The 141,020-nt window shown below is 46.7% G+C and overlaps 5 protein-coding genes across 18 annotated transcripts; 2 read left to right on the top strand and 3 right to left on the bottom strand.

Moving 5' to 3' along the window:
• Positions 1-11,289: 11,289 nt before the first annotated feature.
• Positions 11,290-24,926, bottom strand: TMEM130 (transmembrane protein 130). Of its 2 annotated transcripts, none has more exons than XM_081035211.1 (8): positions 24,503-24,926; positions 20,294-20,599; positions 18,879-19,038; positions 16,424-16,590; positions 15,841-15,925; positions 15,233-15,435; positions 13,134-13,243; positions 11,290-12,641 (listed from the first exon to the last, which is right to left on the bottom strand). In XM_081035211.1, exons 1-8 carry the CDS (start codon positions 24,585-24,587, stop codon positions 12,489-12,491), a joined length of 1,269 nt encoding a protein of 422 aa, XP_080891337.1. In that variant the 5' UTR covers positions 24,588-24,926; the 3' UTR covers positions 11,290-12,488. The 2 variants fall into 2 exon arrangements, with proteins under 2 accessions (XP_080891337.1, XP_080891338.1); XM_081035212.1 differs by having other exon boundaries at positions 11,290-12,677; positions 24,503-24,855.
• A 6,303-nt stretch (positions 24,927-31,229) lies between these two features.
• On the bottom strand, positions 31,230-42,016 carry ARL10 (ARF like GTPase 10). 5 transcript variants are annotated; one of them, XM_081035209.1, is made up of 4 exons: positions 41,239-42,016; positions 40,485-40,686; positions 37,344-37,519; positions 31,230-35,681 (listed from the first exon to the last, which is right to left on the bottom strand). In XM_081035209.1, exons 1-4 carry the CDS (start codon positions 41,419-41,421, stop codon positions 35,508-35,510), a joined length of 735 nt encoding a protein of 244 aa, XP_080891335.1. In that variant the 5' UTR covers positions 41,422-42,016; the 3' UTR covers positions 31,230-35,507. The 5 variants fall into 5 exon arrangements, with proteins under 5 accessions (XP_080891335.1, XP_080891333.1, XP_080891336.1 ...); XM_081035210.1 differs by having other exon boundaries at positions 31,371-34,006; XM_081035207.1 differs by having other exon boundaries at positions 40,485-41,253.
• A 2,627-nt stretch (positions 42,017-44,643) lies between these two features.
• Positions 44,644-57,704, top strand: KIAA1191. Of its 5 annotated transcripts, XM_081034842.1 has the most exons (10): positions 44,651-44,857; positions 46,185-46,295; positions 46,554-46,640; positions 48,544-48,726; positions 48,935-49,113; positions 51,793-51,919; positions 53,845-53,969; positions 55,820-55,926; positions 56,118-56,260; positions 56,368-57,704. In XM_081034842.1, exons 5-10 carry the CDS (start codon positions 48,964-48,966, stop codon positions 56,574-56,576), a joined length of 861 nt encoding a protein of 286 aa, XP_080890968.1. In that variant the 5' UTR covers positions 44,651-44,857; positions 46,185-46,295; positions 46,554-46,640; positions 48,544-48,726; positions 48,935-48,963; the 3' UTR covers positions 56,577-57,704. The 5 variants fall into 5 exon arrangements, with proteins under 5 accessions (XP_080890966.1, XP_080890968.1, XP_080890967.1 ...); XM_081034840.1 differs by lacking the exon at positions 48,544-48,726 and having other exon boundaries at positions 44,644-44,857; XM_081034841.1 differs by lacking the exons at positions 46,554-46,640; positions 48,544-48,726.
• An 89-nt stretch (positions 57,705-57,793) lies between these two features.
• SIMC1 (SUMO interacting motifs containing 1) lies at positions 57,794-104,010 on the bottom strand. 4 transcript variants are annotated; one of them, XM_081034838.1, is made up of 11 exons: positions 103,747-103,853; positions 96,515-96,674; positions 86,858-88,339; positions 83,879-84,111; positions 83,028-83,097; positions 75,818-75,972; positions 72,679-72,831; positions 70,783-70,911; positions 65,999-66,155; positions 65,782-65,866; positions 57,802-58,645 (listed from the first exon to the last, which is right to left on the bottom strand). In XM_081034838.1, the coding sequence occupies exons 2-11, from the start codon at positions 96,590-96,592 to the stop codon at positions 58,344-58,346; spliced, it is 2,844 nt and encodes a 947-aa protein (XP_080890964.1). In that variant the 5' UTR covers positions 96,593-96,674; positions 103,747-103,853; the 3' UTR covers positions 57,802-58,343. The 4 variants fall into 4 exon arrangements, 3 of the variants coding, with proteins under 3 accessions (XP_080890963.1, XP_080890964.1, XP_080890965.1); XR_013992338.1 differs by lacking the exon at positions 96,515-96,674 and adding an exon at positions 66,756-66,943 and having other exon boundaries at positions 58,133-58,645; positions 103,747-104,007; XM_081034837.1 differs by lacking the exon at positions 96,515-96,674 and having other exon boundaries at positions 57,794-58,645; positions 103,747-104,010.
• Positions 104,011-113,953: 9,943 nt separating this feature from the next.
• THOC3 (THO complex subunit 3) lies at positions 113,954-123,888 on the top strand. Of its 2 annotated transcripts, none has more exons than XM_081034835.1 (6): positions 113,954-115,426; positions 116,086-116,242; positions 117,627-117,831; positions 120,679-120,840; positions 120,948-121,048; positions 123,305-123,888. In XM_081034835.1, exons 1-6 carry the CDS (start codon positions 115,160-115,162, stop codon positions 123,466-123,468), a joined length of 1,056 nt encoding a protein of 351 aa, XP_080890961.1. In that variant the 5' UTR covers positions 113,954-115,159; the 3' UTR covers positions 123,469-123,888. The 2 variants fall into 2 exon arrangements, with proteins under 2 accessions (XP_080890961.1, XP_080890962.1); XM_081034836.1 differs by lacking the exon at positions 123,305-123,888 and adding an exon at positions 122,077-123,241.
• Positions 123,889-141,020: the final 17,132 nt, after the last annotated feature.

Raw genomic sequence — 141,020 nt, 5'->3', positions numbered from 1 at the left:
TCCAGCCAGTCCCATCAGAGGGAGAATGGCTCCCAGACCCTGGCTTCCAGGGTGTACTTGCTCAGAAGGCTGTCGTGTTGATGAAAATACACGAGACGTCTGCAGGGTTCTTCCTCTCACTGACTCTCCAGCACCCAAAATAAATGAACAAGACATAATGCTGGCATGGTCTGCGGCGGAACTCCATGGCAGGAATGAAAATTGGCTGCAGCATCCAAGAAATCCTTGAATGGAAAGGGATTTCTAGGACAATGTACCTCTAGGAACAGAAAGTGTCTGTGGTAAAGCTGGGAGGGTGGGGGGAGATAAGCCTGCCACCGAGTGTGTCTGTGCGTGTCTGTGGACGTGCACACCTGCACAGGTGTGGTGCCTGTACAGGTGTGTGAGCGTGCGTGCGAGCGAGCGTGGGGAACCCAGCCAAAATCACAGCATAGGTTTTCTTCTACTGTTTGCCCATCTGCCAGCCTGTCCCATCGCCCCCATGCCCGCCAGCCAGCTGGGTCACCTTGTCTTGTTATATTTCAACAGAATTGGCCTTGGCCCCTGTCCAGTGCCTGGGAGGGACGCCAGCCTCGTGCCACTCACTCCCTGGGGATTCTCTGCATGCTGACATGGCTCCAGGCCCACCTGGCGTTGAGTTCCGGCTTTCGCTGGATCCTCCATCTGCTCCTGACGCGTCGCTCTGTGCCAGCTATCCTTCTCTAGGCGTCACATTCACAGAACGTCAGGGACTTGCTGGGTGGGCGGCTTCTCCCCTCGCTCCATCACAGCCTCTGACGTCTTTCAACGGAAACGGGGAAATCCTGGCCCAAGATGTGCTGTGGTCCATCCCGCCCCCTGTCTGGACCTCAGCAAGGCTCCTACCGTGTTTCCCTGAAAATAAGGCCTAGCGGGACCGTCAGCTCTAAAGTGTCTTTTGGAGCAAAAATTAATATAAGACCCGGTCTTATATTATATAAGACTGGGTATTACATTATATTATATCAGATTAATTTTTGCTGCCATGAGTTAGTGGTCCCAAGGGATGGGGAGCCCAGGTCTCCTGAACTTGTTGGCTGAAGAAGGAAGGTGTGTGTTTTATGAGAAAGGCAATGTTTAACCATGAAGCAAATGAATTTCTAATAGTGGATTGCCAGGCAGTGTGACACTTCATTCATTCAAGAATATTCATTCATTCATTCCTTCACTGTTAGGGAACGCCCACTGTGTGCTAGTCCCAGGACACTGGGCATAGAGTAATGAACAAGCTCCTCACGGAGCTCACCCTCTCCCTGGGAAGAAAAATTAAACAGTCATGATTAAAATGTCATTATTGGGATGAGGAACAAAAGAGGGTGAAGAGGACCACAGCGGGGCAGAAACATAACAATGAGCTGATGTTTAAGACTCAGCCAAGGGGAAGACCCGGGGACGTCAGGCAGAGGAAGCAGAGGGACCAGGCTGGAAAGCAAGAGATCTGGGAATGACAGTGGCTTTCCGGTAAGGTATCCACTGGCCACGTGTGGCTTTTAAATTTCAATCACGGAAAATTGAACAGAATTGAAGATTCAGTTTCTCAGCGCTGAAGAGCCATACTGCATTAGAGAGGGCATGGGCAGTGTATACGTTTCCATCGTCTCAGAAAGTTTGTTGGTCAACCTGGCTGGACCCCAAGAGGCGCTGTCCACGGTGGCAGCCATCAGCCACAGGTGGTTGCTAAGCCCTTGAAAGGTGGCTAGCACCACTGAGGAACTGAATTTCAAATTTTATTTAATATTAATTAATTAAAACTTAAAAATGGATCTTTAATTCAGTCACTGAAGGATTTTTAATTATATTTAGAACAACTCGGGTATGTGAATCTAGTTTTCCAACTGTACATTTTATGAAATCTAAATATGGATCAAGTTAAAATATGCTAGAAGAGGAAACTACACACACCAGATGGCAAAGATGCAGTATGAAAAAAATGAAGGTACATCATTTCATTAATAAACTTTAGGTTGCTTACATGTTGAGTGATGATATTTTGGTATATTGCGTTAAAAGATATTAAAATAATCAGACCTGTATCTTTTCATTTTTTTAAATGTGAACATTAGAAAATTTTAAATGACATATGTGGCTTGAATTTTTTTCTATGGGACAGTGCAGGATCAGAGTTTAGAGGGGGAGGGAGAGGGATGGGCAGTAAACTGAGAGGTCTGCCGTGGGCTAGAAGGTCTTGTTGGCTCAATACAGAGTTTGAACTTCTTCCTGGGTAATGGGGAGCCATAACAGGTGTTTGAGCAGGGCAATGACAGGGTCAGGGATCTCTGCATCAGAAGGACCCTTCTGGCAGCTTTCAGGAGAATGGGGGCAGTGGGACACCAGTTAGAAAATGATTGTCATCCAGCTTATCAGACATACTAGTGGCTTGGATTAGATGGTGGCTACACGAATGGAAAGAAGCTGTCTATCTCCCTTTTAAGGGGACTGTGAAGGTGTTTCACCCAAAACTTCTGCTTTTATCTCATCAGCCACCCCCAGCTGTGTAGGGGACTGGAAAAGTCATTTAGGTGGACTCGTGGTGGTCCAGAATTGAATGGGGACCCGTCCTAAGGAAAATGGAAAAAAAACAAAGGCTGGGTAGGCAGCTAGCCCCCTCCATTGAGAGGAAGTCAGAAAAGGAGAGAGAAAGAAGGCACAGCTTCCGAGGAGAGCATGAGGTCTCCAGGTTTCAGGCAGGATGGACCCAGGACCCAAGCCAGCTGAATGCCAGGCAAAGTGAGGGCCAAAACCTGCTGAGAGCAGTGCCTGGCTTGCAGTTGATGCTTGACGAATATTTACTGAAAGCGTGGGTTTGGCCATGTGAACACTACCCTTAACCTTGGGAAAGGCAGTTTCAGAGATGTAGGTGGGAAGCCAGGCTGCACTGAGTAGTGCAGTGAGAGGGAGGCAAGACCTGAGTGGGTTCCCTTTTTTCCAGAAGTTTGGCTGGGGAGGGCGACGGAAAGGGGGCAGGTGGAGGGAGATGGGGTGTTCCGTTCAGCTCTGAATCCCAGGGCCCAGCCAAGCATTATTATCCCCAAAAGACAAATGAGAAGACTGAAGCTTCCAGGGGAGGACCCATGGCCCAGGCTGCCAGAGGGGACTGTGATTGGCACTCGAGCATGCCCTGGCCCCTCCGACCACCATCCCGCCTGGCTCCACCACCTCCCCACCCTTGCCCACTCACGCTCCTTCCCAGCACCCTATTTTTCTTTAATGAGCAGTCTCTATGATAATCACAGTCGGCCTTTTTATGAACTAAACAAACCAAAGCTGCAGGGTGTTTTTTTGTGTTTTTTAACAAAAGAGCTCATTGAATAAGCAATGGGCTTTTCTGCAACTATTTTTAAAGATGAAGTTGCAGGCTGGGCTATGAGGAAAATCACAGAGAGCGGTCTCCTGAAGGTCACCCAGCACGGAAGGAAAAATCCAGAGTTGGTGGACACTTCTCGACCCCACAGGCTGGGCCCCAGCAGAAGACGGAGGTCGTGGGTGTGACTTGTAGAACACAGCTCCATCCTGCCCCAAGGGCGTCCAGGGTGGCATTTTCTCACCAGTGGCCCTCCATATTCTGCAGTGTCCCTAACCCAATCCCTTTGTCCAGGACATGGCCTCTGCAACACCCTGGGCTGCACACTTTCCAGAAGGAGATACCACAACTTCACCTGCTCCCCTTCACTGCTCCCCACATCCCTTCCTCCTCCAGATTCTCACCTCTGACACCCACATATGAGTTTCTGATCAATCCACTCCCACCCCGAGCCCCCCGTGAGCATAGCTCCCTGTATTTGGAGCATATGCAATGCATACATGTACCTTGCTCCACCCAGAGAACCGAGATCTCAGACCTGGCCCCTGCCCTCCAGGAACTCCAAGATGGGGCCAACATTTCAGGGAACACAAACCTCACACCTAATTCCCAACCACTTCCAAGGCATTGTCTGGGGAAACTGAGGCTCAGAGAGGTCAATAGCTGCGTTAGGGCTCAAAACCGGGGCTCTTTCTGTCTGGGAAGGACAGTGGAATTTCCAGCCTTTTTTACACAGTGCAGGGAGCTCCCTCTCCCACTAGAGATCTCTGGTTCAGGAGACTTGGAAGGTTCTGGAACTTTGTGTGAGGACATGCTTGGGAGGTTCTGCCAGCTGGATTTTTGGTCAGCACTGGGTGACTGTCTGGGCCTCAGTCTCCTCAGCTGTAGATTGGGTTGATAACAATATCAGTACTAACAGTAGTAGCTGTTAATATTTACTGGGTCCTAACTATGGGGCACATGGCACAGAGTTCTCTCTGGCACATGGCACCATTATTTCCCCCAATTGAAAAAAGGAGAGTGAGACTCAGAAGAGCAAAATACCTTGTCCAAGGTCACACGGCTTGCATAGATTTGAACCCGGCAGCCTTGCCTGGCTTACCTTGCAAGGCTGTTGGGAGGATGCAAGAATGGGGGAGACTGGGCTTGAACCCTCTATTTCTGCTCTCCGTTCCACTGCAAGGCCTCCCTGCTCCCCATCGTTGGAGCCTGTGCGCTCCCTGCTGGTCAGAGCAGCCCTTGCTGCTCAGCCTCTGTCCTGGTCACACCTAGATCAGGTGGGCCCCTCTGGAAGCCTGAGGATCAGTAGCCTGGGGGCCAGCCCACCAGAGCAGCGTGGGCACCGGCAAGCCAGGAGGTCAAATCCTAGCCTCGGCACCCTGTCCCCTCTGCGACCTTGGGTGAGCTGCTCTGGCAGGAGAAACCACTGTGCAATTAATTTATGTTTTGTTCTTACTGTGTTTTCCCCTTCCTGGTTCCAAGAAGAGAGCAGACCTCCGCGTTCCTTTGCCTCCAGGTTTTTGTATCAGATAATCACCACTTACTGGCTTTTTCGGTAAGTGCTGAACTCGAGGGGATGGCCTTGGGACAGCTCAGCTGTGCTGTTTCCTAGAAATCACTCGGTCTTATCTGTTTGGGCAGGAAAGCACTTTTCCCCAACAACTGTGAGCCCTGCCTACCGTGTTTCCCTGAAAATAAGAGCTAGTTGGACCATCAGCTCTAATGCATCTTTTGGAGCAAAAATTAATATAAGACCCAGTCTTATTTTAATATACGATACGACCCAGTCTTATATAATATAATAATATCATATCATATCATACCGGGTCTTTTATTAATATTTACTCCAAAAGATGCATTAGAGCTGATGGTCCAGCTAGGTCTTATTTTCAGGGAAACACGATAGAACCTAAGGCAGGTGGGCAGGCTCTGACATCACCTGCTCTGAACACCTGAGACTACAGAGTCATCAGCAACCGTCCCCAAGTTACTTTCTCAAGAGCATCAAATAAAAACAAGTCTGACTTAGGAGGGAAGACTTTATTCAAAAGGATTGTTGCAAGGCAGGGGGAGGGGAGGGAATTCTGGCAAGAGGGAGGATGCACTGACCCTCAGGTCTGCGAGCATCTCCGGAGCTAAGCAACAGAGATCTCTTCTATAAAAAAGAGAAAACACGTGTAAGAAGAACCCGGTGTGGGAAAGTAGGATGAAAGAGTGGCATGATGGGATAGAAGATGAGAGAGCGTTTTACCCTGAGGCCAGCCTCTTTCTAAGGGGCTCTCTGCCAGCTCCGCTGAGGGCGTAAGTTCTAAGCGCCTGGAGGAAGGAGAGAAGCTTAACCAAAGTTTGGTTACCAAGCGCTTTGTTCCGAATGACCAGTGGAGACAACTAGTTCAGGTAACCATTTATGAGGCAAAGGAAGGGGATTTTGAGGTCTGTGTCTGGCCTTGTCTTGTCATAGGTAAACAAGGCGGGGGGGAGCTCTGTGACTCTTCTCCAATTCACATAGAGGAGTTTCTTTGCAATAAGCCATTTTCCAGAATACAAAGGGTAGGGTATTCCTTTAACCCTCTGTTTTCCAGGAGCACAGGGTTCAGGTACTATTTGGCCTCATCAAGAGTGAGGACGCTGTTCTTAGTGGGTTGAATCTATAAATAGCAAGAATGTTAATGGTGTCGGTGCTGGAATATAAGAGTAAATAGACCACAGGCATTGATGTTTTTCCTAATTGCTGATAAAACTGGCAGAAATGCGTATGTCGCCCTGGGTAGAGCTGGTGGGGGTGGTGGCTGTGAGAAGGCACCTGCTGGGATATTTGCTCTTGTCTTCACCTCCTGGAGCTCAGAAGCCGAGAGCATCTCCATGGGGACCCTGAGCCTGGGGAAGCCTTGTGGTTTTCTGCCATCAGAAGAGCCACACATGGCCACCAGAACTCCTATCATTGCTGTGGTCTGGGCTGGAGTCGGGACTCTCGGCGTCTTCTGCACCAGGCCCTGGCTGGTGGCTGTCTCGGTGATTCGTGGCTTGGCGTCAGACATCCACGGGGCAGGAAGCCCCAAGCGGCCGGGCCTTGCCTTGTTTGTGGCTGCACTCCCAGCACTTGGCACAGTGACATTCACTGAATGAATGAAGGGTGAGCCCTACGGGCAACGGGGATGCGATCAGACCACACATGTCCTGGCCATAGCGTGAAAACGATAGCCCATAAGGCTGGAGAGAGAAGTGGGAGAGGCCTGAACGCCAAACTGAGAGTTTGGATGTGGTGCTAAAGGTTATGAGAAGGCATTGAGGGCTTTGAGCGGGAGATTGCGCTGATCCGACCTCTGTTTGGGGGCAGAGGCTGTGGCTTCTGTGTGAGAGAAGATGCAGCACCCGCCCCCTTTGCGCCCATCCCCGGCCTCCTCTAGGATCTAAGAGCGGCCCAGCACCTGGTCAGGCACTCACTGGGGATTGGCCAGAAACTACTGCCTGTGGGAACAACTGAGTATTTCTTTTATTTTTATTTTTTTGGTTTCAAGGGAGGCCTAGCCTTCGGTTCTTTGTTCTGCGTCTGGCTTCCTCTCAGAAAAGCTTGTAGCGCCCCCTGCTGCCCATTCCTGGAAGCACACTGTGGCTTTGGGGAAAGAAAATAAGGAAAGCAAAACCCTCCCACCCCCACAGAGGGTGGTTTGCCTACCACTGTCTCCAAAATACTGACTCAGCACATGCCTCTCGTGACTGGCTGTACCCAACATTCTTCCCATCGCCAGCTGTTGCAGCCCGCGTGACTCTTCCCACCCCTGCTCCTGGGTCAGCTGAGCTCATCTCTCACTGGAGGGGGCCTGGAATCCCACGCACTCACATCATGTTCTGGGTACCTCCAGGTTTGGCCTATGTAATGGGTTGAATACTGTCCCTCAGAAATCATGTCTATTTAGAACCTCAGAATGTGACCTTGTTTGGAAAGAGGGTCTTGGCAGGTGTGATTAGTTGAGAATCTCGAGATGAAATCATCCTGGATTTAGGGTAGACCCCAAATCCCATGACTCGTGTCTGTGTGAGAGAAGGACGAGGAGCTCAGAGATACACAGGGAAGACAGCAGTGTGCAGGAGGCAGACATGGGACTGATGCGATTACAAAACAAGGAACGCAGAATGGCCAGCTGGCAGCTCCCAAAAGCCAGCAGAGAGACCTGGAGCAGAGATTCTCCCTCAGAGCCTCTAGAAAGTACCCTGCCAGCACCTTGATCCTGGACTCCTGGCCTCCAGAACTGTGAGATAATAACTTTCTGGTGCTGTAGCCACCTGTGTTGTGGGGTTTGTTACAGCAGTCCTAGAACTCTCATACAGCCTGTTCCAGGATCTAAGAAAAGACGGGACGGGAATGTGGGGAATGTGGGGCGGGAATGTGGCAGGGAGGGGTTGGGAGACCCCGTAAAGCATGAAGGGGCTAGGCTTATTCTTAGAGCAATGGGGCCATAGGAGACACTTCGGTGCCGCTTATGTTGTTAGAGGTCACTGCACAGAGGCCAGGGCAAGGAGGCCAGGGAGCAGCCCCCAGGTGAGGAATGGTGCCCACAGGGGAGACAGACCAACAGGCATGGATTGGGGGTATATTCTAGAAAGAGAACCAACAGGACTAGCCAACATTGGATAGGATGCAGGAAGGTAGAAGAGCAAGAATCACTATCTCCCAGATGTTTGGCTTGAGTACCCAGTGGGTGGGAGGTGAGGTTTCCCATGGTGGGGAAGGTTCTGGAGATACCTGCTCAGAGGACAAGACTGGGAGGAGACTGGAGCCCCATTCTGGATAGGTGAGGATCAGAAATGTCAAGGAGGCGTGAAGTGGTACCTCACTGCGGTTTTGATTTGCATCTCCCTAATGACTAATGATGTGAAACGTCTTTTCATGTGGTTACTAGCCATTTATGTCTTCTTTGGAGAAAGGTCTATTTGAGTCCTTTGCCTATTTTTTAAGTGGGTTGTTTGTCTTTTAGCTGTTGAGTTGTAAGAGTTTGCTCTTTATACTAATGGTGTAACACAAAGAAACTAAAGCTCAGACAGATTAAGTGACTTGCCAAAGGTCTTGGGAGCCAGGCTAGGACTCTTCTCCACTTCCTTACCCTACTTCCCACCTCAGCTACAATTAGATTTGTGTGGCTGGAGTTGTCTCGTGCTGACCTGTGGATGCCTCAGAAAAGTAATTAGGAAGGAAAAGATGAGGCAGAACAAAGGGGGACCCCTCTTCTGAAAGGACTTCCCAAGGACAAGAGTCCTCAGAAATGCCTTGTCCTGGAAGGGTCTGAATGTTCTGGAAGCTGATTCCCAGGTAGGCTGCTCTGCTTGTATGACAGTGAACATGCATATGCATGTGGTGTTTGCCTGTGTTCACACATGTGCACAGATGTGCACGTGTCTGCAAATGCCACAGCTGCCAGGGCCCTCACCGTCTATGTCCCCTCTCCTGCTATGGCACCCACTGTCTACGGCTGGGAAGAGACTGCAGGAAGCATGGCCAGGGAGGGCTGCCACCTGCTGGTCATGTTGAGCACGGCAAGCAGACAGTGTGCAGGCCTGGAGCCTGGTCTCCTGGATCAGACGCCCAGGGTGGTAGCCACCTTTAGAGGCCCTAGAAGGATCCTTTCCTCTGGTCGGAAGACATGGAGTTCTTTCTTTAGAATCTTCCCTTTCCTCTCCTAAATTCTCGGTATTGTGAGGATATAATTTTGGGTTTTTTTTTTCAGGGGGTCTTGGAAGAAGTATTTTTCCTCCTTTTCTCCTTTCCTTGATGATATTTAATGAGCACCTACTATGTGCCAGGCATTGTTCTAGGTGCTGGAACTAGAAATAGTGAGTGCAGTAGGCAAAGGCTCTTCCTTCTGGGAGATTTTATTCTACGGAGGGAGACAGATGAAATAATTAGTAAAAGTAACAGCAAGTTCAAAGGTGATCAGTGCTATTGGAGATGGGTACAGGAGGCAGGGCGTGCCTCACTGAGCTGGTGATATGTGAGCAGATGTGAAGGAGGCGAGGAGGGAGCCCCATGCATGTGTAGGGAAGAGCATCCGGCAGGGGGCACAGCCAGAGGAAAGCCCTGAGGAAGGCAAAGCTGGGAGAGGGATGAGCAGCCTGGAGATGAGGGCAGCGAGGTCAGAGGGCCAGGTCATGTAGACCTTGGGGCCACTGGAAAGATTCTGAGCTGGGGGACAATGAAGTGTTTGAGCAGAGGAGGACGTGGTCCTAGCATGGTTCTGAGGACACACTGGGTCGGCTGAGGGGACAGTGGAATGGAGACAGCTCCACCGGGGCGGAGGCGGGGCGTGGGGGCCAGGAGGAGTGGTTGGCTCCAAGATCTGGTTTGAAGGGCTTCCTGTTGGATGGCTGGGGGCTGTGAGAGACGGAGCTGCCAAAACAGACACAGGGAAAGTGTGTCCTGTGGCCGCCGAAACAAATGCCACCAACTGCGGAAAACAACAGAAATCTATTTTCTCCTAGATTCTGGAGGCCAGAAGTCTGAAGTTGAGGTGTTAGGAGCTGAACTGTGTCCCCCCCACATGCATATGTTGAAGTCCTCACCCCAGTACCTCGGAATGTGACTGTATTTGGAGATGGGACATTTAAAGAGGTGATTGAGTTAAAACAAGGCCATTAGGGTGGGTCCTAATCCAATCGGACTGGTGGCCTTATAAGAAGAGGAGATTTAGGACACAGACACACATAAGGAAGACCATGTGAGGACACAGGAGAAGACAGCTGTGTACATGCCAAGAAGAGCGGTCGCAGAAGAAACTAACCCTGCCCACACCTTGACCTCCGGCTTCCACCCTCCAGATTTATGAGAAAATAAATTTCTGTTGTTTAATCCACAAGGTCTGTGGTACTTTGTTATGACAGCCCAGGCAGACTAATACAGGCATACCTCAGAGATATTTCGGATATGGTTCCAGAATACTAAAATTAAGTGAGTCATAATCTTTTTGCTGGTAGAGGGTCTTGCCTTCAATTTGTAAAATATGCGACATTTGTGAAGCATAAAAAAGCAAAGTACAATAAAACGAGGTCTGCCTATATATAAGACTCTGTCCCGTTCCTCTTCTCACTTCTGGTGGCTGACAGCTGACCACTGAGTAGAAAGGTACATGTGACAGCATCTGTACCCACATGCCAATGATGCTGAAGTCTCAGAATGCTCCCTAAATGGCTTTGCTCACTAAAAGTGGGGTTTCCCAGAGTGGCATGGGGGGAGAGGGGCAGGGTCCATTCCCACCCATGTCCAGCTTAGGGCACAACCAGTGAGTGCTGGGTGGTGGGGCGGCAGGAGAGCAGAGGCAATGAAACAAAACCCTCAAACCTCTTGCAGAAGAAGAGCTTCAGGGTGCAGACCCAGAGGTTTGCAATTGTGCGGGCCTTAGACCAGTAGCGTAGCGGGACCTGGAATCTCATTTAGAAATGTAGAATTACGGACCCCACTCCAGATGTCCTGAACATGTCATTGAACAAGACCTCCCGTGATTTTCATGCACGTCTAAGTTCGAGAGGCCCTGCTGGAGACGAGGGGTTCTCACCCCTGAACCTCGAGGGCTTGTGGAAATACACATGGTGGCTACCCCATTCCTCAGGTGCTGATTCAAGTGTGGGGTGGGGCCCAAGGATCTGCATTTTCAACAAGTGCCCAGGTGTGGCCGGCGTTCCCCCTCGGGTCTAGAGTAGGCCCAGGGTATCAGACTTGGCTGCATATCGGTCACCAGGGGACGCTTGGACCCGCCTCCAAGAGACCTTCATCAGACTCTCACCAGAGTCTGACCAGTTGGAGATGCAGTTTGAGCAGCAGTTTGAGAACCCCTGTTCCAAACCCCTGGACAGGTCCCCAGGCCCCAGACTGCAGCGCTGTCCAGTTCACTTCACCAGACAACATGCCAGAGATGTCCCGTTGCAGCCAAGAACCGCTCAAACTTCTGTGCACGGAAAAGAAAGCCTTGGGCCACCCAGCATAGGCTTGGCTATACTCAGAGCACACAAGCTTTATTTAGCAACTATGATAGTATGTTATGAAAATGAGCTTCACAACTGTGGGTATACAGTTTTCTGCACAAAGTCTGAGAGCAAATGATCACAGCAACAGAGCTCTGACCCCATGGCCCCAGCCCTCCACCAAACAGGCCCAGGTTGCTCCCAGCACCCCTGAATGGTTGGATGGGGACCTAATCGTGGTCTCGTCTATACTGAGAAACTGCTCTCTCTACCTGATCTGCCTTCTCCAGCCTCTGGGTCAGAGAGGTTGGTTCCCCTGCCACGTTCTGTCTAGTCCCGCCTCTTCTTTCTCAAGCCACCCCGCACCCCCAGGTGACACTGGGCAGGAAAGAACACCTTCCCCTCCCGGGGAACCCAAGTCCCCACTGGCTCTACTTCTCTTTTGCTTCAAGGTCTTTTCCTCAATGGAAGTTAACATGGTCTCAATAAAAGGTGCTATTTATAAAGCACTTTATACTCACAAAGTATTAGCTCTACCTGCACCCAGCCTCCAGCAAGCAGGCAGGGAACAAGGTGTCCTTAGAATGGGACCAGGTAGCCACAGGGACAGCACAAAAAGGGAGGGGCCAGGACCAGGAGCCATTGGGGCCAAGTGAAGAAGGTCAGATTTCATCTTAGTTCTAATTCAGGGTACATCCCAGCAACCTACTGGACGGATACAGAGGAAATCATCTCAGATGTCTGTGTGACACGTGCGTGTGTACATGCCCGCTTGTCTCAATGCGTGACCTTTCATGTTGTGTCCTTCATCGTTTTTGACCTTCCTCCTAGCTCTCTGACCTTGGCGGGGCTGCCTGGGGAGGAAAGCTCAAATCCCAGATGGAGGCAGACGTGCCAACAGGAGAGGATTGGGCGAGGGGCAGCCAGGCACAGCTCTTCCGAGGCCACATGGAATGTCGAGTCCTGCTTGCGGCCTCTTCAAAGGCAAGGGGTAGGGTGGAGGTGACTGAAAGGTGCTTACAGCAGTGGTTAGACTGGACAGGAGGCTGGGGGCACGGCTGTCTGAGGGGGGCTTGTGCCAGCAGCTGCACTGTACAGATGAATGGCTGGCCGGGGCGATGGCCCCACACTCCTGAACCCTCCTGCTGGGCGCATGCACCTCCCTGCCCAAAGCATCGAGTTGGCAGTTCATTAAAGCTGAGACGGGCTGTGGGGACGCTCACACCGTGTAAGTTTTGATGGACTTATAGAGGGGTGGCAGTAGCCCGTGGTGCTCGCGGACAACCTCCAGGTACTCAGACGGCGTCTCCAGCAAGAAGGGCCCACAGCACATCTGGCAGCAGCACTTGACCCCAGTGGGTGGCTCCGGATTCTTGTCAGACATGGGGGAAAAGTCAAAATCAGCCACCTATGGTGAACAAAACCCCATGGGTCAATCACCCCCCCCCACCAACCTCCCCGCCCGCTGCCGGGAGCCCCTTTAGGTGGCCTAACAAGTTCAGCTGCCTCGTGGCAGCAGCACAGAAACACCTTCCGGGAGCCACACAGCACTTCGCTGTGCCCTTGGCTTATCTCTCTCTGGGGCTCCGTCTTTCCACTGCCGTCTCCCTAACCAGCGCATGGGCACAGCTTCCAGGCAAGGGGAGAGCACGGGATGTAAGTCAGATGGGAAGAAGCCAACTCAATGCATTTGCTTGGTCTATGGATGCCTCTTAGGCACACCTCCATCGGCCCAGGGCCTTGTGCAGACCTCCAGACCCCTTCCAAGCTCTCTGGCCTGGCCCTCATGCCCTCCCCAGACACCCTCTGCATCCTCAGCCTCTCAGGGCCCGGTGGTCCAGCCCCCACCCTCCTGAGCACTCACCTCCGCCATATCCTTCTGGTGTGCACTCCTCAGGCTGATGTACATGATTAATGCTAGAATCATGGTGATAATCGTGGCACATGGGAAAGCAAAGATAGCCGGCTGCATGCCTGGGAGTGAGAGAGGGGGCCGTCACTGGCCTGGTAGTGGGTGCGGAATGCCAGCTCTCAGGAGACCACAGCAGGGGCGAGAATAGTCAAACCCCTCCCAAGGTTTTCCTCGGCTACATGCATCCCAACTACACAACCCCAAAAGGCAAAGCCAGGATTTCACAAAAACCAAGTTGGCATGCGCAAGGGTTTTCAAATACGTCCACAGGTACTGATCATAACTTTCAAGGGCTGCGGCCCGCGGCCCCACCCTAAGTGCCCACTGGAACAGCCTGTGACAGGGGTGGTGGCAGAGGACTTCTAAGTCTAGGCCGTGGAAGGCTTCCCAGCTTCCTCCTTGCTCTCTTGGGCGACTTGTGTTGGGGAAGGGAAGCCAAGCAGCCCTGTCATCTCTGTCAAATCTTTCCATCCTGTGGCAGCTCTGGGGTCACTCATTGATCCTGTTGCCAGGAAGCTGCAGGGCAGAGCAGGAAGAGCCCGGGGTCTGGAGTTAGGTGGTCCTGGGTTCGAATCCTGACTCTGACCAGGCTACCTGATACTAATGCTACCCTGAGACGCTGCCATGGGGATGTGACAAGGTGAGATGTGACCGTGCCAGGTGTGAGGCAGGTGATCAGCAAGTGTGAGTCCCCTCTCACTGTCCCTTCACCCTCCTCCTGTGTCCCTGCCTATAGACACCACCATATGTCACGAGGATCTGTTTCCCAAGAAAAGGCAGCATTGGTTACCTGGAGTGCTGTCTTGTCCACAGAATTCTGGGGGACCCCAGGCACTCAGTGCCCAGGAGGTGCTGGGGGAGGCAGGACCCAAGCCCCCGAGGGTGCCCACCGGTCCCTGAGTCTGCCTGGCCAAAGGTCAGCCAGGGCCTAGAGTGGAGTGCAGCATCTGCTCACGGGCCCCGAGGGGCTGGGGAGACTGGAAGGGACAGTGACAGCATCTAGGACACTCACAGGGCCAACCCTGGGGACAGTGCAGCTGGGAGGCTTCCCCTTTTGTACTATACAGGTGGGACTCAGCTGGGCATCTGAAACCATCTCTTAGAGTTCAAGGATCCAACTTTCTCCTCTATATAAGGAAGCACTTCTCCGGGTCACAGGAGAGTCCCCCTGGAAATGAAGGGTGGGACCTAATGCCATCATCAGCTAATCCTGTGACCGTAAGCCAGTGGCAGGGCCTGACGATGGCGTGGAGATAAGTATTCCGGGGGAGGAGGCTGTGTTCTTAGGGGATGAGAGGGACCTTGCACTTTCTGAGCAGCTCACACAATAGTCCCATGAGTCTGGCAGTCACCACTAGGGAAGCTGGTTGTAGTGTGGCGACAGTGCTGTGGCAGAGGCCACGTGCTGGGGGGTGATGGGGGTGATGGGGGTGACAGAGGGTGCATTGCGATCATGGTGGCTCATTTCGTATGGGAGCATTCACGTTGGAGACCTGTGTGGCACTGGTAATGTCAAAGGGACATTGAGAGCTCTGGTGGTGGTGACAAGAGAGCTGAAGCTGGCGTGACGCTGGGACGGCACGGCAGTGATGGCGTTGGTCCACGTGGTTGGCACGGGGGCTGATGGGAGGGGTGTTAATGGCCGTGCTGATGGCCGTGAGGGGGTAGCAATTAGATCCCAAAGCTGTCTGCTGGCTCTGGACTGTGCTGGAAGAACTGTCAGTGTGTGTGATAATGGTGACGGCAGTGCTGGCTAAGTTGGCTGCTGGTGGCTGAGCTGCCTGTCGTGATTGTTTGTGGTGCTGGTGTTGAGGGGGTGTTGGGAGAACTGCTGGGTGCTAGAGCTGGGTGTCGGTGGCCTGGTAGAATTTGGTGGGGGCAGGGTGCGGCCAGTCGGTCAGAGTGTTGGTTATTGACGATTCTCGTGTTGGAGGGGTTGGTTGTTGATGGCATCGGCAGAGTTGGCTGCTGGCAGCATACTGGTGGTGGCGGCAGGGTTGACTGTGCTTTGCTGCCTCAGTGGCTCTGCAGGAAAGGGAGGTGTCACTTACTGGAGGGCCACACCTGGATCCTGTGGTACTGATGCGTCTTGCTGATGACATTCTCGGCCCGGATGCTGAAGCAGTAGTCCCCAGGGTCCCGGAAGACGTGGGTCAGGTTGTAAGCTGTGTTGGCCACGGACACCGGGTGACATTCCCCTTCCTCCAGCGGGAGGCACTCATGCTTGAGACGCCAGCACACAGTCAGAGGGGGGCTGCACGGAAATGAGGGCGCTTTTTTCAGAAACGGCTCGGCCAAGAGTGTGAACACAGATTGAGTGCAAAGGCCAGGTGGCCATGAACTTCAGTGTCCTTTCCAGGACAGAACAGCCAGGTGTCCTGGCCTCTGCTTCACACCTTCCAGACCAGGGAACACAATGGTACATAAGAGTCAATGAGAGAAACAGGGACATGCACAGACTGCTAGACGACACAGAATGAGTGCTCCAGTGACACATGTGGTATGCTTTCTGGAGAAGGTGGCATTTCAGTAGGATCTGAAAGGGGAAGTAGGCTTTTGATCGGTCTAAGGGAACATTTCATGTTCTCTGCCTGCCACCGCACAGGCTCAGAAGACGGAAAATGCTGGAACACCAAACCAGAAGTTCCATTCCACTCACCTTCCCAGGAAGTTCAAGGTCACTGTCATCTTTTGGAAACTCTCAATTTGGGTGGGCCCCGAGACCTCGATGCCTTGAAGGGTTTCTGAAAGGCAGAGAGGACCCTGTTAGCCTGGTAGCTAAGGACAAATGTCTCAGGGCTCCTAGAGCCCGGGCTGTGTGACCACCACCCTGCCCTCTCCAGCGCTCTCCCAAGGGTGGGTTGCAGAGCTGTCCAGGGCATGCTTGTGTCCTGCTTCCCCAGGGGCAGCAGCAGGCGCCACAGCAGGCTCAGTGAGGCGGCTGGAGGAAGCAGGCAGAGCTCCAGGAACCAGGACCAAGGGCTGGCTCACATGCCCCCCCACACCCCATCACCTGTGCTGCGTGGGGAAAGCACCACCCCAGTTAGTGGCCATAGCACAACGGAGACATCTCCTGCAGCGCCCAAGGGCCCCCTCTCACCAAAGCCAGAGAGAGATGGGTCTCAGTGTTCCCTCCTGTACTGTAGACTGAGGCACAGTCCACTGTGCTTGTGCCCTTGAGCAGAGGCCACTGGAGCCAGGGAACAAGGAGTGCTCCGCCGCCCCCGCCCCCAGACACCCACCGTGCAGCTTCAGCGAGGCAGAGAAGTCACCCGTCTTCTGCGTGATGCTCTTCCCAGCATCCAGTGTTGCCTGTTCCCACTCGGCCACCACTTGGAGCTTCACAGTGAAGTTTCCAATGATCGGATAGTTATAATAGACAATAGCGTCTCCAGTCACCATCTGGGTGCTGTAAGGGAACAGGGAAGAAGTGACTCGTGTGACTTCTTAGAGTCAGGGGTGGCTCAGTTACCAAGGCCTCGTGCAAATCTGTCATCACAACAGCAGCCCCCAGAGCCCGCTGGGACTCAAGGTCTGCTGTGCTCGGGTAAAGTGGCTGTTGGTTGTCTTTGTGCATGTAAGGTACAGGTGGGAGAACTCCCAGCAAGAGGTACCCGTCACCTGCCAGGAAGTGTTCTGCTGCCCCAGCCAGGAGTCTGGGAGACGCTGTATATTAGAGATAGGCCCAATCTGGGGAGGGGAGAAGCATGAATTTTGGAGTTAAAACACACCTGGCTTTGAATCTCAGCTCCAGATTTCCTACCTCATCTGTAAAACAGGGGGGACATACCCCATCACAGGTTATGATACAACATTTGAAGTGTGTAAGTTATATCATGCTCTTTCCCTTCAATTACGTGAATCACTTTTTAAGAAGTCTAACAGCAATTTAAAAAAAAAATCTTTGTGTTGATTTGTCAATGCTCTTTATGTATATGAAGTTTAACAAACTTTTATCTATTGTATGTCTTCCAATTATTTTCTCCCAGGTTAACCTTTGTCTTTTGGTTTGAGTTACTTCTTTCACACTCAAATTTTAAATCTGGTGATGCCAAATCTAGCGGTTTTTCCTTTATAATTTCCACCTGTTTTTATTCTTAGAAATGCCTTCCCCATTGTCGAATTATCCAATTGTATGTGTTTATCTACATTTCAGTCTAATCCTGGTTCATTATGTTTAATTTTGGAATCTATCTGGAGTTGCTTTTGTTTGGGATCAAATTGTTTTTCTCCCAAATAGTTAACCAACTGCCCTGCTACCATTTATTCAATTATCTATCTATACTGACTGGCTAGAAATACCACTGTTATCATATACCTACTAGATGTGTATATACACTTAGGTTGTTTCTGCCTTTCCTGGTCTGTTCCATTTTGAGCTGCCTTTTGTTGCTGCAAATTATCTGTAGCTTTAAAAATAGCTTTTAAAATAGTTATGTATGCATTTCCAGTTCCTCTCCCCATCCCCAATGATCGTCATTCTGCTTTTCTGATTTTTCCCCCTTCTTCCAATATTGAGAAATTCCCTTTTCATCTTTTAAATCTTTTTAAGGTTCTCAGTATGACGTGTGGTTTTATTAATGTAAATCCTACAATTTTAGGCTAAGTTTATTCTCTCAGTTTTTATGTTGTATAACTATTATAAAATAATTCTTTTTATTGCAATTACATGGAAAGCTATGAATTTTGTAGCTTTTTTGGTAAGCAGCTATATTACTAAAAATCTCTTTTTAGTTCTAGGATTTTTCAGTTGAGTCTCTTGTGTTTTCCAGGTAAATAATATTGTCATCTGTGTGTGATGACTTTTTTTCTCCTCCTTTATAATACTTATATTTCATTTCTTGTTTTATTTAGAGAGGCCTGTTGGGCCAGCCCCCTTGCTTTAGGGAGAGATGCTTGTCTCTCTTTGCACAGTCCCCTAGCAGTAGAGAATACTTCCTCCCCTCTCCAACGAGAGTCTGCATGTCTAAAATTGTCACCCAAATCCTTTTATCTTCAGAGAAGACAGTCCTTGGGTTCCTGACATCTAGCCCAAGAGCAGCCTGTTGCTCCCAAGCTGTATCTCCATTTCACAATTTTATGCCTTCCAAATCTTGGCATTCCTTAAGACCAGCTGTTTCTTCGGCTTGCAGAGAAGACACTAGAATACCAGTTTTCCAAGTTCATCAAAGGCTTAATAATCCTTCACATGCAGCACTCCTCACCCACATGGGACTTACAAGCTCACCTCCCTCCTCAGCCAGGAGCTTGGGGGGACTCAAGTGGAGTGAGGGGTCTCCATGGGCACTGCCCTTGCATGAATTTGAAGTGTCTGTGGGCTACTTGGGTTCAGTGCTTGACTCACACTTCCTGACCTGCCTCCTCTAGCCTGGCTGGTTTGGAGAGAAGGAGTAGGAGAAATGAAGCCAGAACAGGTCCCTCCAGAGTCAAATGGAGAAAAATCCTTCCTACATTGACCTTCCTTAAAGGGCTTGGGGCACCAGTAACCTCCCGTACTAGACTGCAGATAACTCAAAGGTAGGTCCCATGACTGGCTCCCCTGGTCACCACACAGCCCAGCTTGGCAAAGAGCAGGTGCTCAAGGAATGTTTGGAGTGAGAGTGGGCAGGTGAAAGTGGGACAAGGTACCCTGCATGGGACGATGAGGCCCCCACCATGTGCCGTGGCTTTGGGGTGTTGAGGGGGGTAAGGACATACCCGTCTCCGAAGTCCCAGTTGTAGAGAAACGAGGCGGTCTTGAAGAAGTTGCTCGGGTCATGGAGGAGGAAGGAAATTTTAAGGACTGTCTTGGCGAGATAGGAGCTGGGCCAGGGCAGGGACGAGTTCTGGGTGACAACGAGGTTCCCCACAAGGAGCTCTGGGAGAGAGAAACCAAGGGAGGGTGAGTCCATGAGGTGGCAGGAGGGCGGAGCCAGGGAGTGACCTCACACATGCCTGTGGGCAGAGCAGCTTCTCCCCCATTGGACCTTTCTGGCTGTCAGAGCTGGGTGGTGGCAAGAGGGCCCCTCCCCGAATCATCACATTGAAGGCTCACAGCAGGTGTGACATGCATAGCTTTGCTCCTGCACCCTTTTCACCAGGACCATAAGCTTGCTGGCAAGAAAGATGCCCAGGAACAGAAGGAAACACACAGTCTTTGAAAGTAACTTTTGGGAAATATTTCAAAGTATTAGATTAGCCTTAAAAAATTAGCAGTTCTACTGATCGTATCTCCACACCCAGTGATCTGGGCTGAGTGAAGACTTCTGCTCAGGTCTTCTGTTCTTAAAAAACAAACAAACAAACAAAAAAACTGTAAGAGCTGATGTTTTTCACCACAAAAGCAGAGGGTAAGGCCTGCTCAATCAAGCTCGTTTGGAAAATGCAGAAAAGTACCATGAAAAGAAAGGAAACTGCCTGTCATTCAAAACATAACCATCGTTGACGTTCTGAGAAACCGCAAAGTACTGCTGTGTGTAGTACCTGTATGGTATATAGTGTGTTAACACGGGTGACCAGATTGGTTATAGAATTTTGTGTTTTGCTTTTTGAAATTTTACAAGCATGGGTATGAGTGTTCGCCGAGGACATTGCAAACTCTTTGTAAGGGTCATTCTTATTCGTTATACAAATTACATCAATGTATTTAACAACTCCCCTTCTGGTTGCAAACTTAGCTTGTTTATATTTTCTTCTATTATAAACATTACTGCAATGAAGACCTTGGTGCATAAATAATTACCCAAATGGAGGTTTATTTCCTGAAGATAAATTCTTTAAGAGACTATAGCACTCCAAGGGAGCAAGGACTTCTTGAAAGGAGGGAAATTGGAGGAGAAAGAATGAGAACGAACGGGCCAAAGAGTAAAATTAATTTATAACCATTGATACAGCTGCTGTCCAAGGGGTCGTATTAATGTATATCCCCAGTGGCAATATATACTATAAGTGTCCATTTCAGCGCAACACTGCCAGCAGTGGGTATTACCATTTTCTGATCTTTTGTTAACTCAGCTGGCAACAGAGAAGGGACCAGAGGTCTAGTTTGCATTTCTGTGATTACTGGCCAGGCTGGATGTTCTTCTCGGCACCAAGAGTCTGACGGCAAATTAGCAAACAGGAAAGGTCCTCACCTGTGATGGAGGGGACGAGGAGGCTCCTTGCCACAGGCTGGCACATCCAGCAGTTGGCGGCGGTGACCCAGACAGAGACGGGGAAGTCCCCGGGCTCGTTCCCCACAGCGCGGATGGTGGAGCTGAAAGCCTCATCCGTCTTCCCTGTGAGCAGCAGAGGAGTATGGATCCAGTGAAAGCGGTAGAAGTGAATGTTGGTGGGCAGGACCAGGCTGCCGTTGTCACTGGCCACCAGGCTAGCCGTGATGGTCACCTCTGCCCCCGTGGTTACAGGGCTATCCGTGGTGAGTTGGAGTTCATACAGGCCTACAAACCCAGAAACAAAAACTGTGTGTTAGAAGGGGACGTGGCAAGGAACCTTACTGCCACCCTCTAGGCTGGCTTCTGTTCCGTTTTACAGGTGGAGACATGGAGGCCCAGGCAGCCCAAGTGACGGGCCAGGAGGCACACAGCTAGTTCATTGGCAAGCTGGGATTCCAACCCGGGCCCGACTGACTCCAAATCACACGTTCTTCCCAGTGTCCCCAATGTATATCACAGAGCATGTGTCTGGCCTGGGCCGGACCTGGACAGACTTACATCTTAGTGATGCAAATGAGTGCTGCACATGGCACCCGAAGGACTGCCCACTATTACCCACTCTTTTGGACTGGTTTACGTGGCACACAAAATTCCAATTTGAAACACAAAGCTGGAGGCCTTCCACCTTGACAGTGAAGAACGAGCTTTGGGAAGAAGGGCCGCTGGGACCCGAGCCAAGCCCCCTCCTCTCTTGGCCTGAGTTTCGAAATCCACAAAGTGAGAGGTTCTAGATCAACACTGCCCAATATGGCAGCCACGAACCATGCGTGGCGAATGAAGTCGTAATTAAAATGAAACAAAATTTCAAACCCACTTTCAGTCACACGGGCCACCTTTCAAGTGCTCATTGAACCCTTCCTTTATCACCCAAAGTTCTGTTGGATGGTACTGTTCTAGACCCTCTGGACTTCTCCGCAAACCTACCATTCCCTTCATCCAGCACTCTGTGTTAGGGTTAGTGGATCCAGCGATCCCAAGCACCCACCCAGGCCTCTCCCACTCTAACTCCCCCTTCGTGGGCAGGCTCGTCTCCTCTCCATCACTACCAACCTGCTTAAGGCCAGCATTCAGCCCTGTCTGGATGACTGCTACATCCTGTCCTTGACCCTTGGCTTCCTGTCCTGCCCTACTCTCAGCCACCCCCAACGACAAGCTTCCTGCACAGGAAATCTCATCACGAGCAAGTGTCAGGGTGAAGCCCAGATTCACACCTGGAACATCCATGCTCTAGCCGGCCACTTTAAAACTTACAGTTCCCCACACTGTGCTCAGAGCTTCCTAGCCTCAGGGCCTTTCCACATGTTATCCCCACTGCCCTTCAACACGTGTCTGTCCGTGGATATAATCTCTTCAAGGAAGGATTCCCTGAACCCCTCATCTCCTTGGTGCTCTCCCTGAGCACACAGTTGTTACCACTCCATGTCTGGATGATGGTTTCCTCGTCTTCCCTACTGCACTGCAAGCTCCTGAGGAAAGGGGGCATCTCCATCTCCCCTCTGCCTAGCAAAGTGCTCGGCACATAGTAGGTGTTCAACATTGCTGCTGCTGAGTGGCACTTGGACAGAAGGGTGTGGCAGAAGGACCAGCCCACCTGGCAATGCCCCAGGAGACCATTCACCCACACGGTACTGAGCCCTGGCCTGGCCCCACCTCCACAGGTGCTAAGGACACCAGAAGGACAGGGCAAGCCTCCTGCCCTCAGGGAGCTCATGAGAGACCTGTTGGACTCAGCAAAACTGTGAGGTGCGTGAGTGTGTCCTCAGCTGCACCCCATTGGCAATGCTGCCTGTCCCCAGTGCTCCAGCCTTTCGCCTCACCCATGTCCCAAAGAGAGGATTCTAGACTCTGTGGCAGGAGCTTCCCCAGGAAGATAGGGTATGTGTTTTACATTGAGGGACTGAGTCCCCCGAGCCCCCTGGGATCATGCTCTTGCCTGGGGCCACAGAGCAGGTCTGCAAAACCCAGGCTGTGTTCCATTCTATCTCCCTCTGGCTGGGTGGTAAGTTAGCATTTGGCCGGGGAAAGAGATGCTCAAAGAGGTGCTCAGATAAGAAGCCATCCCCTCCCCTCTCCTTCTGGTCCTGCCAGAGTGAGGCTGGCAGGTGGCGGGGACATTCGGCTGGTTGCGTGCTAATGGCCATCCAGCATCCGCAGCGAGACGGGGGCGTGTCAGGGCGCATGTCAGCACGACGCAAATCCGTTGCCAGGGGAATGGAATCGGGAGGGCAGCGGTCTCCGATGGGAGGAGGGAGGGGTGGGGGGAAGGGCTGTGGCTACAGCAGATAATGCGGCAGATGCTGGCGCAGCTCTGGGAGACCCTACCTATCCAGACACAGAACGTCTCCAAGGGCACTTTTTCTCAAGCATTTTTTTTTAAAAAGCAGATGTTTCATAGCACCTGGGTGATGCTGTCCCTCTTCCTCAGGGCTCTGGGAAGTATCCAGGACATCCAAGCTGAAATGGACCAGGAAAGCTTTGCCACATGTAGCTGAAAGGGCCAAGCCCAGGTCCTGTTACCCTACCCATCCAAATCCATCTTTCCAAGTTTAGGAGCCCAGGTGACACAGCCTTAGAGTACGGAGCAGCCAAGACAGGGGCTTCAGGGGCACCACAGGTGCCCAGAGAGACTCAGTGCTGAAAGGGCCAGAGCAAAACGCAAAGGGGCAACTGCCGCAAAACTTAACCCCCAGGAGCAATGCCCACAGCAGGCCCCAGGGCTTCCACTTGGAACACACACATTTTCCCTGACACCACAGCACATGAGGCCCTGAACATTCTAGAAAATGGCTACATCAGCCTTTTCACACTGCTCATGTAGACAACCCAAAATACTTCCCAAGGAACCTCTGAAGCCTAGATAACACAATCGGGAATTGATTAATGGTCCAGGACACAGACTTCTGACATCAAACCCTAGAAAGCGTGCCATTTGGCCTGACCCAGACCCTATGAAGAATGAAAAGGGTATCTGAGCCTTTATTTTTGTCCTGTGAGTTTTCCCCAACCCCATTCCTTGCTATTTGACCATATCCTGGGTGCAATAGGCCAGGCTGAGAACCACACATGACTTCCAAAGAATTCTTTTTCTTTTTTTTTTCTTTTCTTTTTTTTTTTTTTTTGTAATTTAGGCCACATTGATCATTTCTGGACACATGTAACCTAATAGACAGGAGACCCCATTTTTATATGAATTTCTAAGGGAAAGCAGGTAATCCTGACCAAGCACAAGTCCCACAAAATCCTCTTATTTCATCCCTGAAATGCAGTTTTTATTTTATCTTGTGGCTTTTATTTCACAAAATTGCCTTAGATCTCTTCCTCTCTGTCCCATTATTTTAAGGTGGGTAAAGAAAAATGTTGGACAATATTTAACACCCTCCATAGCTGCTCGCGTCCCAACTGTCCCCCAACAACTCTGCAATCTGGGGTCTTTTTTGTCGTGAAGATGAGGCAGAAAAGTTGGTGCTTGCCTTCCAGCGGTGGGGCGGGGTGGGGGTGGGGGGACGGTAGAAGCGCTACCAGGGACACCGGGTGGGATCCGGTGGAACCTGCTCGGGGTCCATTTTGGAAATCATTCCCAGAGAGGAAATGGCAGACCAGCCTCCTGGCCTCTAAAACTGCGTCCTCCCCTCAGCTAACACAAACAGGGTGGAAAGGTTCTCCAGATAAGGCGACGTTTTAAGGCAAAAATCGCTGCTCCGCGGGCAACTGGGCCGCGCTCCCTGGGGGGCTGTGGCGTGATGATCCACCCGGCACATTTTCAATCTCCCCGTATGGTCCACCCCCTCCCCCGGCAGCTGCGAGCTCCCCAAATATTGGATGGATGCACGGGCCACTGCGCGCGGTTCCCAGGACAGCGCAGATCTGGGGGTGGTAGCAGGAATCGAGGGGTGCGGGGAACCCCTCCAGTGGCGAGGCGCCTTCTGGGGAGAGCGGTGAAGGGAGAGGAGAGGGCTTCTCGGCGCCCAGCCGGCCCTGTCCCCTCCGCAGAGCGGTGCAAGGGCTCGGGGGAGGAGAAAGGTGCGCGCAGGGCGCACGGCGCCAGCTCCGCAGCCCCGGCTCCTGGCAAGGACCCTGCGCGCACCATGGCTTGGGGAGGGCGGGCGGCCGGCCCGCGCGGCGCCTTACCTGCGGCCACCCCCACCGGGGCCAAGGGCAGGAGGCAGGCGAGCCAGAGAACGCGGCTGACGCACGGCCGCGGAGCCGGGGCCATGGTGGCTCCGGGAGTGGCCGGAGCCGGAGAGGATGTGGCTCGACGCGGCGGCGCAGGCCGCTCCTCCGCACGCAAGGCGCGGGCTGTGCGGGGAGCTGCAGACGCGGCGCTCCCTCGTCCTCGCTTCAGGACGCGGTGTCGCTGCGCCCGCTGCCTCCTCCAGCCGGCAGTGCCGACCCCGGCCCACGTCAGCCGCTCCGCATCCTCTCCCCGCGCTCCCTCCCGCGTCCCTCCGTTGCCTCGCTGCTCCCTCCTCTCCCCAAGATCCTCCCCTCCACTCCCCAGGTCCGCGCTCCTCCAGTCTGCGCCCCCTCCCTCGCCCCTCCTTTCCCTCCCCTCATCTGTGACCGTGGGCTCTGACTCAGCCTCCCCAGAGGTGCGCGCAGCGCGGCGAAGCCGCGAGCGAGCCCCTTTGGATTCTTCTCCAGGTGGCATCTCTGCTCGTGACGCACAGGGCTTCGACATGCGGCTCTTCATTCAGGAAACGTTGAGCGCCTACTGTGTGCCAGGCGCTGGGCGAAGGGCCTGGAAACACCTCACGTCCCTCCTGAGAGAGGGGCTTGAGCACAGGGGCCCTGCGCCGACAGTTATTCCTCAGTTTACCCTCTCTGCACCTGCTGTAAAATGGGGCTTATGCTCGTACCTGGGCCAAGGGCGATGTCGCTGTCACTGAGGGCCTTGCAAGACTCAGGCAATCACGATGAGGAGTGACCAAGTGGCTCCTTGGTCACTCCTGGGCCTGAGCAGCCATTTCCATGTGCCACAACAGAGCAGAGTGTGTCTTTCCTCCTAGAAGGTAGCCAGGCCTGACTGGCCTTAAAGACCGGACACCAGCAGCCTGGGTCCTGGTCCCAGGCCTACCTATGATTTACTCTGTGCCTGGGCAAGGGATTGTGTCCAGAGGAAAGGGGTGGTATGGCTCCTCCAGCCTGGAAAGCCACGCGGGACCCTGATTGCGGGACCCGCTGTATGTAAGTTACGGCAGTAAAGGCATTGCCCTACTCTCCCACACAGCTGTGGGCTCTGCCGTCTAGCTCACTGGAATGCAGGTGGGAATAGATCTGAGCGAGCCCCCTTAGGAAAGTTAAAAGTGCTAGAAAGATGTCACACCCCAGTGGCCTGTCACCATCATGGGGACATAAGAACCAGAAGGCCTAGAAACCAGACGACTGGATTTTCCCTGAGAGTTACATGACCTTGGGAAAGTCACTTTCCTCTCTGTGCCCCAGTTCCTTTTTCTTTCAAATGGAATAATAATAGTCTCTACCCCAAGAGATGGTCGTTCGTAAGGATAAAATGAGTGCTTTGAACACCCAATCATGTTCAAGCTCTCAATCGTGTTGGCTGTCATTAGAATTGCTTGAGGACTTGGGAGCGTTTTGCTTGTTCATCAAGAACTAAGAAAAAAATTATACTTGAGAAAAAAATAATACGTCAAGTGTACAAATCGAGCTTCAAATATTTAACTCTTTAATATTATTCAAAGGTCTGGTGGTTAGTGGTTTTCAAAATGTACTAAATGCATAAAAAGAATAAGAAGATGTATTAATTTTTGAATGTGTCACTTTGCATTGAGTAATAATTTTACAGTAGCCACCCTGAAGTCGATGTTGATGTGACCCCTCTTTGCCTGATTCCTGTCTATTGGCCAGGATTCCCCACAGGCACCCCTGACCCCAGAAGCCTGCCCTCCCCTGGGCTCTCACAGCACCTGTCAGGATGTTAATTCTTGTCACTGAAAATCTTTCTAAAGCAGGTCAGTGGGTCTGTTGATCCTACCTAGCAAGGTGGTAGAATGAAAACTCCCTTTGGAAACGGAAGAGCAGCAGCCCTGGGGTTAATATGCCCACCACAAATCCTCATTGTCCTGCACTGGAAATGTAACTGTGGGATGTGGAGACACTGAGCTGATGATCACCCCAGATCAGCTCTGGAGAGGTATGGGGCTACATCCTATGGTAGCCGGGAAAGGGCAAAATGGAGTTCAGCATGAGCCCTTTGTTGAATTTACCATGGCTCCAGGCCTGGGTCTTGGTCTGTCAGGACAGCTGGAATTTTCAGACCTCAGGACTCCCAGTCATCCTGTTGAAATTCATGAAAGACTTAGGGAAGATAAGATGCTGGGTTATTAATTCATCATGGGGAAGGTTCTTGACAGGGGTGGAATCCTTAGGGTCAGTCTCCCAGAAGCTCAACAGGTGAGGCAAAGGTGAGCAGGGACTCCAGCCTACCACGGGACAGTGGAGGGGGGATGGCCTCTTGGTGGCTTTCAAAAAGTCAGGCTGAGGCCCAGTGCCCTGACCCATTCTCTGCAGAGACCACCTGGGCAGACTGCTCATGCCCACCAGAAGGATATTTTGGGGCACGCTGTATCCTCCTTTTTAGCGTTCCAGCTGACCCTGCCTTACACATATGCTCATGGACTGAATTGTGTCCCTTGAGAAATTCATATGTTGAAGCCCTAATCCCCAAAGTGACTGTATTTGGAGACAGAGCCTTTAAAGAGGTAGTTAAGGTTAAATAAGTTCATAAGGGTGAGCCCTAATCCAATAGGATTGGTGTCCTTATAAGAAGAGGAATAGCCACTAGAGACATCTCTGTCTCTTCCAGAGCACAAAGAGAGGTCATGTGAGCACAGTGAGGTAATGGCCATCTACACGGCAAGAGAAGAGGCCTCCAAATGAAACCTACCTTAGCGGCACCTTGATCTTAGACTTCCAGCCTCCAGAACGGTGAGACACATTTCTTTTGTTTAAGCCTTCCAGTCTGTGGTACTTTGTTATGGCAGCTTGAGCTGACTAAGACAAGAACCAATGGGCAATAGGAATACATTGGTAAAGAAAGACAGAAAGACAGCTTACTGTCTAGGGAAATAGATGATATATGAGTAAATAAATCATTTCAGGTTGTGAGGTTATTGGGGGAAAACTCAGTATTGTGACAGTGGGGGCAATGGTTTTCTTATATTGGGCCTTAAGGAAGGCCTTTTTGAGGAGGTGACATTTGAGTTGATCAAACATGACAAGGAGCTAACTGTACTTCTGAGAGGAGAACGTTCCAGACCGGTGTTGGTGGGCATGAGGCACAGCAAAGCCATTGTGGCTGGGAGGTTCACAGGGCCAGGTCGTAAGGTTGAGCTGAAAAGTCTTTGGAGGGTTTTAAGCAGAAGAAGGGCATGATCTAATTTACCTGCAAGGAACGACATTGACACTGTCCCCAACCTCTAATTCAGGTGATAGAGAAGAAAAGAGGTAAAAATCATAACAGCATGATGGGTATTTTGCTAGAAGCTATGACCATGAGGAAGCGAAGGGATTTCACCAGTGTTGGGGCTAGGCCTAGTTATAGTTCTTTCTGGTGTGCCATTAGAGTGAAACTTATCAAAGGATTTGCCTACCTGCTGCTTTTTTCTCTCCCCTCCCCGCCAACAATATTAAACAACCAGTCAGCATGCTGGTTTCAGCCCTCAGGTTTTTCAACCTTCCCCAACTTTGCACCTCCTACTTCTTGTGGGGTAGGGGAGTGGGCCACTTCTTCCATGTGGAAAGGGGTGTTCTGACCTATTTTATTTCTCCTGGGGCAGAAATAATTGGCACCAAATACATCCACTCGCAATCTCAGCACGTCATTGGAGGCTTGTTCTTGAGTGGCAACATGAAACAAGCAAGGAGCGTGTTTCCCAACAGGGCATTTTTCCTCCAAGATATCTGCAGGTATTGCAAGCTCTATTTTTGCAAAGTGTGAAAAGTATCTTTCTAGAAAGGGAACACAGAGATTTTGGTGAGTTAGTGATGCCGGGGAGTGCGGGTAGTAACAGTCAGGAAAGGGTAGGAGGTGGAGCCAGGACCTGGAAGTAGTAGAGGTACGTTAAGTCAGCACTTTCAAGCTCTGTGCAGCTAACATGGTAACCATGGGTTACCAGGAGCAACTCACTATTCACCCCCTCCCATAGATGGAATGGAGTCTGTCTATGAGGCAATGACTGGGGTCTGGGATGGTTGAAAGGGCGCCTCCGGAGTCACAGGGCCAAGAGCCACCACGTGCCAGTCAACAGCTGTAGGAGAAAATAAGAATGCTAAGGCCCGCCTCCCCATCGGATCATGAAAGGGGCGGGGTAAGAGGAATTTGCTGAGCGTTATACGCAGGCGCAACCGCTCATTGCATTCTGGGAGTTGTAGTAATCAGCACAGTATTGCTACAGGGAGGACTACATTTCCCAAAAAGCCCGCCAAGCCGGGCGCGCACCCGCAGGAAGGAGTGTGCTACGCGAGGTGCTGAGTTGCCCGCGCGGTGCTCAGCACGATGCCCAAGGCCGAGGGGAAGACTCGGAAGCAGAAATTCAATCACAGTGTTAACCCGAAGTGTGTAAACCGGAATGCTCGATGGAAGGCAGCGCCACGGGTTGAGTGGCGAGGGACCCGGGGTTCAGGACCCCGGGGGCCGGGAGCGCCAGCGAGATTATGGTTCCTCTCGTTGCTTGTAGCTCCCGCATCCGCCACGCCTGGGGCCGCGTCACGTTGGAGCTGGTGCGGCAGGACGTGGCCGAGGTGGAGCTGGCTGTGGACCCCCAGCAAGGCGGTGCCCCTCCGACAGAGAAAGGTCCTGGCTGTGACCGCCCCCGCCAGGCGTGCTGGTGTCAGACCTCGGTCCTGCCCGTGACCTTGCCCATGACCTTCCTCACGCCCTCCAGGGTTTGCGCGCTCCGCAGCACACCTGAGACTGGCGTTAGAGCTTCCCCTTCCCTTCACTAATTTTTTTCTCTCTGAAATGAACTTGTTTGGAGCCCCTGACATCTCAGTAGTATTTTCCAGAATTTATCTTTTTCTGCCCTTAACTTTCCTAATAAGGACTCCCCGGAGTTTGAGATCTTTACACCTTTCCCCATAGGCTTCCCTGGGGCTACTGTCTCCCAAATAAGTCTTTTTCTGGACCACCCTTTTTCACTCAGTAACTTTATTTGAATTCACAGCGCTTGGCTTGTAAATACGTGGTGGGTGTAGTCGATATTTATGTTATCTGTTCATTGTCTGGGCCTCTTTCCCCCAACAGAATCTCCGTGGGGACAAGTACCGTGTTTCGTTCACTCTGAGTCCCCAGTGGTACTTAGGATGTGAGGTGCAATAACTAGTTAACCTAATGAGTGGGCTTGCTGACTGAATTTGTCCCATTGCCTTTAGCCCAGTGTTTTATCCCTTTGTGCTAGAGGAAAATGGCACTATTGTTTCTTGAACAAATACAAAGCTGCAGCCAAGCACTTTCAAGTTGCTCCTCCCCATAGAGGAGATCCAAAGTCTCCCCCTCGTTGTAAATTATAAAGCACTTTCGTATGCATTATTTCATTCTATTATCATGTAAGAAGTGAGGCAGGCAAGGGGTATTATGCCAATTTCATGTAGGCACAGCAAGGAATTGCTTGCTCGGGTCTCTTGGGAACCATGAAACCTCCAGGGTGTTGGTTCTTGTCATCCACTCCTGCCTGATCTTGCGCAGGGATTCTTGCGGGTAATGCAGTAGTGCTGGGATGAGCACGAGCCGCTGGAATTTTCCTTCATCCAGGGTCCTTTGTCTACTGGTCTCACTAGCTGTTCTCTGCAGGTCAAGGCCTTGAAGGTGGACCTAGAGGAAAGGCCTCAGGAGCTCGTGCGGAAGCCCTCTCATAGACTGCGTACGCTACATGGTGGAGAGCCATGGGGAGGACTGCAAGGTGAGTGGGTCGGGCCCGGCAGGAAGAACCACTGGGCCCGTTGGGAAGGCACCCAGGCCATTTGCAATCTGATCTGCTTGCCTAGCACCTAGTTCCTGAGACTGAGCGGAAACAGAGGGAAGACACTAGGAAAGCAAGCCCACTGACAGAATGCTTATAGCTGGGATAGGCTGAGTGGCTATCCCACAGGTATGTTGTTTTATTTGCATGGTATTTTTAAAGAACTTGAACTAGTTGCCATTTTAATCATGGGAGGTTTCAAATAAACATCCATGTTTTTGGCTTCTGTTAAAAATCAAAAGATCTGGCTACCCTGGACCCCTGCGCCTAGATCAGATTTGTTGACTGTGGATGGAGCCCAAGCTGCTCAGCTCGCCCTAGCTCCTGCCTGCTCCCTGTGGGCATGTGCACCATTTTCCCCACATACACCATGGCTTGTGAGGTGAGGAATCCGAACCTCAGGCACCGGACGGAAGTGGCGTGCCCAACTCCGGCTAAGGTAACATTTGAACCTCTGCCTGTCCAGCCCTTAAGTGGCTCTTCTCCCTTCTAAGGCTATGGCCCAGGATGAGAATTACTATCAAGATTCTCCAAAACAGATTCAGAATAAGATCAATGTCTCTAAGCATTTTTACCCAGTGGCGTGGCAAGCCTTGGTTCATTCTTTGCAGAAGATTGAGACGGCAGTTAAGTGACTGGTTTATACCTGCCCCAGATGATGCCTCATCCTGGACCCGAGAAGCTGGAGCCAGGGCTGTTAAGGCGAGGAGCGGTGTGTGGTTACGGGTGGATCTGGCCAAACCCCATTCTCTGGGGCCAGGCCTGCCTGATCTGGGTGAGGCGAGGAGGTGACCACTGTTCGTAGGACTACAAGCAGCATGTGGGGTTGTCACTGGGCGTTGTCTTAGTCGTGATACTTCATCCTCAGCTACTGATAATACAAAAATCCTCTTGTTCCTGAGGTTTCTCCTACAAGCACCTAAGATGTTTCTTCTCACTGCTCTAGTGAAGGGCTTAGCGTTTTTACATAGATTTCACATAAAACCCTGTAAGGTGTGTGATTTTATCCTCATCTTACAGGTAAGGAAACTGAGGCTTGAGAAGCATTAAAGGCCAGGGGATTGAAGTCAAGTCTTTCCAACAACTAAGCCGAGGCTCTCCCTTGCTGCCCTCCCCTGTGGCTCCTGAAGGCAACCCCTCTGTCCCACACGGTCAGGACAGGCTGGGGGAGTCCCGGAAACCCCTCCTCAGTTGGGCTCAGCCCCCTTAGACTACAGTGACTGGCCACTAACCAACCCCCTCGAGCACCGGCGTGAGGTCTGCTGTGCAGCAGAGCTGCTGAGGCCCCTCACTACTGGCCTTAACTTCTGTCCTTCACAGCACCCCATTTAGGCTTGGACGAGGCTGGCCCCTTACTGTTTTCCTCATTCAGGTGCCAGTTTTAGGAAGCCTTCCCTACCACTGTCCCGTGCGGGCTGTGTAAGCGTCCTGTAGTCCCCATGCCCAGACTTCCTATAGTGGTACCATCCCAGTCAGAACTGCCTTTCGGTCTGCTTGGCATGCCCTACCAGACTGGGCGAGTGCAGGGACCTGGCCTGGAATCCTCGGAGCCCGGCCCAGGGGGACTGGGGGAATGCTTATAGAGTAGACTGCATGGCCCTGTGACCTCCATGCTGACCTCTGGCGTGCAGGCAGTCAGAAGATGTCCTTGCTCCCATTGCCACACCTTGGCTGGCAGGGCCAGAGCCAAGGAGCGGGAGGAGCCTTTGGGTACCTCCCAGAAGGTACTTTGTTAGCCCAAAGCTTACGTTCCTTACCCCCATGTGAAGGGCCAGGGGACTGAGACTAGCTGTTGACAAACTGTATCACAGGAAGTGTTCTGGGACCGCCCTCCATAGCTGCCCCTCACTGGGACTGCAAGTACCCAGCACGTACTCCTCAAAGTCAGAATTCACATGAAACCACTTCCGAGTTTTTGGTATTTATTGTGTAGTCCCTCAAACGCCGCCAGCACTCTACCTTACGCAGTCTGGGTTTGCGAGGCATGGGTGGAAGCAAGGCCCCTTTATGTTCAGATGTTTACGGGAATCCTCCCTCTGTCCCTTAATGGGCCCATCTCCCAGAGGCAGCAGACGAGGAAAAGCGGGAGGTTTCCCTTTTCAGAGCTACCAGGAAGGTGGGCTGTGTGAGGGTCAGTGTCAGCGGCACCCTGCTCGGACGGTCCCGGCTCTGAGGTCTGGGCAGCTGCACAGGATGACACCACAGACGATTTCAGCAGCTGGTGCAAAATGCTGGCAGTTGCTACTAAACTAGCATAAGAACAAAATGTTTTTCAAAGGCAAGTGGAAATGTTTTTAGGGAAATCTGGTGTTTCCTTTAGGCAGACAGGCCAGAGTTGGGAGGATTTCATCAGCACCTCTGTAGATGACCAGGAGGCAGTGATGGGACGATTTCCTTCCCTACCCGGTCTGACAGCTGGTTTCACGGCATCCGCACAGGCTTACAACGGGCAGTCTGGGCACCATGAGGTGTCAGAGAAGGCTTCTGGGGATGGGCAGTCAGTCCCAGGTGGGGTCCCAGCAGCCTCCAGAGCCCTCCTAGCCAGACCATCCACATGTCCAAGCTCTGGGCCAGATGCTCTCTTCAGCTCACCAAATGGCACATCAGAAGCCATGATTTCATTGAAATAACTCTTATTGAAAGAACAGATGGCCCTTGCCAGGGTGAGTGATCCAGACACAAGTTCTATAAGCAAATAGAGCAGAGCCTTCTCGCCACCATCTTCATTATAATACGAGCTGCCCAGACACTTACTCCCTACCCCCATGCTTAGGTAGGTTGGGAGCTATAGGTCAGGGCAGACTGGGGAACAGTGTCATCCAGGCTAGCTGAGATGAACAGCTCCAGGTAACGCCTGGTTCCCAAAAGCAGTTACTGGGCTCCTGATCAGAAAGTCACATTCAGGAGTAACTGGTAAGAACTCCAGGCCAAGCATCTAGCTGTTCTTACGGAAGGCCATTCTCCCACTTTGCCCAGTCTGGTCCTGGCAGAAGTCAGAGCCGATGGGCACGGTGGCATTCTGCTTGGCGGACGGGCCAGCTGCCCCATCAGAGGAGCACAGCCGTCAGTTACAACTGCTGAGGCCCACCCACAGGCCAGCAGAACCTCTAGTCCATACCCGTGTCAGAGGGGGGCACTCTGGACCTTCAGCGCCCCTTCTGGTGCCGCTGGGACCTGTGGGTTCTGAGTGGGCTTTAAAAGTAGCTGAAGTGGATAAAGTTAAACCCTATTCAAGTTCACCTCCCCCCCGGGGGGCTTTAAAACCTGTACTACATAATGATGCTCGATAGACCAAAGGCAGATCTTAATGAGAAGAAAAAAGGCCTCCTCACCAATGCTGGTTCCCTAGGTAACTTGCAAGCACTGGAGACAAGGTGGGGTTTGCAGAACGTAGAATAAGGTTTCTCAATCTCCCAATGGCAAAATGAAAAGTTGTCAGAAAAGTTTCAAAGGCTACTCTAAAACCCAAGTCATTCCTTACACACTTAAAAGCAGACCAATCACTTAATGCAGAAAGTCAATTGGGATTTCAGAGACAGTGATTCTGTTCTGGAACCCACAGCCCAGGAGCAGAGCAGCCCCTCTTCAGCTCTCACGCCCATTCTGGACTTCCGGCGCTTCCTTCCCCACCACTCTTCTTGCACAGGCCACAGAACTGAAGCACAGAGTAAATGTCAAATGAAACGAAGGCACGTAATCTCTAGTCTCAATTAAAAAGCAAACTGAACTGGATATCTGCTCTAAAAAGAAGTCCATTTGTGGCTGTCGATTATTCAGTGGCCCCAGACAGACAAAAGGCTCCTTCTTTGGCCTGCACTAAAGAGAAGTGTCAATGCAAAGATGGTCCTTAGACTGGCTGGTCCCTGGAAATAGGAGATTGATGGAATGTGCATTGGAGAGAACGCCAGAATCAAAGGTCCCAGAAAGGCTGAGCGATGTACCCCAGGGTACCCCATGGGCTACTCCCCATTTCTTTTTACCTGGATTTACATGATTGAAATTTCCTCTCCCAGTCATTTGTTATCCACACAGAAGGGGTTTGTGTCCCTTTCACATAAATGTCCATGTGGATCAATGGGAAGTACTACGATACCAGTTAGAGCCACAAAAGGCTGGGGAAGCTAGAGCTCTGTCTCCAGCGACACGGATAGGTTATCGCTTTGTTCATGATTCTACCTATTTTTCTCAAGACAATCACCTGGGGTTTTGATTACAGCACCTGGAAACGGCCTAAATCTACGGCCTGTTCCTTTTATAAATAAATAAATAATTACAAGGCAGTTCTGAGACCAACGCCCAGCTCTGGTCGAGTCTTCTTCCCAAGGACTTGGACTCTTTCCTCCCCCACTTATGTAAACATGGGTATTGGCACAGTTCATGGAAGAGCAGCAGCTTCTGTCTCCAGATTGGGGCGGGGGAGACTTCCGTTTCTCTTATTAGGGCATGAATACCATTTAATCTGTAGCCACAAGAGACTGGCAGGCCAGGCCTAGGCTTGGTGGAAGCAGGGAGGTTTCAGAAAGCTTGCTAGTCTCCAGGTTTGTCCTAGCACTTCTAATCCCCCCGGCTGGGAAATGCATCTCCAAGATAGAGAAAAACACAGAAATCCCCTTCGTTTGAAAATGATGGCGCTGGGCCAGAGAGCAAGAGACTGCACAAGGACACAGCCCACTGGGCAGAGCTGGGCTGCGAGACAATGGGACTGGGAGCCAAGGCTCACTGCGTACGTCCAGAACCTGCCCACGTGAGGGGCGTGGAGTGGCCAGGAACGGACAGTCTAAACTGGAAGTACTTCTGACACCTACACTGGTCCTCCACCATCAGGACCTGCAGGGAGGGAAGACCTCGCCGTGTACAGGTCAGAGGAGGGGGCCTTCACTGGTGAAAGCTGGATCCACCACCAGCCCAGAAGGAGCCAGGCACCATCCTCACCCACCCTCTGCCTCACCCACCTCCCCGCTTCGGCCTCATACCATCTCACCAGGAAGGTTTCTGCATGGTTCTTGGCCTTGCCCAGGCCCTGCTCATGGGAGGGAAGGCAAGGAGGGGAGAAGGGAAGTGCTGCCCTGTGGTTCCCGTCCCAGGCCCAGTCTGGTAAAGAAGGAAGAACAGCAGAACGGGGTCCCAGGGCTGGGCTGTGGGCAGGCGGTGCCAGCCTAGGAGAGAAGCTGCAAGAGCAGCCTCCAGATGTGCACAGTGCCAGGGTCTTCAAAGCCGGATCCTGCCGGGGCGATGCTGGCTGCCAAGAGGAAGACTTCCCGCTGGGTGGCGACGGCCTGCAGGCCCAGCTCCTGCTGCAGCTCCGCCACGCTCATGGCCTCGCCCAGGTCCTGGGGTGAAACAGCCAGTGGGGACAGCCATCGTTTCCCAGCACCCAGCCTTGTCACCCATGAACTGAACTGTTCTTGGGCTACTTCAGGGAACACTGGGCCTCTGAGCCGCTCCGTCTAAACTCTCTTCCTCATCTCTGACTTTGCTTTGCGCGAATCTCTTCTCATCCCATCATCAGCCACGGTGGTGAGAAACAGCACTTCCTGTACGCCAGGCATTTTGATAGGCACTGAAGTCTTACTAATTCTCAGTCTGCACTTAACTGATGAGGAAATTGGCTCAGGGAAGGTGAAGTCACTTCGTCAAGGAAATAGCAATTAAGTAGCAGAGCCAGGTTTCAAACTCAGGGTGGTGTGATACCCAAGCTTAGGCCCCTGAGAAGCATGCCAGCCGTTTCCTAGACTCAGCAGTGGAGAGACCTCCCAGAGGGTCACTTCCAGACAAGGGCCTGCCACCACCAGACTTTGAGACACTGGCCGAGGAGAAAGAGGCCACTGCAGAGCACAGCTGGTGAGGGTACGTTTTAATTTCAACCCGGACCCAAGATTAAAATGATTCTTGGAGCAACTCATGGAATGCTGGGACCTGAGGTGCTGTCTCCTATAGGTCCAAAATTGCTATAAATTTTGGTTAATACCTAGGATTATATAATTTATTGGCCAAACTGGGGTACTTCTGAGTCTCAAAGGGGCACTATTATTAATTATACCAGAAAAACAGGCATCAATGGGGACTGTCCCGGGCAGACTAGGACATATGGTCACCAATTTATAAAAGATTGTCAAATATTTCCCACTAGGCAGGGGGAACCTGAGGTCAAAGACATACAGCCTCTCTCCAGACGGGTTGGGCACATGTCCTGTGGCTCTCAGGGACATGGGCACAGGCCACAGGAAACATGTCAGGCCTCCATACAGTGGCAGTTTCACATGGTGTTGAGAATGGCACGTTAGGTCTGACACTGAGGGTTGCTGGGCCAAGGCAGCCCCCTGGCACCCAGGAGAGGTACGTGTTGTGGTTAAGAGCAGGGACTTCAAGGAAAACCTGAGTTCAAGTCCTGACGTTGCCACTTACAGCTGTAAGTTGGCACTGAGTGGTAACAACAGGACTTATCGTGGGGTTTTGTAGGGCTGAAGTTGGGTCATGGTCGGCAGGTGCTTGGCACTGTGCCTGGCACACTGTAACACACAAGAAATCTTACATAGTGCACTAACTTCTCATTACTTCCCAGCTAGAGCTCTTGGATCTAGGACCGCAAGTCCCAGGAACACAGCGCAGTGGAAAAGGCACAGGGTTTGGAGTCACGTCCCAACTCCAGGGTTTTCAAGGTGTACAACCTTGGGGAGGTTGCAGAATCTCTGAGCTTCAGGTCCCCTTCTATAAAACGGGACTAGTAGCCACAGCCTGGACGGTCAATAGAAGCATAATATCAGGTGTCCTTCAAAACCACACCCGCACCTTGTGGATGCTTCATATTATTTTTCTCATTGCTCCAGGATGACAGATGAGAGGGAGGCACAGGGGAAGGCAGACAGGAGGAGGAGTCGGGGTGAGGAAAGAGCAGAGGCAGAGGTGGGGGCGGCTCTCCGCCAGGCGCCCCAGGTCGCGGGCTGGGCCTGTCCCTCCCCAGTGCACCTGAGCCGGCCCCCCGCAGCCCTCACCTGCTTGTTGGCCACCACGACGACAGGTAGGTCAGGGTCCTTGTCCAGCAGCTTGTGCAGCTCCTGCCGAGCCCAGGGCAGCCGCAGCCGGTCAGCCGAGTCCACCATGAACACCAGCACGTCCACTTCGCTCACAAACTCTTTCCAGTAGAAGCGCAGGTTCTGGCTGCCACCGACTGAAGAGAGGCCACAGGCCAGCTCAGAGCCTCCCCGGGCCCTGGCTCTCTCCTCCCAGCCCACCCCTCCACTTCCAGCTTCCCAAGGCTCTACCAGCCAGGCGCAAGGAGAAGGTTCCAGAGCCAGTCAGACCTGGGTTTAGCTCTAGCTGACACCTGGGTCTCCCTGGGCGTCAGTCTCCACTGAACTTAACTAACAGGTAGCAGCAAACCCCAAAGGTGCCATATATAATGCACTTCAGATGACTGGTGTATAGTAGGGGTGCAAGAAATAGCACCCGCCAGCTCTATCACTGACTGCCTTGCCTCCTGCCAATCCCTAGCTTCCTCCTGGTCTGTGGTGCCTGCGGTCAGAGGCCAGGACTCCTTGCCCTGTGTATGCACAGCCATTCTCCGTTCAGTTTCTCCTGTTCAACCTGGTCACCACCCCACTTTCTTTCCCTAGGAATGCCGTACTCAGTCCTACCACCACATACGTGGCTGTCCATGGATCGTCCCTGGTGTGGTTGTCTTCTTGTTCCTCTGTCCCCCTGCACAGCCCCAACGGTCACTGCATCCTAGTGTTTCTGGTTATACTTCTGACACTTGTGGACTCTAAGCTCTTTGCGAGTTAGAGCCGTTTCCCTCTGGATCCCCCCAAAGCCCTCAGCACAATGCCTGGCACATAGCAGGCACTCAACAAGTATTTACTGAGTGCTTACTAGGTGCCAAGCACTGATCTGGGTGCTGGAGATACAGAGGAGCAAGGCGGGCAAGGGCCCTGCTCTCAAGGAGCTCCCTCCGCAACCAGGACGGACACAGCAGTAACACAAACACGTTTCAGAAAGGAAGGAAATAAAACAGAAAAAGTGAAAGTGGCGGGGGGCCACTTTGGGTGGTCTGGGAAGGTCTCCCCAAGGAGGTGGCATGTCAGCTGAGTCTGCAGTGATGAGAAGGAACATGGGGAGAGGCAAAGGGAAGAACAAGCTCAGTGTGTGAGAAACAGAAGGTGGTCAGCGTGGCTGAGGCACTGCCAGAGGGAAAGAGTTAGAAGCCGTGACCGACCGGCAAGGCTAGTCGGGGCCAGACCACGCAGGGCCTGTCAGGCCACGGCGAAGCTGTGGGGAGCCCCTTACGGGTTTTAAGCAAGAGTAACGTGATCTGAAAGATCATGTTGACACTGGCTGACATTGGAAGACCAGCGAGGAGACTATTGTCATACTGAGAGAGGACGGCGGCTTCGACCAAGCTGGCGGTGGAGGTGGGGAGAAATGGACAGACCAGAATCTCCTGCTAGACAAGGCTGGCAACCAGCTAATGAAATGGATACGGGAGGTGGGGGAAGGGAAGAGTTATCAAAGATCCACAAAAGCCCATTCCCAGTTGGGCTCCAGTACTGACACTGTAGGAAACCACAGCAAGCTGAGTGTGGTAGGAAGGGAAAGCCCCAGGACTCGAATGGGAGATCTGGGGTTGAATCCAGGCTGAGGGATCCTAGGGCGGCTGGACTGGATTGGTCAGACTGTTGGGTACCAGGAAAACACCAAACCCCTTCTCCCAGGCTTGGAGGAGAGGGGCACTTCTGTCAGACAGAGTGGCCTCAAGTGCAGAACCCCCACTTGACCTTTCTGTGTCACAGGCACAAAAGAGGGAGATGGGGAAAGCTTGTTGAAAGGACCAAATCCCAGGTAAATGTCAATGTTTGCTGTTAATACAGTCAGGAAGGAAGGATGTAGCCAGGATAGACCAGCAAGTGCCTGAGATCAGAGGAACTGGTCCCCTGCAGGCCAATGGCCAGGCCCTCGGAGTCTGATCCCCTCCCGAGCACGTAACTAAACCCACCAGTCTTTATGGTCCGAGTCCTCTGGCTGTCGGGAAGTCCATCTGGCCCCACCAAGTCTGTGGCTGAACTCAGGTGGCTAAGTACTGCTGCCTTCTTAATACCCTCTCTGCCATCCTCTCCCAGGACCCCAAGAAGCCTAATACTGAGGGCACGGGGCTGCTCAGACCCTCTGATCACTCACTCAGCAAGCTTCCCAGGTGCCTGCTTTGGGGTGGTTCCTCGGGGCCAGAGCTGGACCAGACCCATCTGTGTTCCAGGGGCCTAGTCAGGGACAAGGCTCGTATGTGGCAAATACTGCAGCAGAAGGGGAGCCCAGAGGAGGCACCCTTAACCTAGCCTGGGGTCAGAGAAGACTTCACAGGGACATCATGTTTGACTTCAATCTTGAAGGATGAGCATTAGTTTATCAAAGGAAGAAGGGCTTTCCAGACTGAGGGAACAGTGCTCTCAAAGGGCAGAAGAAAACAGCAAGTACCCTTCAGAAATAAGCAATGTGGCATAGCACTTAGCATTGAGAGCTAGTCTGTAGTTTCCCCGTGTGTGTCAGAAGGACACTCGCTGTTTCCAGTTGTATAGAGTTGTTGGGAGGATTGCTCAGTACAGTCATGCACCGCAGAACATTGCAGTCCGTATCGGACCGCATATGTCACAGTGGTCCCGGAGATCATGGAGCCTAGTGAGGTAGGGCAATGCATTGCAATTGCCCGCAGTATTCAGTAACAGGCAGTACGGGCTTGTAGCCTAGGAGCAATGGGCTGTACCACCTAGGTTTGTGTAAGTACACTCTGATACTCCAACAACGATGAGATCACCTAAGGATGCATTTCTCAGACTGTATCTGGGTCCTTCAGCGATGCATGACTGTATGTCAAATGATTGGCCTACAGGAAACTTTAGCTGTTGGTATGTGTGTCAGGCAGGTGGGCTTCAGAAGTGAGGGACAGGCGGGACAGACCCCCCAAGTCAAAATACAGGGCTTGGACTGTATCCTGGACCCCAGGGAAGTATGGGAAGGATTTCACACAGGGGAGTGTTCTGCTTAGATACGCATTTTGGTGCCACCCCCAGACAAAGAGCCGCGACTTGGGTCCAATTCAGGTCATGGGGAGACGGGGCATGGATGGGGGTGGGGAATCTGCTCACTCTCTAGCAGGTCCACCTCGAAGTCCTTGGTGGGCAGCCGCACGGAGTTGAAGCCCCAGGTGGGGATATGGCCTTCCAGCGGCGGCTTTCCAGACAGCACGCGCAGGAACGTGCTCTTCCCGGAGCCGTCCAGCCCCAGCACCAACACCTCGCGCTGCTCCAACTCCTCCAGCTCGGGCTCCTCGTCCTCCTGGTCCTCGGGCTGCGGGCACAGGTCAGGCTGTGTCCTCCTCCTCCCCCGGCCCTCCCCGAGGTAAGACCTTAGGCACCAAAGCTCCCGTCCCCTCCCTCCACCCATCAAGCGCCTGATGCAATGGGACGAGCGCGGCCTTTGAGTCATGATCCCCAACTCCAGGCTTTTCCTGAGTGACATCGGCCAGTTCCTTGTGCCCCCGTCCCAAGGCCGCACGGACCATCGAGTCGGGGAAACAGCGTGGAGGAGCCACGGGCTGGCCGAGGGGGCGGAGGACCTCTCCCGGCATCCCGAGCCGCGCACTGCGCAGGCGCCGGAGGCTGCGGGCTGCACCCCGCGTGGGCCCGCCACTGCTCCGGGGCCGCGCCCTCCGCGCTCCCACGCCTGCCAGGACACCTGCGTCCTGCTGCGACGCGGGCGGCGCCCCCAGCCCATCGGCCGCCCGCCCCTGGCTCCCGAGGCTCACGGTGGCCTCTGGTGGGGACGCCAAGCCCCGGCACCAGGAGGTGGCCGCGCTCGCAGGGTCGGGCCCACCGGCGCAGGCCCCGGCCCAACACTCACTTCCCACTCGTCCCACTCGGGGAAGCGGCCAGGCTCGGCGCCCCACCAACCCTCGCCGCGGTCCCAGCGCCGCTGTCGTCCACGGCCGAAGTAGGTCCTCCAGAGAATGAAGAGCACCGACCCGAGCACGGCCGCCGCGCCGCCCAGCGCCAGCACTAAGGGGCTCAGAGGCCGCGGCGCCATCGGGCCGGGCTGCACGGGCCAGGCCAGCCGGCACGCCGAAGATGGCCCCGTGTGACTGCCGTGGCCGCGCCCACCTCCCCACCCAGCCCCGTCCCGGCCTACAAGCCCCACAATGCACCGCCGCGGTCGCCACTGCCTCCGTGACAGCGGTAGTTGGGGCGCCCGCGGGAGCGCAGGGACCTCCCGCCCCCTCTCAGAGCGCGGACCGGAGCGGGGACTGTGCCTGGGCAGCGCTGGTGACGATGACAACCGCACCTGCCGAGCATTTGCTGTACTTGGAGGTTAGCTCAGGACTGTGCCCGGTAACCCTGCCAACAGTGCCTCGTGGGGCAAACCGAGGCCGGGGCTTAGCGCATCGGTGCAGCCTGCGTTCAACCCCCAACGACCTGTTTCCTGAGCGTCCCTATCGCCTCGGGGAGGACATGGCGACAGTAGCCTGTCTAATTTGTAATTATTATTATTATTTTTTTGGAGCACTAAGGTACTCACCGAGCATTTAGTTCAAAGGGAGGAAAGTAACTCCCAAATGCTATCTTTATGAAGGTTATATGTTGTCATAAAGACATACTCTTGTGCAGACATTTAAACATACTCATTTTGATTCTGCAGTTTTTTATGGTTTTTTTCAATTTTGGAAGCAGTTATTTTACTTTTAGTACTCAAAGATTTGTGTGTGTGAGTGTGAGTGTGTGTGTATATGTGTGTGTGTGTGTTCCTGAAAAGCCCGTAGACTGTTACATTCCGAGGTACTGAGGTACTGGGGGCTGGGACTCCGCATGAATTTTGGCAGGACACAGTTCAGCCCAACACAGCCTTCCCCAAGTATCCCCGGCACCCAGCGTAGTGCAGTGCCTGACGAAAAGACACAAGAACCCGACTTCTATGTAGCCCACTGCCCCAGACTAGCTGTGTGGTGTTGGCCTGGGTCCTTCTGTTCTCTGCACCTTAGTTGCACCATCTGTAACATCAGATTGGATAGATTGGTTCCTAAAGACACTTTGACAGTTCACCCTCTCGCCCCTCATCCTTAAATTAATTTCCTCAATTAAATCCTCCCCCTTACCACTAGACGGAGCTGTTGCTTCCAGTTTCTTTGGGAACCCGACTTCAACTGTCTTGCACCGGGGACGGTTCAAGTGGAAATGCTGTGGCCAAGGACAGCCAGCAGCCAAGCCATCAGCTAGATACACAGCCCTGGGCTTGAATTTCAACCTTGTCGTTTCCTGGCTGAGGTACCTTTGCCAAGGTCCCCTTGAGGGTGTTAGTTTCTCTGCTGCCAAATGGGCAATGGAAATGGGTAATTACTGAGAACTGCTAGGTGGAATGCCTTATTTGATGACAGGGAGCAGGTTTCCAGGTAGAGTTCCTTGTCTAGAGACTCCAGAAATGCAAATGTCCCCCTTGTTATCTTCCCAGTGACCAAGTTCCTGTCTGTTGATGGGTCATGAGAACACTGGCAGGTCTGCCCCCCGGGAATGGACCTTTCTGAGGGCTTGGACCGGCTGTAGAGGGCAGATGTCCCCTCCCCCATGAAACAGGAATCCGGGATGACGTGGGGCATCTTGGGTGGGTGCAAGAGAGATCCTGGTCAATTCCAATTTTTTTGAGGCTCCAAGTTTATTCCGGTATGAAATGCCCAAGGAAGTGCAAAAAGACAAGTCAGAGTCTAAAGCATTTAGAAAACTGGTTTCCTGGTACGTGTATGTTGTAATCACGCACAAAAAGGCAACCAGATTTCCTGATCAGCCACACACAGGACGGCTTGACTGTTGTCTGGCCCCAGACAAGAACCATGCAGTCAGCCCTCAAAGAACTTCCCAATGCAGCTGCTGCTTTGGGAGAGTAAAGCGAGTTGTGCACAGACTAGAAGCAGAGTTGGCTGAGGACCAAAACCAGCATCAGAACAAGAGCACAGAAAAGGAGTGGAGGGGACCTCCATTGCCACAAGAGAGTCACCTCGGGAGCTGAGACAGACGGCCTGAACTCAACTCAGAAGGTGCCCTTCTTGGGCCTCATGGATTCCATTGCAGCTGACTGAATCACCCTTAGCTATGCAACCAAACCATTTAGAAAACTAGTTTACTTGGGGGGAAGGCTTCTAAGAGAGTCCAGGCTTTAGATGAATAAACTCCCCAATAAAAAAATACAATACCCATTTAAAGGGGAAAACCCCACAAGATTGTGAAGGTTAAAGGTGTTCAATTAGTCTGTCCTTTACAGCAATTTTCTCACATGGCTGCTCTGCCTTGCTAATGCCATAGCTTCAGATATCAGTCCTGCAAAAGTCAGGGATAAAGCTGTTCTGGTCAGGGAGTCAGTAACTTCCGGGAAAGGCTTCAATTTTCCTTCATTGGGGGGATAAGAGTGAACCAAGGTGATCCTGTCTTCTGCTTTATATAAGGGTGCAAAGTGTTTTCTCCCCTTCTGACTGAGGTATGATGTGCGCCCTCCTAATGGAGGAGGGGAGGGCAAGGTGTCAGCTTTACTTCCGCAGAGGGTAACAAATTATGGTATACAATATTTTAAAAGTTCCAAATTAACAAAGTAATACCTTTAATCCACACAAAGAATCACACTGCATTATAACTGTGCTATACATAAGCACAATTACATATACATTTCTAATTACGTAATTTAGAAAATCTTCATGGTGCACTCAAGTGTGGTGGCCTGGTCACGTCACCCAAGTTTACAGTGGCCTGAAGAAAGCGTCTCCGTCCTGCCAGTAGAGCTGCAAAGTGTGAGATGCTGAAATCTAAGTGTGAGATGACCCCCGACCCCCTAGCTCTCCTGAGATGAACTTTGATGGCAAGCTTGAGAGGAGGGGTAGACACGTTGGCAGATTTTTTAAGAACTTCTTTTACTTTCTCAACTCTGTTGCTTTATCATATTTGTAAACGCTACAGGGAAAAAATAAGTCTGCCTTCAGGATGTGACTTTTGAGCTGTCAGCTCTTCCAGCATCACTTTCCATAGTGTAAAAGGGACATGACATTCGGACCACCTTGCTTAGGGAAGCAGATGGATGAGGTTTGCTCCTTTTTTTGGTTCTGCTACCTGTGTGAACCCTGCCCGACCCAGCCCTTCGTGTAAGAGGGTCCCTGCTCATTTTACCTCTGACTAGTTGACGTGTCCAGAAACTGGTGGGGCCCTTCGGATCATGGACTACAACTCCCATCATGCTCCGGGTGCCTTCCGGGCCAAGTATCGCGTGACGTAACGCGGTATTGGGAGGCTTTATCACGGAATCTGCCGGCAACGCCGCAGCTTGCGCTTCCTTGTGGGTGCCCGAGGCCTTCCGTGTCGCTACGGGTGCAGCGTCGCTCACACCATGGCTTGGGGCCCGACTGCTCCACAGCCTCTCGGGATGCGTGGGCCCTCGGAGCCTCTTTAGTGCCGGAGCTCGGGCTGCAGGGAGCTCCGCGGCGGCGAAACAGGTAACCGGGTGGTCGGGGCCTGGCCCGGGGCTCCGTCCTCCGCTCCCCCGCCCCGAGGGGCGCACACCTGGCCCCTCCCCCGCAGGTGTGGCCGGAGGCCTCGCCCCTCTCGCCCCTCTCGCCCCTCTCGCCCCCCTCCCCCCTTCCTACCCCCTCTCCCCTCTCCCCTCCCTGTCTCCTCTCTCCCCCCTCCCCCCTTCCTACCCCCTCTCCCCTCTCCCCTCCCTGTCTCCTCTCTCCCCCCTCCCCCCTTCCTACCCCCTCTACCCCCTCCCCCCTTCCCACCCCCTCTCCCCTCTCCCCTCCCTGTCTCCCCTCCCTCCCCCGTCCTCCTCCCGGTACCCAGGCTCGTATCCCGGCTCCGCCTCTGGGCCTTTCTCGCGCTCTGCTTCTCGCCCCGCCGCCTGGGGTCCCCCAGTGGGCCACCTCGCTCCTGTTGTCCCCGCAGCCCCGGCACGGGGCCTCGCCTCCACTTCGTCCGACCGGCGCACCCCGCCCCACTTCTGGCCTAATCCCTCAGCTCCTAAGCCTGCTCCTTGCCTTGCCCGCTGCCTTCGTCAGGCCCCGGCCCTCATCTTGTCTTTACCTGCCGCCTACGGTGGGACGGGGGGTTGGGTCAGATTGGGCCTTTTCAAATTCTGGGTGGCATTGCCCTGTATCTCGGGTGGGAGATGCTTGAGCTCTGCGGGGGGAGGGGAGGGGAGGGGATGGGAGGTGGAGGTGGAGGTGGAGGTGGAGGTGGAGGTGGAAGGGGATGCGTCCCGTCGGAGTGCTCCCCGGTCCTGGAGGATGGCCAGGCTTTGGTTTCTCAGATGCTCTTTAATGAAGAACAAACTAGTTTGCCCTCTGAGAGGGGCAGTGTAGCAAGTGGAAAAGCATATAACTCGGCTTTCTCAGGGCTTTATTTGAGCTTCCCTGTAAAATGGGGGTGAACTGTCTGTCTTGCAGATGGCCCACTTATCAGTGAGCCTGGACAAATCACTTATCTCCTGATTTTTAGTTGCCTTCTCCTTAAATTGGGGATAAATAATGCCTATTTTGCAGGGTTGCCGCGAGGGTTAAAAACACAAGATAAGTATTGTATAAAACCCTCATCAATATTAGTCAGTGTTAGCAACAAAGAATGAATTTACCCACGGTGGTACCTAGCCCCTTGCTGTGGGGCAAGTTATTTGGACCCTGATCCCTAACTTACTTAAAAAAATAAAAATAAAACACTTATGATCCCTCTTGCAAGACTTGTAAGGGAATACATGAACGTACAGGAAGGTGTTCAGCGGACTCTGAAGGGCTGTAGCATTCAATGCTGGTTGTTTGTTGTTCTTAGAACCTCTGGAATGGATGGACTCCTTCCGTACAACTTCCGCTAATTTGCAGCAGCTGCACAATGTTCCTCATTAATACCTGCCTGTGGGCATAATCGCATCATTTCACTCCGGTAAGGTGATCTTTTCACCAGGGGTAGTGCCTTTGTCATATCATAGGTATTAAGATCAGCCACAGGTGGGGTGACACCTTTGACTTTATCCTTTTTTTTTTTTTTAATCTCCCTTGGCATGTTTCTCACCCATTGGCTGTTACATGTGTTTCAACCTTGTAAATAAGCCATAAAACTTTGTGTGCCTGTCAAAAGAACAGTGTTGGAACTATTCTTTGGTGTTCACTGTAAGAAAATGCTTTTTGTTATTTTTATTAGGTGGCAGGGACTCAGCTCTGAAATCTATATAGAAAAAGCACCTGGATCCCAGTCTTTCAATGGCTTCGAGACAATCAGAAGTGCCTGGTAAACTTAATTCTTTTTGGTAACGTCATGTTTGGGCTTAACGTTTTAAGCTAGACAGAAACCACTTTTTCTGAACCATATATTGATGGTTACTCTCTGCCACCAGGGAAGTACTTTGATTTAATGGATTGGCATCAGTTAAATATTATCTTATTAACCACCCAGCCAGGTTAGGAACTCAAAATCTAACTGGAAGGAGAGCAGTCATTCCACTCGGGTGTGGCAAATTTGTTACTTTCCTAAGGCATCCACTAAGAATTCAGAATAAGTTGGGTAGTTCTTATACTATGTACCACAATGATTATACTCACCCCCTTTTTTGGGGATGGGGGTAGGGGTCTGGGCAAAAACTGAATCATGAAAATGCTCACAGCAACATTTAATGAGCAATAATTTCTGGGTTATGGAAGTTATTGATCCCCTGTTGGACTGTTTTAGTAGGAAAGAGAGTGATTTTTTAATAAAATCTGAATCACTCAATTTTAGATTACCAGTGAAGTATAGATAGTGCCTGTCTCTCAGGGCTGCTGTGAAGATTAAACATAAAATATGTGAAAATGTGAGTTAAAAGTTAGTGATGAATAAGTATAAATATATATTTACTATCCAGAAAATTTTGGAATCTCTATTTGCAGGAATGTATTTCCTAGTAAATATTAGCTGATTTTATTTTTAGGAAGACTATTGGGAGGAGTTTTTAAGATGTTTTTGAAATTGCTCCCAAATTAAGTGCAGTGACAAGGCGTCCCCCCCCCATGTCTCCCAATATAGATTCCGCTCTAGTCTCTGACTTCATCAGCTTGCGTTTCAGTTTGTCTTTCATTGTTGTTGTGATTACCATAAACTTGCTGTAACCATCCCCAACCCCAGGGTTGCAGTCGTGATGTTGATGCTTTGTAGTGTGGGGAGCATGGCTTGTTGCATGCAGTGTGAGCACTGGCTTAGATCTGTGTTCACGCCCCACCCAGGCTGGCTAGCCGGGTGTTGCTCAAGATCTATGCCTCCATTTCCTGAGCTGGAAAATGGGAAGAATATCTGCTTAATGAGATCTTGGTAAGATGAGGGGTGTAAGTGCCTGGCAAGTATGGGTACTTGGTAATCATTTGCTTGTGTGTTTGGTTTGAGATAATGCACATACCACCAAATTCACCCATTTAAAAGGAATAAGTTAGTGTTTTTTGGTATATTCACAAGGTTGTGCAATCATGACCACTGTCTAATTCCATAACACCTTCCTCACCCTGAAAAGAAAAGCTCATACCTATCAGGAGTCACTCCCCATCCCCCCATCTCTGCCCCCAGCCCTGGGCAACCACTAATCCCCTTTCTGTTTTTATGGATTTGTTATCAATTATTATTAATGTTATTAATAGTAATAATGGTAGCTTGCTTGGTCCCCTTTGCTGTTTAAATGAAGTGCCTTTGCTGGTTTTGGACTTATTGCCACACAAGTTGATGTTTTGGAGAGTGACTGTATAATTTTAGCAACAGGCAAATGTCACGCCAAAGGCGGGATCAGGACATTTGCTTCTGCTGTGAAAGGATTAGCAAACAAACAACATGAACTTTGCTTCCTGGTCTGGCTGAGCTGAGAGTGCCCTTGAAGTAGGGTGCCTGCCTCACGGCAGGGCATTCCGCCAGTCAGTTCCAAGGGACAGGAATGGCAGAATAAGCTGACAGTGCTTTATGGAGGGGCCGTCAACAATTTCTGTGCTGGTAATTGGCTCTGCTGTTTAAGTCATACAGAACACTCGAAACAAGTGATGTGGACAGTATATCGTTTTAACTATTCCTCGTAATCGTGCTCTTGTTTTCTTTGGTGAGGTAGGGAGGCAGAGGGTTTGCAGTCGAGCCCCAGCTGGCTGCTTTCTGTATGAACTTGAGCAGATCACTTCACCTTTAGATCCTGTTTTCCTCATCTGTAAAATGGGAGCAAGAACTTCACAACCTCCGTCTTGCCTGAGTTGAGAGCATTGATGTCGCCGTGGGGGCAGATTCTGTCACATAAGGGAACACCCGCTTTCAAATCAGACAGGACTGGATTTTGATTCCTTACTGCACTTTGAAGTTGTGTGACCTTACTGAGGTAAATTGCAATTGAACTTTGGTTTCCTAATCTACACAAGTGGATTAGTGCTGCGAGTGGATTAAGAGGAAAATGTAAGTGTCAGGCATCCAGGAAGGTGTTCGTGCGACGGATTACCTTTCCTTGAATGGATTCGCGGTTCTAGAATAAGCTGTTCTGTTAGTTCGCTCAGTTGCTGACCGACCCTGACAGGTGTCTCTGTTCTTAGCTCTTGAGCCCAGTGGGCATCTTGGCACGATGTCCCTGCCCATCGGGATGTACCGTCGGGCTTTCAGCTATGATGACGCCCTGGAGGACCCCACGCCCATGACCCCTCCTCCGTCGGACGTGGGCAACGTCCCCTGGAGGCCAGTGATCCCAGAGCGCAAGTATCAGCACCTCGCCAAGGTACTTGACCCTGCCGACCGTGTCGGGCAAACCCAGCCCCTCATGTGCCCCCGTAGCTCCGGAAGCCTCAGTGCCTCCTGGCACCCGTAGACTCGGCTGCCACGGATCCCTGTGTGTGTTTTCTGTGCCTCAGCTGGAGTTGGGGGTCTTTGTTGTTCTTTTTAATTCAAACTAGAATGACCATGTCTTCTACCCCAGATCCTTCTGTCCACCCCCCGCTGCCCCCCAGTCCCCTTTCCCACAGCGTTAAATGCAAGCTGTAGTCTGCCGCTTCCCCACTGATCCAAGCCTGCAAGTGAGCTCAGATTTATTGACGTAATAGGGTGTTTGATGCCTCGAAGTCTTTGCTTCAGTTGCTCGATTGCCTGGAATATTTACGGTCCCCATCCTGTCCTCCCCCACACCTGCCTGACAAACGGTACCCTTTAAGTCTTAGCAAACGTCTCTCCTGAGAGGCTTTTCCTCCATCTTCCCCATAAGATTATCACTGCTCCCTGTGAGCTCTCCCTGCACCGCAGGCCCCTGTCAGGAGCCCTGTGTTACTTTCCATTATCTTCTGGAGAGGAGGAGCCATTGCCAGTTTTGTACTTCGTCAGCAGTATTGAGCAGAGGACCCAGCATAAAGCTGGTTCCAAACTAACGTTCCTTGTGGCTGGGGGAAGGCTGGCTCTTTCCTGAACACGCTGTGCTTTTCGTCATGCTCTTCCTCCTGCCACAGACGCCTTTCCTGCGGGCGTTCTCTGTAAGAGCGGTCCCCTTCCTCTGGCCCGTCCCACTCACAGACACCCACACCCCTCGTTAGGCCTCCACCTGCTCTTCTGTGCAGTTTGGCTTCATAGGTTCTCACGTGCTCGTTGCAGGTGTGTTATTGAAGCTTGTGCTTCCTGCCTGCAGGGACTGTGTCTCTGTCCCCCCTGACTCTCCAAACAGCAAGAAAGCAAGAAAGGTGGTAGCTGCCTGAATAAACGAGGCCTGCCAAGTTCAGATGAGGCCGTTTAGCCTGCAGCTACAGTTTCACTGAACTTGGAGCTGCGTGACAGCTCCGGGCAGGATAGGACGTACACAGGGAACAGTTAAACAAAGCTGGGTGTGAATCCCCTAGTGCTCTGTGTAGTAGCAGTGACCTTGGGCGCACAGCTTCGCCCCTGAGCCACAGTGTCTCCATCTGAGAGGTGAGAATACTTTTGTCATGGCGGTGTTGTGGGGATTAAATGAAAGAGGATTAAAAGATTTGACACGCAGTAGGCATGTGCCTGATACATTGACTCCTGGCTCCCAACGTAAATTTCACCTGTAGAGCTATATTTCATTCTTCCTTTCTAATGGGCCCTCCCACAGCCCCTTCCCTTACACTCTCAGAACAGGGAGCTCCTTTCTACGAAAGTATCCCTTAGGGCTCTGGGGAAAATTCCCTGTGTCCGTTATCTACCGAAATCTGACCCAATCCATTGCTGAGTAGCAAACATTTTGTATAAGGATAAGATTGGCAATACTGGGAGAAAAGGACCCTGCTGGCAGCCTGCCTGCTGTGCGAAAGCAACAGACTTGGGGACCGGAGCAGAAGTGAGGCTTGTGACAATGCTTCGAAGGGTGGCACACATGTCCCATTCATAAAGCCTGCTGCTTCCTTCACAAGTCAGAGTGGGTTTCCCATTTGCGGTGTGCTCAGTTGGGAAAGCTGCGGGTTTGGAACAACTGCTCTCAAAGGACATCTCAACCTGACTCATCACGTGTTCTTTCATTTGCCCTGCCTGCCTTCTTCTGAGTAAGGAAGCAGAGACTGAAGTTTTACTGAGTGAGGTCACAGTTGAAAAGTATAAATCCTGTTTTGTCACAGGGATAAAACATTTCAGTACTTCTGCCCCCCTCCTTTCTGACCGATCTTTCCTCTCAAGTCCTTTGGAGAAGCAGAGAACAAAGAATAAAGCCAGTTCTCTCGTCTCGCTAGTCCTGAGGTTTGGGTGATAGGACGTGGCGAGCTCTCAGCCCTCACATTACAGATTAGGAGCTACGTAGACTTTTGATTCGTTTTAAATGACCATTCTGGAACCTTTAGAGCCGTGGTTCTCAAAGTGTGGTCTCGGGGACCAGCATCACCTGGGAATTTGTTAGAAACGTAAATTCTTGAGCCCACCCAGGCCTACTGAATCAGCTCTGGGCTGGGCCCAGTAACCCGTTTACCAGGCCCTCCAGGGGTTGGTGTCTGAGAGCTGCTTAGCAAATGCCGTGGCCAGTTAAGTGAAAGCCAGCGTCCTGCCTGTGACATGGTCAGAGCTTAGGAATAGGTCATCGTGTAGTCTGTCGGAAAAGCAGGGCTGGGGAGGTGGGAGACCTGAGAGCTTCACGACTGGCTTTCCCACTTTTATACACTCACACTGCGTGTAATATCTGTTGTTGTGATGATACATATCTGATAGGATGGAGACAACAAAGCCCTCCTTTCAAATAGCTCCTTACGTATCAGATCAAAAGTATTTCAGTGGGGGGTGGTCGGTTAGCTTAGTAGGTCAGAACGCAGTGCTCTTAACAAGGTTCCGGGTTCAATCCCCACATGAGCCACTGTGAGCTGTGCCCTCTTTAAAAGAAAAAAACAAATTTCAGTGACTTCTTCCCCCAAGGAGAAGGTTGGATGTGCAACTCCCCGCTCTGCTCAAGTGCCTCCTTGCCTCTCTTGAACAGGTGGAGGAAGGAGAGGCCAGTGTCTCCTCCCCGGCCATGACCCTGTCATCGGCCACTGACAGTACGGACAAGGTCCCTGTGGTGAAGGCTAAAGCTACCCATGTCATCATGAATTCTCTGATCACAAGTAAGCACCCTGCACCCTCAGAATTAGATGGAGTAGGGACGGGAAGAGGTTAGGGGTTCTGTGAAGACACCTGCCTGGTAGCCTGTCCTGATAATTCCTGGCAGATGTTAGCGTGGCTGCCAGTCACGTGTTGAAGCCAAACATAGGACGTCTCAGTGGACCTAGGTGCACCCCGGGTGTCTGCTGATGGGATCTATTCCCTGCATCCATCACTGGCCTGGGGCACGTTACTCAGACTGCTGCCCCCTCGTGAAATGGGGAGCCTGGCTGGCAGCTGGAGGGAGGGATCGATGGCTCTGTGCTCAGTGGCTGGAGCCACACTCGGAGGCATCCCCCACCGGCCCTGCATTATTATTATTATGTTTTCATTTAAATGGCTCAGAGTTGTTCCCCCTCTTGGACCTTTAGGAAAGTTCTGTGCCTGAAGCGCCTTTAGTCTTACAGATTTGTGTAATTTGTGGTCCAAATGAGATCGGAAAAAAGAGAGCTTTTTTTTTTTTTTTTTAACACCTTCGCTCTGGAGGTCCCCTTTGGTTGCTGTGGGACGTTAACGGTTATTAGACACGCAGCTCTGCTTGCCAGCAGCAGCCTCTGCCCGCGACAGGCACACACAGCTTCTTGGTGGCTCAGTTTTGTAGTTAGAAGCCCTTGGTTATCTGCTCTGGGAGGGCGTGTTTGTCGGGCAATTCCTGGAGCATTCACCCAAGAACCAGAAGTCCAAATTCTTCTTGGCCTTTCTCTTATTCACATGTAAATGCACCATTTGAGTCAGCAACTACTGCTTGTATTTTGCAAGTTTGAGAATGTGTTCTGACAGTGTTAGAAAGCAAGCTTTCTCACTGTTTTAGCTTGATACAACTTCGGTTTTGCAAATACAGTGCGTCCCAATGGTCCAGAACCATGGTACCACTGTCTGGACCACTGTCACTCAGATGCGTGGCTTTTTCACTTTCACTCATGTGTATATGTAATTGCAGATACAGTAGACATGCCATTGTTTTCAGTTCATACTGCCATGAACTTTTGGTGTTGCTGTAGTCTGATATTTTTTTAAAAAATAGCTGCATTTAAAACGTTGGTGTGCTATGATGCATTAAGTCCTTTCCTGCCTTTTAAATTTTCAGGTGACTGCTTGGTAAGACAGGAAAACACCTTTATACATTTACGTTTTTTTCCTTCTGTGCTTCTATTTTTGATGGAAATAAAATAGTTCCTTCAGCGGGAATGTCATAAAGGACATCTGGTATCTAGACTTTTGCTCCACAGCTGCCACAGTCCTCCACATAGAGGTGTAGTAGGTAGCATGTACAGATTAAGCAAAACATTCAGCTGTCAGTCATTCCACAGTATTTGATTATGAGATGAGTGGGTCAGACTGCCCTGACCCTGACTTGTCTGTCTGCTGTGCCAGGCACCCTGAGCGGCATTTGCGCATGCGAGAAACATTGGCGTGGTAGACCTAGTCAAGGCATGTTCTCTGTGGTTCGGATCTGATTGGTACCTTGGTGCCATCCAGCCAAAATGTGGCCTGTTTCTCTTTGGTGATGGTCTTTGGGTGGGTCATGAAGGTGGTGAATCTCTCTTAGGAAACTGTATTTGTGGAATTTTGACTGTTTCTAAATGTCAGCTGGCTTCTCCATGTTGCATTTCCAAATACAAAGAGAATGTCACAGTGTACAAATTAGAGGCAGGTCAGGAGTGTCCCTGGAGGTCATCTGTGTCCCTTCAGAGTGACCGTTTTTCAGCTTGGTGTGAGGGAAGGCTTCCTTCTGGTTAGAGGTTCAGGGTTACTGATGGTCTGGGGGAACCCTCCTCCTTGATGGTCAGTGTGGTCTCTGGCTTACAGGGAGAAGAGCGGATATTTGCGTCGTTCATGTTTGTGATGAGAGTGGGGTGGGCATGACCGTCATCTCCTCTGTTCCCAGGACAGACCCAGGAGAGCATTCAACGTTTTGAGCAGCAGGCAGGGCTGAGAGGTTCCGGCTACACACCCCACAGGGGCCTCACCACCGAGGAGACCAAGTACCTTCGAGTAGCAGAAGCACTCCACGTAAGCTTGTTTCTCTAGGAGCTTTCAAAACACAAAACCCTCATTAGTCACAGCCTGAGAGGTGGCTGTGGGTTGGAAGTTGCCAGCTCAGCTAGTTGGGGTTGTGCAGAGTGATGGGACGAGATCTGGGAAGCGGTTTAGAGCTGCTTCAGCCCCACCTGTGGGGTCCTTCCTGGCTCGGAGCCCTGGAGCTCTCAGGCCTGCCGGTTCTGCCTCTCCGTCTATGCAGAGGGGTGTCTGGTCAGGAGGATGAGATGTGCCCCTGCACTCGTGCACGTGACGTGTGAGCACATCACGCACAGTAAAGCTGGTGTGGATCAATCGCTTCGCGTACAGAGGGATCGTCGGGTGGGGGAGGGGAGGAGAAATGGGCATCTCAACAGAGGTGACACTTTAGCTGGAAAGGAGTGTCATGCTCTACGTTTAATTTTTTAAAAATTAAAAGCAAATGTAGAATTGCAATGTTTTTAGCTCTTTTACTTCTAAAATTGGAGTAAATGAAGAATTTTTGTTAAGGTTAATGATGACCACATAGCAATATGAATAAAATAATTCCAAATGACTTCATTTCAGGGACGACCACTTTATACTTAATAGTGCTTTTTGATTTAGGAATCACTCACATTCACTTAGTCTTTGTATTAATCTGACGTAGAAACTGTTCTCCGCGTTTCATAAATGAAGACTGAGGACCAAGGTCACGTATTGAACCAGTCATAGCGCCTGAACTCAAGTCTCCTGGGGCCCTTTTTCCTGTTGTTTTTGCCCCTCTGTATTCCAAAGCTGTCTGAGAACGTGACTCCTGAAGGGGTTCAAAGGATCACGATAGATGATACATTGGAGGAGGGATAAGGGGGGTCTGGTGGCCTGTGGGTAGGGATATACGACATTGTGGACTGTTGTGTTCTGTAATGAGCGTTACAGGTGACTTTCGCCGGAAGCTGAGTTTAAAAACCACTGCTGTGGGGCATCAGAGTTGGGTTGGTGGTGTTTAAGCTCTCAGACAAGACAAATGCTCCCAGAGATGCTCCCACTGTTGCTCTCTGACCCTGAGAACTTTCCAGGCTAAGTGTCAATCAGAATTCCAGTCGAGCAGTTCACCCTGTATAATGGTAGAACTAACTTTGGCCCTGTGCCTGCGTCTTGGCCACAGGAGTAGCACAAGTAGATGGCAGAAATTCCGGCTTACATAAATTGACATGTCCAGTGTTTGAGAAAATTCAGTCATGGTCATTTGTTTGGAGCGTGGCTTGAGCTGAGCGTTGGCAGACTAGACACGGAGCATGGAGGCACTGGGGGAGCCTCGATCGAGAACTGGGAGATAGATTTGTCTCTCCCCAGCAGACTGCTAGTCTGTACGTTAGAGGTGGGTTTACATGGCGGAGGGAACCCAAAGTGACGGGTTACGGGCCGGAAAAGGGAGAGAATGGGCAGGCTCCGCAGAGGACTCTTGTAGCTGGTGTCTTGGCTTCGAGAGATTGGCAGTGGCAGGAGAGGCAGCGAGGGAAGAGTTCCAGGCCCGACTTAAAAGACCCAGAAGGGCTGCAGCTTGAGTTCTGGCTCTTCCACTTCCTTGACGAGCAAATACAGGAAAGTTAAAATCTCTAGTGTGGTATTTTAGTATAGAGATGTTTGAGGAATATTGTAGAATGAATACTTTTTTTTGAAAGATGGAATTCTTTCTAGTATGGCAGAATCAAAGGAATATCTGTTGTATAGTCCAAAATTATTCCACCTGTTAATGTTTTCCTTTTGCCCGAAGTTGGTGTGAAGCAGGTTGTTTATACCCAAACCTAGCTGTTGTGCATGGTCTTGGAGTTCTAAAAAGTCTCTCTTACCCATCTGAACAGACACTGAAACTACAGACTGGAGAGATAACTAGAGAGGAGAAGCCGTCGGCCTCAGCCCAGTCCACGCCGAGCAGCAGCCCCCACTCTTCCCCTAAGCAGAAGCCCAGGTGAGCCCTCGCTGTGACCCTTCCGCGCAATGTGCTGACAGAAGGCTAGTGCTGCGTACGAAATTGGGGCTTACGCCTGTGGTGTCAGAGCAAGAAGGGGGAGGTGACAGTTTCTCATCTTTTGGCATGAGACACTTCTAGAGGTGTAGGAAGAGGCTATATTAGGATATGTTTTATTGTTTCTCTTCCAGAGGCTGGTTCTCTTCTGGCTCGTCCACAGCCTTACCTGGCCCTCATTTTAGCACCATGGATTCTGGAAGCGGAGATAAAGACAGAAACTCAGCAGATAAATGGAGCCTCTTTGGACCAAGAACCCTGCAGAAGTCTGATTCAGGTAAGGCAGCTCCTTTAGAAGAGAAAATCGTGTGATAGGCGTTTCACTGTGTGTCTCGGGAGCTGCCTACTGATTTTGAAACCGTTTGCTCTGGTTTGCTTCTGTAGGAGGTTTTGCCACCCAGGCCTACAAAGGAGCCCAGAAGCCTTCTCCAATGGAACTGATCCGTGCACAGGCCACCCGAATGGCCGAAGGTCCATCAACCTTCCAGCCACCCAAGATGGACCTCCCAGTGATTGAAGGGAAGAAACAACCGCCACGGACCCATAATCTCAAACCCCGTGACTTGAATGTGCTCACACCCACCGGCTTCTAGAGCTTTCTCTTCCAGGGACTCTGGATCAGTGGCTGTCTTGCACCCGCTTCCCTTTCACCTTGGCTCTGACATAGGAAAGGTTTTGGTTTTCTTTTTGTTTTGTTTTTTTTCAAAACCTCTTAATCCGAGGCTAGAGATGGAGACATAATTGGTTTTTGAGAAACATTAGTACACAGCTTGTCCTTGTGGAAGAAGCCATTGTGTATTGCTTTAATTTAAAGTTAGACTCAATAATCGCAGCAGTGACGTAGGGGCCTCATTACTATTTCGGTGTCATTTAGCCTAGACCAGGTCTGTGATCACGGCTAACTAGGTAACTAATGTTTGTGTTGTTCCCAGCCGAGACCACGTGATTCCTTCACCATCTCAGTGTGAGCACGCACAGGTCACGGACAGAGAAGCTCACTGGCCTGGCCATCCTCGGCCCTCTTGACAGGGCTGTGCTTGTGCGCCAGCCTTGTCAGTTACGGGGACCTGCGACCTGTTTGCCACCTGGGCACAGTTCAAAGCCAGACTTGGCAGGGAGCCACTTTCCTGCCTCCTGGTACTGCCTTGTGGCCTGCGGCGGGCGCAGTCACGGGTCAGAACAAACAAGCCCTGGTATCCTGTGTTGCACTTTTGAAGTGAGGTTAATTTAACTCCAGTTTGGTTGAAAACTTTCTAAGGCAGAAGATTCAGCCTGCTGGTTTGGTCTTCATAAATGGATGTTAAGCTCTTTTCCACAGAAGGTGGGAACGACGCTAGTGATTGTCTAGAGGTTCGTGTGAGTGAAGCCTGTGTCACTCGTTCTGATTTCCTTGTTTGGGCCTGAGAGGTGGGAGGAGGAGAAAACTTCTACATGCAATCTTTGCCCCCAAATGAGCCTCACTCACACCTGTATACACACACAGCTTCCGGAGGAAAGGCACCGGGGGACGCACCTGTCCTCTCCTCCCTGTGGACGTGCTCAGTCATTGTCATGAATAGCCTCGAGTACTTTGCGCTTTGGACAGGATCGTGTCTGCATAGTGGAGCTGGCCTTTCCATAGGGAGGCCTGCAGCCTCCAAGGATCAGAATAATTAATTTATTTGTCTTCTGTGATGCTGGTATCTCTTATTTTTTTTGACAATAAAAATCCATACCACTTTCTCAAATGTGGGTGGCTGTTTTCTTTGTCCTGTTAAGAGTAGTTATTCTATTCTGCTACTCAGTCATGGAGCCTAAGCATGGGAAACTTGGTGTTTTGAAAAACCATTGCCTTTTTATTATATCCTTTTAACATCATATTTTTGTAATGTACTCATCCTTTTGTTTCTAACCCGCCCCCACCCCACCCCCATTACATTAAATCTTAATACACTGGCCACAAAGTCAAGTTCATAGGCAATATTAACAGGTCTAATATTGATGTTTATGTTCAATTAGGGAGAAATGAATACATCTTTCTCTTTTGAAACAGGTCATCAGTACCTTGAGTAACAACATTGACATCTAGAATGTGTTCCGCAGAGGGATTCTTTTTTCACATCTTGAATGGAAATGTTAAACATAAGCACACATAGTAGTACCTGTTTCAAAAAAAGTATAGATAAATAATTTATTTAAAAAATGTATACACCTTGTATCCTTAAGCCATATTTGAGAATGGGCTAGGATAGGATTATAAAAAGAAAGATGTTTACTAAAGAGAAAGTGAGAATCTACAGATACATAAGCTAGGTTTGGTCCTAGAGGATCTCTAACTCCTTTTTATGCTTTTAGGACTTGCAGGTAGTTGCAGATAGCGTTCAGGAGGCATTCTTGGTGTTCAGTGCGTAGAAGGACCTCAGGGGCTGCTCCAGTTCTCCGGGGGGCGGCTCTGCGTCGGGGTTCAAGCCCGCAGCGTAGAAGAGCAGGAGCTTGAGCAAGTGCACTTTGTCTTGGAGCTGGGGGACGAGCGGCTCCCCCAGCATCTGGACCAGGCGGCTGCGGAAGGCCTCGATCTGCTTCTCCACGTCCACTACGGTGATGTCGTCGCCTTGCTGGGGCTTGGGCTTAATCCTTTTGATGATCAAGTCTTTGCGATCGATCACCGAGCTCCGTAAGTGCTCTGCAGGAGGGAAAGGGTTAGTGGGGCTGTCCTGAACTGCTTCTTGTTCCTTTATGACTCACGACCAAGTCCTGCTTTAGGAGGTAGGCTCTGGGCAAAGGCTTGTTGACTAGTTACTGGGATACAAGTCAACGGCCACGCGAGGCCTGTGGTAACTCCACTTCCAAAAGGTCTTTTTGTTCTTGGTTCTCTCTGGCCCTCAAGTTCTTCATGTTAAAAAATCATATTCCATTTGTTTTTTCCCTTTGTTGAGTTAATGAATCTATATTAAACAATGAAACTATTTAAAATTAATATAACTACTTGAAAAATATTCAGGTGAATTTTGAATACCTTCAGGGAGAGTTCCTAAGTGTGAAAGAATTACAAAGAAGTATTGACCTTTTACTTACTAAGTTCATTGGTTTTGGTGTAGTAATTCTGTTTAAAAGGAACCATTTTGTATGTATTGTCGGAGAGACCAAATGAGTAAATATATTTGTTGTTCAGAACAAGGGATCTCATTATGGGACTAGGAGGAGAGGGAGAATTCTGTGGGAGTGGAAACTGAAGCCTCAGTATGAACTTGTATTTTGTTTTTAATTAGATGTTACTAGCTCTGTTGTCAGAAGGGGCCTAGAAGCAGACACTCCAGTAGCAACCAGCATACTTAGCCCCCAGACTTGGGTTTCTAATACTGTTCCCCACTCCCCACTAAGAAAGCAGAATCTGTTTTGGAGTAAAGGCTGATTCTAGGACCATCGCAAGGAAATTACAAGGTGAACCAAGGACGTCTTTACAGAGAAGTAAAGGAATGCTTAAAAACTGATGGGGACGTGTCAAAAGGACAAAGAAGCCAGTTTGAAAGGGGCTCCTGTTGGCTACATTTTGGACATTGTGATCATAAAAATGACAAAGATGGATTATAACACACTGAATTTTAAAAAGTCTCAAGTTCATAGTTAAAAAAAGAAAAAAGGAGGAAGAAGGGAAAGGTCCTTTTTTCCAGAAGAAGACCCGTTAAGAAATGTAGAAGGAATGTATAACTAGAAAGTAACCACTTTTCAGTCTACTATAATGATTAATTCAGATGAGAACCACCACTGGATGTTAAAACCATTGAGTGAAACAAGATACTCCTTGAACAAGATACTCAGTCTCAGAAGTTCTACCCTCTGGATTACTTAGTGTGTTCCCCTGAAAATAAGACCGGGTCTTATATTAATTTTTGCTCCAAAAGATGCATTCGGGCTTATGTTCAGGGGATGTCATCCTGTAAAATCATGCTAGGTCTTATTTTTGGGTAAACACAGTATAATAACAAAGAACGATGGAGAAATCTGATCGATACGACCTTAGCCAAGTGGTCAAACAACATCACCAGTAATGGGACGTCATACACTGTGGAAGGAGGGTACATCTTCATCTACTCAGTGGCCTTGCCGATAGGATTTAACATGAATCTGATCACGAGGAAATAGACAACCCCAATTATGGACATCTTGTGACATAACTGCCCTGGACTCTTCAAAAATGTCTGTGTTATGAATGACAAGTAAAGGCTGGGAGCTGCTGTGTTAGATCAAAGGAGACCAAAGAGTTGACAACCAAGTACAATGCATGATAATTGACTGAATCCTGGTTCAAAACAACCAGCCAGGTAGAAAGGATTGGGCCGTATGAGATAATAAAGGAAAAACGTTTTGAGTGTGATAATGGACAGTGGTATGTAGTAGAATATCCTTGTTCTCAGGCTGAAGTATTTAAGCACGAAAGACTGTGATAGCACAGTGCACTCTCAACTGGTTCAGAAAGTAAAGGGGGGTCGTAAGAAAAGTATACAGATGGATCAGAGATAGACCAAATGGGCAAAATGTTAACAGCTAGTAAGTCAACACAAAAGGTACATGGGGTTCATTGTACTACTCTTTCAACTTTTATGTCGGTCCAAAACTGTAAATATTGGGGGAAAGTACAAAGTTATAAGGGTCTGACGACATCCCAAATCTAGAGACCAGCCCTCGTAAGGTTCTGGAAGTGTGTGGAGTTGAGGCAAAGGAGCACGAGGTCACATATAAGAAATAAATGGATAGAGGAGAGCCCTGAGGACGGGATGACTCCCAAGGGACTGCACATAGACCATTTCTCAGTGTCCTCATTTAATGGCGCTTCGTTAGTGGGTCATTACGACTGAACTATACAGTGTCCAAAATTTGCGAAACAGAATAAACTTATTTTTAAGCAGTGTATTCGGTTACATTTTCAAATAATCTGCTCAATGTGTTTTTCCTCAACCTTTAGATAGCTTTTCAGGTAAACTCCCTCTAAATTCATAGCAATCGGTCTAACTCTAATCTGAAAAGAAGTACAATAAATACACTACAGAGTGTCCAAAAAGTCTGGAAACACAGGAAGCAAAGCTGCCTTGAGATGCCATTACAGGGCCCTTTCAACATTCAATCAACAAACATTGACAGTGAGCACCTACTATGTATCTGGCACTGACTAGACTCGGCATACAGTGGAATCAGAGACGGGCCCAGCCCTTATGAACTGACATTCTCATCACAGGAAGCTGGACAGGAAACAAGGCAACAACCATTATAGATGTGGTGAGTGCAATCAAAGAAATTAGATGCTGTGGTAACAGTAACATTGAGGGGATGAGGGAAGCAGCCTCATCCCCCAAATGTTCTCAGTCAGGAAGGGCCTCATGGCTGAGTCGGGCAGGATGAGAAAGGCAGCCGTACAAAGCTTTGGGGAGAAGCAGTCAGGCAGGGAGAACAGCAAGTGAGAGGGAAGGGGAGGCTAGGCCACAGATCAGAGGGAAGGCTCTCCGGTGTTTCGGGAAAGGGCTTCTAGTTCACTCTGCCACCAGTGGAGAATGGTCACAGGGACAAAACCCTGTTAGTAGAATTTGATTTTCTTAAACAAGGCATGTGCTACTCTGAAAGATATACAAATGATTTTGAAAAAATGGAATTGGCTGAATAGTGGGATAGGAAAGGCGGGGTGGGGGCAAGAAAAACTTGCAGTTTATTAAAAACACACAGGAGGGCGGCCGGTTAGCTCAGTTAGTCAGAGCACGTTGCTACTAACACCAAGATTGCTGGTTCCACCCCCCCATGGGCCACTTTGAGCTGCGCCCTCCTTAAAAAAGTAAAAGAATACAGGAAATTCAAAGAAACAAATGTCAGCACTGCCCATCAAAGCACTGTCCAAGGGGGAGGAAGTCTTGGCCAGTGAACTTGAGACACCTGGTCCAGCTGGCAGGCAAGATGCTTCAGTAGGGACAAGAATTCTTACAGCAGAGGTGGTGGTGGTAACTGAGGTGATTGATCAAAAGGGTTGAGCACAATGCCTGGCTCAAGAGATTTTGGCTGTAGTTCCTGGATCAATACCAGGGTTAGTTGTTACCACTGTATCATCATCACCATCACCGTAGGAATCTCCACCCTAAGTCACACCGAGCCCTTTATCTTCCCTGCAGACCTTTTCCTCCATTTATCTGCGTCTCAGTTTGGCAGAACCCTGGGTGTCATCCTTCGGCCTCCATCACCCATGTCCTCACACTGACCTTGACAGTGTGCACTGTCCCTCCCCACTGCACAACCCACCCCCTTGGCACCAGTACCCTTCCCCGACCTCTCTGGACCTCCCTCAAACCATTCACCACATATCAGAGAGAGCAACCTGACTCTAAACCACTTGGATGGTTTCTCTTCACTCTTGGAATCAAGTTGAAATTCCTTAACCTGGCCCAGAGGCCTTCGCGTCCTAGCCTTGGCACTCTTCCATCTCGTCTTCATGTGTTCTCTTGCTCAGTACATCCCGATCCTACTGGCTTATTCTATGCTCCTTGGACTTGCTAAGCAACTTCCTGCCTCAAGGCCCTTGGACCTGCTGTGTTTTTCTTGAAAACACTGCCCTCCCTATTTGCCTGCCTAACCCCAGTACTTCATATCTCAGCTGAAGTGTCCCTTTCAGAGCCTTCCCGGGTCCCTCCAGCAGTAGAGGAGCAGGTCCTCCTATTTTGTGCACTTGTACTTTCCTTCACAGCATTTATTTTAACAGTTGTGTTACTTGTGGGATTATTTGTTTAGTGTCAATCTCTACTAGACGAGAAGCTCTGTGAGGGCAGGGGCCAAGTTGGTCTTACTCACTGACGTTTTCTCAATGAGCCAGGCCCAGGGAAGGCATTCGGTAAATATTTGTTGCCTGGATAAATGTACGAAGTGAACTGATCTCGCGAGCACCTGCTTTTTTCTCCTCTTTGTGGACAGGGCTCTTTGCAGGAAGGCTGTGTGTGACTCCTCGGAAAAACTAGTGTAGGACTTCTGTGGGCTCCCCTGTCTGAGCTGTATGCACAGTGGGGTTCAGGTAAGGCGTGCCTTTTGTTCCTTTAAAAAGTGTATGTTTAAATTCCTAGAATTCATAGTTTGAAAGTATGAAGCTCTAGCTATTCACAAGCATCAGGAAAACTCATGGCACATGGCAAACATGTAATTTTGCTGAGGCTCCAACTTGAGTTGCACGGCTATGAAACGGGTGTGCGGATGACTGTTAGCCAGAGGATGTGAGCTCAGTGTACAACCCAGTATCTGCATCTCGGTGGGACTGCTCTGCCCTCTGTGGAAAGGTGGAGGCTCAGGATCGACTTCTCCCCGAGGTCAAGCGTCCGTACAAAAGTAATTTAACCACGTATAGAGAGTTTGGAAAATGGAAATTCCTTAGAATCTCACCTTCTGATCTCACTCAGTGATTTCCTAGAAAAGTAATTCCTTCTAGTGTGTTTTAATTGCACACAGACTTTGGCAACAGACCTAAGTTTGAATTATAGCTCTGCGTTTCCTTTTTTCTCGACCTTTGTTTTCCCATCTGTAAAAGGAGATGGCACTCACATTCACAAGGTCATCGGATGCTATAAGCCAGTGTATGTGAATTTACCTAGTCTTCCTTCCTCTCCCCCTTTCTTCCCTTCTCCCCAAACTTCTTCTCCCACCCATGGAGCTGGACAACTCAGGCTGACCTCTGAATGCCCCAAACAGCGTCCTTAGACCATTTGAAAAGGCAGATGACTAAGGAGCCCTCACAGTAAAATGCCCACTGACCATTTCAGGGTATCATTCCACTGTGTTCTCTGTAGGACACTTTTCAAACTACTGGCTCCAAATATTTTTTCTCCTTTTAACTCTTGGTCTCCAAAGCAACTGGAAAGGATGTCAAGGATAAAACAGTATTGGAACACAGCCCATTTATTCAATGTACTGGTCTGAGGCCTTCTTCACCCTTATTCGAAGCATAAGAATATTCTGTAACAAAACCAGACCCCATGTTAGGTCACTACTGCCCATGACCCAGGTGTATTCCTTGGGAAGCAAAACAGAAATGAACAAGTGTTAAAGGTGAACTTTAAAAACAAGCTGCTTTAATATTCAACTTTGTGCTACAGATCCAAAAGGAACGATTACATAAGCCTCAGTGAGGCTAAGGACACGTGGAATTTGCCTTTGGGGCTTTGTTCTAAGACGTGTATGTACCATTCTGTGAGCGTGCTAAAAATGCACAAACAGTACAACCACATAATTGTGGCCTTGACGATGCACTCTGTTCAGTTTTAGTTACAAGAGCCTGAAACAGGGAAGACCGTCATGGCCCGCTCCTGGCTCGGCAGACAGGCCCACTGAGATTCACTCGCATTGAATGAACGCTGACTACTTTTTTCTCACACCCTTTGCAGCCAGCCTTGGCAGGTTAAATATGACCGTCCCCATTCAACAGAAGGAAGAAACTAAGGTCTAGGGACAGAGTTAGCTGCCCAACACAGAGTTAAGTGCTGAAGTTGGGATTTAAGCCGTGACATTGTCTTAAATCTAGTGGGTGTTTTTTTTTAAATGTCCTTACAACAGCTGTCTCAGTTGTAGGCCCGAGAGGGTGTAAGGGCTGTGTGACCTTCCCAAGTGCCATTACTGAGCTAAAATCCATCTCAGCGTGCTCACGCCAGGTAAATGCTGTGTCCGCACTTTCTCTCTTTGTTTGAGAAGAAGTTGCAGACACTGCACCCCGCTATCCCTCAGTACTTCCGTGTGGATTTCCTAAGATCAAGAACATTTATGTTCATAAGCCAGGATAATTATCAAAAATAGGAAATTTAATAGTAATACAGTTTTATTATCTAATCTATTTAAATTTCACCAATTTTCCCAATAATGTACTTCGTAGCTTTTTTCCCATTCAGGATCCCATATAGGGTCATGTTTTTCATTTAGTATTCATGTGCTTTTGTTTTTGTCTTTTTAAAATGGGGAACAGTTCCTCTGTCCTCTTTTGTTTCTAAGAAATTGGTACTTTTGAAGAGTACAGGCCAGTTATTCTGTGAAAGGTCCCTCCAGATGGGTTTGTCTGATCTTCCTGCGATTAGATTTAGGTCATGGATTTCTGGTAAAAACTCTACGGAAGTGACGAGGTGCCCTTCTCAGGGCCTCACTCAAGAGGAAGTTTTCTTCCCTCTAAAGTTAGTTTCTCCTTTCGTAACTAATAATTGCATCAGCTTCCCAAGAGCCTCATTAATCCTGGACCAATAAATCCTCCGCCCTTGAAGCGGCTATTGCACCACTGTCCTGCTCGGTATTCCTTTCCTGAGTGTGAATCGGCCTGACTCTTCCAGACCCTACTGCCCGCTGGCTTCGCTGTGGTCTCAGCAGAGCCGAGCTGACAGACTGCAGGGCGTCGCGCATCTTCTGTAAGAGGTACACGTCCACCTGCCACTGATCTGCTCTGTGTTTGCGTCATCCTGTTGGCAAACTGGTGTTGGCAGTGTCCCGTCAGCAGCAGTCGACCCACCAAAGACACTGCAGCGATGGGCCCGGATAAGATGCCAGGCAGGGCTCATCCGGTTGTCACTGAACGCTTCCCAGTGATGATGACTCGTGCTGATCTACACAGCACGATACACTGTGAGGACCAGCGTATCATCTGCCATAACAGAAATGTGTGACTTCTTCTTTCTAGCTATGTCACTCCTGGTTCTTTATAGGTACAACCAAGGAACAATGCTTTTCGTGAGCTGACAAGTGAGAATCCCCTGTGCACCGTTCATGCATAATAACGTCCACCAGCAGCCTCCCACACCATCTCTGTGAACAAAGGCTCCTTACCTCTTAAAACATGCTGATAACTGGATAACAGAAACTGCAGGTGCTCAACCAGCTCATCCCACGTCTGCCACTGGGTTTTATCTGACTGCGGAGACAGTGAGAGCACTCAGTAATAAATGGCCTCCTCGCCTAAAGGTTTTGTAGTTTTCATGTCGTTTTGTACTTTTACGTTACGCGCAAGCATTAGGGGAAAGGTTCGAGACAGGGAGACACGTACCTGACACTTGAGCAGGGACGTGGAATTGTTCAGAAAATAGAGGGTCTGGGCCAGAGATAAGGGCAGGCGCGTAGGCGTCTCGCAGCTGTGGAGGAATATGATCTCCAGAACTTTGCAGCGCAGGAGGTGGCTCTCCATGGTGGTAAAGAACATCTCTCTGTGTGGGGAGAGGAAAAGGAGCTGCCCGTCACAGCTAGCATTGCAGGGACACATGCCACCATTCCCTCTGAAGGCGCCAGCGTGTGCCCCAGGACAGAGACGGCTAAGAAAGGGTAGGGTGCACGCCCCCAAAACCACAGCGCTTGTGGACAGGGCCGAAACGGGTTTGTTCATAAATTCACAAGTGCCAGGAACGGGGACAGTGTCTGACATGTGGACGAGACATGTTTAGGACACATTAAAAAGAATGACTTCGTACCGTGATTAGGAATTACTACCGAGAATAAACATTTCTGAGCACCCACAATGTGCTGGCTACTGTGTGGCACAGCAAAGAACAGGAAGCTGAGTAACAGCACTGGTCTCGAAAAGCTGAACAGGCTGACACAACCAGGGTCAGTACAAGGCAGGCCTGGTGCACAGGTGTGTGACGTGCTGTGGTCCCAGAGACCCAGGAAGACTGCAGGCCACCCGAGCGGCCTTCTCAGCGAGGAGCATCAGAGAAGGCTCCAGGCAGGACGCATCTCAACAGAGGGAAGACCGGGGGGCAGAACCAAAGCAGTACAAACTACACAGCTGTGGCCCTGCAGCTTCTTACATTTCAAGTCTAGGACTTGAGAGTCCCAGAGGGACGCTTGCCCTTGGCTGTGGCGCCCTGCCCAGGGCGGTGCTCGACCAGCAGGGACGGGCTGGAGCCTGTGCAGAGGCCTAGAGCAGGAGGGCTACACAACGGGAGCGGCGCTTCGGGAAGGCGAATGGAACGCGTTGTTCTAAAAGCGATGTCAGCTTCCAAACAAAGAAAAAAAATTATGACTCCGATGCACAGTGTGCTTCCCTGGACTGCCTGAAGGATTTGGCTGAAGGTTTGGAGTGGTCCTGGCCAGGTCTGCTCGCCACGGCAATGCTGGGAAGCACACCTCGAGAGCGCAGGAGCAGCAGCACGAGGAGCAGCCGGGCCGCCCCGCATCCAAGGGCCCTTCCTCCTACACGTCCTGCCCCTTTGCAGTTCTGCAACATCTGGGAAAAGGGGCTCTTGCACCACTGCCGTTTATAAAAATGATAAATAACAAAGTATTCTTTTTTTTCCCCTTTCCCTTTGTTTTTCTACCAGGCACACATTATTTGTATAAAAGCAAAATTTAAAAAGCAGAATGAATATTTCTAAAACTGCTTCTTACTATTCAAATTTTTTAAGAAGTCTGCAATATTTGTGAAAAATCCATTTTACCTCATTAATGTTTAAAAAATCATTCTCTATATCCTCTCTGAAAAGTTTTCTTTTTTAACACAAAGAACTCCAAATGATTACAGTTGAAAGATAGTCCCCAAATTTTTTTGAAGTCTAATTTCTGCTCTGTATTTGGCCTATTACTCTCACAAGACAGTTTTCTTATTCAATAGCCTTTTATTTTAAACTGTATTTTCTCTTCCAATTTTTATTCCAGGGCCTGTATGTGTCCTTGTTTTATACTTTACAGATGGCAAACTCAGAGATATACAAAGGACAAGATGGTAATTTTAATGTATTGTACATAGTAGGAAATGGAGGTACAATTGTCTATATAAATTTTTAAATTTTAAAAACAAGACAAAGAGGAAGGTCAACATCCAGATTCAACCTTAACAGACTAGCAGGTATTGGATTTACTCTCCTGTGAGACAATTCTAAAATGACAAAATACATGGAATAACTTTCCAGGTGTTGGACTAGCTGCTATAAAGGACTGTTGTTCTCAAGAGAAGGGAAACAAAGGTGCTCAACCCTACATTTACCCCAGATCTCTTGCTGGGGATACTTTCTAACTAAGGCAGAGGAAAGTGTGGGTCCCAAACAAAAAGCAGTGGGCTTGTGGGACAGAGGAAGGAGAAATTGGAGTTCAGGACGTCTGAGGTGGGTGCTATTTGCGTTAGAGAAGAGGAAGCTCAAGAAATGTGTGTAAGGGGCCCCCTTGGCACAGGTGCTGGGAGAACTCCAAAAGTCTAAGAGAACAGCCACTGGGGGGAGGGGCTGTAAGCTGAATAGGGATTCTGGAGCTTTCCCACTACTGAGCGACCCTGGGGCTTCAGTAAGCTAGAGTGAAGAGGTCTCACTAAACACCTTGGGCCGTCAGCTGAGACCGCAGAAGGACTAAGCCTGAAGGCTCGAGCCCATTAATGAGGGCTGCTTAAGAACCACCCTTACAAATCCTAGAAACAAGCCTCAATAGGAGAGAGTTAATCTGCCAGCAAATCAAATGCCTGCCAGAATAAAACGCAATACCCTTTAAAAGAAGACAGCAAATTTCAGACTCTCAACGATGCAGGCATTCAGTGTCCAGCACACAATAAAAAATGATTAGACAAAGAAAAAGCAGGAAAATGTCCATAACCAGGAGCAAAATGTCCAGGAAAACAGACTAAGAGGTGATATAGGACTTTAGAACAGCTATTATAAATAGGCTCAAGGTCAACCAACCAACCAACCAAGATGTATATAATGAGTGACTAGATGGGGACTGTCAGCAGAGAAATGGCGACTATAAAGTGAACCGCAACGCCAAATGCCGGCCAGAATGCAGAGGGACCTCACCACTCCTGTATCGCTGGTGGGAATGTATAATGGTACAGACAGTCGGGGAGAGTTCGGCAGTTTCTGCAAAAGCTAAACAGGTAACTACCATATGACACAAAAATCACACCCTTTGGCATTTATTCCAGAGAAATGAAGACTGATGTTCACATGAAGATTTGTACATGAATGTTTATAGCAGCTTTATTCACAATAGCCCCAAACTGGGAACAGTACAGATCTCCTTCAGTGGGTAATGGTTAAAAGAAATCCACAGTACACCCGTACCATGGAATACTATTCAGCAATAAAAAGGAATGAACCACTGACACAACAACGTGAATGACTCCGGTGAAAAAAGGCAATCCAAAAAGGTTACATACTGTATGATTCCATTTATACAAAATTCACTTAATGGTCAAAGACTGAATGTTTCCCCACTAAGATCTGGAACAAGGCAAGGCTGTCTCTTATCCCTTCTCCAACATTTTACTGGTGGTACAGGCTCACGTAATGAGGCAAGACAAAGCAGCAAAAGACATACAGATTGGAAAGGAAGATGTTAAACTATTTTTATTTGTAGACAATCCTAAGGAAACCACAAAAACATTCCTATTAGAATGAACTTAACGAGGTCGCAGGATGTCTATATCCATGAACTACTAGAAAATGATAGGTCACACGAGTGTATGCATTTGTCAAAACTCATGGAATGATACGTAAATTATATGATTTAATTGTGTGTAAATTATACCTAAACTTTAAAAAATTAAGAGAAACCAAGGTAAAGGCCATATTAAGTTATCTCCTAGTATAATTTGGGTGGTTGCCAATTTGCCCCTTCTGAGAGGGTTTTAAAGTAGGGCCAGGTTTTATTTAAATTATTTTTGTCTCTGTTAAGTCTGAATTTGTTTATGTTTACCCATTCCTTAGATTTCTCATCTCTCAGCAGAATCTGGGCTTCAGTGAATGAATTAGGTATGAGAGTTGGACTCCAATGAAGCACTCCGGAAAAAGTGGTAGAACAAGCGTGGCATCTGTGCACACTTCCTCTTACTGACCACTGTACCATTCTGCCTCCTTTGAACCGTGAACGTGAGAGTAAGCAGTCCTGGGTTTAAATTTGGATTCTGAATCTGATTAGCTCTGTAACCCTGGGTCAGTTAGTTCTCTACATTGAGTATTTTTCTCGTTCATTAAATAGGAATAATGTTACAAAGTTTCATGGAACTATGAGCTATCATAGGGACCCAGTAAGTGCTGGTCTTAATCGTAGCGGGGTATTTTAGTTATATCTTTATTACAGTACTATTTGGTATGACATTTTCTTTTAATAGAGGAACCAGCGCTGTACCAGAATAGTCTTGGCTGCCAACTGGGAGCTTCAGGGATGAGGATGAGAGGCAAGGAGCCAACAGATAATTCCCCCAGGGGTCACCACTGTACAATGGCTCTCTCATAGTTACTTCCTGTAGCAGCAAGTGTTCGTGAATTCATATTCATTCCAGTTTATTTTTCTTCCTTTGGATTCTACAGTTACTGGTTCAAAGAAGGAATCATTAGTTCTAGCCAAGAACTCTTGTTTCTCTATCTTCTAATGGAATGCTTTACTAATTCACCCTTAAAAGAACTGAATTTCTTATTCTTACTATCTGGTCCAGGTCCACACACTTACTATAGGTCCAACGCTATTCATTCTTGAGTCACCTCTTCTCCCCCTAATATCAGAAATGCCTGTTTCATTCATCCCTCAAGCCTTCAGTGAACAGTTATGCCACGCTCTATGGCTGAGGGTCAGGGAAGAAGGTCACGCTAACCAGCTGAATCTTGAAGGATGAGTGGAGTTGTAAGCCAAATGGACAAAGTAGGAAACGTCAGGCTCCATTTAAGGTATCCTACCTCTTCCCAAAAAATTATGCCTTAGTTGCAAATAATAATTAGTTGAGAACGGCTTTCTTCCACAAGGTTAGAGACAGGAGCTATCCCTCCACCTCTTTTCCCCCTCAATTTATTATGTGGAATTTTCTTTAGAAGTTATGCACCCAGAATAAAAAGCGTGAACACAACTAAGACTCACCTCTGACTCCTCTCAGGAATGTCCAGCACAAACCCAAACATCATCTCAGCGATTTTATTGGAGCTGCAGGTGGGGGTCCGGTCTACCTCCACGGCGATGGACAGCATTCTCTGCAGCTGGCAGACAATCCTGAGTCCAGAACACAGAGCCCAAGTGAGCAGGAGGCCCGGCCAGGAGCCACCCTTCTGGCCGGCGGAGACCCCCATGGACTACAGGGTCTTGTGAAGCACACACTAGGTCAGGGAGAACTACTCAAGCCATCAGCATGCTTGGAGTTAGCAGTTTCACCTACCTGAATCCCTTTGCCAGATCATACTATCTGAACCTCTCAGAACCTGGGGTGAGCTGCAAAAGCAAGCTGCTTTTAAATTCAAAAATAGAAACATACAATCTTAAGGATCTAGAGAACTGTAAGGATCAGCTAACCTATAACTTCTCAATTTTACAGATGAAGAAACAGGTCCAGAATGACTAACAATGACTTCGATTTCTTGGATCCGGGGAAAAGAGATATTTACCATAGAGTTTTCTCCTGTTACAGGTTCCTTTGCACTAATCGTTTACTAAGTCCCGTCTCGGAATGTCAGCTGGTGGAACGTGACTCTCTCGCCCATCAGACTGCACCAGGCTGACGTGGCAGAAGGAATCCGGGCAACCCCTCAGAAAGGTGAGCCTGGCCTGAAGCAGCCTTTTGTAACACGCATTATTGTTTGTGATGGAAGAAAGGGCTCTGTTTTCAGAAAATGTGCAGCCAGTGACACAATAGGTAGACCAGGGGCTTTGGCATCAGATTCTGGGTCTGCAATGACAAGCTGTTCAACTTGTGGCAAATTACTGACACTACACATTTCATAAAGTTATGAGTGTTCTGTAAGATATATGGCAGACAGGCACTCGTAGTGGTGAAAGGTAGCGCCTGTCATTGTTAAGACAATAATAAATCAACTTAGAGGGCCCTATTTTTATTACTACTAATATTCATTTATAGTAAATTTACTGTTATTATTTTTCATATGAGATTAGCTTCCATTGAAGGAACAGTGTCTGCCTCTCTCGGATCTCCCAATCTGCCCAAGTAAATGTTTCATTGTCCTAACACATTCTCCTTATAGATACAAGATTGTCTCCTAAATTAGTTAAAACCCATAGGTCTTATATGAAAATCAGCTTGGTGCAACTAGATTACACTAAATCAACTTGGTGCAACTAAATTACACTATAGCATTGCAAATTTAGGGATAAATGTCAAGTGTGTGGCTTTTAGCAGTATGACTGACGTGGAGTAATGGGTGACTCGTGCAAAGGTAGCTCCAGCCCCTAAAATCCTGGCATCTCTCAAAAAATGCCAGGACAACCCTCAACCTCATAAAAGAAATGCCAGGAATTTCTTTCCAGTGCAGTCTGAGGTAACGGGACCTGCCTGGTCTGAGCCATTGCTGTCATAACGTGATGGAACGTGCAGATTGAACTGCCATTCTAATCCCAGACTGGAGGAAAATGACACAGGTCCTTGCAGACCAGACGCTGCAGGAACACCCACTACCCATGGCTCCCTTTCTTCTGTCAGTGGCTAGCTGAAGGGGTGAGGGGCTGTAGCCCTCTATTGACTCTTGGAACACAGAGAGGGTGGGCCGTGTCCCTCTTTTGATTCCACTTTAGCTTTGTAAATTTGTATGCCCTTAGTGAAGTCCTAGCCATCTAGGAGGAAAATGTCTGCTCTTGTCCTACCTTTGGAATTAGAAATTGAGCCTTTGGTCAAAGAAGATAGTCTTTAGTAAGAATCATTCTGTTACAAGGGCTTGTTAATCTGGGGGCAACTGCTCTTAGGGAGTGGTTGTTCTCTACAACGGTAAGTCCCAACAGCCCCAGGAAAGACAGCTTCCGCCTGCCCCTTACAGCTGAGTGGTGTTCTTTGTCAGGTTAGGCTGGGGACAAGGATGGCTACTGCTGGCCTTCGAGATTCCTGTTCGTGAAGAGGTCTGGCTCCCATTTGGGGGCTGAGTTAATCCGTCTTCAGTTACTACTTTGACCAACCACTTGATCACATCCCTGCAATGGGAAAAAGATAAGAAAAGGTTAAACGTCTGTTTGATTGTGTGGTGCTCAGAACTGCAGCCTTAACCTGGGTTTCTAGACCCCTAGGTTTCCCCAGTGACACTCGGAGGGCATGTAGGCTGTTTTCAACATTGACATAAGTCTAATGGAGACCATACATTTAATTGCAGTAAGGTTACAAAAGCTAATTAAAATATCAGCAATTTTTCTTTCAGTTATAATTATTGAAAGGTATCTCCAAGGTCAAATAGTATTATGTGTGGCTTCCTGACCCGAAACATTCCTTGACAAGGTTGTAAGTTGGACTGAATGACCACAGAAGTCCTTGCTAGCTTTCTATTATTAGGTGTCATCGATTAATGCTAATAACCAAGGGTTATTGTATGTACAGTAGAAACACATGCAGATGCAATAAAGCTACATAAAAAGGAAAGAAAATGATAAACATTCAGGATGCAGATTACTTTGGGTGCAGGAGGGCACAGAAGTGGGCAGTGGGGGATGGATGTGTGTTAGATGTAGGTAATTGTCAAGGTCCCAGCCTTGGATTTGGGGGGTAAGTTAAGAGATGCTGATTACAAAATCAAAAGTAACCAATTAACTAAGTAAATAAGGCAAGTGAGTCATGCTTTAAGGATAATGTTTAATCTAAGTCTATGACTTTGGCAAAAGGATGCATTTTAACTGACTTAGCAGAATTGAGAAAGCTGGGTCCTAAGCCCACAGTAGAGAAGAGCAATCTTATATAAGCCTATTTATCAAAAAGGAAGAGAAGAGAATCTTCAACAAGCTCTGCAAACCGTAGCACAAGGTTTCTCTGAAGTACGAGTAGAAGGGGTAAGTTAGAATAAGTATGATGGCTTGTACGCTGTTTTAGAAAATTTTCAACCCCTGGATCATCTTCGCCAGCACTGCAGACTACAGGTTAACTTGTGGAGCGGTAACAGGGCTGTGGGCTGGGGCAGCAGGCATGGCTGGAAGGAGGCCAAGGCACTGCGGGAACACATGCACGCTGAAGGCAGAGATGCTTTGCCAGCTTCCCCCAGCTGTCCTCCCAAACCCTGGCACCCCAGTCTCTGTCCTTCACTAGGAGATAGGAAGGCTTCTGTGGAAAAACCATCCAGCCCAAGAGGAAAAACCTGAAGACATGGACAAGGTATTGTCTAAGAAATGGGCAGCCAGTTCCACCTACAGGGAAGTTCAGAAATGACAAGTCTTCCCATGTGCTCAGAACTTCCATCAGCTCTTGAGTCTGTCACCCTTAAAGGTGGATAGACAACCAGGGTTTACCAGACACCTATGGAAAGGCTCTAACATGAGAGAAAGTCCAAAAAAACCCAAACTAACCCGCCCCACACCCCCCAAAAAGCAACTTGGAGAAAATAGACATAATGCAGAGAGTAAAAACTAAAAGCTACCATTAGTCTCGTCAAAGATATGAGAAGATACAGATCCGTGAAAGAAGAAAACAAGAACAGAATACTATTAATTTTAAAAAGGAATATTTAGAGAAATAAGTAAAAGAGCTCTTGGAAATTAAAAACATGATAGCAGAAATGAAAACTCGATTTTCCAGGGATGAAGGACATGTTTCTAGATGAAATGGCCCCCTGAATGCGCAGCATAGTGGATGAATATAGACCTTCGAAAAGCATACTGAGCAAGAAGAGGATTCTATAAACTTCCAGAGATAAAAATCAGGATACATAAAAAGAATCAGTGATCAAAGCTGACGACTTCTTAACAGTGATTCTGGAAGCTAGAAGACAATGGAAGATTTCCTCCAATATTCTGTAGAGAAGTTATTTCTAACCTAAATGTCTATACTCAGTTACCAATGTGTGGGGAGATAAAGAAAGATATTTTCAGATATACAAGATCTCAAAGATTTCACTGCCCACATCTTGTTCTCTTTTAAAAAACTTATCAGTGAGGTACAGTTTATACACCACACATTGCACACGGTTGTGTGATGTGTTTTTATAAATACATGCATAATCCATGTAACCGCATCCTTAACCTCATAATCATCTTGTACTGAAGCAAAGACAGCTGGTTTTTGCTCCATGTAGAACAGGTAACTTTTTTTCCACTGGTAAAGCACAAACTGGAGGACTTGGCTTATATTTCGTGTCTTGAAACCCAAGAATCACACTGCACAGTGAGAGGCGCACAGTAGGACATGTGGAAATGAGAGCAGCTGATGACATCGGCTTGAGCGTGATCGTGTCTCCCATCGCCACCCAATCCAGGGCCTACACTCACACAGCAGTTACTTTCATTATTCAAACGAGTTATTTTAAAATTTAAAACCCAATTACGCTACCTTGTGGTCTTAGAGATTCTCTGCTCAATCTCTACCTCTATACTAATTAACATTTAAACTTTACATAAAATGGCACAGCTTGGGAAATGGATATGGGCATGCCAACTAAGGGGAAGAAGCTGAGCAACGCTCCAAACACAATGAAATCTATTGTTATCAAAGGTGTTATAATAGTCAATATCCCATGTTGGCCTGTATCACTGATTCTTAACAAATACACAAGAACATATGGGAACATATAAAAACGAGTGGGAGAATTTCAATAATGCTCTGAGAAAAGGGGATGCTAGTATACCAGCCTGGTGAGGACCATTTCCAAAACAAGCAAGGTTATACTTCCAGGAGGATGGAGAGCAATCTAAGTTTATAAAGGCCGTGGAAGGTTTTACGAGTTAAGGTTTCTCCTTGAATCTCATGATGTTCAGACAACAGTGAAAGAGACCCAAGGAAGTCGATGGCCTTGCGGGAAAAGCACACGAGCTCCGGGGCCAGCCATATGCTTGGCATACAGAAGGTTTGTTTCAGGACCATCGGTAGTGTCAGTGCCCATCCTGTCACACTGTCTCATGACTAGACTCTGTCATCCACCGGATGTTCTCGGGCCCCCTTCCAGCCCCTGCCTGCTGTCCGCTCAGGGCGCAGGTGGCTGGCTACCTGACGTTGTGGGGCTGCCTGTCACAGGACAGCATGGTGCTTGCAATGGATTGCTGCAGGTGCTGTCGCTGCTTCCTCAGTATGTGCTGGAAGTCATCTTCCAGGGTCTGGACGACATAACGCAGAAACAGGAGTCGCCCAGGCAGATTTTGTCCCTGTGGGAGAAGAAATGAGAAGTGGCTATTTCCTGTCAGTCTCCTGGATGACAGTGAGCAGTGGGCTCCCATAAATACTAAGTCCAAAGGAAGGCCATGAGCCAATACGCGCGTCGGGGCCTAAAAGGGACAGTGCAGGCAGCCTAGGTCATTACAAATGAGGGCGGACGGCAATCGTAGAGCCCGGAGGCTCCGGACTGCACTTACTGATTTGAAGAGAAAGTCAGAGGCCAGGCGCACTCTCTCACTAACCCTGACTATCAATGTCAGAATAAAGCCCAAACTGTGGCTGTCAGAACAGGGACAGGAAGTGGTTCCTAAGTGACCCTGCTGAGCTGCTAGATGAAGCAACCAAGATGTCTACCTCACCGGTGAACTTCTAGGAATGTGAGCTGATGCATATCTTTACTGTGTAAGCAGGGCTGCGTTGGGTTTTCTGTTACAGGTGAAACGATCCTGATAAAAATCCCAGGCAGAGAGCATGAGCTCTGGTGGCACACAGACCTTATTTCTTTGTTTTCGTTTGTTTGTTTTAAGTACCTGTCACTCAGCAGGCAGGCCTGCACAGTTTGGTGGTTTCCCTTTACTGGGAGACAAGTGCCGGGATCCAGGCCCAGGAGCTCAGGCTTTGAAACCTCAAGGAGTGAGAAGGCACCAATCTGTGTCTGGGCTCTGTTGGGAACTTTTCGAACACCATTGGGTAGGCATGTTTTCTGGGAACAAACTCAAGGAGCAGGGTACGGTTTGGTTGGCAGGAAAAAGAATGACCATTCTAAGGACCTACCATTTCCTTCCTTTTTTTTAGAAGAGGTGGGGATGGGATATCTTGCCATCCAAATACGTCTTTTTCCCCTCTAACCTTTATTAATTGATATGAGTTTTTAAAATTCAAGTACTTGTGCTTGATTTATGATGAAAGAAAGTCTTCCAGGGACACTACTCTCCACAACCACTTGTCCACATTCTATCTGTGTTTCCATGACTACTGTAGATACCCCACGTAAGTAAAACCGTACAGTATTTGTCTTTTGGTGATTGGCTTATTTCATGTGGGGTAATGTCCTCATCATGCTGCCATCCATGTTGCAGTGTCAGAGGATTTCCTTCCTATTTAGAGCAGAAATCATATTCCCCTGTACGTATATACCAGATTTGTCTTTGCTGTGATATGTCGATGGACACTTGGATTGCTTCCACCTCTTGGCTTTTGTAAATAATGCTGCTAATGAAAAAGGCATGCAAATACCTCTCCAAGGTCCTGCTTTCAATTCTTTTGCATTTATACCCAGAAGGGGCATTGGGATGGATCATATGGTAATTCTACGTTTCATTTTTTGAAGAACCACCATACAGTTTTCTATAGCGGTTGCACCATTTTTCAGCGTTACCTACAGTGGACGAGGGTTCTAATTTCTCAACATCCTTGCCACTACTTATTTTCTGTTAAAAATATTTTTTTTAAAGTAGCCACCTGAGGGGTGTGAGGTAGTATCTCATTGTGGTTTTGATTTGCATTTCTCTAATGGTCAGTGATGTTGAGTATCTTTTTATATGCTTGTTGGCCATTTGTCTATCATCTTTGGAGAAATGTCTATGTAAGTCCTCTGCCCTTTTTAAAATCAAGTTATTTGGCTTTTGTTGTTGAGTTGTAGTTCTTTATATATTGTGGATATTAACCCGTTATCAGATACATGATTTTAAAATATTCTCTCATTCTGTAGGTTGCCTTTGCACTCCTGATTGTGTCCTTTGATGCACAGAAGTTTTTGACTTTGACATAGTCCTATTTGTCTATTTTTGCTTTTTTTGCCTGTGCCTTTAGTATCATTCTCAGAGAAATCGATGCCAAATCCAATGTCATGAAGCTTTCCCCGTTTTCTCCTAAGAGTTTTATAATTTTGGGTCTTATGTTTAGATCTTTGATCGATATTGAGTTAATTTTTGCAATTATTCTTATGTAATTAGTCCAACTTCATTCTTCTGCATGTGTATATACAGTTTTCCCATGGCATTTGTTGAAGAGATTATCCTTTCCCCATTGGATGGTCTTGGCACCCTTGATGAACAGCATTTGACCACATTTACAAAGTTTTATTTCTGGGTTCTCTATTCTATCCTATATGTCTGTCTCTGTGAGAGTATCACACAGTTTTGATTGCTGTAGCTTTGTAGTATGTTTTAAAATTAAGAAGTATGAGTACTCCAACTTTGTTCTTCTTTTTCAAGATTGTTTTGGTTATTCATGATCCTTTAAGATTACACATGAATTTTAGGATGGGTTTTTCTATTTCTGCAAAAAATGCTGTTAGGATTTTGATAGGGATTGTGTTGAATTTGTGGACTGCTTTGGGTACTTTTGACATCTTAACAATATTTAGTCTTCCAATCCATGAACATTAAGGTGTCTTACCGTTTATTTGTGTCTTCTTTATTTTCTTTCAGCAATGTTTTGTGGTTTTCAGTGTACAAGTTGTTCATCTCCTTGGTTAGGTTTACTCTTAATGTTATTTTATTATTCTTAATGTTAATGGAATTATTTTCTTAATTTCCTTTTCAGATTGTTCATTGTTTGTATATAGAAATACAACTGAGTTTTGCATGTTCATTTTGTATCCTGTAATTTTGATGAATTTGTTTATTAGTTCTAATAGTTTTTCTGTGTGGAATCCTTAAAGGAAAAGCTTTTAGTATTTAACCATTGAGTATGATGTTTGCTGTGGGTTTTTCATATAGGGCTCTTATGAGGTAGTTTCTTTATGTTCCTAGTTTGTTGAGAGATTTTATCACGAAAGGGTGTTGAATCTTGTCAAATGTATTTTCTACATTAATTGAAATGATCATTTGGTTTTTGTCCTTTATCCTGTTCGTGTGGTATATTGTATTGACTGATTATTGTACGTTGAACCATCCTTGTATTTCTGGATAAATTCCACTTGGTCACGGCATATAATCCTTATGATATGCTGCCGAGTATTTTGCTGAAGATTTTTGCACCAATGTTCATAAGGGATATTGGTCTGTAGTTTTCTTGTAGTGTCTTTGGCTTTGATATCAGGGTGATGCTGGCTTCATAGAACAAAGATACTTTGTATGACATCCACCTTTTAAAATCTACTGAGACTTAATTTATGATTTAACATATGGTCTATTCTAGAATATGACCCATATGCACTGAGAATAATGTGTATACTGTTGTTGTTGGGAGGAATATTCTATATATAACTATTAGACCTGGTTGGTTTATTGTGTTCTCTTTTCTTATTTATCTGCTGTCTGGTTGTTCTATCCATTACTGAAGTCTCCTTTCAATTCTGTCAGTTGTTGCTTCATATTTTGATTGTCATTAGGTGCCTAAGTTTATAACTGTTATATCTTCTAGCTGTACTGAAACTTTTATTAATATATAATGCCCTCCTTTGTCTCTTGTAACATTTTCTGATTTAGAGTCTACTTTATCTCATATTATCATAGTCACCTATGCTCTTTTGGTTACTATTTGCATGAAATACTTTTCCCATCCTTTTACTTTCAATCTCCTTGTGTCTTTGGATCTAAAGTGAGTTTCTTGTAGACAGCATGTGGTTGGATCATGTGTTTTTATACATTCCGCTAATCTCTGTCTTTTGATTAGAGAGTTTAATCCATTTACATTTAAAGCATTTACTGATAAGGAAGGACTTCTGTTTTAATGCAGTTTTCTGAATGCATTATATATATTTTGTCCCCCATTTCCAGCATTACTGGCTTTTTTCTTTAGTTAATTTTATTTGTAGTGAAATGTTTAAATTCCTTTCTCATTTCCTTTTGTGTATATTCTATAGCTATTGTTTTTGTGGTTACCATGGGGACTACGTTTAACATTCTAAAGTTATAATACTCTAATTTGAATTTATACCAGATTAACTTCAATAACAGACAAAAACAAACAACATACTAACATAAAAAACTCTTCTCCTTTATAGCTCTGTCACCATCCCCTTTAGTTGTCGATATCACAAAACTATATTTTCATATATTGTGTGTCCCAAAACAAACTAATAAATCTTTTAAATGCATTAGTTATTTAAATTATGTAGAAAACAAAATGTGGAGTTACAAAGTTATAATACTAGCTTTTAGAATAATTTTTTAAAATGTACTGGTCACCTAAATCATATAGAAAACCAAATGTGGAGTTGCATACCATTGTTACAATAATAATCACTTTTGTGATTGCCCATATAAACCTTTGGCATCTTTATTCCTTCATATAGCTTCAAATTACTGTTTAGTGTTTCATTTTATCCTGCAGGATTCCCTTTAGTTCCCTTTAGCATTTTTTGCTGGGCAGTGCAAGTGGTAACGAACTCCATCAGGTTTTGTTCATCTGGGAATGTCTTTATTTCTCCCTCAATTTTGAAGGATAGTTTTCTGGAGATAGAAATCTTGGTTGAGTTTTATTCTTTAGCACTTTGAATAAATTGGCTCACTGCCTTCTGGCTTCCAAACTTTGTGATGATAAATCTGCTGATAATCTTATTGGGGAATCTTGTATGTGGTGTGTCACTTCTCTGTCGCTGCTCTCCCTAATGTTTGAAGGACAGTTTTGCCAGACATTTATTCTTGATTGACAGGTGTTTTCTTTCAGCACATTGAATACATCATCCCATTACCTTCTGACCTGTAAGGTTTCACTGAGAATCTTATACGGGCTCCCTTGTATTTGATGAGTCACTTTTTCCTTGCTGCTTTCAAGATTCGGTCTTTGACTTTTGACAATTTGATTATAATGTGTATTGGTGTGGGTCTCTTGGTTTATCCTTGTTGGAGCTGAGCTTCTTGAATTTGTGTATCCATTTCTTCCCTCAGATTTGGGATGCTTGGGGTCATTATTTCTTCAAATAAGCTCTCTGCTACTTTTTCTCTTCTCCTTCTGGGCCTCCCATAAATGCATATATGGGTTACTTATGGGTCCCATAGTCCCTTAGGCTCTTTTCAGTTTTTTCCATTCTGTTTTCTTTTTGCTCTTATCTCATTGATTTCAAATGACCTTTCTTCAAGTTCACTGATTTTTTTTTTCTCCTATTTGATCAAGTCTGCCAAACCCCTCTGGTAAAGCTTTTAATTCAGTTATTGTATTTTTCAGCTCCAGAATATGTTTGATACTTTCTTATAGTTTTTGTTTAATATTCGCATTTTGTTCATGTATCATTTTCCTGCTTCATTTAATTGTCAGTCTGTATTCTCTTTTACATCTTTAAGGTAATTTTATAAAATTCTGTGTGAGGAAGTTGAGGGATCTGTGTTTCTTTAGGGTCAGTTTCTGGAGCTTTAGTTTGTTCTTTTGACTGAGCCACATTTCCCTGTTTCTTTGTATGCCATGTAGTTTTAAGCATTTGAAAAAAACAACCACCTTTGCCAGTCTTTATCCATTGAGTTAATGGAGGGCAAGACTTTCACCAATCAGCCTGGACGGAGGTTCTGGGACCGCTCAGACCTTTTGTGGGGATGTGTGTTCTCATGGCTTTTGTGTTTGCTTTTATCTAATTTCCTGAGCGGTTTGCCTCTATTTCTTCTCAGGAGCCTGCAGTCTCTTACTCCCTTGGTACCTGCCTATGGAACTGCATATTCTCTGATATGTAATATGCTATAGTGCTAACCTCTCTTTTCAGCGGCTTCCAGCTATACACTGTTCCTATCAGTGCTGAGTCAAGCGAGACAGAAACCATCCCTCGGGCAGGCCCCTAATAAGCCAGAACACTGGATTCAAAGTCCACTCTTTTGTTTCCATCCTCAGGAAGGCACCGGGGTATGGGAGATTTCTTCCGAGTTGCACTGTGCTATGCCAGGTGGGGGGAGGGGTACGGGCACAAAATACCACAAGCTTTCAATGGAGTCCCTTCTTGGTTATGCATTGGCCTGGGTACTGTAGCTTCTCATCTGGTCTCTATAGTTTTCACAAAGATGTTCTGGTCCATATATTATTGTTAACATGGTGTCTCCGTGGGGGAACAAAGGCCTGGAGCTTCCTTGTCTACCATCTTGGTGATGTTTCCCAGATCATTCTTTCTTAAAGCCCTATGTTATTTCACTCCAGTCTGGACTGGTTGCTCTCCAGGTCTAGTAGTCACTGTAATCTTACTTTTCTGGAATAGATCTAGTGTTTCCTGGATCCTGTGACTCCTTCTTTTTTTATTTTTCTCCGATTCTTTTGATGCATATCTTTAAGTAATCTCCTAAGAAATAGGGTGTGGGGATATTTTTCAAGTTCCTACATGTCTGGAAATGTCTTTATTCTCCCCTCACACTTGGCTAATAGTTTAGCTGGGTATACAATTCTAAGTAGAAAATAATTTCTTCCGTCCAAGTGCTTTGGGGTGAGCTGACAGAAAGCTGGCAAGTTTAGGGATCCCTAAAGGTCAGAATACAGAATTTTTTTCTGGAGTACCAACTCTACACTAGCTGCCTTCATTTATGACAGATGGTTCATTCGATTTCGTTAGACAGTGAATCCTTTACCTTTTGGCCTGAAGGGTAGGTAACCTAGCAAGTGAACTTTCTGTACTCAAGAAGGGAGAGGTGGTTGGTTCCATCTACAAACTTCAACAAATTTACAGCCCATATCTAACTCCAACGCTCTTCTATATTGTATTTCTGAGTCCAAAAGCTCTCTGATGTAATGGGCAGATTTCCTCTCTCCTGGCTACAGCCCCTTCTAGATGTATTCTAGCCTCTGACTTTCTCTGCCTAACGTCATCAGTGATCAGTTACATTGTCTTTAGATCTTCCAACCTTTATTGAGCTATATTGTCCTTCCTGTTATTTTCATTTCCATGGATTTATAACTTTCTCTACTCATTTACTATGATTTTTAATGAGATCTTGAGAGAAATAAGTGAATATATTTACTCTTGAATTGGAAGACAGCACATACCATGTCAATAGGAATTTTTTGGTGAGAATGAGAGTATAAGAAGGGAAAAATGGCAAAGACTTTACTATCAGATTTGCTATTACTTTTGTTTCTAGTTAAAACTTCCTCTGCAAAAGATACACCCTCAGAATTGTTGTATTACCTCTTCTTCCATGACATAAGTGAGCAGCTTCCAGTCCCACTCCACTGTCTTGGCGTTAGCTGGATGTAACCTGAAAGTCAAGTGACATCGGTTAGCATTCTGGAGACTTTAGTGGAAGAGGGGACGGGATCTGGAAGAGGACAGTCTCAAGAAGCCTCCCCTCACCCTCAGCTCTTGCCCACCACCTTTTGAGACATACAATACCACATCATCTGAGAGTAGTGGAACTTCATATTTTTTTTGCTACCCAGTATCCACTTCTCTTTTGGGAGGCATTAGTGCCCCAATTTTACCTTGAAGAAATCAAGTTTTTATTAATCAGCCTACAGGCTTCCCTACCACTATCGTGGCATGAAGCCTGGGAAGCACCGTGAGCCAATTAGTCATGATCTTCTACCCCTCAGTTCACAGTGACTGGCTCAAAGATGGGCTCATCGCTTATATTATGCCAGTGAAAGCCTACAAGACTCAATTTCAGAACGCTTATGTGATTAGAAGGGAAGCGGACTTTCTCTCCCCTGAGAGTATCACAAAAGCTAGAGCCTGAGAAGGCTACCATGTGGAGCCTGAAAATCGAAGCAAAGCAGAGCTGAAAAATGGATCCTTGCAACTGTTTTTAAACTGAATTAAGTCATGTCTTATTCCTGGGTTCCTCGTAACATGGGTCATTAAATTCTCTTTCACTAGCTGTTAGAGGCAGTTTGGATTGGATTTCCTGTCCCTTGCAATCCAAGGAACGCTGGTGTACTAAGTCACCCTCTCTAACGGTTAGCTGAATGAAGCTTAGGGAAGAGAAAGCTGTGCCCAAGTCCCGGTTCCCTAGGAGGTGTGCCGACAGGTAAGGCTCATACTGCTGAATTTTCATGAGAAGCATGTAGGCCTCCTTGAGGACGTCCACGGCCTCAGAGTCACTGAGCAGGATTTTCTGGATGATGTGAGATACAATTTCTCTGGGTGGGTAATGCTCGGGAGACACAAAGTCCATCAAAAACTGCACAGTCCCCAGCGGAAAATTTTCTTCAATGGTGTTTGTTACCATTCTTAGTCTTCGATGAGGGATGGGTTCTAATTTTTGACCCTTGCTCTGTAGAGATAAAAAAGAAAGAAATCAGGATGGGTTTCTACACACAAAAACGAGGTTCTGGAACAGGTTGAAGACAGCATAGTTTTCCAGGCATTTGAAATACTCATTTTTTTAAAAAAAGACTGGAAAGGCTTACCTAAAAAACTTTTAGTGACATGGGAAAATACTTATATTAAATTAAAAAAAGAAGCATTCAAAGTTCTACATGTAACATGATTTCATCTGTGTTAAAATATAACACAGAAAGAAAAATTCAAGAGGCAAGAGCTAGCCTTTAGATTTTGGAGTGAGGCTGATAAGATAATTAGGGGTATTCATAAGAGAATTAGGGGTATTTCATCAGATACTGAAATAAAGAAAAATGTTTTAAATATGTTTCATCGTTAGGAGAAAAATCCCATTTTGTTGGGGCTTTTTTTGAATCAACAGTAAATATTAAGTTGATTTCTTCCCCACAAAAGTATGTATATGAAGTCTGGGACAAAATATGTGAAAAGTGGTTTTCTATTATCTGGGTGGTAGAATGATGATTAATATTTTTTCTCTATATTTTTTTTGTATTTTTTAATTTTTCTATAATATACATGTATTACTTTCATAATCAGGAGAAAAACAAACATTAAAAAGTTGGTTTGAATTAGGAATATAACAATTATAAAACAATAATTTTGGAACATTTAACTTGCCCTCAAGTCTCATAACAACTCCTAAGAAATACATACTATTACCATGCCTGACTTATAGATGAGGACACTGCGATTTAGAAAGGAAGCATTTGTCGTGCAACAAATGTCAGAAGCTCACAGATGTCAGAGGCACCCCTCCAGAGCTATCCTGTAAACGCGTACTCTCTATAAACAACACCAACAATAATTAATACATTTTTGTTACAAATCTCAATTAAAAATTTTAAAATCTGTATGTACGAAAAGGCAACCGAGAAGGAAATACACCAAATTATTAATAATAATAAATGCTGACTGATAGCATCATGGGTAACTATTTTTTATATTTTAAAATGTTTTATATTAAGCAAGCATTATTTTTAAAGTCTGAGAATAAGTATTAATTCAAATGAAGACTTGACAGCTTATGTGTAACAATAAAACAGTGACGGCTGGATTTGCCCTTTCAGGAAATCTCCTGGAGCACAGAAGTCCCGTCAGCTCTCCTTACGTCTCAAATCACCTGAGGGTGACCCCTGACCTTGCTGATGAGACCAGTGCTGCAAAGAGGCGGGTAGTGAAGAGTGAGAGAAGGTAAGAACAAAAATCTTGCTTTGGTGACTGTTTCACATGTGATGCATTTCAGTCTTGAATCTATTATTCGTTTCCTGCCTACAAATGGGGACATCTACAAACAGATAAAGTTTATGTTTTGATGCCTATAACCTTAAAGGGAACTAATATTTATAGAGTACTTTTATGAGCCCTGAAGGTGGCTGTGTGCCTTATGTTTACCTTTAAGTCAAATGACTATGTGATGTGGGCATTATGACTTATTTTAGAGCTAAACAAAAAGACTCTGAGGAGTTAAGGCCAATGGCTGGGAAGTGGCAGGGGACTGGCTGAGAAGTTCTGGGGGAAAGTGACCGAGTGAAGAAGTACTTATTAAAGGCCCCGAGGAAATCAGGGAAGAGACAGAAAAGATGTACAGGTGTATTCTAGATAGCTGAAGTAGAAAGGTAGAAACAGACGAAGAAGAAAAATCCACTTTGTCTAGCCTAACTGCACCTTACAGTCTGAGCTATGAGTACAGAGAAGGGGGACATGGTCTCCCCATCCGCATTTCCTGACACCTCCTCTAATCGTGCAGCACCTACAAGCCTACAGCCTTGACGAGGGGAACACAAACTCTTTCATGTCCCCCAAGCGCTCCTGATAATGAATGGACAGACAGATCAGCAGCCTGAGACAAACCCATGTGGACAAAGAGAACGGGCTAGTGCTTGGGGAGAGTCATTCAGAAGAGGACATAAACTACTAGAAGATATAACAACAGTTAAAATGAGAGAAAACAATTCGCTCTCCAAGGCCCAATCAGGGTGAATGCCTGACGTGCTAAGCTGGATCACGGACGGCTCCAACAAGGAGGATACACCTTGTGATTCCTTGAGCCACTTCAAGCCAGTGTCTTCATGTCGGCCTTGTGGGTACGGATAGAGAACAGCGTCATGTTGCGGGCTTAGCCACAACTTCTTTTCTACACGTCTGGCTTCGTTCTCATAGATCAGTGAAGACCAATGAGACGTAGCAATGCCACTAAAATCTTAACAGTGAATTTCCTCCCCCACAGTCAGAGAATAATCATTTTGGAGGCACCGAAGTGTCCAGAGTATGACTATTTCGTTAGATGGGAGCTGTAATGAGAGCATCACGAAGGGAAAGACATAGGAGTGAAGCATTGAGGAAGGCCCACAGTGAGCCAGACGCTCTAACAGGCACTGCACATCATGTTATCTCATTGAACAATCCTGTGAGGTATGTTCTACCTCCATTTTACAGACAGGAGAGCTATGGCGCAGAAAGGTGAAGTGACTCCCACAGTGCCGGCCCCACAGGGTGGGGCTGAAATTTGAACACCGATCTGACTCAACGCTGAATGGTTCCACAAGTCAGGGAAAGATAAAAAGGTCAAGTTTACACTGGACCTGTTTTCTCTCGTGTGGACTCCTTCTAGCATACGAACCTTATGCTAGGCCTGTGCAAAGGACTTCTAATCCCTAGGAGAACACAGGTTGGCTCACCTCTCTTATGTCTTTATCGGGAACTAGTGTCTGGAAGAAGAGGTGATGCACTGGAGGTCGTAAGAAGTACTTGAGTCTATGCAGGCACGGTTTGGTGTACAGACTGGGAGTACCTTCTGGGGCTCGGCCGTGCACCGGGCCAGACCCGGGCATGGCGGGCTCCGACAGGGATAGCTCTTTTCTGGCTGGTGTTTCTGTGGCAGAGAGCCACGGAACTTTCTCTAAGGAAGTTTCCGACTGTGGAGACGGTGGGCTGGGCACGCCGCGTGGAGAGGGTGGAACTGAGACATCCATAGGAGGGTCAGGGGTCCCGGTATCATTTTGGGGAGAATCAGGCCTATCTCCTGGTAAGTGAAGCAAGTCTCCAAGTGAGTGTGGCATGTCTCCCGGCATGTGAGGCCTGTCTCCAGGTGATCGCAGCGTTTCTCTTGGTAAGTGTGGGACTTCTCTAGGTGACCGTGGCGCATCTCTCAGTGGTTGTGGCAGGTCTCTTGGTGACTGAGGCACATCTCCCGATGACTGAGGCACATCTCCTGGTAACCGTGACACGTCTCCTGGTGACTGTGACATGTTTCCTGGAGCTTGTGACACGTTTTCAGCTGACTGTGACATGTCTCCCTGTGACTGTGACATGTCTTGCAAATGTGCCACATCTTGTGGATATGACATGTTTTGAGGTGGGCCTGGTACGTCTTGAGGTAGGCCCAGAGGTGGGCAGAGTGAGTCTTGAGGTGGCCTTGGCGAGTATTGAGGACGCCATGATGAGTCTTGAGGTGGGTTTGGCATGTTTTGCTGAGGGCGTGGCACATCTGGAAGAGGGCATGGTACTTCTTGAGGCAGGTGAGGCAAAGCTTGTAGTGGGCACTGCACGGTTTGTGATGGGCATGACAAGGCTCGTGGCGGGCATGAGGAGGCCCGCGGTGGGCATGAGGAGGCTCGCGGTGGACATGGCAAGGCTCGCAGTGCGCAAGGCACGTCTTGCTGTGAGCATGGCAAGGGTGCCCTTCGATTGCTGCTGCTACCATTATTGCTTGTTGGGGAGAGAGAGTGAACATCTGAAGATAGCTGTAGGCTGGCCAAGAAGCCGAGGTCACCTTTGAATGTGGTTGAGCTACAGTTTGGCTCACAGAGTGAGCTACAGTTTGGATAAACAGAGTCCCCACTGATGGATGTAGGGGGTTGGGGAGCTTCAAATATGGTTTCTTCCAAAAGGTCCACATCCACAGGATCACTGTGAATGATTCTCCGAGCTGTGGGCAGGGGGCTTCTGTGCACCCGCCCTTCCATCACCTCTTTGCTGGAGAGGCTGGCACATGTTTGAAGACTAGTTGGCTCCTTCTGGGAAGGAGCAACAGCTTCTAGAGTCAAGTCAAGAGTGGCAATAGGTCTATTGTCATCCTCAGTGCTTGTCAGGTCAATTACACAGAGTCCATTGCGATCCTTTGCTCTCGGTCTGGTTTCTCTCGTTAAGTCAATGAAGTCCTGTGGAAGGGTTGGGAGAAGATAGAGCGTGAACAGGGAATCTCAGCTTTACCTAAGAAGACTTAAATCTTAGCTTTCAAGGACAGGCATATTTTACCTTTTCACTTCACTGACCATTTGTACATCTTGTATAACATAAACATCATCAATTTCCATACCCTCTTAAAATACCCAGATGCCACGTGCGTATCACTGAGGGCATAGTGGAAAATGTTTTCAGATCCAAGGTGGACAGGGAGTGGGGGAGAAGGTTTCAACCTGAAGTCATAAAGTAAAAAGCAACCTTTGTTTGGAAAAACAAATACATAGGATAACCTACAACGGAAGCTAAAGAAGGGAAGCTAATACAAGAGAACCTACTATGTGCTAAGAGCATTTTGAGTGCTTTCACATGTCTGTAGTTTTCACAATGACCCTATCGGGTAAACATTATCATCTCCCCTATACAAATGGCAAACTGGAGTTCAGGACATAGTTATTTACCTAAGGATTATACAGCTAAGTAGCAGAGACAAACATGCAAACCCAGGTCTGGTTCCTTCTTTCCCTGTGAGAGCCCAGGAATGTACAACTTCATTCAATAATATAGCCTATAGTCAGATATGGAAGATAATAATACAACAAGGATTATAAAATCAGCGATGTAAGTCTGAGCCCTGAGTAGATGAATTACTGGCAAACCTCCTATCTTCACCGCCCATTCCTTGGCACAATGATTAGGCAGCTCACAGAGCCAGATGATGCCAGCCAGAGGCACTACAGTCAACCTCTGTGCCTTGAGCCTGGAACACAGTCTTGCTCTCCCTTCCCGGTGTCTCCTCACCTAGTTGGGTGCCTTGCCACTAGGAAGCTGGGTCCCAGTTGCGGGGCTCCCTACCACAGCTACCATGCTATTTGTCTTAAGATTTGTGATGGTCACCACCATCAACAACACCACAGCAGGGCACAGGATTCTGGGGGGCTCAAGTGAGAACTGGCATGCAGCTCATCCCGGAACAGGCGTTTCTTGGTGAAGCAGCCAGACGGCATCACTGCCTTTGGTGGCTCTCTACCGCTAGCTGAACTCAACATGAATAGTTGCAAGGCCATAGAGGGTCTGAGTTCACCTCCTCTTTCATCCCCAACTGCTGAAATGCAAGGGGGCTATACTGTCTCTAGTACGTGTGTCCTCATCTGTGTTTGCTTCTGTTCTGTCTTTTGCTCCGAATGACGATTATCCCCTTGAGTGTTGGGGAGTTTCTTGTCTTTCAACACTCAACACAGATGTCACTGTGCGTGAAATCCCTCCAGATCACTTCTTGTCACAGATTGAATCATGTCCTCTCTCATATCCCCACTGCCTCTGTACGAACCTCTTTCTTTATCCCAAAGAATTTAATGCTTTTTCATTACATTGAAAATGGAAATAAATTTGTCATTTTCCAATTATTGATTACGAGTAGACAGAAATACTATTGATTTATGTATATCATCCTTGTATCCTCCGACCTTGCTAAATTCACTTAATTGCACTAGTGACTATTTGTGTAGATCCCAAAGGGTTTTTCATGGAAACAATCACATTGTCTGCAAATAAAGAAGTTTTACTTCTTCCTTTCCAATCTGTATGCCTTTTATTTCTTTTTCTTGCCCGTTTGCAGTGGCTAAGGCATCCAGGCTAATTCTCACTAGAAGTGCTGAAAGCAGACATTCTTGCCTTGTTCTTGAACTTAGAGGAAAGAATTTCAGACTTTCATCATTAAGTATAATGTTAGCTGTGGGGTTTTCATAGATGCCCCTTACAGGCTGAAGAGGTTCCCTTCTTTCTCTACTTTTCTGAATTTTAATCGGGACTGATTGTTAACTTTTGTCAAATGCTTTTTCTGCACAACAGAGATGATCATATGACTTTTTTCTTTGTCCTATTACTATCAAAAATTATACTCATTTTCTAATGTTAAATTAATCCCGAGGGGAAACTCCACTTGGTCATGATGTATTATTCTTTTTCTGTATTATTGGGGTTAATGTATCAATATTTTATTAAGAATTTTTGCATGTTCATGAGGGATATTAGTTTGTAGTTTTCTATTCTTATAATGTCTTTTACTGGTTTTGCTATCAGAATAAAACTGGCCTCATAAAATGACTTGGGAACTATCCCCACCCACTCTATACAGTATAGTTTAGAGCCTTCTTTTGCTAGCTTCCTACTGTGAAAGCTTAGATAATTGATTTTTGACCCCTTTCTTTTCTAACATTCTAAAATTTTCTCTGTAAGTACTGCTTTACTTCATTCCACAATGTTTGATATGTAATCATTTTATTACCATGTAGCTCATATTTACTTTCATTATGGTCAGAAAACAAACTGTAAGAGTTCAGTCTTTTAAAATACATTGAGACTTGTTTTGTGTCCTAACACATGGCCTACCTTTGCTGAACGTTTCTTGAGCACTTGAAAAAAAATGTGTATTCTGCCGTTGTTGTATATAGCTCTGTACGTGAAAATTAGGTCTTGTTTGTTGATAGTATCTTTGAGATCTTTGACTTCTTACACTTTTGGGGGAATCCAGTTGTGCTGTCAATTACTGAGAAAAGCATATTAAAGTGTCCAACTATGATTGTGGCTTTGACTATTTCTCCCTGTAGTTCAGTTAGATTTTGCTTCATGTATTTTGAAACTGCAGTTGTTGGGTGCCAACTGTCTTTTCAAAGTTTTAATGTAGTTCTTGGCTTAATGATGTAAGAATAAGGAGAACAGTGATACCCCCTGACCCCCAGGCTAAGAGAAACTGATCTTGTTTCTAAATAAATAGGACCAACCTTTGGAACTTTGGAAATTTAAAAATTGCATTAGAAATCAGAGTCCAAAGGATTCTAGAGCAGGAGACTCTCCCTTCATCACTGCAGTTATACAGAAATCTCACTCAAGTCAATCTTAACTCACTCATGATATTAAGATCGTGTAAGTACAGTACAGGTGCCTCTGACTTGGGGATTTGTTTCCAAAGTGAGCCAATAAGACAAACATAGTGTTTATTCACAATTACCCTGGAGCAGAAGCCAGCAACAAGGGGCTTCCACTGGCCGAAACTGAGGCAATTTGAACACAAAATACATAGTAATTCAAAGGGTACTGGAGCAATTGGACATCCACAGGCAAAAAATATGGCCCTCGACATAAATTTCATACCTCATGCCCAAATTAACTCAAAACAGATTATAGACTTAAATATAAAATGTAAAACTATGAAACTTGTAGAAAAAAATAGGAGAAAATCTTTGGGCTCTAGGGCCAGGCAAAGAGTTTTTAGATAACACCAAAAGCACTATCTATAAAAGAAAAAAAAATGAATAAATAAGACCTAATCAAAATTAACAACTTTTACTTTGTGAAAGCCTATGTAAGGAGCATGAAAAGACTATAGACTGGGAGAAAATATTTGCAAGTCACATATCCAACAAAGGACTAGTAAGTAGAATATATAAAAAACTCTACTCTCATAAAAGTTAAAAAAAAAAAGTTTAATTAGAAAATGGGTAAAAGATATGAACAGACCTTTCACTGAAGAAGATAGATAGATGGCAAATAAATACATGGAAAGATGTTCAACATTATTAGCCATTAGGGAAATGCAAATTAAAACCAAAATATCACTAAAAATATCAAAGTAACTAAAATAAAAATACTATTAATACCAAATGCTGGTGAGGATGCAGAGAAACTGGATCACTCACGTATTACCAGTGGGACTGTAAAATGGTAGAGCCAGCCACTCTACAAAAGTTCCGCAGTTTCTTAAAAACTAAACGTACAACCACCATAGGACCTAGCAATCACAGTCCTGGGTATTTATGCTAGAAAAATATTCACCAAAAAAAGTGTACACGAATGTTCCCAGCAGCTTTATTTGTAACAGCCAAAAGCTGGAATCATCCCAGATGTCCTTCCCAGGGTGAATGGTTAAACAGACTGTGGAACATCCATATAATACTAGTTAACAAAAAGGAACAAACTACTGATACATACAACTTGGAGGAATCGTCCAGGAAATACGCTGAATAAAAAAGCCAATCCCTAAAGGTTACGTACTACATTATACCATTTAATGAAGGCCAGATTAGTGGTTGCCAGGAGTTAGGAATGCAGGTGGGATGATGGTGGCAGTGGGAGGAAGTCGGTGTGATTATAAAAAGCAAGATGATGAATCCTTATGGTATTGGATCTGTTCAGTATCTTGATCGTGGTAGTAGATAAACTTACACAGTGATACAACTATAGAACTTAATACACACAAATGCTCCAATGAATGCAAGTAAAGCTGGGAAATCTGAGTAATATAAACAGATTTTATCAATGTCAGTATCCAGGATGGGATGTTACACTACAGTTTTGCAAAATGTTACCATTGGAGGAAACTAGGCAAAGTGTACAAGGGGTTGCTCTGTATTATTTCTTACAACTGCATATGAATCTCTAATTATCTCAATAAAAATAAACAAATAGTAATTTTTATATGCAATATTTAAAAATCTAGACTAAATTAATAATTATGGAGAATAACAAACTTATTCAAGAAATAACAGAAATAACAGAAAGGCTGGTAGACCAATAATCACAGAATTAAAACTCAAATCAAAGATCTACCTCAAAGAAACAAAACAAAAAAATCCCACTAAGCCGAAATATTCTAAATTTATATTTGCTTATTATTTTAATAAAAACTAACATAGGGTTTGAAAAATTAAAAGGTACAAAAGGTAGAAGGTAAACAATTTCCCTCTGACCCCAGTCACCCTCCCCAGGAAACAATGACTATTATCTACTTCTTGTGTACAGATGGTTTCTTCAAAACAAATTCTACAAAACTTAGAGAAACAGATAATATTAACTTATTTTTCCTATTCAAGATAATTGTAAAAAGGCACATAAGCTTCCTGTTTTGTTTTGCAAACCTCACATAATACATCAAAATGTGATTAAAAGAAAAGAAAAATTGATAGAGTAATCCTTGTTTGCCCTGGATGATCCTGGTTTATGCCTCTTGTCCTAGTGTGATTATTATCAGCACTCCGTTTCACTGTCAAAATTGTTCAGTGTGTATAATAAATAATGTCATCCTAATTATTAACCAGTATCACTCATGAATGTGAATACCAATGTCATCTATAAAATATTAGCAAATCAATTCCAGTATTCTTTTTAAAAAATGAGTTCCATTTTTGATCATAAGGACTAACTAGATACTCTGATCAACCAACCTAATTAAAAACTAGAATTGATACATAAATGCAAAAACATGGGAGAAGATATAACAAGGAAAAACCCACTAAAACACAGCCAGTATAGCTATGCTACTATGAGACGAAATAGACTTTAATGAAAATAGTGTTACTAGAGATAAAGAGGGCCACTGCACAATAAAAGATATATTTAATCAAGATATAATAATTTAAAAACTGTATGTCTAATAAATAGTCTCCATAAAGCAAAAATAGACAAAAGTAAAAGGAGGAAAAGAAATATATAGTCATTATGAGAAATTTTTATGTCTTTCTTGGTTGATAGATTATGAAAACAAAAATTATTAAGGATACAAAAGACTTGAACACTTTTAACAAGCTTCATCTAAAGGACTCAGAATTATTATTCACAATTACATGAAACATTTACAAAAATTAACCACATACTAGGAGTCAAAGTACATCTTAGTCAATGTGAAAAGGTTAACATTAGTCAAACCAACACACTAATAGGTTAGAAATCAATACAAAAAAATAATTAGGGAAAACTTCACACAACCACAAATGAAGAAGTATGGCCAAATAACTTACAGATCAAAGAAGAAATAATGGAAATTATAAAAATTTTAGAACTGAACAATAACAAAAATACTAGGCATTAAAACATGTGACATGCAGCAATTTATTAGAAAATTTAGAGACTTAGACAATTATAAACGAATGAAAGGAAATTAATGTGCTAAGCATGCATTTTTAGACAACAGGGAAAAAAAAAACAAGCCCAAAGAAAATAGAAGGGAGGAAATGATAACAGAAATGAATGAAACAGAAAACAGCAGAGATGAGCAGCAATGCCAAAGTATTGTTCTTTTAAAAGACTATTAATATTGTCAAACATTTGATAAGAAAATTAAGAAAACTAAGAGAAGGCACAAATAACTAATATCAAGAACAAAAAGGGACAAAATTACAGATGTTTTCAAAGTAAAAAAGATAATATGAATAATTTAATGTCAAAAAACTTGGGAACTTAGATGAAATAGATACATTTCTGAAAAAATAAAGCTTAGCAAAATTGACTTAAGAAACTGGGTGCTAAGTAGATGGGGAATCATTATATGATTTGCTCTATTTTTTCGTGTTTGAAATTTTCCATAATAGAAAGGTATTTTTAAGTTGACTCAAGAAGAAAGAGAAAATCAAAATAGTCCTTTAACCAATAAAGAAATGAAATCAGTAGTTAAATTTTTTCCTTCACGAAAATGCCAGACCCAGGTGATTTTAAAAGTTCTACTAAAAATTCAAGGAAATAAATGATTCTAATTTTATACAAGCTATTTACAAGTATAAAAAAATAAGGGGATACCTCCAACTCATATTATGAGCTTGCATAAACTTAATCCAAAATCTAAAAGAAAGAAATAACATAAGTCAGTGTCACTTAGGAACATGTAAAAGTGCTTAAAAAAAATGTACTATTAAACTAAACCCAGCATCATCAAGATGAGTTTATTCTAGGAATCAAGACCGTTTTAACAGTTTTAAAAAATCAATTAATGTAATTCACCATATAAAGGAGAAAACCATATGCTCATCTGAAGGGGTCAAAAAAAGCAGTTGATAACATTCATTATCCATTCTTTAAAAAAATAACTCAAAGTAGAAATGGAAGATAACTTCCTTAATCCATAAAAGTTATCTACAAATCACATGTAACATGTTACATGGAAATGCTGAAAGCATTCCCTTTAAAGTCAGGAGCACAACAAAGATGTCTGCTATTGCTTATTCTATCCAGAGTTGTACCAGCATTGTACATGCAGAGCAGGAAAAATAAGAAAAAGATATAAAAAGCATAAAGATTAGAAAAAATAAAACTGATTAATTTTATAAATATTGGGGGGGAAAGACAATAGAGAATAACAGACAACATGATTCTGTAATATTGCAATATAATAAATATATATTTGGTCTTTGTCCCGGCTTCCTGGCACGGAATTCTTAAAACCCATGTAATTTCCTGATAGGGTAAGAGGCGCATCTTTTGTTGTTAATAATAAGCCCCTTTCAACCACATCTGAGTTTGTTACTGACAAGACTGCTGGCTGAAAGGCCCTCGGATAGCTTCAGGATTGAGGCCAGTTGCCAGGGGAAGCAACCATGGTACAGAGTTAAAATTTTCAGTTCCATTCCCTCAGCCTCTGGGGAGGGTAGCAGAGCTGGAGATCAGGTTAATCACCAAAGGCTACTGATTTAATCGCTTACACCTGTGTCATGGAGCCTTCATCAGAATCCTAAACAATGGGGTTTGGAGAGCTTCCATGTTGGTGAATGCATCCATGTGCCGGAGGGTGGTGTACGCTAAATTCCACGGGAACAGAAGCTCCTGCACTCAGGACCCCTCTGGACCTCGCTCTATGTGTCTTTTCATCCGGGGTTCATTTGCATCCTTTATAATAAACTGGCAATACTAAAGTGCTTCCCTGAGTTCTGTGAACCATTATAGCAAATTATTGACCTGTAGGAGGGGGTTGTGGGAACCCCTGATTTGTAGCCAAGTTGGACAGAAGTGTGGGTAACTTGGGGCCCCACGACTTGAGATTGGCATCTGAAGTGGGGGGGGGCAGTCTTGTAGAACTGAGCCCTTTACCTGGGGGTTCTGTTCTCTGCTAACTCCAGGTAGTGTCCGAATTGAATTAAATTGTCGTACACCCAGTTGGTGTCCAGAGTTGGAGAATTACTTGGTGTGGGTAAAATTCCCTACACATTTGGTGGTGTCAGGAGTGTGAGTAGAGAAACAGTGTTTTCTTTTAACTTCCATTCATGTACAGTTCCAAAACAGGCAAAAGTAAACTATGTTATTTAGACACACACACACACACACACACACACACACACACACACACACACACACACACAGTAAAACTATAGAGAGAAACAAGTGATTACCATGGAAATCAGGAAGTAGTTGGAAGATGGGAGGGTAGCAGGGTACGTCAGTAGAATATATATTGAACCAAGAAACATATTGAAGACTGGCAATGTGGTTACTGTATTGGCATAGAATTAACTTCTGGTCGTTTGCAGAAAGTGAAGCATTCACAAGACTCTACAAGAGTAAGAAAAGATTTATTGAAAGTCAAAAAGAGAGTTCTGTTTGGAATAGGCAAAACTCCTTTTGCCACGGCAGAGTCTGATGGAGACAGCTGCCCTGATGAGGAGTGCCAGGATTTCATATTTTTCCATCCAGGATGTAGGGTGCTTGTCAGCTTGCAAGGGGGCTGCCATTATAATTGTCTTCTCCTGGGAACTGTCCTGTTCCCATCTATGATGGATGTCAGCTGGCAGGGGTTTGCTGTTGGGATTGGAACTGTTCTATTCCTGCCTATGATGGATGTAAGGTGCTTGTCAGCCTGCAGGTGCAGTGCTAGCCCGGGGATTCAGAGCCAAGAGGTTAAGGATTAGCTCATTCCTGTTAGCCCACAAGCTCACTCCTGTTAACTCCTTGCCGGTGGTCCCATCCTGCCAGCTCACAAGCCCACTCTGGTTAACTTTACTTGTCTCAGCAGTTACATGGGCTTTAACTTAATTCATTCTACTATATGTATGCTTTATACATTTTCCTCTGTGTATGTATGCACACGCACACATGTGTGATAGCTCTCAATAAATATCTTTTAATAAAAGAAATAGTCTCTGGAATAAACTTACTGGAAAATTTTAAGACCTACATGAAGAAAATTTTAAAAGCGGTATTTGTAGCATGGTCAACTCTTCCTACATTAATCTCTTCATTTAGAATGTTGATGATTTTTAGAAAATGTGACAAAATGACACTAAAGTTCATTTGTTTGAAACTTTGATTAAAAACTAAAAACTTTGTTAGTGAGCTAGATAGGAGGAATCTTTTCACAATGTATACATATGTCAAATCACCACGATGTACATGTACAATTTAGATATCTTACAATTTTATTTGTCAATTTCACCTCACTAAGGTGAAATTAAAAATAACTAACTTAAAAAATGTGACAAAACCCAGAAAAACTGGAAAATAATGAGATGGGGAATAATGCTATCCTAATTTTCATTGTATGCCAATCTCTAATATTTGAATTTTTTAAACTGGTACATGTAATTTTTTTAAATTAATAAACTTCATTTAGAGCAGTTTTAGGTTCGCAGTAAAACTGAACAGAAACTACAGAGTGTTTTCACATACTCCCTTTCCCTCAGACCAGCATCCAACACCACTGTGGTATATTTGTTGTCATTGATGGACCTAGACTTTTACACATCATTACCCAAAGTCCAGTGCAGTAGGGTTCACTCTGGGTGGTGGACATTCGATGGTTTGGACAAAGGTATCATGACTTGTACCTCCCATTATAGCATCAGACAGAGTAGTTCCACTGCCTGAAACATCCTCTGTGCTTCATCTTTTATGCTCTCCCTCCACACTAAGCTCTGGCAACCAGTGACATTTTTACTGTCTCCATAGCTTTTACTTTTCCAGAATGTCATATAGTTGGAATTGTACTGTGTGTAGCCTTTTCAGATTGGCTTATTTCACTTTGTAATATTCATTTAACTTTCCTCTATGTCTTTATGGCTTGATAGTTAATTTCCTTTGAGCTCTGAATATTCCACTGTCTGCATGTACCACATTTTACTTGTCCATTCACCTACTGAAGGATATCTTAGCTGCTTCCACGTGTGGGCGGTTATGAATAGAGCTGTCATAAACATCTGTGTGCAGGTGTGGACACGTTTCCAGTTCATCTGAGTCAATACTAAGGAGCACGATTGTTGGATTGTATGGTAAGAATATGTTTAGTTTTGTAAGGAAGTGCCAAACTGTCTTCCAGAGTGGCTGCACCATTTTGTATTCCCACCAGCAATGACTAAGAGTTCTCGTTGCTCCATATCCTCCCCAGCATTTGGAGTTGTCAGTATTTTGGATTTTGGCTATTCTAAAGTCCAAAAGTAGTAGTATCTCATTATTGTTTTAATTTGCAATCTAATGACGTATGATGTTGAACATCTTTTCATATGATTACTTGCCATCTGGATATCCTCTTTGGTGAGGTGTCTGTTTAGGTCTTTTGTCCATTTTTAAATTGGGTTGTTCATTTTCTTACTGTTGAGTTTTAAGAGTTCTTTGCATATTTTTAACAATTGTCCTTTATCAGATGTATCTTTTGCAAATATTTTCTCCCAGTCTGTGGCTTGTCTTCTCATTCTCTTGACACTGTCTTTGGCAGAGCAGAAGTTTTTAATTTTAATGAAGTCCAGTTTATCAGTTCTTTCTTTCATAGATCATGTCTTTGGTCTTGTATCTAAAAAGTCATCACCATAGCTAAGGTCATGTAGGTATTCTCCTATGTTATCTCCTAGGGGTTTTATAGTTTCACATTCTACATTTAAATCTATCATCCTTTTTGAGTTAATTTTTGTTAAGGGTGTAACGTCTGTGTCTAGATTCATTTCCTTGCATGTGAATGTTCCGTTGTTCCAGCACCATTTGTTGAAAAGACTATCTTTGCTCTTTTGTATTACTTTTGCTTCTTTGTCAAAGATCAGTTAACTATATTTCTGGGCTTTCTGTTTTGTTGCACTGATTTATTTGTCTATTCTTTCACCAATACCACAGTCGATTACTGTAATCTGTAGTAAGTATTGAAGTCAGGTAGTGGCAGTCCTCTAACTTTGTTCTTTTTCTTCAGTATTGAGTTGGCTAGTTCTCAGTCTTTTGCCTCTCCATGTAAACTTTAATCAGTTTATTGCTATCCACAAAATAACATGCTAGGATTTTGATTGAGATTGCGTTAAATCTATAGTCAAGTTAATAAGAACTGACACCTTGACAACCTCGAGTCTTCCTATCCATGAACATGGAATATCTCTCCATTAATCTACTTACTTGATCTCATGATTTGTAGTTTTCCTCATACAGCTCTTGTACCTATTTTGTAAGACTTTACACCTAAGTATTTCATTTTTTTTAAGGTTCTAGTATAAATGTAATCTGTTTTTAATTTCAAATTCCAGTTGTTCACTGCTGGTATATAGGAAAGTAACTGCTTGTTATAAATTGTCCTTTCATCCTGCAGTCTTGCTATTATCATTTATTAGTTCCATGAGTTTATTTTATCAATTCTTTTGGATTTTTGTTTCCTACATAGCATTAGCTAGGCTTTCCAGTACAATGTTGAAGAAAAGGTGAGATGGGACATCCTTGACTTACTCCTGATCATAGTGGGAAAGTTTCAAGTTTCTTAGCACTAAGTATGATATTAGCTATAGGTTTCTTTGGAGATGATCTTTATCAAGTTGAGTACGTTCCCCCTCTATTCCTAGTTTGCTGAGAGCTGTTTTCATTGTTTGAACCATGAATAGAGATTGGATTTTATCAAATGCTTTTTCTGCATCTATTGATATGATCATGTAATTTTTCTTTTTTAGCCTGTTGATGTCATGAATTACATTAATTGATTTTCAAATGGTGAACCAGCCTTGCATACCTGGGATAAATTCCTCTTGGTTGTGGTGCACAATTCTTTTTATGCATTGTTGGATTCAATTTGCTAATATTTTATTGAGGATTTTTGCATCTATGTTCAATGAGAGCTATTGGTCTGTAGTTATCTTGTAATGTCTTTGGTTCATTTTAGGGTATTAGGGTAATGCTGGCTTCACAGAATGAGTTAGGAAGTATTCAGTATGCTTCTATCTTCTGTAGAGAATTGGTATAATTTCTTTCTTAAATGTTTAGTAGAACACACCAGTGAACCCATCTGGGCCAGTGCTTTCTGATTTTGAAGGTTATTTATTGATTAAATTTATTTAATAGATATAGATCTATTCAGATTGTCTATTCATAGAACTTTTATAACAAAACATTTAAAATTTAAAAAGTGTTGGTTCTTCCCTAATTAATCTATAAATCAAACAAATTCCAAACAGAATTCCAATTGATCCCACAAAGAATGACATTATATCCTCAACAGCAGTAGATATTAAAATTATAAACAGATATTTTTCTTTAACTCCAAAATTCCACTGTAAGAAATTTGTCATAAAAACACATTTTTATGACCATGAAAGAGAGTTCATCACATCATAGTCTGAAATACAAAAGAAAAATTAAATTCAGTAAGAGACTTGTTAAATAAATTGTGATTTTTAAAAAATATTGCATAAGATGCAGCTGATAAAACATTTATTGATGGAATACTCACTATGTGCCAGGAACCATGTTATGCACTGGGAATATGATTGTGAGTCAAATGGACAATAGTTTGAATGAGATACTAATATTTTTTTAAATGTTGAAAATATATGCAGTGGTTAAAAAAGTTGGTAAGACTCAATTGGGAAAAAAATTAGACATTAATGTATTTTTGTGTATACACACAGAAAACTTCTGGAACAATACACAAAAACTGTTAGTTATCTCTGGAGAGTGGGAATGGACATGGGTGATTTCTTACTGATTGCCTGAATTATTTCCTTTGTTTGTTTGTTTGTTTGTTTATTCAAGATTTTATTGGGGAAGGGAAACAGGACTTTATTGGGGAACAGTGTGTACTTCCAGGACTTTTTTCCAAGTCAAATTGTTGTCCTTTCAATCTTAGTTGTGGAGGGCGCAGCTCAGCTCCAGGTCCAGTTGCTGTTGCTAGTTGCTGGGGGCACAGCCCACCATCCCTTGCCGGAATTGAGGAATCTAAACAGCAACCTTGTGGTTGAGATTCCCATGTGGGAATGGAACTGGCAGCCTTCGGAGTTAGGAGCACCGAGTTCCAACCGCCTGAGCCACTGGGCCGGGCCCCTATTTCCTCTGTTTATAATTTTAAAATATTTTTTATAATTTAAAATGGGATAATTTTATTTTTCAAATGATATGATTGTGTACCTAAAAAAAACCCAGAGAGCCTATTGGAGGATACAGGGTTTCCTTCTGGAGTGAAGAAAATGTTCTAAAATTAGATAGTGGTGATGGCTGTACAACTCAGGGAATTTTATGGGTGAATTTTATGTATGGTATGAAATTATATCTCAATATAGCCAAGTCTCTCAATGCCCCTGAACTTTTAACCAAACTGTCTGTGGTTCTCCTATCACCCTATCTAATTTGCAAGACAGATAAAAGGAGAAAAGCTTGGATTTTTTTTAGAAAAGAGTAAAAATATCTGGGGAAGGAAGATGATTTAAATTGGGAACTACTCTCTGCAACTTGCTTTCATTTCTCTTCAACTCAGAAGGCTCAAGATCAAAATGCTTTGGTTGGGTGGTCATGAGGAGGGGAGCAGTTTGAGAGTGCACCCACTTATTGTGAAGGGCCACCACAGATACACAGACTGGGCTAAGGATGACATCTGTGCTCTTGAAGAAGGAAGCTGGACGAGGTGGGATACGGGGAAAGGGACAACAGCTGGCACAAAAGGAAGCAGGCAGGGAGGACCATGTTCAAGGGGGACTGAAAGAAGGGGCAGTAGGAAACAGGAGGAGCCAGGAGCAAAGGCAGCTGTGAGTTCTTCTGCAGTCTTTTTTCCTTCCACCTTTTCCCTCTCTGTACTCTTTGATGAACTGTCTCTATTAGGCCTTTGATGCTTTCTACTTCGGTGATTACCAAATCTCTCCCAGTCCTGACTTTTCTCTGGAGATCAATGTCTCTGGGCTGGCCACACCCATGTCTGTACATTTCCCAGTAGCACTTTAAATCCAGTAGGTCCAGACTGAATTCAGCATCTCCTTCACTCCAAGTGTGCGACTACTCTTGTACCCGCTTTCACTTGTCAAGCATCCACCAGAACTGCTCTCTCTCCCCCATTCATTCCTTCAATCATTCTTTCGCCCAACAAATATCTGTTGTGGACCTACCGTCTTACAACACCGTCTGCCTGTTACAACACCTGTTACAACACCGTCACAGCACTAGGTACATGCGTTCACTCCCCAAGCTGAATCCCTTCCACCTTGACAATCTTCTCTAGCTCATCTAAATTCTTTACTGAGATTTACTGACCTCTCTTGCTTGAACCATGGCAACAAAGCACTATATGTTAATTGCTTTTGCATGCCATTCATTCTGTAGTGGCCACTAGAACGATACCTGGGGCTCAGAAGGGGCTCACTGTGGAGGCTTAGGGACCAAACTGTCTGGGAAGGGGATTGGGGGAGCAGAAGTTAGATGTGTCTTGAAGGAATATCTGCATATGAAGAAAGGCGTTTTCCTTTAATGGTATATGACAGATCTATAAAGTGAGCACCATCATTCTTCTGTTTCTGGGGTATGGCTTTGGGAGGCTGGGAGGGTTACCGGAAGTGTGATCTTGAGAGTCTTCTGACAGAAAGCCTGTACGTCTCCCACCCCTTGAGGACTCAACAGCCACTTGTTGAATATATCACCTTCTATGAGAGGGACCACGGATGTTGTGTTCTCCATTGTTTCCCCAGCCTCTGAAACATCTGGCCCATTGTAGTGGCCCAATAAATATCTGTGGAGGATTCTAGAAAGGCAGAGACCATAGATGTTTTATTTACCATCTTAGCAAGGACAAAGACCTTGGAGCCCCAGGGAGAGATGTTTCCCTTCCTTTAGAGCTTGGTAACTGTTTGCTGAGCGATATAAACCCCCCTCCTGAGCAACTCCAAAATCGGGCCCCTCGCTCGGCCGCCAGGCCCTGCAGCAGGGCCACCATCTGGCCCAGGCCCGCAATGCCCTCCCTTCCTCCCAGCCCGGGCTCCTGTTACCTCCCTGCGCACATCTGCACCCACCACAAGCCAAGCAATTACACGCTGCCGCGTCCCGGCCTCGAGGTCGGGGCTCCCCGCAAGCCCCTCCGTCCCCTGCACCCCTAGGCCCGGGGAAGCCCGCGGCGCGGCCTGATCCCGCCGCCTGCTGGGCGCCGTAGCGGTCCCCACCCCCGGCGCCCGGACTTCGCCCATGTGCTCCGCCGCGGCTTCCAGCCTCGGCCCACTCGGGCTGCAGCGCGGAGCCGGAGGCCTGGCCGCCCCCTCCGGGCCCGCCGCGCTCTTCCCGGCCCGAGTGGCCCGAAAGGCGGCGAGGCGCCCCCGGGCAGGCGGGGGGGCGCCGGGGACAGCGGCCCGGGCCGAGGGTCGCAAAGCTGCGCGGCCCGAGCGGAGGCGGCGCTGCGGCGCACGGCTCGCTCACTCACCACGGTCCGGCGGGACAGCGCGCCGGAGGTCCGGGACAGGGCCCTGCGGAGCCGCCGCGCCCGGCCCGAGCGGGTCCCCTCGGAGCTCTCGGAGCCGCTGTCGTCCGAGATCACGATGAAATCATCCATGGCTGCGCACCCCGCGCAGCCAGCGCGCGGGTGGCCGGCGACCCAGGCGGCGGTGGCAGCGGCGGCTCGGTTCCTGTTGCCGCGGCGGCGGCGGTGGCGACAAACCTGGCCATCACCCCGCAGGCCCCGCCCAGCCCCGCCCCAGCCCCGCCCTCGCCCGCCCCAGCCCCGCCCCCAGGGCCGCGGGCCGCGCACGGCGGTTCAAGGCCGTGGTCACTGAGCTTGGCGGAGCCGCTCGTCCTCCCTTTCTGAAGAGAAGAAAAAAACAGAAAACCAAGTTGCAGCTGGTTTGGGCCGCTGTTGGGGGCGGGCGTGCGAGACGCTGCAGCTGCGAGGGCTTCCCCAACTGCTGTCGATTGACTCAAATGTGAAGCGGTGTGAACAAGCCACACGGACAGGGCTTCACTGACTGATCCGGAGGGGGCTGGGGGGGGGGCTGGCCTGGGGCTGGGGGGGGCCTGGCCTGGGGCTGGGGGAGGGGGCCTGGCTGGGGGGGCCTGGCCTGGGGCTGGGGGAGGGGGCCTGGGGCTGGGGGGGCCTGGCCTGGGGGAGGGGGAGGGGGCCTGGCCTGGGGCTGGGGGAGGGGGGCCTGGCCTGGGGCTGGGGGAGGGGGGCCTGGCCTGGGGCTGGGGGGGCCTGGCCTGGGGCTGGGGGAGGGGGCCTGGCCTGGGGCTGGGGGGGGCTGGCCTGGGGCTGGGGGGGCCTGGCCTGGGGCTGGGGGAGGGGGCCTGGCCTGGGGCTGGGGGGGCCTGGCCTGGGGCTGGGGGGGGCTGGCCTGGGGCTGGGGGGGCCTGGCCTGGGGCTGGGGGGGCCTGGCCTGGGGGAGGGGGGCCTGGCCTGGGGCTGGGGGAGGGGGGCCTGGCCTGGGGCTGGGGTGGGGAGGGCCAGGGCTCGGCCTGCGCCTGGGGAGAGAGGCCCCACTTCTCTGCGCACGTGTGCAGGTACATCTCTAGGATAAATTCCTCCAAGTGGAATCACTGGGTGAAATGAGATGTTTCTGTTGTTTCGATAAATTATGCCAAATTACTCTCCTAAATTGTACCAACTTGCAGTTTCAGCAACAATCCATGTCACTCCGTGTTGCAAGCGCCTGGAAGTGCAGTTGCCACATTTCAGTCTCTTACTGAAAGTCAAGGGGACATTAACCCCTTGGCAGAGTCTTACATCCCTGCTTGATACTTGTGACCTGAGTGGGGAACAAAGTCCAGACACACAGGTTCAGATAGAGTGAGTAACACAACTTTATTTGGGAACCAGTGCCCCTCCCCGGAGGCCAGTGCTCTGGTAAGCACCATAGGTTATACGAGATAAAATAGATTTTAATGACAAACCAAGTCCTAGAGTCAATTGAGGTGGAGAAGGTTTCTGGTCTGGGAGAGGCGACTGGGCCCATGGCGGGTCTGAGGCAAGCTGGTCTTGCAAGGAAGAACTTCGGAGAGTCCTGGTATCGCCGCTTGCACCTCGTAGAGGATCCGAGCCGGAGCGCCCAGTCAGACTGCTCACAGCATTGCTCTGGAGTTCTGCCTTTATCCTCTTTTCCTGGGACTTGTTTACTTCTTATGTGATAACCAGAAGTGGTTTTGGTGAACGTGTTTACCACTCAATTTTGTTATATATGATATGATATGATACCAGGTCTTATATTAATTTTTGCTCCAAAAGATGCATTAGAGCTGATGGTCCAGCTAGGTCTTATTTTCAGGGAAACATGGTAGTTTTTTATTTTATTTTTATTTTTTAGATTTTTATTGGGGAAGGGGAACCGGACTTTATTGGGGGAACAGTGTGTACTTCCAGGACTTTTTCCAAGTCAAGTTGTTGTCTTCTCAGTCTTAGTTGTGGAGGGCGCAGCTCAGCTCCAGGTCCAGTTGCCGTTGTTAGTTGCAGGGGGCACAGCCCACCATCCCTTGCGGGACTTGAGGAATTGAACTGACAACCTTGTGGTTGAGAGCCCACTGGCCCATGTGGGAATCCAACCGGCAGCCTTCCGAGTTAGGAGCACGGAGCACGGAGCTCTAACCGCCTGAGCCACCGGGCTGGCCCCATGGTAGTTGTTTTGCAAACACAATGCAACAACAACTTTGTTTATGTGCTCTATACACTCAGGGATTTAAACTATGAGATGGAGTCTTGTTCAGTTACTAGCAGGATTAGAAACTGAAAAAAATGCAGAGTAGCCATGAGGTAGCAGATGCCATAAATGATTAGATGTTATGAGCAAAGTTATAAAGATGGAAAAAGATATACCCGGTAGAGGGATCAGTAGTAGGTAGTTGACTGTAGGACAGGAACATTAAAATCAAAATAGGATCTGTGTTACAATAAATGTGGGGTATTGACAAAATCCTACCTCTCAGGCTCCAGCAACTTAGTAAAATGGATTAACAAATTCAAAGGAAAATGTGTTTATTAGAAAAGAGGTTGGTTCCTAAGGGATGGTTATTAGCTCCTATCTAAGCATTGTCTAGTGCTGTGATCTTCAAACTTTACTGAGTATCAAAATCACCCAGAAGCCTTGTTAAAACAGATTGCTGGGTGCCACCCCAGGGTTTCTGATTTAGTACACATGCGGTGGGGCCCAAAATTTTGCATTTCTCACAAGTTTCCAGGTGAGGTCCATACTGCTATTCTGGGGACCACCCATTGAAAACCACTGGTCTGGGGGACTGGGAGTCTATGGCCAACAGATTTCAGAATGGCTGAAACCATCCTTGCTGTGAAGGGATTCAGGCGTTGTCTTCTCCAAATGCCATTAAACATTGAGTCTATTTGACTCCCTGTGTCTTGAAACACTTTCTTTTCTAGGCTTCTGTGAATCAATACCACTCTCAACGCTTCTTTTTAGTCTCCTTAGCTGATTCCTGCTCCTCTCTCCACTCCTTAAGTCTTGATATTCCTCAGAGTCCTGACATAGGCCACCTTCACACACAATCTCAACTCTTCCCATGGCCTTCATGATAATTCTTATGATGATGATTTGAATGATTCTACTTATACGAAGTACCTAGAAAAGGAACATTCATCGAGACAGAAAGTAGAATAGAGGTTATCAGGGTTTGGAGGAAGGCAGAATAGGGAGTTATTTCATGGACAAAGTTTCCATTTGGGATGATGAAGAGTAGTCTGGGAATGGATTGTCATGAAGGTTGTACGAAATTGTGACTATTAGTACCACTGAATTGTACATGTAAAAATGATTATAATGGTACATTTTACCACAACAGAGATATGTGAATATTTTTCTTTTATTAACAAATTGAAACATTATAGATCAGGTTAAAAGGCCCCTTGACCACCTCCTCCATTCTGACCCCTATTTCCCTACTTCGGTGCTTCCGTATGTACTCCTAGAGCTTTTCTGTATATTTACCTGTATCCATAGCACTGGTCAGAATGACATATGTTTTTAGCTATATCCAAAAGGTAAGTCTGCTTTCATATAGAAATTTGAAACCATCATTGGCAGTGAAAATGTTCCAAGCAATAAGGTTTCCTGCCTTATTAATGGGGATTTTGGGGTGGATATACAACTTTGAAAGGTTTTTTTCTTTCATTTTTCTTTTTTTCATTATATGGCAGTGTTGGTGCCTGCAGACCCGCTTTTATTTATGCTAGAGCTAGCCAGCTCAGGTTTCTCCCTACACTGGGGAACACAGTCCCTTCTGCTGCATTACAGGCACAATCATCCAGTTTCAGGACCCTCCTAGTTGTTCAGGACTGCTTTTGTAGGGGGCCACTAAGTGTACATAACTTTATTTAGATCATTTTCTTACCCTTTTCCCCTTTTCCCTCCCAGCTTCTAGTTTGCTGAGATATCAAGTAGATGTCAAAATTTTTGTAAAACATTTTTTTTATCCTCTACGTTCAAAGATGATGCATCCTCGGTTTGAGAAAATTAAAGCAATTCAGAGTGGTTACAAAGCAGAGTGAGAACCACATCACACTCTGATAAGCTCTTTCCATTCATCTCTGAGCAGTCAAAACCCGCTGGTACAAATACGTCCATAATTTTATGTAAGTGGGATCATATCATGCTCGTTGTATTGTAAGTGGCTTTCTTAAATTAAAAACCATGACTTTATAGTTTTCTGTGTCAGTGAATATAGGTCTACATTGTCTATATTATCCATTTTATTGGCTTGTAATAATATTCTTAAAATAGTATGACATTAGCTCTTCTTATTTTATAGAAAAGCACAAAGAAGCAAGCAAAAGAAACATCACATTTTCCTATCCCTGATTCCTACAATGAACAGTTTGTAAAACTAAAAGAAACATATCTATGAGATTAGAAAATTCATGCTACAAAAAATTACAAAAAGATAAGAAATTTAGCCTTCTGTGGGCTAAATACCAAGTACCTAAATACCCAAATAAATAGTTTCTAGTTAATGCTTCAAAACATACAAAATTACTATATACCATGTATACTTATTTCTTCTTTTGTATCTTTCTCTTTTTTGTTTGTTTTTAACACAAGAAAGATCACACTATACACAGTTATTTACTTTGCTTTTTTTCAGTTGCTATATCTTGGGGAGTGTTCCATAACTGCAAGATAACTATATCTTTGTAACTCCTGCATAAAAAAGTCATTTGTTAGGATGTGCAGCAATTTATTTAATCAGTTGCCCATGATGGATATTTTGTTTCTAGGGTTTTGTTTGTTTGTTGTGTGGGTTTGATTTTACTATTACCAATCATGCTACAAGAATCTCTTTGTTATTAAACTTAACAAATCTTGCTAGCATATCCGCAGAGAAATCCTTAAGCCTCGGGGACTGGGTTAAAGGGTGTACCTGTTTTATGTGTTGATAGAAATTGCCAAATTGTCATCTAGAGAGTTTACACCAAACAACATTCCAATAAAAGTGTTGAGAGTGCTGGTTTCCCAAAATTCCACAAGCATTGATTATCAAACATTAATTGTTGCCAATCAAAGAAATTGAAATTAGTGTATCTTGTTCTGATTTCCATTTATTACGAACAAAGTTGAGATACTTTTAAAATGCTCATTGGCCCTTTGTAGTTTTTTTGTTCATACACATTCACTATATTTTCTCCTAGACTGTTCATCTTTTTCAGTAGCTGTTACTAGAATTTGTATAACTAACACTTATTGAGCAAAGTATTACATTGCTTGGATAATTTATTCAACTAATTATGTAACAATGAACACTTAGGATGTTTACAATATCCTACTGCCATTTCAGGCATCCTTGTACTTACATTTTTGTACTCTGAACCAAATATCTCTGTAAGTTAGATTTCTAGAAATGGAATTGCTGATTTAAAGCTGAATTCTTTGTCACAATTTTCAAAATAGCATTGTGTGCTGGGGCAATGGTCTAAGTGGGAAAATGTGAAAGTAAAGAAAGAGGAACTAATAATTGTTCCTAACTGCAAGGCAAATCAGCTCTAAGTGAGAGTTGAATTCAAGAAAGAGGAACTAACAGTCTAAATCAGTTGACCTCCTCTCAGGCTCTTCGATGATGTAATTTATCATGCTAGCTGCTTTCATCAATATGCTGCTTAAAATTCTAAATCTCCTTCTCTAGTTGAGTGTCCAGACCTCCTGGGAGCCCGCAAATTCGGTGAGGGAAAAAAAGAAAAAAAATAATTTCATAATTTTTGAGTGAATAATAGTATTAAAAATAATTATTAAGCACATTCTGAATCGTTGTATGGCCACTCAGTGTTAATGGTGGCTTTACATTTCTGTTTACAATTGTCTGAGTTGGCGCTTACTGTTTGAAGGACCAGTGGCAGGATGTTTGTGAATGTAAAGTGAATTGAGGGAAGTAGTAGGAGAATTGAATTAGCTTGCTTGTGGGACCAGTGGACTCTTGGGGAAGCCGGGTTCAAAGCACCTGTGCACAAAGCAATCCATTCAATTAGAAGAACTAGGACAAGATTCGGGGTAGGATGCATTGCATAAATCCTGTCTTTGTACATAACAGCTTGTTCATTAGCAGTCAGTGTAGCAGAAAATAGAGTGAAGAAGTTTTACATTTCTGATTCAGGCCAAATTACTTTCGTGACTGCAATGCCAACGTCAGCTTTACAGGTGACATTGGGTGACACTGCACTAAACTAGGCATTCCAGGATTGCTTGGAAGCAGTTTTGACCAAGTATGAGGTCTGCCTTGAATCAGTAAATAACTTGGGTTATTCATCCCTTTGTGCACAACAGAATTATCCGAACGGACATGTTCTGCGTTAGTGTTACTGACAGTGAAATTGACAAAAATGGGTTTGCTTGATTTATTCTAATACACATTTGATTGTTATGAATGTACACACACACACACACACACACACACACACAGTTAATCTATTTTTCTTTTTTTTCCAGTGTTACTTTCTTGTGAAAAAAGTCCAAGATAAAATCTACCACTTAAATCGAGTTGTACTTTATCCCTGTTACATGCATATTCAGTTTTATATATTTGAGGCGATACTATGGCTAGAGACTTTTTAAAATTATAGTTGACATACAATATGATACTAGTGTCAAGAGTTTGGATTTTTACATTTCATTTAACATATGCCATAAATATTTTCCCATTTTGCTAATCTGGTTTAATTCTTATTTCTTCTTGCCTTCTGCTCTCCGCCTTGACCACGATCATGTAACCACTGTCCTTTGCGGAGGTATGTAAACCCACCCATTTTCCTCCGTAACCATGTAAACATTTACAAAGATATACAGACGTGTATGCATTCATACAGAGGGTGCCAAAAAATGTATGCACATTTCAAGAAAGGAAAAAACTGTATTAATTGTAATCTCAACATATGCTGATAACAAAAGATGAATATAAGTCACGTTTGACTTCTGCAATTATAAGAGGTGCTCAGAGTGGTTACCATCAGCCTCCAGACACTTCTGATTATGGCAAATAGTGCTTGTGAAACCAGAGGCCAAACAAGTCCGGGGCTCTGCTGCCTGTGCCACTCAGCCAATAGACCCACACAGGAGTTGGGTCATAGAATAAGCGTTTATTATCAGAGCACCTGTGGTCTGACAAGGCAACGGGTTAACACCTCCAAAAACTGCCTTCACATTCTCACAGCAGCCTGAGATATTTAAGGGAAAATTTGGGCATTCGTCCAGAGGCCATGTAATGTGCCAGAGGTCTTCGTGGAGTCTTCTCTCAGGTGATGTGGCTCTCCAATATGGTCACCAACCCAGGAGCGTGATGACAGTACCCCGGAAAGAATGCTAAGCCACAGAGATTGTGATCAGTAAGCAAGGGGTATTGTGATCATAAGCAAGCACAAGTTTCAGGGTAATTATCTAAAGCAGGGAACCGGGCAGGGAACATTTCAAGCTCAAACCACAAGGAGGGGTTTTTTCAATTGTTAAGCTCTAGGGCAAAGAGAGGCGAGGCCTCTTTTGTGGGGGTCCCAACCGGGCCCTGTTTCACTTAAGCATAGATAACATCTTTTAAAATGTGTATACATTTTTTGGCATGCCTGGAATAAATAAATACATATATAAAATTTATATGAAAGATTGTGCATTTGGCATTTGTTTTTACAAAGGTGAGATCATAAACTACATATATTCCTCGGTTACTATATTCTTTCTTGCTTAGTTCATCAGGGCAACACACCAGATTAGTAACTACAGATACAACTTGATATTTTAATAGCAACAGAGTTATCCATAATATTGATATACACATTTATTCACCCTTCCTCCACTGATGGACATTCAAGTTGTTTTCAAGATTTTTGTCATTACAAACAATGCCGCCATACAGATTCTCATAGATTCAGCCTTAGATTATCAGGCCTAGGGTCACTATATCAAGGGATATGTATGTTTTTTGTTTTTAATGTATAAGGCCACGTTACTTATTTTAAAAAGCTGTGTGTGGACCTCATTTGGATCTTGATTCAAACAAACTATAAAAAGAAGTATGACATTTATAAGATAATTGGAAATTTGAACACTGACGAGATATTTCATTACATTAAGGAATTTTTGTTATTTTTAAGATGTGATAATGGTGGAGATACATACTGAAATATTTATGAAAGAAATAATTTGCTTCAGAGAATATTCTTTGAATAATCCAGCACAATCCAAATCCTGGGAGAAGCCTCCCCTTTGAGTCCTCTTGCTGAGGCCTATACAACTCCTCCGGAGAACTTTCCTTTCTCCCTTACTGCAGCAAGGTCCATAAACCGAACTTTTCAAACACGGATATGTTCCTGGAGGCCTTTGGTCAGTGGACTTGAAAGCAATCTTTTCAAAGTTTATTGTCCACTTGGATTTCCTCTTCCTTGGGCCATTTTCCCAGTTCAGTGGGGAGTACTGACATTTTCTCTTTTGTCTGAGAGTTGTCCCGTTGTTTGCCTTCCCCATTCTTCTCTAGGAGCCATATGTTCTACTTCTTAGAAGAGTTAAGGATTCAAAGTTAAGGATTCTCGTTCAGGCTGGATCACCCTAGGTGTGATGGCATTAGCAAGAATTTTCAGGAGCTTCTCCATTCACCAGAAAGGCTACTGGGTGGTGAGGTTGAAGGTAGGAACTGAGCTAATTTGGACCTCTCCGTTTGCTCCAGACAAATCTGGTTATTTTCTTGGGCACCTGTCTAGTTTGGCTGAAGTTCATGATGTGTGTGAGTGTGTGTGTGTGTGTGTGTGTGTGTGTGTGTGTAACATTTATTGCTCATCTCATTAGGTATTAAAGGAGAAAATTCATCATCTTAACTCAGAAGTCTGATATTTATATTAAATTTTGTTTTATATATTTAGAAGCTCTGATATGAGACAAAAATTCAGTACCTCTTAATCGTTCTTTTATTGATATAAAATATCACTATTTGTCCATTTTAGTGCTTTTCATCTTGAATTCTACTGTTTGTTACATTAATATTGTAACATACATAACACAGTCTTTTGTTTGGTGTGCTGGGAAAATATTTCGATCTTTAAACCCATGTGTTTTTACTCACTATGTAACCCTTTCTCAATTCAGATGACTAGACTGTGAGTCATTCTTTGCCTTAGAGGAGATTGTCGCAATGGAACCAGAACGCAAAAGAAGCAAATTCTTGGTTTGTGAAGGTCAGAGCTGTGGCTCGGGTGTAAGACGTTCTCAGCCAGTTTCTTTACCCTCAGAGGAGAGAAGAATCAAGTCACATTCTGTTTGCCCTGTTACTTCTCTCTTTTGTGATGTGTGGGGTTTTTCATTTCTGATGTTAGAATTTTCCTCAAATATTTTGTTTTTCTTGGGTTGGGTGTTTTCACTTAATTTTTGAAGTTTCCTCATTAGCCCCCATGTGAGTGCTGGATGGGTTTATGGCATCTCATTGCCAGTAATTTCAGGAAAGTGCTTTGCTGCTGAATGGGCCGGGGGTGGTATGTTAGTGTCTAGTCTTCCGGAAATGGGGACAACCACAGTACACCTCATCTACTAGTCTGCTTCTCTGGTTGAATCCTGACTGACACACACCTACATGGTGAGGCTTTGCCAGGGGTGATTTCTTTAGCACCAACCTCTTCTCCAAAGTCTCCCACCATCAAAAGACTTATATGTCAAATCCCCCTCCTTCCTTATCTACTCTTCCTTCACTGTAGGATGTCTCCCTTACCCCCTGGAAATTCCCTCACACATCCTGTTATTTCTGACATTATGATTTATGACCTGATTCTGCTGTGAGTGAAGACTCCCATAGGTAAAAACATCCTTCAGAGTTGCAGCAAAAATCAGCTCCTGCGAGGTGGTAGGCGGGCCTATAAAAATGGACTATAACGGGAGGGAAAACTAGACACCACACAGTCTCCGACCCCAAGAATTTAGTGACTTCATTGGTATTCTGTGGAGTCTAAAAGGCTTCGGGGTCTCTAAGAATTTCTGGGTGTAGTGGGGTAGGGAAGAGAACTGGGACAAGGAAAGGGGCTCCTTTCCTCGGGCCCCTCTTGGCGCTGTGCACGTGCTTTCTATGCGGACTCTTTTCGTATTTAGGACCTCGTGACACTGCCCTCCGCCTCTGGTGGAAATGCAGATTGTTAGGACCTCGTCACAGGGGGTCGGGCAATGTCCAAATAAACAAGTGCTCGTGTGCACGGTAACGTTTGTACAGGGATATTCACTGCGCTGTTGTTCTACGAGCAAATTCATGGGCACCAAATGTCCCTTAGGGGACCAGTCGAATAATCAGTTGAATACGGATGTGTAAACGATTACACGTCCACATCATTAAAGACTCCATCCATTAAGAATGAGACATCTGCATATACCGAGAAGAAGTAAGATATGTAAGGAATGCTACGGAACCCTTTTTGGGGCGGGGGGAGGACATGAGCACACCGGTCCGCCCCCCCCAAGGTGCTCATTGACACTTACACTATCTCTGGAAGTCCACAAGGTCATTTGAGACTATTTTTCTCAAAGGGAATTGGGGGACACGCGAGGGAGGGAAACTTACCTTTCACTCTATTCTTTTGTGTGTTTTACACTTGTTACCAAGTGCATGCGCCCTTAAGTATTTTTTTTAACTTTTTATTTGGAGACCATTGCGAATTCACAAAAGATCGGCCTGTAAACAGATTTCCAGCCGCCTGCTCACCACCCCGAGCTGCCCCCGCCCACAGCCCTTCCCTGGGGCTCGGCTGTCGCTGGCAGCTCCCCGCTGGTTTCTTCCGCGGGACGCTGCCGGACCCGTGGTTTAAGGTCGGGATGCGAATAAGGACATTTACCTTCTCCCTCTGTACCTTTTATATTTCCTGCATGTATAATCGTGTACCTATAGTATCCTTGAAAAGCAGAGCTTGCTTATCTATAAAAACGTCCGGACGCCTTCTCACCGCGCCCCCAGCCCCTGGGCTCACACCTGGGCTCACACCTGGGCTCACACCTGGGCCGAGCTCGCCAGCTCGCCCTCCTCCGGCCAGACGTCCAGCGCCTGTGCTTGGAGGGGACTGCGGGGTGGCCAGCGACCCTAGACAACAGTATTCCGCTCGTGGGGACTGAGGTTTACAAGGACAGCGCCTGTTTCCGTCTTCGATCACGCAGGGGTACAAACATGCCTACCAAGCAATAGGTAAAGGTTAACTAAGAAGCAAACTTAAAGCCGCACCGCTACTGTTGGAAACAGCACAGGACGCCGCGCGCTGCATGCCGGGACTGCTTTCCCCTCCCCAGGCGGGCGTACTGCGGCTGCGCAGAAGAGCGGCTCCGCCTGGCGCATGCGTGCGGCGGCGGCGGCGGCGGCGGGCCTGACTGCGCCGGGCTGGTCGCGCCCGCGCGGGCTCCGGGGAGCTCGGCATGGCGGTACCCGCGGCGGCTATGGGGCCCTCGGCGCTGGGCCAGGGCGGTCCCGGCTCCTTGGCGCCCTGGTGCTCCGTGAGCAGCAGCCCGACGCGCTACGTGCTCGGGATGCAGGAGCTGTTTCGGGGCCACAGCAAGACGCGCGAGTTCCCGGCGCACAGCGCCAAGGTGCACTCGGTGGCCTGGAGCTGCGACGGGCGCCGCCTGGCCTCGGGGTCCTTCGACAAGACGGCCAGCGTCTTCTTGCTGGAGAAGGACCGGTTGGTGAGCTTTCAGGGCCTGGCCCAGGCCAGGGAGGGGGGCGACGGGCCGGGAGGGGCGGGGGAGGAATGCGGGGGGTCGGGATGGACGGGCTCCGGGGTCAGGGGTGTGGTGGGGAGGAGGACGGGCGGGTCAGGGGGCGGGGGTGTCCGTGCAGTAGGAAGGTGTGAGGATGAGGGGGAGGAGGGGGGGGGTTCGTGCGGGTGGGGAGCGGGACGAGTGGGGCCGGCGGTGGGCGGGGCCGGCCGTGGGCGTGGTCGGTCGTGGGCGGGGCCGGCGGTGGGCGTGGCCGGCGGTGGGCGTGGCCGGCGGAAGGCTGCCCGGGACGCGCGAGGGACCGGTCCTGGTGGGGCGCCGTCGGGGTGAGAGGGCCCCGTTGACTCTGGTGGGGCCTCCGGAACCTTGGAAGCGGAGTAAAGGTGGAAAAGCAGAGAGGAGGAGGAAGGCGCGGATGTGGCCCCGAGCCTCAGTCCATCGAGAGCGATGGGGAGGGAGGAGGAGGTCGGGAAGGGTTTTGGGGAAGAGGCTTGGCAGGACTGGGCTTTTTAAAATTCTCCAAAGTTTTGTTGGCCTCCAGATACCTGGGTTTGATTAAAGTTAAGAAGTTTCACGTGGGGGCAGGTACATAGGTGTGAAGTGACATCCGGACTCTTTTCTTTCAGGTGAAAGAAAACAATTATCGGGGACACGGAGATAGTGTGGACCAGCTTTGTTGGCATCCAACTAATCCTGACCTCTTCGTCACTGCCTCTGGGGACAAAACCATTCGCATCTGGGATGTGAGGACCACCAAATGCATTGCTACTGTGAACACAAAAGGTGACTTCAGAGAGAGGGCAATAGGAAGACAAGCGACTTATATTTATTCAACAAACATTTTCCAAATAACTTTTCTGTGCCTGGCCTTGTGCTACTTATGGGACATCCTGAGCTGAAAAGACGTCACAGTTCACTGCTGGGAGAGACATATGCATAAAAAAAGAAAAAAAGCAACTAACATAATAATGACATGGCTCATTTTATAATGGAGATGTCTACAAGGTGAATACCCAGAATGGAAATGCTTAAGTCTGTCTGGGGGAGACAGGGAACGCCTCACAGAATTGGAGCAAACTCTTAGAGTAGACATAGGGTTTGTGGTGATGGAGGTATGGTGGGAAGGTGCGGCAGCTCTAAGGAGGAAAGAGTGTGTGCAGAGGCGTGGAGAATTTGGAAAACTGCTGTTCAGCTAGAATGGCTGAAGCTTGGATGGTCCTGGTGGCCTGGGAGAAAATGTCCTGAAAGTTGCGCAGGTTATTTATAGACTGTTCTTCAGATACTGTCCTGGAAACCTTGAGTTCATTTATTATATTTTATTGACTAAGATGTCATTGATTATAAGATGCACTAGTATTTTTAAGTGCAATTAGGAATGGAAATAAAGCTTCCAAATAACCATGTATACCAAAAATTCTGAGATGCATTTGATGCATTTTAAGATGCATTATAGATAATAAAATGTGAAAAAAATATACATCTTAGAATCAGATAAGTTGATGACATTTTTACTGGATGTGTTCAGTGTGGGCCACTGGACTTTGTTGACAAGACTTGTACCTGTAGGTGGAATGAAGCAGTGCTTTCCCCACATATACAATGGGTGATACATAAGAGATTTAGGTGGTATGTGGATGAACGTTAAAAAATGGTTTTGTGTATGTTTTAATGTCTGTTAGAAAAAAAGAACCAGCTCATAGAATTTATTGCTAATGAAAGCTAAATTTTCTGAGCCAATTTTAAAAAAAACTCTTCAATAAAGAAAAACATAGTTGCTACCTGGATAGGACAAAATTGGTGAAAGTGGCATGTGAATGACCAGAGTTTGGGAAAGGCTAGTGTTAAGAGAATAAATTTACCTTTAGATCTTGGCTCTATTACTTCATAGCTTTGACAGTTTGGCTCATTTTTCTTATCTTCCATTTCTTCACCTGTAAACTGGGGATAGTAACGTGACAATAGAGTATTGTGAGGACCACATGGGGAAATTTGTAGGTGAATGTGCTGCGCGTGTGGTCGATCCTTAGGTGGTGGTTGCCTTCCATGGACTACGATCTTAACGAAGGAGCTCTGGTGATCTCTCTGGTCTTCCTTCGAGGATAACAAAATAAACTTCTGGAGGATTAGGGGCAAACAGGTTATTTTACTGATTTACCTGGTTTCCTAGGGGAGAACATTAATATCTGCTGGAGTCCCGATGGGCAGACCATTGCCGTAGGCAACAAGGATGACGTAGTGACCTTTATTGATGCCAAGACACACCGTTCCAAAGCGGAGGAACAGTTCAAGTTTGAGGTCAATGAAATCTCCTGGAACAATGACAATAACATGTTTTTCCTGACAAATGGCAACGGTTGTATCAACATCCTCAGGTGAGGGGGTCCTAGCTTAGGGGACTGTCATATCTTTAACAGCTGGGTGTTCTGGTGGATACAGAGTGACTAAGACGGAGCTTAAAGGACAAATGGTAACAAAGGATCCTGACCTCTGTTGAGCGCCTTTGAGTCAGGCACCTTATACTTTGCTGGGTCCTCACAGAAATTCTAAGGGGTCGATGGTGTGCTTTCCATTGGATAGATGAGGCTCTGGGCTTCAGAGAAGTGAAGTCACTAGTCAGCTGGTGATGCACCTTGAATGAGGGCTCATTTGTACACTTAAAATCTCAGCTTAAATATTATGTTCCCTCCAGGGAAGCCATCTTCAACACCCTCTCCCTGCCAAGGTTAGAGGCTTATGTACTTCCTTTTGGGAGCATTTCTCATTTTATATTGTAATAGCATGTTTACCTGTCTATATCTTCCGTTGAACTTAAATCCCATGTGTTTAACTTGTTTACTGTTGAATCCTTACTGCCTAGCCTAATACCTGCTTCACATTGTAGGGATTTCGTTAAATATTTGCTCTTTAAATGAATGAAATTGTGGAATTGAAATTCAGGTCTTTCAGGTTCTATTCTTTCTACTATGCTGGGTGTGCAATGCAAGGCAGAGTGAAATAGGTTTTGTGTTACAACTTAGCTGGGAGTTTGCTGTGGAATCCCAAGGAAAGAAACTCATTGACTGTGGGCGTTGGGGGTTGAAAGATGCAGGTTCTGAGATTGACCTTGAAAGATAAGTAGAATTTTAAGAATTACAAAAAGAGAACTGCACAATTGACAAAATAGGTGTCAATGAGCAAGATTTATTTGGAGAGTAGTTTGTAGATCAGGGTTGCTGGTAGTGGTGGCAGTTAAGGTATCTGAAGAGAGGGGCTGAAAATGGGAAGATAGAGTTGAAATATAATTTGGGACCAGCTGATGAGAGGCTTAGAATTCTATGCTTAGCAACTTGAGTTTTATTCTCTAGGCAGTGGGGATTCTATAACTTCCTTTTAAAGCTTTTTTATTAGAAAGTAAAACAGATATAGAAAGCCACATAAAACAAATGTGTAGCTTAATAAACAGTTATATGCATAACACCTGTGTAACCCCACCCAGTTAAGAAATAGTACTTGGCTGGCTACCCCAGAAGTCAGTCCATAGGCTTTATCCTAATCATAACTCCTTCCCCTCAAAAGTAAACTCTATTTTGATTTTTATCCTTTTAGCTACCAAGTGTGCATCTCTAGATACTCTACTTCTGCCCATTAAAAAATTTTTTGTATGTCTTTCAGAGTCCCCCTCCATCTCTTTCTTTTCCTTACAACTTAGCTGTTGAAAAAAACAAGCTATTAACCTGTAGAGATTCTTCCACTCTGGATTTTGCTGATTTCATGTGCTTATTTATTTGTCAGAATGTAAGAGACACTTCCTCTCGTCTGCTGTTTGGTTACCCAGGAATATAGTTTGTTTCGGAAAGACAGGATAAATCCTTGATTCTTTCCCTTTGTCATCAGATAATGAATGAGTGTCCTATCACCTTCAAAGATGACCAGCTAAGAAGCATCGTTATGGACGCATGTGTTTAAGCATGGTAGATGTCTTTCGATCTATTATAATTATTATCCTCATTGAAACTCAAATTATTCCATCACTGGCCAATGGAAACCTCTTCAAATTGATTCCTGAATCATTTTTTTGTGGGGGGTATTATCCTAGTAGTCTTTAGTTTCTTGCTCTCTGGTATGACAACATGTTTCAACTTCATCTTGTACATTTCCTGCCCAAGGCCTTTGATCAGAAAATTCTCTGTAAATCGCTGGACGATTTTTATGGGGAAATAAGAGTAGAGCTAGGAATGTCCGTATTGATGGGTTGGTTATTGTTTATAGACCTTTCCAAGGGACAGAGCTACGAAATATATCTATGTATTTTTAAAGATAAAATACCTTGTGAATTTATACTGATAACTTCCAATTAAAATTCAGGACTACAGAAATTTTACTAAACCTCTTAATTTTACAATTACATCTCTTTCCTTCCAAACCGAGTGTTCTGGATCTCAGAGATGCAGTGACATTAGAATATCCCGTGGTTACTCATCCCATGTTACACATATACTTATCTCAGAATAATCAGCACCACCACCAGTGTTATTACTTAATTTAAAACAGTAAATTATGGTTTTTGTATATACTTTCCTCATTCTTCCTCCATTTAAAAAATAGTTAATACTATATATTGTCAGACTATACAGCCATTTCATATTATACTTTTCCTTTTAATTATATACAGTTTCTACAAGAAACTGTGTAATGCTCACTACTGGCCCTATGCTGATAAGTCTCTAGTCATTTTCTTGTCGAAGCTCATTCTTTAGATTCCTCTGGAAGGGGTGGTTCATGGGAACAATATTCCCTGAGTTCATACTTACTATAACTTAATATACTTATAAAAGTTATAAATGTTTTATTATATTGCACTTACTATTTGAGCTCTTCATAATTAATAATTAGTTTTGCTAGCCGTAAAAAGCCTCAGTTTATATTTTCTCGTGTATCTTAAATGTTATTTCATTTTCTTTTGGCATGAAGTGTTACTGTCAAAAAGTCTAACAATCGAATTTTCTTTTTCTTTAAATCTAGTAATTTTACTATGTGTCTTCATGTCTGGGTTCATGTTCTCAGGTGTGTGGTGTGCTGTTTCAATATGTTGTTTGAAATTTCTATTTCAGGAAAGTTTTCTTGAATGACAGTCTTCGATATTCTGTTTTATTTCAGTTTTCTTCTTCATGTCCCCTATTACCATCTTAGCAGCGCAGTCCTCTTCCCACAGTTTCATTGCTGTCTGTCTTGTTTTTCAGCTACCCAGAGCTGAAGCCGGTGCAGTCCATCAATGCTCACCCTTCTAATTGCATCTGTATCAAGTTTGACCCCATGGGGAAGTACTTTGCCACAGGAAGTGCAGATGCTTTGGTCAGCCTCTGGGATGTGGATGAATTAGTGTGTGTTAGGTGCTTTTCCAGGTAAGCAACTGCCAGCACTTTCCTTGTTGGGAAAATGAATTTTATTTCATTTTGGGTGAAATTGTGCCCTCTTACTGGGTTACTCTAATGTCTAATCTGTGTTACAGGCTGGATTGGCCTGTGAGGACCCTCAGTTTTAGCCATGATGGGAAAATGCTGGCATCAGCGTCCGAAGATCATTTTATTGACATTGCTGAAGTAGAGACAGGTAACTAAAACTCTCCCTCCCTTAATCTTCTGTCGTTCATCTCTGGCCACCGGGACTTTTCTTGTCATGTGTTTTCATCTCTGCACATTACTAATTCACCAGCATTAGCATAAATGAATTTATCTCCTTAATAGGACTGTGATAGTCAGTAATGAGGGAGCAGAGAGTTAGGAGAGACAGGGGCAAATCTGAAGGAAAGTGATGGAGGAAAATATTTTGCATTTTATTAACTTTTAATTTAAAATAAAATATTTAAATATAAATATTTTAAATTTAAAATATAGAAAATTTAAAATATAGAAAGTAGAAGGAAGGAAAAGGTGTCATTTGTGGTCCCACTATCTACCTCTTTTTAGCACTGTGGTATGTTTCTTTGTATCTTTTGCCTGCATGTGAACACACACACACCCACACAGACACACGAGGTGTGACAATTAAGTTTGCGAACTTGTTGCAATGATGTTGCTAACCTTTCTGATATCAGAGGGATTATTAATTATGAATTTGTACCAACTGGACAAACTGTTAACCCAAGTTTACTATTTGGAAGTGCTGAAAAGGCTGCGTGAAGAAGTTAGACGACCTGAACTTTTTGCCAACAGTTCATGGCTCTTGTATCATGACAATGCACCAGCTCACAGGGCACTGTCTGTGAGGGAGTTTTTAGCCAGGAAACAAATAACTATATTGGAACACCCTCCCTACTCACCTGATTTGGCCCCCAATGACTTCTTTACCTGAAGATAAAGGAAATATTGAAAGGAAGACATTTTGATGACATTCAGGACATCAAGGGTAATACGACGACAGCTCTGATGGCCATTCCAGAAAAAGAGTTCCAAAATTGCTTTGAAGGGTGGACCAGGCGCTGGTGTCGGTGCATAGTTTCCCAAGGGGAGGACTTCGAAGGTGACCGTAGGATATTCAGCACTGAGGCGTGTAGCATTTTTTCCAGGGCGAGTTCGCGAACTTACTTGTCAGGCCCCGTAAACAGAACCTTATTTTAACCCAGCCCACCTAATTTCCAGCTTTTCAGAGCCGCCACACACGTCGTATGAGTCTGTTGGAACTTTGATGGTCTGGAACAGTGATGTCAGTCCCACACCGTCAGCACCTTCTTTATCATTCAAAGGTTAAACTTTCCAATAAACAATAAGATGTTCAAGTTTATGAAGCCACATGGTTATTTGGGAAACATTTAGCCCTCTTCATGTCTCCTCGGGTTGTCTTGAACTGTATAAATATGTTGACCAATCCCATAGCAAATAACATGGAGTTAAAGAGAAAGGAAAGAGGAGTAGCACGTTCTGAAACCGTTCTTCATGGCTGTGTAACTCAGAACCTTGCTCAGACCAGAGTGCTAGACTGCCAGGTCGTAGCGTCGTGAGGACGTAGCTGTCCCTGAAGTAGAATTACTTACAGCAAAACACAACCTCTTTCCCTTCCTCCCTCCCTCTCACTGCTTCTCCCTCCCTCCACCCGACCCTCCACACACAAACACACACGTACATATGCACGCATGTACATACATACATACATATAAAACAGCTTTATTGCAATATATGTACATACCACAGTTGGCTAATTTGAAGTGTATTGAGTGTATGCTGCATTTTTAAATTGGCAACATACTACATGCTTTTACTACATTAATCTTTACTCTAAGATGGAAAAAAAGTTAAGCGAGACTAAAGAAATAACAGCTTTCGAAAATCATGTTTAATTTCAACAAGTGGGAGGAATGAAATTGGGGGAAAAGAGCATGTATTACTCTATTACAAGGCATTGAGGTTTAGCGGATGGATGTGTAGCTTTGGCAAGAGACTCACTTCATCTGTGGGCTGTCTTGCTTCCTTGAGGTGTGACTTGTTAAGTGACCTGTTTCTTCATAAAAGGGGGTTTAAAATCATTATCTGTCTTGCTCATTATACTTTGTGGAAATAAAGGATAATCTGTCTGATTCATGCGGGGTGCTCAACAGCCACCAGCCGCTGTTTAATGTTTCTCCAGGGAGTACAGAATCGGGGTTCAGAGCATAGGCTCTTCAGTTAGTCGGCCCGCCTTCAGTTCCTGCTCTGCCACCTACTGGCTTGTGACCTCTCTGCCCCTCAGTGTTCTCTGTAAAAATTGGTAATGATTGTATCTATGTCATGCGGCTGCTACGTGGATTAAACGAGTTACTACAACTAAGAACTTACCGAGTGTGGTCTCTTATTATTAATGTATTGATTTGTTTCTCTATATTGGTTTTTATAGGAGACAAGCTGTGGGAGGTGCAGTGTGAGTCCCCGACCTTCACTGTGGCTTGGCACCCCAAAAGGCCTCTGCTGGCATTTGCCTGTGATGACAAAGATGGCAAATATGACAGCAGTCGGGAGGCAGGCACTGTGAAACTGTTTGGGCTTCCTAATGATTCCTGACTTGGGGGGGCCTGGCGCCGGGAGAAGGCCCTGGCCTGCCTCTGTGTGCGTTTGGTCTGCTATCCTGGAATGGGTGGGCACCCAGAGTATTTGGAAGTGGGGATAAAATAGAAAGTGTTCTGTTGGGCTGCGTGTTCCCGTTGCCTTCCTGTTGTGTTGGATGTCCCTTCCTTTCCCCCTGCATGAGGGCTGAGCTGTGTGGGTGCTGATGCCAGCATACTACCTCTGGGGGCCTCCTGCCATCTTGTTTTTAGGGTGGACTTCGGGGGGCTGGCTTCTTCTTGGACAGCACCTTGTTTGGAGGGGTGGGTCCAGAAGGGTGAGTTGGGGTTGGAGATTTTTTTTAATAATTAAAAATGTAATTTTGAGAATTGAACATTTAATAAAACTGATTTGTGTTATGAGACTTCTAGGACTTTGAAATTATGGTGTTATTTTTATGTTATTATAGGGAGATGTTGAAATGTTGCATTTAAAAAAAAAATCTCTAGTTTAAATAATTCTATTATTTAATGTCTTACCACAAGAACTCCGAAATGTAGGAGGGACAAAATGGGAAATGCATGGGCAGTGGCCGTCCCTTAAGTCATCTGTGTGTGTGTGTGTGTGTGTGTGTGTGTGTGTACGTATGTGTACGTGTACCTGGCCTTGTTCTTCAAAGGATTTGTAGATAACAAATTTATAGTAAGTACTGAAAAAAGGAGTAAAGTACAAATAAAATCGGGATAAGAAGTATCAATTAGAATAGAAAGTCAAGTCAAGACTAGGGAAATTAAAATAGAAATATGCAAAGAATTAGGACCTAATTGAATGCGTGAACGACTTTTCCCTGCTGGCAATGTGAAGAAGGGGGTGGGTTAGCCAGTTGTTAAAAGAAAAGCACCTGCCAGCAGAGCAAAGCTGTGGTCAGCTCTCACCTCCAAAAGAAATGGCTCATGTAGGGGATTCTTACTTGTGAGCAGTGTCTTGATTTTCATTGTATTTGAATGTATTTTGGCATTAAAAAAATTAGGAAGATACCTCAGTAAGTGATGTTTGTAGAAAAATTTGGAAAAAGCAGGTAAGCTGTACCCAGATTGAGGCTTCAAGGGAACCTGGAGAAGGCTCTCCTGAAATGAGACGTCGCCGTGGAGTTCAGGGTGCAGGTGACATGCTGCTGATTGTTTACTGGACGTTTATGATGGGCTACATCTCCATAATGGCAGCTCATGTGCTGTGTTCAGCATGCAGAGCGGAGGAGGCCCTCTCGCCCTCTTTGTAGGAAGGGTCATTGCTGATGGACCAAACATCTGACCTTTCTAAGTGCTGGGCATCGTACAAGAGAGGGGGAAACAGACTGCTGTCCTGGGGACCGATTCCACAGGTGAAAACTGAAGTTCAGGGGAGTTAGGGACCTTGCTCAGGGTTAAACAGTGGGTACATTAGTTTGAAGCCCATGTTTCTCAATTGTGTTACGTCCTGCACGTGGGTCCCAAATCCCAACTGTGTAGGTTCAGCCTAGTCTAGATGTGGCTTACCAACCACAGAGGTGTAAAGGCTAGGAGTCTCAGGATTGTCAGCCTTCCACGTTGGGGTTTGTCTGGTGCTTTCTGGCAAAGCTATCACGATGCTGGTGGGCAGAAACCAGAGAATAACTAAGAGTAGCTCAGTGAACCGAAGGGAAATAACACATGGAGGGCAAGAAGGTTTATTCAACCAGCCACTCAACACCTACCCTGTGCCAGGCCTGGGCGCCGTGGGTACAGATGTGCAGATCAGCCAGTCTGTCCCAAGTCCCAGGAACCCACAGCCTAGTGTGGACATGGTGACAACACGGCGTGATAGTGGTTTCATAATAGAGGAAGTCCGGTCGTCTCCCTTGTGGGAAACACTGCAGTGGCTTCCGCTGAACTTTCCCCCGATCCTCTCTTCCAGGCCGTGTGCTCTTCAGCATTTTGGCTTTAATTTCCTCCCTTCATGCCGCCTTGCTTTGCCCCGTTGCTTGATCTCTTCTCATTGTAAATTCACAGAGTACTTACATCAGAAGTTGCTCATAGCTTTGCCTGTTTTGTGACCATCTTCCCAACCAAACTGCCAGTGTCTTGGGACCTTTTCCCAGCACGTTCATTGCTTTATCCCCAACCCCTAGCACAGTGCCCGTGACTACCAACCAGGGGCTCGATAAATATGTATTAAATACACGAATGGCTGGGAAAGTTGGGCAGAATGTCCTCTAGGCTGTCAATCCTGGCTTTGGAGGAGGGAAGGAAGGGGTGGCGGGCAGCTAAGAAAGGTAAAGCCCTCGCTTTCCCCTCACAGCGACCCACAGAGGCAGGCGGTATAGCCCCCAACTCACAGCATGTGAGGCTCCTTTCCTTGCTCCAGTGGTACAGCTGTCAGCTGGAAGTGCAGGAGCTAAACCTCTGTGCAGTCCCAAGTTCAGGACCTCAGTGGGAGGTTTTCTCGGCCCTGACTATTCCCTAGGACCCCCACCCCCACCCCAGCTAAACCCCCAGCGGAGTCTAACTTCCCACTCGGCTGACAGCCACTGCCCTATAGCCCTGCTGTTTCTCTGGTCGGTAGAAAGGCAGGTGGCATCTCAGAAATGGCCCAGGAAGGCTTCCTGGAGGAGGTATTCCGGTTGGTCCTAGAAGGTAGGCAGGAATCAGCCAGGCAACCCTTGGATTAGGTTGGAGGCAGAGGGCCAGTCTAGGCACAGGCATGGAGACATGGACCAGCCTGGCCTGGTGTGGCAGCGATGGGGTGCCGTGGTGCGCTGGGCTGCCCTTTAACGGTGCTTGCCTCGAGGACAGAGTGTCCACCCAAGCTTTTCTATTCTTCTGCCTTGTCTAACCTACCTCTCCTCTGGGTGCGGTTACCTGAGGATATACTGAGGGCTTTGGCTTCTCCAAGCTTCTGTCCCACTATTATTAGTGTCACAGAGAAGGAGGTCAAGATGGATTTACCTGAAGGCTTTTTGGGTGGAAGCAGCTGGATCTGGGCCTGGTGGCTCCATTAACTAAAGACCAGAACCTATACGAAAGGCCCGTGTGCGTTCAGACACCAGAGCCTGCCGCCGGGCCCAGCTCCCTAACCAGTCTGGCCCCATCGGGCTTGGAAGCGCGCAGGCTGTGGTGTCATGGTCCCGGCATCTTACCTTGACCTTGCCACTGGCCGGCTGCATGAATGTAGGCACCTCTCCTCACCTCTCCGAGCTCCAGTCTCCCCACTCTGGGCAGTGTGACTTTCCCACAGGCGAAGAGTAATATCCTGTGTGCTCAGTATCAGGGGAGCTTCAGCACAGAGGGTGCTCCAGCAGAGCTGGGTTCTCTCCCCTCCCACCCCCTGCTTCCCTGGATTTATGGGAGGGGGAGTGGGAGTGGGGCTGGAGATACAGACTGGGGCCGCCTGGGAAGGGGCCTGACCTCTGTGCTGTGGAGTTAGACCCAAGGCCTGTGGGCGGGGCTTTGAAGGGCTTGGAGGACTTGGGAGCTGTGTGTGGAAGACCCCCCGTGGGTGTGCGCTCTCCACGCTGCCTGGTGTGGTGCAGAGCTGCTCAAGCTGGGGGCCTCCGAGCCCCCTCCAAGGCCTTTTAAAGCACACATTGTCCGATCCCACCCTAGTGTGGCGTGGGGTCGGGGTCTAACAGATTCCTTGGGGACCTTGCTGCTGCGGGTGGAGCTATTAGGTCCCTGCGCCGGCCCAGGGCGCTGCTGCCTTTCTTTATGTGTGGCCTCGGCCAAGTGCTCTCACCTGTGTGACCCTCGCTTTCCTCACCTGTAAATGACAACTAGCCAGTTCCAAAGACTTGAAAGGCTTCAGTGGGCGGCTACGTGTAAGCACTTAGCTCCGTGCCTGCCGTCAGCATTCAGTAGTTGTGTGATGTGTATTAATACCAGTGAGGGGGCTGTTGCCGCTGTGGGAGGGAGAGGCGGAGAGGCTGAACCATCCCAGGGCCGCGGGGGGTCTGGTTTCTCCGCGCCCTGGGGTCCTTCCAGCACTCGGCTCTTGGTGAAAACCTGCCTGCTGGTCCCCGTGTGGCCACGAGAGGGCAGTGGAACCAAGGCCGTTCCAGGAAGGCGGCGCTGGTCGGGGCGTTCAGCCTGGGTTCCTGCTCTGAAGGCTAATTGTGTTTGCATTGCACTGGCCCTCCATCCTGGCTCTGTGTACTCGCGGCTGGTGTTTGAAAACTCTTGGCATCGCAGGGCACCTCTGAGTTCCTGCTCGTCTTGTGGCCCAGGATTAGCCACGGCTGAAGCGTCTCGCTTTCTGGCAGCTTGTTTATTTCTCAAGGGCACAGGTAGAGCAGAACACGGGCGGCCTGGGCCCTGAACCTCAGCAGAGCCTCATTTGAACCATTGCTGCTCTCCTGCCAGTTCAAAACTTGGGGCCTATTCCATCTTACATTCCTGCCCCGCTCCCCAGCCCTCGCCTGCACCCTTTGATTCTGTGGGTGGAGAAATACAGGGGATTCCACATGTTTAACCCATCGTGAAGGCTGGCTGGCGGCAGGGTTTTCCAGGGGCCTGGTAAACAGCGCCAGCTGAATCGAAGAGAAGTGCAGGTGCTCTTTCAAGGTCATAGAATGTGGTGACGGCAGGACAAAAACTGGAAGGAAGCACGTTTATAATACTCGATGGCGTACTTTGTCCCCAGCCTTGTACACTGACGAGTAGCTTTATCCCATGAGGACGACAAAAGGTACCAGTGACAGCACCTTGCACTTACGGATAGTGTGGTATGCTAAGTGATTTTCACATATTCAGTCTTTCAACCCTGATAACTGCCCTGACGTATTATTAATCCTGAAAAAACTGACTTGGAGAGGTCATAGAACGATACGTAGGGTCACAGAAGGGTGCTGTTAGAACTTCAAACCAGCATCCAAGCTTCCAGTTAGCGGTGTTGGGCATGGTCAGCTCCGCTTTTAGCCCAGCTCTTTCCACAGGCGGGGCAGCTAGGCATTGGGAAGGAGAAGGCCAGGCTTATAACAGTTCAGCCTAGTAGGTACTCATGATCCCACTAGTTGACCACTTAAGAGCTTGGATTCAGGACCAGATTGCCCAGGTTCAAATCCTGGCTCTGTCACCTAACCATCTCTGTGACCTTGGGCAAGTTCTTTGACATCTGAGCCTTAGTTTCCTCATTTGTGAAATGGGGGATAACAATAGTAGCTCCCTCACTCGTTTGCTCTGAGGGTTAAGTGAGTTAATGTATGTAAAGTGCTTAGATCAGTGCCTGGCACAAAGTAGTAACTCAGTAAATGTGAGCTCTTACTATTGTCATTATTTTTAACCATCACGCCGGGTTCACCTCTGTTCTCAGTGCCTGCATGTACTAGAGGTTGGCGAACGTGCCTTGAAATGAAATGAGCCTTTGGATCCAGAAAATGTGATCTGAGCACTGGAGGGTGCCAGGTGCTGGCGGGATACCTAAATGACTCCGTGCTCATGACTAACCATCTGCTAGGAGAGGTCAGACGTGGGTGCTTACCGCTGCACAAGGCAGAAACATTCCGCAGACGCCCTGATGTGGGCGAGAGCACTCTCAGAGTGGGGTAAGCTGTGGGCTCGTCTCAGAGGGGACGGCCTTGGAATTAGGCCTGGAAGGGTGGGTGGAGGGCAAGGCGGGGGCGGGGGGGGGCAGGCCAGAGAATTGAGGCTTCTTGGGTCCAGTGTGCCTTCAGCTTCACAAAGGATCACCGAGTCATTTGTTGAATGGATTCTTACTCATTCAACAAATATTCATCGGGCATGGCTGGGGTAAGGCACTGGAGACGCAGTGGTGGTTTTGACCCAATCCCTGCCCTCAAGTGACCCAGATCTAATGGGGCAGCTGCCAAGACACACAAGTAATGCCAGTCGGTGTGGGGAGCGGGCAGTATTGACTCGGAGCCTCTGACGTGCAGGTGAGAGATGCCCGACTCTGACTGGTTTAAACAGAAAGGACATTCACTGGCTCAGGAACCTGGAATGTATTCAGGCGTGGCTGGATCCAGGGTCTCAGACTAGGTCCCTAGGAAATTCTCTCTCCGCAGCTCTCGTCCCTGATTTTCTCTGTGCTGGTTTTGCTCTCTGGCAGCCTGTCCCTTTGCAGTGGGCCCCAGCAGCGCCTGGCTTCCCTCTTTTTCAGTGGTTTCTTCCGGTGCTAAGGACGGAGTCTCATTGGATATGTTTGGTCACATGCATTCCCTGTGGCCAGGGGGGTCCTCTGCCCAGCTGCACAGGGGAGGGAGAGTACAGGGAAAGTCAGTTCTGCTCAAATCACCTGCACTGACGTGGTGGAGTGTGGTGGGGTGATTCCCCTAAGAAAATGCAGATGCTGTCCCCAGAGGAAGGAAGAGTGGACGTTTAGGCAAAACCCACGGATGTCCACTACAGCTCGCACATGGGAACAGAACAGCTTCCCAGTGAAGAACACTGGCCCAGGACTCCACTTCCCAGGGATGGAATCTCAGTTCCATTGTCGTGTCACTATTTCACCTGTCATTCTGCGTCTCAGTGTCCCCATCTACAAAATGTCCAGCGTTGTAGCCTTGGGCTGCGTGGAAGCACATTGCAAAGGCATCAGGCAAGCCCCAGCAGGTGTGACCACGGTTTGGTGTGGCATGGAGTCTAGTCTCTAGATTGTGACCTGACCAGTTCCAGGGCAGCTGTCCACAGACAGGCAGCCAAAGTGTCCCGGGTTCAAATCCCCAATCTGCCACTTACTGGCTGCATTTTCCTCCCCCATCATTCTTGCCTCCCAAGGAGGTTGGGAAGTGTGATGAGGTGATATATAGACGTGCCTGGCACGTATCAGTCTCTGACTAATGAGAGATGTGTTCTCAGTGCTGTCATTGCTGCAGAGCACCCTGGGAGCCAGGTGTGGCTCCGGCAGGACAGACCACGTGCGCTGTGAACAAACAGCCATCCATCTGGAGAAAGGGTGCTTTTGGCCAGCAGCCAAGCCTCCTGGAAAGGCTTTGTGGAGCCTGGCCCTTCCCACCTTTTTTCAGCTTGGGGTGGGTACAGCCTCACAGAAGTTCACGTTTCGCTCTAATTACCCCTCCGGCTCTACTGTCAGCCTGTCTTTCATTTCTACCACAAGGCTGTCAGCCAGTTTTAACAGAATCTCATCTGGAGTGTGTTCACTCTTGTCCTGTCGTTGGCAGAGATCTGGGATCACCTCTGCATTAGGACAAGTTGTAAGTAAACACACATTTGCTCCAATGTGGCCCCGCCCCCAGTCCATCGCCTCATCTTAGGTTTGAGCAGCTGCAAATCAGGGAACACGAGGTTGTCTGGAAAGGACTGTACAAATCATTTAATTCCAGCCATTTTACAGAAGAGTAAATTGAAGATGTTTGGTTAAGTTGCTCGTGTTCATACAAATATCTTGAGGATCCAGCTAGAGCTAACTTTCAGGTCTTCTGACTCTTAGTCCAAAACTTTTATCACAACAACATGGTCCTTCAATCATTTATTCAGTCCTTCAGCAATATATGTTGACCATCTATTATTGTATTCTAGACTCTATTTCAGGCACTATGAAAATAGAGCTGAGTAAGAAACAGTCTCTGCCCTTGAAGTGTTTATGATATCTCCATCCATCCATCCATCCATCCATCCATCCATCCATCCATCCATCCATCATCTGTTCATCTTTCCATCAGTCTACTTCTCTCCACCCACCCATGAATACATCTGCTCATGTCTCCATCCATTCAATGTGTCTATAAGGCTCCAAGTCCTGGGTTGGTGCTAGGCATTGAGATAAGTAAAAACCAATCTTTACTCTTTAGGCTTCCACATCTAGTGGTGGGGGACAAAACAGAGAGCTGCCTGTAAGGTGTGTAAGAAGAGCTCAAATTGTGTACAGAAGGGGAGTCGCACTTCTGCCCATTGTTTCTGAGAAGGCTTCATTCTCAGGGTGAAAATAGAGCTGCAGCTTGGGAAGGAGTTCCCAGTGGGGAAGATGAGAAAGAAACTTCTAGGCTGAAGAAACAACAGGGGCAAAGGCATGAGAATGCCTGGGGGGTTTGGGAGGGAGAGAAATTCCTTTCGATTTGATGACTTCTTCAAGGAGAGAACAGTCTGCCTAATAGTCAGGAGAGGATCTTAAGGCTCTTTTCAAAGGACCTTGGGTACCAGACCCAGAGCCAGAACATCACCTTGTAGGCATTTGGAAACCATTGCAGAGCTTTCAGCAGGAAGTGAGTTAGGGCTGTGGGCTTTTTAGAAAGATCACCCCAGGCAGTTGGGTGAGAGGGGAGAGAATGGAAGTACAGGACTGTTTGAAGCCTCTTCTAAGGTGGGGGGTTGCAGGTGCAGGCGACTCTCCACTCCTCTCCTGCTTTGCATGATTGTCCCCACTCCTCTTCCTCCTCTGAGTGCAAAATCAAGAATGGGGTCGTGAGTAGGTGAGGCGTTAGGGAGACAGCTTGCCAGGGTGGCCAGCACAGATGCTTGGAGGTGGTGGCAGGTGAACGCGCAGATGCCAGCTCTGAGAACTGGGTGGAGGGCGCTCAGCCCGGGCAGGTGGAGTCACAGGTGGGGGCCCTGGTGGTGGACACCCCAGGGACAGGTGGTCCCTGGGATGAAGGTGAAATGGTCCCTTCTTGGCCACGGGGGAAGCTGTGACATGTTCTCGCAGAATATCTTTAAGATTCCTTCTGGACTGTTTTATAGAAAGTGTGGAATGAAATTGAACATAATCCTTGCCGTTTATTAGGTGCCCTTTGTATGCTATTACTGTCCTATCACCAGTACACGTGAGGAGGCTGAGTCTCTGCACGGTGGTGGCTCCTCTGCTGTGATTTCTTTATTTTAAATGAGAGCAATGTGCACGGGGAGCCAGAACCTGCGCAGACAGAGCTCACAGGAGGGTTTTGTTTTGTTTTTCTTCCAGCCTCTGCTCTTCAGCTTGGCAAGTTTGGAGCTGGAAGGCAAGGTGGGGTTGGGGGGTTAGGAAAGAAAAACGGTATCGAACGCACATGGAAAAGAGGAAAGGAAACTTCATGTGCATTCTCCCCACAGCCCTGCCTTGTGAATATTGTGGAGAGGACTTCTCTCGTCTCGTCTCCCCACAGACACTGCGCACCACACCCTCCGCGGCTGGGTGTGGTGTGTGACCCTAGCTGTGCCAGGCGTGTATTCCATTTCCCTGGCCACACTGACTGAGCATGTTACCTAAACCGGGCCAATCACATCCTTTCCTGGGATTCTTAAAAAGTGGAGCTGACAACCCTTTTTCTCCCTGAGCGGAGCAAAGCTATCCTCTGCCATTCTCCACATCGTGTTGACACAGACTTCAAAGAATTAAGCAGACATGCAGATAGAAGGAGCAAAGGGAAGGAGGAAGTTGTAGCATCATCGCCCTTCCCCCCTCCCAAAGCCCCAGTTTCTGTTTAGAGAGCAATGGGCTCCGGGAACATTGATGCCCCCCGGCTCCCTGACTCCAGAGGGGACCACTTGGCGGGACGGGGCCGCTCAGCACCTTCCACTCCCCCACTGCAGGCATTGCCAGAGATGGGCGGCACCAAAGCTGGTCCAGTCAGGATGAATGACGGACTTTTACTAAATGCTGGGGTGCAGTTTCTCTTTCCTGTTGGATGAGAACTAGGAACCATGTAGCTACCCAGTGAGCGTCCATTTAGGCTCAGCAAGTAAACCAGAGGTTGCGATTAGAGAGGAGAGACGAGTAAGACTCTGTGTCTAGTAGTGGATCAGCTCTGTCCTGATGCCCGCCCCAGCTGTGGGCCCTCCAGATCTGGGGACCATAAATCTCTATGGTTTAACGTGTCACCACAAGCTTCTCAACTGACAAGTTACTCCTGGTGCTAATTTGAGTCCTGGTTCCAATCAGCTCAGAGGCTGGTTCCATGGATTCTTCCCCGACCATCGTCTTGTTATATGAACAATTACACTTATCTTGCTTCCTTCTTTAAAAAGGAAATGATTTAAAAATGTTTTAATAGAAACGTAAAAACATATAGAAAAGTAGACAGACTAGTATAACGTAAGCATTCTCAACCAGGGTGGAAAACATTGGTTTCTGGGGAGGGAGTGAATACGTCTTAACTATGAGAATGGTTGTGTTTCTCCAAAGGGTCATAGTACATGAACATCCACACAACATATCCTTGATATTGAAATTTCAGGGGTGGGGGTGTGTGGGGACAAAGCCCCCAAAACAGTTTCCAGGCTCTCGGCCTCACAATAGAAAGGTGCTGGCTCGGGTAGTAAATGGCCATCAACTGTGATTGGATGGCCATCAGCTGTGGCTAGTTGGCTGTCAGCTGTAACCAGTGAGCCATTGGCCACTAATATAACGGTTGTGGCTACACTAGCAGGAAGGAATGGGGGCTAGCAAGACGATGGTGGCTGGCAAGCGTGGACGGCTGTTAGGCAGATTATGTAGATCCTGCTTCCTGTGTCTCCAGCCCAGCCGCCAGTGAGAATATATTGGTTTGACTCCCATAATTATGGCTCTGTGGGTGTTCCTGTTTGGCCTTACCGTGTCCTGAATTCTTATGTGGGGAGCGGGAGCTGAGACCTCGCCGGACGCCCTGCACGACAGGGTGCCATTACAAAATAATATCTAAAAAGCCTCTTAGGGGGATGATAATGAAAACCAAGGTCGAGAAACAGGCATAGTGAACCCCAAGCATCCATTGTTCAGCTTTGACAGTTGTCAGCTCATGGCTAACCTTGTTTTAATTACATACTCGTATATCCTCTCCCATCTTATTTGGAAGCAAATATCAGACATCGTGTAATTTTATTCGTAAGTATTTCAGTATGACTCTCTAAGTAAGACTCTCAAACATGTGACCACATTATTATTGCACCTGAAAAATTAAAAATACTTTCTTAGTATCGTGAAATATCCAGTCAGTTTTCAAATTTCTAATGGGATGTCTGCAGCAGATCCAAATCAGGATTATTGCCATTACTCGATGGATGTCTTTGGTCTATTTAACATAAGGTTCTCTGTCATTCTCATTCTTTTTTTCTTATAATTTATTAGTGGAAGAAACTGGATCATTTGTCTGTAGAGTTTGTTATAGTCTGGATTTTTTGGATTGCGTTCTTGCGTCATTTAACATCTTCCTTTGTGCTTAATTTGTTAATCAGCTTCAGGTATGGCTGATATATAGTAAACTGCACAATTTAAAGTCTACAATTTTCTAAGCTTTGCCATATGCATACACCCATAAAACCGTTGCCACAATCAAGATACCTCAAATGTGTCCTCCTGGACTATTATAAGGACTCCCTCATGGAAATCAGACACAACCATTCTGATTTGTGTCACTATAATTTAGCCTACGTATCCTAGAGATTTAGATAGATAGAATCCCACAGTAGGTACTCTTTTGTCTGGCTTCTTTCACTCAGCATAATTATTTTGAGATTCATACACGTGTTGCTTATATAAATAGTTCATTTCTTTCTATTGCTGGATAGTATGCAGTTTAAAATGGGTATCACAGTTTTTTTTTTGATGGCTTATTGGTGGCCATTTGTTATTGTTTCTGGCTTTGAGCTATTACAAGCAAAGCTGCTATGAATACTGGGGTGAAGGTCTTTTTATGAACTATGTTTTCCTTTCTCTTAGGTAAATACCTACGAGCAGAATGGCCGGACCATAAGGTAAGTGTATGTTTACCTCACCAGCACGGGAGTTCCAGTTGCTCCGTGTCTCCAGCAACACCTGTGAAGGTCAGTCTTTTCAATTTAAGTCATTCTGACGGTTGTGTAATGGTACCTTGTTGTGGTTTTAATTAGCATTTCTCTAATGACTAATGAGTAATGATGTAGAGCAACTCTTTATGTGCTTACTTGCCATCTGTGTATCTCCTTTGGTTAAGAGTCTATTCACATGTTTTGCTCAGTTTTAAAAAATGGCTTGTTTTCTTATTGTTAACATTTTGCGAATTATTTATTTATTCTGGATGTAAGTGCTTTATCAGATATATGCTTCACAAATATTTTGTCTGTGTGTGTGGCTTGTTTTCTTTTCTTAAAAGTGTGTTTTAAAGATGAGAAGTGTTTACTTTTGACAAAAATTGGCTTATTTGTTTTCTCATTGTTACATTTTGCACGTTCTTTATTTATTCTGGTTATAAGTACTTTATCAGATAACATGCTTCACAAATATTTTCTCTGTAAGTAGGGCTTGTTTTATTTTCTTAAAAGTGTGTTTTAAAGATGAGAAATGTTTACTTTTGACAAAAATTGGCTTATTTGTTTTCTCATTGTTACATTTTGCACGTTCTTTATTCTGGTTATAAGTGCTTTATCAGATAACATGCTTCACAAATATTTTCTCTGTAAGTAGGGCTTGTTTTATTTTCTTAAAAGTGTGTTTTAAAGATGAGAAGTGTTTACTTTTGACAAAATTTGGCTTATTTGTTTTCTCATTGTTACATTTTGCACGTTCTTTATTTGGGTTATATGTACTTTATCAGATAACATGCTTCACAAATATTTTCTCTGTAAGTAGGGCTTGTTTTATTTTCTTAAAAGTGTGTTTTAAAGAGAGAAGTGTTTAATTTATTGGTTTGTTCTTTTATGGATCATGCTTTTGTTGTCAGATCTAAGAAGTCTTTATGTAGCCCAAGGCCACAAGGGTCTTTTCCTCTGTTTTCTTCTAGATGTTTTGTAGTTTTAGGTTAACATTTCAGATTTATGATCCATTTTTGAACTAATTTTTGTAGATGATGACAAATATGGCTTCGAGTTTGCTTTTTGCCTATGATATCCAGTTATTCCAGGACCACTGTTGAGAGGGTCAACTTTGTCAACTTCTCGACTCTTTCTTTTTTGTTCTACTTACCAATGGGGTTGCTTTGATGCTGATAGCACACTGTCTTAATGAATGTAGCTTTATAATAATTCTTGAAATCAGGTGGTCTCCCCAATTTCATGTGTTGAAACCCTGGCCCCCTTTTACAGTAGCCCCCCCTTATCTATGGTTTCACTTTTCATGATTTCAGTTACCTGTGGTCAACCAAGGTCTGAAAATATTAAATGGAAAATTCTAGAAATCAACAATTCGGAAGTTTTAAATTGTGCACTGTTCTGAGTACTGTGATGGAAGCTCACGCCACCCAGTTCCGTCCCACCCAGGATGTGAACCATCCCTGGGTCCAGCGTCTCCATGCTGCATGCACTGCCTGTCCGTTAGTCACTTAGGAACTGTCCAGGCGATCAGATTGGCTGTTATGGGACTGCAGTGCTTGTGTCCAAGTCCCCCTGATTTTGCTTAAGAATCGTCCCAAAGCGCAAGAGGAGTGAGGCTGGCAATTTGGATACACCAAAGAGAAGCTGTAAAGTACTTTCTTTAAATGAAAAGGTGAAAATTCTTGACTTAATAAGGAAAGAAAAGATCATATGCAGAGGTTGCTAAAATCTACAGTAAGAACGAATCTTCTATCCGTGAAATTGTGAAGAAGGAAAAAAATAAATTCATGCTAGTTTTGCTGTCATACCTCAAACTGCACAAGTTATGGCCACAGTGCTTAGTTAAGATGGAAAAAGTATTAAACTATCATAAGTAGGTATGTACGTATAGAAAAAAACATAGTATATATAGGGTTTGGTGCTATCCTTGGTTTCAGGTATCCACTGGAGGGGGGGTCTTGGCATGTATCCCCCACAGATAAGGGGACACTACTGTACCTTAGAATGGGACTGTATTTGGAGATACGGATTTAAAGAGGTAAATGATGTCATCTGGGTGGGCCCTAATCCAGTATGACTGGTGTCCTTTTAAGAAGAGGAAATGAGGACACAGACAGTGACAGACAGCAGACATCTGTGGGCGGAGGGAAGCCCTCATTGAGGACGCAGGGAGGTGGCGTCTACAAGCCAAGGAGAGAGGTTCAGTAGAAACCAAACCTATCAGTACCTTCATCTTGGACTTTTAGCTTCTAGAACTGTGGGGGCATACATTTCTGTTATTAAATCACACAACCTGCGGTCCTTTGTGATAGTGGGTCTAATGAACTAATACAGAGGGGCAATCGTTGGCCTCTTACCTTCCTCCTTGCAGAACAGAAACATTGGTGTTGTTAGTTCAGGTTCATACTGGTTTCCAGAACCATGTCCCCCAAATAGATAATGGGTCAAATAAAATCAAAGTTTAGTTTTGCTCAAAACTGATGTTTCTGAATGGTGGATATTTGTCCTTCAACTGAGGATTCAGGGACTCAGTCCTGCCATTTGGTGGCTCTGTTGTCCTTCAAAGCTTGACCTTGAAAATGCTCATCTGCCTCGCGGCCCAGGAGAGGAAGAGCGTGGAGGGGAGTGGAGGAGAGGGCGTTAGGCCCAGTCCTGGCCTAACGACAAGGCTGCTTCATTTGTATTCACATTCCTTCTGGCCACACAGAACTGCCAGGGAAACTGTCCCGAGTAGTGTGAGCAGGAGGAAGGAGAGAAGGTGTGTGGAAAGCCAGCAAGTTTCCTCCATAGGAACAAGTCACAGAGAATGACCCTTCCCCATCGTTTTAGTCCAATCAGATAGGATACTCTGATAGCTTCTTTAGGCCTCACTTTCAAGCATGACTATGTGGCTCAAACATTTTTAAGAAAGTTTCCTTTGGTTCTGTAGCTTCTCAGAGACCCTATTCAGAATCAAAGCAAAGCCAAACCACTCTGGTTTTCTTCTTGGGTTAAGGTGGCGTTTTCTAGATTCATTGACCAAGAGCTCTGAAGGCTTAGCAAATAACTGTGTGGGGACGGTGTTTCAGGCTCCGTTTCAGAGATGCAGAAATAGATGAGGTGAAGTCAAATGGTTGCACACGGCAGAGTCGAGATTCAAAGCCAGGTCTGTTTGACTCGGTATCTTTGTGCCAGTGTCGTGTGCAGTGACCCTCGCCTTAAATAAGTGGAAACCATTGTTAGAGCTCTCAGTCTCTCTTCAATTAGGAATTTATGATTGCATTTCAATCCTGTCGCTCATGGGCTTTGCTGTCGTGGATGGGTGTCCTTCATCTTGGAGCCTCACTTCCTCCATCAATGATGTAGAGATAACAGTACCTAACTCAGGTTTCTGTGGGCTAAAGAAGATGGGACCTGTGAACGGCCTTTCCACAGGGCTGTAAGAACCTAAAATACAGGACCTGGCTCCCTTGCCTGTTGATTCCAGGCTGGAGATGGTTCTATATGCAGTCTAAGAATAGGAACTGGGGCCTGTCGGGGCTGGAGGACACACGAAAGGTGCCATTGAAAGGGACAAGCGGCAGCTGCCATGCTTTCCCAGCTGACTGTCCCCATATCCGGGAACTTAACCTCCTAGGAACTTAAATCTTCTACTTTTCCAAGAGAAGCTGTAAACCTTAATTTGTTTATGGACTTCCTCAATGTTTAAATGTTGGCATCTAGTTAAAACAGAAATCATATCAACCAAACAAGAAGTTCTTGACTGCAGGTGACAGGAGTTTTAGTAACTGTGCCAGGCTCTGTGCTAGGCCGGCAGGGGACAGAGGCAGGTAGGCCTGGTCTCCTCCCCAGGAGGCTGTCCTCCAGCAGTGAGAGGAGCCTTCTACATGGGAAAGTGGCACTGTAATAGGATTCGACAGAATGTGATTTGACCCGCATTATCCTTCCACTCCTTAGGCCAGGGTCTGCAGAACGCTTTTGGTAGCTGAAATTGAAACAGTAAAGCAATTTGTGCACTCAGAGGGGATGTCTCGGGAAGTGTTTTCAGGGCTTTCGTGTTTCCTGGGGGCTTTCACTGTCTCATTTGATGCCTTTTGTTCAATGAACAATAATCCCATTTTCCTGGGTAACAAGGCTGCTCATAGAAAGGGAGGGTCTGAGAGTCACAGGCTGGCCTGGGACCCGGTCTCAGGAGCCCATCTCACCCCCTCCCGCACACTGGTTCAGGGAGGGCAGGGGGCTGAGGATGGGCCATATTTGAACAGCAAGTATTCATGGTGGCTGGGGGGGGTCTTCCATCCACGCTGTCAGTCTCATCACCCCCACTTTAGATCCGAGAGTGTGGCTCAGCAGACATAGGAGCCAGGTGGCTCAGGAAAGGTGCCAAAGAGCATCCGTGAGCCGTGGAGTCACCTGCGAAATGTTTCACGCCAGCACTTCCGTCCCGTTCTCAGGGTAATGGGCCAAAAACTTGCAACAGATTCTCAAAGGTCAGTGATTCCAAAATGGGAAAGAGCCGCTCATTTGAGCCGAGGCCTTTCTGACTCCAAAGCCTGTGCTGAGTTCTCCTCCACTGGCTCTTGGCTAAGAGAATATTCTTTCAAGTCAAACTGGTGTAAGCTCTGGGTCTGTATCCTCGCTCTATGCCTTATTAGCGTGTTTCCCCGAAAATAAGACCAGGTCTTATATGAATTTTTGCTCCAAAAGACACATTAGGGCTTATGTTCAGGGCATGTCAGCCTGAAAAATCATGCTCGGGCTTATTTTCTTGTTTGGTCTTATTTTCGGGGAAACACGGTAGCCGCTAGATCTCCGTCCCTCTTCTGTACAATTGAGGTTTGTTTATTTCACACACATTTTATTGAGCCCCTGCTCTGACTCAGAGACTGTCGCTGTGACCCAGCTGTGAACAATGTCCCTGCTGTCATGGATCTTGTGTCCCAGGGGACGAAGGCAGTGAACAAATAGCTGTATGAGAGGTGGTCAAGTGCTTTGGGGAAAAACGCGGATGCCGGGGGCTGGGGCAGGGCTACTGTTGTACGTCGGTGATCAGGGCTGCTCGTCGGATGACCACTTAGGCACAGAGCTGAATGAAGGGGAGCGTCACACGGCCGTCAGTAGGGAGAGCCTTCCAGGCAAAGGGGGGGAGTGTGGGGGAAGGGGAAAACTCTGGCCCACAAGGTAAAGTTTGAAATCGGCATTCAAGGCTTTCCTCAGTCCGGTTCCAGGTTATTTTCTGATCCTTCCTCTGGGTTTACTTGCGTATCCCTTGTGGGTTTGCTTGACTCTTTTTTCTTGTTGGTCACCTCATGAATCGTACACTTATCAGTAGCCGCTCGGTGCCAGGCCTGTGCTGACAGTCACACAGAAGCTCCCCATCTGGTGAGGCAGGACTGTCAGAACACGGCTGATTCCATGACAGACGCCGGGAGACAGGGCCACCAGGGGCCGTAGGACCACAGAGGAGCGGGTAACGGGTCCTGCCCAAGAGCAGGGAAAGGTGTTCAGGAGACTTCAGTGAAGAGGGGACATGTGCACAGGGTCCTGAAGAATGAGGAGGTGTTTGCCATGTGGCTACAAAACAGATGACATGAGGTATTCTGGGAGCACTTACCGCAGACGGTCTCCTCGCCAGGAAGTCACCACTTTCTGGCAGTGAAATATACTTTTGCCATGTTCTACTTATTCTGTGGGATACACAGAGGTAACGGACACCTATCCCCAGGTTAAGGCAGGTGAATGAGTCCAGCTGACTCAGGGACTCGGGGTCTGAACGGTAAATACCCGTCTAACGGGGGCTACTGACTGTGGCTCTGCAGGGGTGTGGGTTCAGTGTCCACAGAACTTCCTTTTGTAATTGCAGCGTAGTTTACATATAGTGAAACCCACCCCGTTTAGTGTATAATGCAGTGTGTTGACAAAAAC

Source organism: Rhinolophus hipposideros, assembly GCF_964194185.1.
Source record: "Rhinolophus hipposideros genome assembly, chromosome: 23".
Lineage (NCBI taxonomy): Eukaryota > Metazoa > Chordata > Mammalia > Chiroptera > Rhinolophidae > Rhinolophus > Rhinolophus hipposideros.
Note: the sequence above shows the minus strand (reverse complement) of the source record. Positions and strands in the feature narration are given on the sequence as shown.

Coding starts and splice junctions, on each gene's coding strand:
- SIMC1 (XM_081034837.1), bottom strand. CDS start 103,875: ATGGATGATTTCATCGTGATCTCGGACGACAGCGGCTCCGAGAGCTCC. Junction 75,973..83,027: donor CTTATGTCATGGAAGAAGAG/GTAATACAACAA, acceptor CTTCTCCCACAG/GGACAAAATCTGCCTGGGCG. Junction 65,867..65,998: donor CGTCCCTGCTCAAGTGTCAG/GTACGTGTCTCC, acceptor CTGTCTCCGCAG/TCAGATAAAACCCAGTGGCA.
- THOC3 (XM_081034835.1), top strand. CDS start 115,160: ATGGCGGTACCCGCGGCGGCTATGGGGCCCTCGGCGCTGGGCCAGGGC. Junction 117,832..120,678: donor GGTTGTATCAACATCCTCAG/GTGAGGGGGTCC, acceptor CTTGTTTTTCAG/CTACCCAGAGCTGAAGCCGG. Junction 120,841..120,947: donor TGTGTTAGGTGCTTTTCCAG/GTAAGCAACTGC, acceptor TCTGTGTTACAG/GCTGGATTGGCCTGTGAGGA.
- KIAA1191 (XM_081034840.1), top strand. CDS start 46,613: ATGGCTTCGAGACAATCAGAAGTGCCTG. Junction 49,114..51,792: donor AGTATCAGCACCTCGCCAAG/GTACTTGACCCT, acceptor TCTCTTGAACAG/GTGGAGGAAGGAGAGGCCAG. Junction 55,927..56,117: donor TCCCCTAAGCAGAAGCCCAG/GTGAGCCCTCGC, acceptor TTTCTCTTCCAG/AGGCTGGTTCTCTTCTGGCT.
- ARL10 (XM_081035206.1), bottom strand. CDS start 41,112: ATGGGCTGGGGGCGCCGCCCGCGTCGCAGCAGGACGCAGGTGTCCTGG. Junction 37,520..40,484: donor CGAGGTGGACCTGCTAGAGA/GTGAGCAGATTC, acceptor GCCTCTCTTCAG/TCGGTGGCAGCCAGAACCTG.
- TMEM130 (XM_081035212.1), bottom strand. CDS start 24,587: ATGGCCCCGGCTCCGCGGCCGTGCGTCAGCCGCGTTCTCTGGCTCGCC. Junction 19,039..20,293: donor CCTCGTCCCCTCCATCACAG/GTGAGGACCTTT, acceptor TCTCTCTCCCAG/AGCTCCTTGTGGGGAACCTC. Junction 13,244..15,232: donor GATCCAGGTGTGGCCCTCCA/GTAAGTGACACC, acceptor TCTCACTCCCAG/GCATGCAGCCGGCTATCTTT.